The 134,325-nt window shown below is 41.8% G+C and overlaps 5 protein-coding genes across 7 annotated transcripts; 3 read left to right on the forward strand and 2 right to left on the reverse strand.

The window, feature by feature from the left end:
- Positions 1 to 7,298: 7,298 nt before the first annotated feature.
- LOC126392614 (uncharacterized) lies at positions 7,299 to 20,238 on the reverse strand. Its single transcript, XM_050048096.1, has 4 exons — positions 20,178 to 20,238; positions 18,600 to 18,737; positions 10,829 to 12,825; positions 7,299 to 10,731 (listed from the first exon to the last, which is right to left on the reverse strand). The coding sequence occupies exons 3-4, from the start codon at positions 12,767 to 12,769 to the stop codon at positions 9,988 to 9,990; spliced, it is 2,685 nt and encodes an 894-aa protein (XP_049904053.1). The 5' UTR covers positions 12,770 to 12,825; positions 18,600 to 18,737; positions 20,178 to 20,238; the 3' UTR covers positions 7,299 to 9,987.
- A 6,986-nt stretch (positions 20,239 to 27,224) lies between these two features.
- Positions 27,225 to 60,058, reverse strand: fhip1b (FHF complex subunit HOOK interacting protein 1B). 3 transcript variants are annotated; one of them, XM_050048091.1, is made up of 12 exons: positions 59,712 to 60,057; positions 52,835 to 53,366; positions 47,326 to 47,730; positions 46,463 to 46,693; positions 41,884 to 42,129; positions 40,545 to 40,712; positions 38,415 to 38,494; positions 37,653 to 37,822; positions 36,001 to 37,392; positions 34,373 to 34,551; positions 33,782 to 33,944; positions 27,225 to 32,890 (listed from the first exon to the last, which is right to left on the reverse strand). In XM_050048091.1, exons 2-12 carry the CDS (start codon positions 52,961 to 52,963, stop codon positions 32,580 to 32,582), a joined length of 3,474 nt encoding a protein of 1,157 aa, XP_049904048.1. In that variant the 5' UTR covers positions 52,964 to 53,366; positions 59,712 to 60,057; the 3' UTR covers positions 27,225 to 32,579. The 3 variants fall into 3 exon arrangements, with proteins under 3 accessions (XP_049904048.1, XP_049904050.1, XP_049904049.1); XM_050048093.1 differs by lacking the exon at positions 33,782 to 33,944 and having other exon boundaries at positions 32,850 to 32,890; positions 59,712 to 60,058; XM_050048092.1 differs by lacking the exon at positions 27,225 to 32,890 and having other exon boundaries at positions 33,895 to 34,008; positions 59,712 to 60,058.
- A 3,786-nt stretch (positions 60,059 to 63,844) lies between these two features.
- Positions 63,845 to 71,238, forward strand: cnga4 (cyclic nucleotide gated channel subunit alpha 4). The gene is made up of 7 exons (XM_050048099.1): positions 63,845 to 64,137; positions 65,578 to 65,679; positions 65,788 to 65,894; positions 66,676 to 67,259; positions 67,367 to 67,612; positions 67,744 to 67,909; positions 70,357 to 71,238. Exons 1-7 carry the CDS (start codon positions 63,986 to 63,988, stop codon positions 71,172 to 71,174), a joined length of 2,175 nt encoding a protein of 724 aa, XP_049904056.1. The 5' UTR covers positions 63,845 to 63,985; the 3' UTR covers positions 71,175 to 71,238.
- A 1,562-nt stretch (positions 71,239 to 72,800) lies between these two features.
- trappc10 (trafficking protein particle complex subunit 10) lies at positions 72,801 to 103,446 on the forward strand. The gene is made up of 23 exons (XM_050048090.1): positions 72,801 to 72,970; positions 78,984 to 79,065; positions 82,333 to 82,468; positions 86,475 to 86,674; positions 87,115 to 87,310; positions 87,461 to 87,572; positions 87,695 to 87,942; positions 88,152 to 88,298; positions 89,574 to 89,688; positions 90,600 to 90,676; positions 90,920 to 91,011; positions 92,570 to 92,710; positions 93,167 to 93,276; positions 93,552 to 94,084; positions 94,206 to 94,347; positions 95,761 to 95,919; positions 96,089 to 96,318; positions 96,880 to 96,980; positions 97,207 to 97,330; positions 99,042 to 99,206; positions 99,476 to 99,656; positions 100,162 to 100,356; positions 100,745 to 103,446. The coding sequence occupies exons 1-23, from the start codon at positions 72,910 to 72,912 to the stop codon at positions 100,990 to 100,992; spliced, it is 3,795 nt and encodes a 1,264-aa protein (XP_049904047.1). The 5' UTR covers positions 72,801 to 72,909; the 3' UTR covers positions 100,993 to 103,446.
- Positions 103,447 to 107,894: 4,448 nt separating this feature from the next.
- On the forward strand, positions 107,895 to 110,268 carry gdf3 (growth differentiation factor 3). Its single transcript, XM_050048108.1, has 2 exons — positions 107,895 to 108,332; positions 109,176 to 110,268. The coding sequence occupies exons 1-2, from the start codon at positions 108,044 to 108,046 to the stop codon at positions 110,027 to 110,029; spliced, it is 1,143 nt and encodes a 380-aa protein (XP_049904065.1). The 5' UTR covers positions 107,895 to 108,043; the 3' UTR covers positions 110,030 to 110,268.
- Positions 110,269 to 134,325: the final 24,057 nt, after the last annotated feature.

Below are 134,325 nucleotides of genomic sequence, written 5' to 3' on the forward strand. Positions count from 1 at the left end.
TGCTTGTATCCGCGATCTCATTCTTTCGGTCACTACCCAGAGCTCATGATCACGAGTGTTCACGAGTGAGGGTAGAATGGAGTGTTAGATGGATCGTGATGGACTCGAGGCTCGTCCTACTCTCCAATGTGCTATGTGTGAGCTCAGTCCTGCGTGTTCTTTAATGAAGCAATAGGAGAAGATATTCGGTCTCAGTTAATGTAGTTTATTAAGCAGTAAAGGAATAAAATTACAGAGCTCTGGGTCTCAACTTCACGTCCCTGACGAACAACAAAGGTGTGTCAGTTCACGAAGTCTGACGACCTGTCCTTTCCCTGACCCAGTATATTTGAGCGTAACAGAGTGTCATTGTGCACGCAAGGCATTGTCCTCTTCTCATTGGCAGTTCCACTTCCTCCTTCACCACACCACGCCCCTGCCTCGTGTTAATCTGACTCCTTCCCGCTGGCGGTGGGAGCGTGGTTCCTGTTTTGAAAGACAAGAGAACAACACAACTCCCTACACGTGCTGTACCTTACTATCTGTACATCACTTTCTTGCTTAATTATCTAAGCATTGCGGTATGTGCTCCTCAGACTTCATGTCTCTTCCTCTCCTGTACTTCTCCACTTCTGCAAAGCAAACACATTCAGATCAGCTGAAATCATCTCAGTATTCTCATTGTTCACACATCTAAAACTTGTATCGTGAAACACAACTTATAGTAAAACACATAAAATCATTCTATTCCCAACAATCGGCGGGTCAGTGCAGCTTCTGCAGTGATACAGGTGTCCATTGTGGTGAAGAGGGAGCTGAGCCGGAAAGCAAAGCTTTTGATTTACTGGTCCATCTACGTCCCAACCCTCACCTATGGTTAAAATAACCCAGTACTAAGTAATATCAAAACTTTTCAAGTCAAACGATACCTGCATTTGATCCTTTATGCACCCAGATTTAGAAAAAAATACTATTTGTATGGTTTTGCTTGCAGCCAATCACCACAAGCATTCTTTGTTTTAATGCCATGTTGAATTGGCCAACTACCATGGAAGCTACAACCTGTATGGTCCAGTGTATTTGACTGAGGTAGCAGCTCAGTGTGCCGAAATACTGCCAAATTGTTTCAAAGTATTGCTATCTACATGCCCGTAGTAAAAAACTAGTTATCAAATGAAGCACTCAAATGCAGTGGTTCCCAACTGGTCCAGCAATAAGGGTCCAAATTTCTCCTCAGACATTAGTTCACACACACTTTAATACAATTGGGGTCATACTTGAGTTTGGCCATGTTGTTGAGCTAGTTTGCTGTCTCTGTCACTCACTCTACAGCAGGAAACAGCTCTTCAAAATAAAAGGTATGTGCTGGAAATTCAAAGGACTTAAAAATAAAGTGTGTTTTATAGACTTGATGTTTGCAAGTCACTTGCGGTTTATTCAGAATGGACCTGCGACCCACCAGTTAGGAACCACTGGTTTGGTATCGGTATCCCTTTAAGGGCACTGGCATTGGTATTTGTCTGCTGACCCCACCCCTACCCTCTGCCAGCCACCCTCCACCCCATGGTGCAGTGATGCCCCACGATACACGATCAGCCCTAGTACTGTAGTAGATACCCATTTATCTGGGAATATGGATAGAAATCCCCTCGGGAACATTCAGTTTTTTGGGAGACTTATGGAAGAAAGCCTTTATGAGAAAGCTTCCTATATAATGGAACAAAAGTAACCCAGATGTGTGTTGGGACTTTGGCTGTCTAATGCTGCGAACTCAATACAGGTGTTGTCACTGACATGTTTCTGTTCTGTTGTCAGACACCTGCACAAATGAGCCCTCACGCAGAGTCGAAGGCAGAATACTTCCGTTTGATACACTAAATTCTCAACTACTTCTGTGAAGACCGACAGCCATACATCAGGATTTTCAAAAAGCTTTCTTTCCATTTTTTGTTCCACTCTGAAGAGCATTTTGAAAAGCTCAGTTATCAGCGGTGGAAAATATCTCGGTGTGGCAAAAGTCAGAGAATATGAAATCATACACATTAGTGAAGACAGCACAGTCTGTATCCAGTGGAGTGTACCGTACTTTATTGTGGTGCCATCATCAGCACTGTCACCAAGGTGACCAGCAAAGAGACAGCACTGTGTACATGTTATATGTTTAGGCCAGTCACAAGTCACAGCTGCGTTACTGCTCTAATAAGGCCTCGCTTTCAACCACCCTGCCTCTCTTTAATCTCTCTGGAACAAACATCAGTCTACACACTGTCTTTAACATAAGGGGAGTACAAAGGCAAACTTGTTTTGGAAACGTGTCTGGGTAATATTTGTGAAAAGGATCACTTGCCCTGCTCGGTAGACAGGATCCAAAGGTAAACATCCGGTACTCACAGAGCCTCAGAAATGAAAATGCAAGAGGCTGAGGGCTATACAGCAAAATTATCACAGTCTATGAGCCTCTTATCCTGTTTAAATGCACTTTACTCTGTAAATAATCTGGTAATTTTACGTTGGTGTCTTGTGCGTAGGAGCCATTTCCATAATTCTTCCTCCACAGCTCAAGTGTTAAATCAACAGTGTGGATGAATACATTGAGCACAAGGTTAAGACGCTCTTATGTAAATGCATTCATCTATCATTGAAACCAGTGGTTCTCCAATGGTGTGGTGTGCCATAATGCAAATCCAGGTGTGCTGTGGGATTTTGTGATAACAGCACATTATTATTGCAATATTCAACCGGGCCTATACACAAAGTTATGAATTAATTTTTAATTTTATTTTTAATCAGTGTGTTGTGCACACCGATTTACTAATAAAGAGGAAAACTCTACCTAGAAAATTAATTCAATTTAATTTAATTCAATAAACCTTCAGAGGAACTTATTTGTGTATTTATATTTCATGAGTAATAGTTTGGCATGCCCATTGGTGTATCTCGGGCACAAAAAGTTTAAAAACCACTAATTTAAACAGTGCTTGCTCCTCACAGACACACAAAGTGAACATGTATCAAGTTTATTTGATATTGTGTGTGCATTTATTCTGGTTTGAAGGCATCTGTAATGTGCTTTTTAGGTATTTGTTGTAGCCAATCAACAACAGAATGCTTAAAATCCGTAATTTAGGCTGCATCTAACTGCTGGAAACCTCATGTATGACAAAATTGCGCAATTATTTTTGTGTGGATAATGTTTTGTGAGTAAAAGAGACAAGTTTTATTGCCTGGAAGTATGCAAACTATCTACTGTAAATGACATATAAGAGCAGACTATAGAACTGGGTTGGTAAAAGTGTTAATATGGTGCACTGGGAGCAGGGTGAGCTGACTGGGGAACAGGAAAGCTGGATGACAGGATGAGCAGCTGGCTAGGAAACAAGGAGGCAGGCTGACAGGGGAACAATGGGGAAACAGGATAGTCCATCAGCGAGGAAACAGCTGATAGGAAACAGGTGAACCTGATGACCGGGGAGCAGGAAGGCTGACTCTCTGACGCCCTTTACTAACACCTAGTGGCAGTGGCAGGCATATAACAGTGGTTATGCATCACCCAAAAGGTTTCCCTTGAATAATTATAATTATGTCTCTAAATTTAATTGACCCAGAGAGAAATTAGAGGCTGTGAATCTTAATGCTGTTTCAAAGTTATAACCTGAACAACCCAAATCTGGCACGGACGTCTCCACCTGCACAAGCGGACTCAGGTGAGGTGATTTGTGATAAGCTAAAATTTGCTAAGCTAAAGTTAGCATGCTGAATATTCAAAGTTTAGTTCGTTTAATGTTTATGAGAGATGTCGTAGAAATTATCGATTTGTTTTATCAACAAATGGCCGCTAGCTTATGCGGCTAATTTTAGCTAGCTTCTTTACATTAACGGTTTCCGGTCCACCGAATGTATTGTCTGTCTTACCAAGCGAAGAACACAAGGTGAACAACGTTACTATGGGTTCCTATCATAGATTGCAAAAATGTATTATGTACAGAAATATTACTATAATGTACAGAAATTACTAACAAATGCACAGAACCTCGTAGTGAAAATTCCAGCAAATAGTCAGAGCCGGGGTCAGCTAAGTAGAACTGAGAATGTGAAGCGTCCCCAGGAATTAGACGTAGCCGGCTGAGCTGCCTGTGGTAAATGTTTGCCACTTTAGTTAACTAACAGGGTAACGGCCAATATGCTGTAATGTTACTGTTTGCACTTTTGTAACAGACCTGGGATGAGAGTAAACCTAAAATACAATAAAAAATAAATAAATAAAAATATAGGAAGGTTTAAGGTAGCTAGTTAACCCCTTGAAGCCTGACCAAACTGGCTTTGTTTCTTGTAAATGCACGGCAAGAGGACAATGAGCAATGAAAGAAGAAACGACTCTAAAAATTAGCAAGAAATTAGTTAAAAAAAGAAAATATAAAAAAAGAAAATGAGTATTAAATAATTATATAAAGTTAAAAACAAATAAACAAGAAAATGTCTTGGAAAGAGTGCTTAAAAATTCTAAAAATTCTGTAACATAATTTCAAAATGCAATAATAATAATAATCATAATTACAAATACAGTTTTTTCCCTGGCCTTTTTTCTCTTTTCCCCATTTTTTTATGATTACCATTTAATTAAGTTTTTAAAAGACATGGGAATACCAACGAACAGAAAGCAAGAAGTAGATTATAATATATACATGTGTAACTTAACACCGAGGATGAAGACATACAAAACAAAAGACAATATACAGGTTTGTGTACAAATAAAGTGAGTAACAATTGGATGTTAAGTGGGTACCAAAAAAGGGGAGACTGTGTTATAAGCATTGCCAAATAGGCAATATATAAGTGTGTGTCTACATGGAAGGGAGCTAAGCCATAGATTCTTTAATGACCATTAATGTAATCAGAAAATCTTGTGTGAGCTGTTTTACATTGTTGAATGAGCAATCTCCTACTCAGCGTAATAGTGGTCTGGACCCAGTCAGTATAGATAGAGGGCAATGTATCTTTTAAGATTGATGGGTCTTCCAAAAGAATAATAGACGGATGCAAAAAGGGAACTGCCTGACCAATAATTCTCTTGATAGAATCATGAACTGATGTCCAAAAGTCACATACTTCAGGGCAATCCCATAGGACATGGATTAATGTACCTTCGTCATCACCAGGGGTCACCTTTAATCATAGCCCCATATAGTCTAGAGGCTGTCCAATACATTCTGTTGATAGTCTTGAATTGAATTAACCTAGTGCGAATATCACAGGACATGCATTTTGTATTACGCAGGATGTAGGTCCAGTCATTTACTGTGGTACTTTCTTTTTTCTTAACTTAGAGCTGTTTGAAATACAGTATCTGTGGGGCAACTGCAGTAGTGCTGCAGGAGTGAGTAATATGAATGTAAAAAAAAAAAATCAAACTCACCAAATAGTACTTGATTTATGTGTTTTTTTTTTTTTTATAGCTTAAGGCCTCAAGCACATAACATGGCTCGTTAAAAACCTCTTACAGGTCTAGCTGAGCTATTTTATTTGAGAGAGAGAGAGAGGATAAAAGTTGTTACCACAGAATTTCCCAAAGGCACCAGTGTGGATGATAGGGGGGAAAAAAAGTGAAACTGTTTGATCATAGTTGGTGTGAATCGCTCAGATGTGCAGGAAGTTGACTTAAAATGCAAATAAAGCCCTTTATATTACTCCTCACTTGGCAACAGATATGAAGTAAGTGGGTGTTAAACCCAGGAGATAACTCCTTCAGTTCTGTCTGTGTGCAGGTTCATTTGTGGTTATTAATTTTTCAGCAGCATTCAAACTCTAATTGTGGTTGATGTGCGGCAGGAGTTAACTCGTGATTTGTCATTAGTGCAACAGATGGCTCGCATATTGTGTTAAATAAATTAGAAATGATTGATAATTTAATGTCAAACACTTTTGATTTAGTAAGAAATGTCCACCATGTTCTAAATTATTATTTTTCTGCCATCAACAACAAAAAATTCAAAACAGAAATCTGTTGTATTTGTTGCATGAACAAATATTTTTTCAAAAAGTAAATGCAGTTAAATGATATGAGCCCCTCTTTGATATCACTTTAGCAACTCTCTCGTGCATTGAACTTGTAAATCCACGTACTGCTGCCCACCCTCATAGATCCTCCTTTTAAGGATGCTCCACAGATTCTCAGTAAGGTCAGGGGATGATGGTGGCAACACCATGATATTTTTCTCCCTGTTTGCCCACAGCAACCAAGGAGTCAGTGGTGTTTTTTGCAGCACGGGATGGTGCATTAGCCTGCATGAAAATAATTTTACTCCAGAAGGTTTGATTCTTCCTTTTATACCATGGCAGGAAATAGTCAGTTAGGAACTCCACATATTTTACAGAGGTCATTTTGACACCCTCAAGGGACCTACCATCTCACTTCCCAATATCCCAGCCCAAAAAAATCAATGTGCCACCTTCTTGCTTACGTCGCAGTCTTGTTGGAACAGGGGTGGCCATTCTCCAGCCATCCAGAACGCCATCCATTTTAGCCATTCAGGGTGGCACTGTACTCATCAGTGAATAAAGCTGCTCATGTAATTCTGAGCCCACTGAAAACATTTTTCTTTATAAGAACTAGTTAGGGACGACCGAGATACAGCTTTATGCAAAACTGCAAGCCTCTGGAGGATCCTGGGACTCCACAGACACCAGCAACTTCACATACCTGTTTGCTGCCCCTTTAATTGCAATAAGTTTGCTTGACGTAAACTTTCCTTAATCAGCGTTTGTCTGGGCGAATTTGTCTGTGTTCTGTATCAAGCACAGATCTTTTAATAGTTTGAATTGTTTAATTTTGTTCACGAAATATCAATTGTATTCATGCCTTTGCAAGACATTGCACCACTTTCTTCATTTCATTGTTGCATTAGGACTGAGCTTAATAATGTGGAACAGCCTCTTTAGGTAGGTTTTCCCTTAATTAAGATCACCTGGCAAACTTATTGAACCTGTCAGAGATTGATACCAGTAGTCAAAGAGTGGAGAAATAAAACAAGAAAAAAACTAAATGTATTTTTTAATAGAAATCCATCTAAGTCACTTGCATAATCATTTGGAACACAGTGTAGAAAATGGCTGAAGTAATTTATTAAAAAGTAATAACATTCTCTATTGTGTAAATTAAATAATAGATGCAGTATTTGTTTTGGCAATGAACGACGAATCCATACACGATTTTCTCATATGAAACAAAACAAGCTGCAGGAGGAAAAGATCACAACAAACAGAATAAATTTCAACAAACTTTTTTATTTACTTTTAACAAAGAAATCATCACAACGGTTGATTGATAAATATGTCTAACATCATAATCTCTTTTCATTCTATAGTCATAAAAACAAAACAGATGAAACATGCTTGTCTCTGTGACACATCCACAACTGTCCTGCTAAGATATCAGGTCTGTCCCGATATGTCACTAGAGAGCATGGGAACATTTGAGCTGTATCTCCAGATGATTGAAAAGCACTCCAGTGTCTCACTTTAGTAAAAGTAGCAGAACCACATTAGAAAAACTTCACTACAAGTAAAAGCCTTGTTTTCAAAATTTGACTTAAGAAAAAGTAAAAAGTATTAGCAGTAAAAAAAAGTACTGTAGTATAAAAAATGGTCTCTTTTATATATGTAAATATTAAGGCATAAACGTCTAAACAGTATTAGAGCTACATCTCGCGACTTCATGATACTGTAGGAGGATTTTAAGTACAGCAACATGCCACAATGAGTGTGTTGGACATGACATGAATTACCCATTTATGATCGGAATTTTTGGAGGGCTGCCCCCAACTAAGAATTTTCCCTGTCGACCAACAGTCGTCATTTAGGGCCATTAGTCAACTAATCACCCACATGTTTACAATATTAATTTGATAATTATAATATATATTTTGGGCGGGGCAACACAATGTTTTAAGTTGAAGGTGTGAGAAAGAATAGTATCAGTAACATTGTTAACACTGTGCTACATTACTAATGAACCTTCATTAATATAGGCCTATATTTTATCTACAAGTGCACGTCACACACTGAGCGAGCCGCCTGTTAATGACGCTGTGGGCTAATGGGCATGTAGCTACTTCCATGTTTCAGATGATACGTCATGTTTGTAGTCGACCAATGAAGATGAGTTTACATATCACCTTGGGTTCGTCCTTCACCTTCTCAAAATGATCCCACACTTTTGGATTTCCAATGCCATATTCAGTTTGTGAGAAACCCAAATACGTTAGCTGGGTGTGTATGGGGAATATGAATAAACCAATTTCTTTGTGCTCATGTAAACGCTCTACTCCAAATATGATTATAACCGGGATAAGCCCATTAAATGGGTTATTCACGTCAATATAATCGCACCCATTGTTGCTGTCTGGGGAAAAAAACTCATCTCAAGTTTTGAGAATTGTTCTACTTTTAGATCAGTTGAAGGATTAGAGGCTCCTCCAGGAACTCTCTAACCCTTTTTCCATTTTAAAATTAAATGTAAAATCATAATATAAAATGTAAAGAATAACGGCTGTCAGACAATTGTAGTGGAGTGAGAGTAGACAGAATTCCAAAAATGTACTATTCTAGTGAGGTACCATTACTGCACATATCTACTTTTGTAAATGTTCCTAATAACTTCACAGCTCTGCCTGATCCTAAATAAGCAATGGTCCCCTGATCTGCTATAAAGAGACACATTTCACAGAGAAGAATTTGGATGACAGTCTGGTTTCACCACTGATGATTCACCCACCCTGTACTTTCTGGCATCAGTGCATCCACATGTTAAAAACAGAATCCATCAAAGAGTGGTGGATATACATGACAGACACTGCCGGTGAAAGAATGGAGTGGGAGGACTGGAAAAAGCTACTGAGCTGCGCTTGTCGTCAGTAAAGATCAGTGACAGCGTGAAAAATTGTACAATTTGCAGGAATTACTGAAGCAAATCATGACAAGATGTCAGTGAAACATTGAAACCATTCTGGTTTAACATCAGAAATAAAAACTCCACATTGGAAAAGAAAATACTGTGGTCGTATTTCTCTTGGATCTTGTTAAATCTCTAAAATCCATATACAGTGAATACTTCTCAGAGCTGACTTGTCGGCATTAATCTCTGCAGGTTAGCAGCTGTGGGTGAAAACTGACAGAATAGTAAAGGCAGCGCACACAGACATTATACAGACTGTAATTAAACTCTGATCTATAAACTATATGCGGAAAGCAATCAGCAATTCTATTTGACCCTGAACGGAGTAGAGAGCAGTAAAACCAAACTTCTGCTACGCAGAGCACTGTGTTTGCTCAGTGTGGCACCAGCTAATGTTTGTCTTCAGCATAATCATAACTTACTCCATAGCTTTTGCCTTCATGCTAAATGGAGCCTCTGGCTTACAAATTCAGGTGGACACCTGACTTTGCTCTTATGATACAACTAGACCAAACACCAATGCCATATTTGTCAGTGCACAATATCAGCACAGGAGCTGCATCTGATGGCAGTTCTGCAGTATCTTTATAGTTCTATTAAGAATAAATACACACCAGACTACTAAGTGTGATTAGTTACCTTGACTCTTTATTACAAGGGATATCAGTTTCGGTTAATTTTGCTTTCAATAGTCTGGCACCTGTTAACTGGGAACTAACATATTCATTTTTCAGGAAAAAAAAATGCAAAACGATGTGAAATACGAGAGGTGCTTTACTTTTAGTCTGGTGCTCCATTGACTCAGTGAGCTTTGCCACATTGGCTCCGCAGCAGTGCCACCATCGGTTGTGAAAAAATGGTGGGCCAGCTAGATCCCACCTGACCTGGGTGGTGCACAATACAGAGCAGCAACAGCTAGCTAACCTGTTGCATAAATTCCTTATTAGCTTTGTGGTGGTACAGCATAGTGCTAGTACTACTACTAAACTGAAGAGTTTAGATTAATGGTTAACCCCTATTTTCTACATATTGTATCTTTTAACATCAGCTAACTCTTTCTAGTCCTGGATCGCTTTGTACTGGTATATCTTAATGCAATGGTGCATGCTGTCGGACACCGCTAGTTGGCCCTCAGGTAGCAGGGTCAGTCCTCGTGGACTGCTCAAGCCCTGGGTCACTATTGGCCACCCCATTCCCTGTGCTGGGTATAACAGTATTCTGTGCTGTTCCCCCCAGTCCGCTACCAGTACATTACCATCTGTATCTATAGAGATGCCCCAGGGGCAGGCCAGGACTGGTCCCATACCAGCACATACACCCAGAACTCTAACTGTGTTCCAGCCTGGCTCGAGAACTTTGATGCAAGGCACACGACCTGTTTCATTGCCCCTTTCAGACACAGCTATCATGCCTGAGCTCAAGCAAGCTGCCACTAAGTAGGGCCGATGGAATCCAGTCACCACGGTGCGCTCAAGACGGCAGCCTGTCTTTGTGTCAAGCTTTAAGGCAATGAGGGTACCTTTCCGGATATCAGCTACCAAGAACTCATCCAGCCTGGTTACGGTCACACCCCTTGGAGCCTCAAGTTCATCTTTTGCAGAGCCCAGCCCTGACCCTCCAAAGGTCTGGAGCAGACGACCATGCCTGCTAAACACGAGCAGGGCTCGCTCTGCGGCACAGCTTAGTGCAATCAAACCCTTAGCATTGACAGCAATGTCAAAGTAGTTCCGACATCGTCTGGCAGAGCTGTCAGAAGTTGGGGAGGTCACTTGCTGGAGGACATTGCCGCGAGGGTCAGTTACCTGTTTCAAAGTTAGATTAAGTCTTAACATCGGTGGCAACTTAATTTGCTACAGTGCACATACTGTATGTCTGAAAGAGATTAAACACATCACATACCTGAACGCGTGCATTCCCGCAGTCCACTATAAAGAGTTGGCCCTGTGGTGTGGCATGGATACCACTTGGCAGAGTAAGGTCAGCCCGACCAGAGCCCTGCTTCCCAAACTGCCTGATCAGATGGACACCTATGGGGTTGAATACTGTAAAGGATGGGTCTCCCTCCTCTTCCAACTCTACCAGGGCTTGCTCTCCTCTCTCTCCTCTGCCTCTCTTTGGCTCTTGAGAGGAACCATCTATGAAGGACATGGATAAAGATCTAGCCACAGGGGGTTGTTTTAAGCCAGCCACCATGGTTTTTTTCTGTGGCTGGTGCAGCATATTCTGACCTCTGTGTGTAGGATATGAGAGCGTATGTCCCATGTCAGAGCCCCTTGAACTCCTACTGAGAGTTGGTGAGGTTGAGCTTGACATGGAGTTAAAGTTGCCACACTTGACACTCCACCCTCCTACATGCTCTTTCGTCCCATCACTGATCATTGGACGTGTCCTGTGTGTTAAATCCACTGCAGATTTTGATAGGCGGCAATTGTAGTTCAAAGAGCCTCTGTTCATGCTGTAGTCATGAGGTGGGCTAACAATAAAAGTATAGCTGGAGTCAAGGCTGTCTGTTGGGGATGGTGCTCGGCCAGAGTCCCCATGGGTCCCTAGAGAATATTCATCAGAGGACTGGCTGAGGCGAGAGTGAGATCGTCCCTTGGAGGTGAGGTCCATGCAGCTTTGGCTGGTCACAGGCTCTCTTGGAATCATCCTGGGAGATGTTAGGGTACTGTTGCTGTACCTTGAAAGTCTACTGTTGGAATCATGAATCACTTTTCCTTTATTTCCACCCTGGCTGTCTAAACTCGAGCAGTGACTCAGCTTAGCATGTTCCCGTCTTCGTTCAGGTGAGGGGGACAGCTTCCGACCAGAGACCAGTGTAATTGACTTCCTCTGACTCTTGGGAGAGTAGTGTCTCCCATTATTGTTCATCTTGTACACCTGCTCCTTGCCTTCAGTATCCATGTTTTTAAGTACCGTAGGGACAGCCAGAAATACGTCCTCCCCTTGTGGCTGAAATGAGGCTGACTCCATCTCGTCATCCTGGGATGACTCCCAGTCAGACTGCACACACTTCGGAAGCCAGCGGCATATCTTTGTTGAAGATAGGTTTTGTTCCTCCTCTGATTCCAGATCACTCCGGGTAGAGAGGCTGATCTTTCTAACAACCCTGCCTGTTGGTGAGGTCCACCCCTGTCCTAGAGTGCTTTTCTCTCCTCCAGTACCTTGATGGTTTGTGTCTGCACACTGCATCTCATGTGAATGGATAGCACACAGCTGCCCCTGTGGCCCACAACCTCCAACATGCAGGCACAGGCTTTGTTCTTGCTCACGAATATCTCCGAAGGTGACAGCATTGGGTTGGGAGCTGGGTTTGAAGCTCACTTTCTTTAGGGAAACTGAGACCTCCCAGGGTTGTAGGAACTCTGCAACATCCTTGTGCAGCTGGCTTGGCCTACTTTCCTCAAGACCTGACTGCTGACCCAACTCTTGTATCTGCTGCTTAAGTTGAGCTAGTTTACGGAGCCTTTGGTCCAATAGGGACTGGCTGATCCGTGCTGCTGCCATGTTCTCCCTCTGGACCTGGTCCAGATGCTGCTGAGTGTCTCGATGGTCCTGCTCCACCCTCTCTAGCAAGCGCCGCTCTTCTCTGCGTGCCCCCAGGATGGCCCGCTCTATACCCCGCTTCACAGATTCAGTCCAAGTTGCATGACGCTCTTGTAGGCGACGCAGCTCTGCCTCTGCTTGGGCAAGGTCACACTGTGCCTGTGTTGCCCAGCATGGAGGTGACTGAGGCAGGAGAGCAGGGGAAGGACTGTCTGACTGATGATCTAGGCTTGGGCTGTGGGCTTGGATAGGGGAGGAGGGATTGCTACCCGAAGGAGTTCCCAGAAACATCATGATGGATGGATAGATGGATGAATCTTTACTTGTTTTCTAGCATTCAATTTGAGTTCCTACAGAAAGACATAACAAAGGGAAAGGAAGGTAAATGCACACACAAATAACAAAATCATTAACACAATACATGCCAAATGAACCATGGTATATTTTAACGTAAAGCATGAGAATTAATCTGTACAATAAAATGATTGTGATTTTATGCTGGTACAATATCTAATGTTTTGTTCAGCCCCAACAAATTTTTCAACAGACAGCCATTAACAAAGACATTCAACCAAAACTGTGTTACCTCAACATGACACATGCCCAACGAATACTTGGTGAATTATGAATTAATCTTAATTTGTAATATGTATTTTGAAGTTCTTTGAATGGTTAGCCATTTTAAAGCCGGTATGCTTGTGTTCTTAACAGGTATGGAGATAGGTAGAGAGCTAGCCAACACAAGCATCAGCAGATCTGTTAAGTGAATCCATAGGCTATAACTTAACTACAACTGGTGTTGTAGTATTGTATGCAGAATATCGACACAATCGACAGAATAAATGTTGGCATTGTACATTTCCGCAAAATACGGATATGTTACATTTGTACATTTCATTTGGAACGGATATGTTGAAACTGTACATTTCTTAATGTTTCAGTTATATGTTGTTACAGTGCTGTGCTTCATGTGTGGTTAGGTTTAGGCATACCAACCACGTGGTTAGCATGAGGAAAACATCATACTTTGGCTTAAAATACCTGGCTTGGTCACTAAAGATAGCGGAACATGTCCTGACTTCTTGTTAAAAAAAAAAAAAAAATACCTGTTTTTGTCACTAAAACCCAGTTGGACAGATCCTGACCTTTCATAAAAAAAATACCCGCTTTTGTCGCTACAAACACATCTGGATGTGTTCCAACATGTCATTAAAAAATAACCACTTTTATCACTACAAACACAGCTGTGTTCCAACCTGTAGTTAAAAAACATTCTCACTTGTGTCGCTACAAACACAGCTGTAGATGTTCTGACCTGTCATTAAAAAAAAAGAAAAAAAAAAAGCTTTTGTTGCTACAAACACAGCTAGACATGTTCCATCCTGTTGTTAAAAAAAAAAAATCTCGCTTCTGTCGCTACAAACACAGCTGGATGTGTTCTGACCTATCCTTAAAAAAATACCTGCTTTTGCCGCTACACACAGAGTTGGACATGTCACAAGCTCTATTTAAAAAAAATGCCCGCTAGTGTTGTTACAGTCACACCTCGACATTTGCTGAACAGTGGTGAACAGTGGTCTGCTGCTGTCTGCTGCTCGGCAGATGTCTTGCCTAGGTTCGCCATCCACCAACCCCTCCACCTCCTGATGAGAAACTCAGCTCATGTATGTAATATGATCTATGTCATACGTATAAAACGTGCAAAGGAGACTAATCTGAGTATATTGACTGGTGTGTCTGTGCTAGCCATTGTTGTAATGACATCTTTATAACATTTCACTGCAGTGAGTCATTTGACTGGATTTTCTTTATTGGCAAATGTTTGACAGAAAGTCAAATAATGTAGTTTACAAAATTTGACACACTCTTAATTGAATCTGGCAAAGGTGACTGAGCAACCAGTCTTTTAACAATTTAAACCAGATGGATCTTTTTATCAGAAGCCATTTCTCTGCTGCCAAGTGAACAGATGCTCATGGAAAGGTGATACAGCCACGGAGGAAGGCCTTGAAAGAGATGAGTCTGTGGGCAGAGAGAACTAGCATAGAGGAGGAAGAAAGTTTTACTCTGAGAAATCTATTAGCATTTCAAATGGCGGCAGACAGCCAGAAGCATCCAGAGTGAGGGCGAGAGTGGGAGGTAAAGAGACAGCCCAAGTGTCAACACAACAATACTTCTCAACTCCCCAGTTCTGCAAACAGACTCCGCTTTGATATTTTATTCATAAGAGGAACAAAGTGATGGAGAGAAATGGCGGTGAAAGATGATGTCCTCCTCATGTGATGTATTGTGTTAATACTGAAACCCCAGGGAGCCATCATATAGAGGAGCATTCCTACTGGGTTTACATCAGGAAGTTTATGGCTGCAAACTATTTTTTCATGTGTAGGAATGGGCATGTTGTCAATACCGTGCATGAATCCATTTTTTATGCTTTCTTACATTTTGACAAGCATTTCTAAAATTGAAGAAACAAGCTACTTTAACAAATCAGAATTAAACACAGCTTTATATGGCTTTCCCTGTAATAATTGCAGTCTGAAATGAACAAAATTATGACTCAGTTGCAAAATACCAATTTATGTATGCAGCGACAACTTTTGGTACTTCACAATGTTTCATAACTCAGTGGTTTGGACACAGTTGTCACACACAGACCCATTCTTACACTGTAGCTTTGGTTTATCCCATGCTACTAAGGGCTCATGTTTTTTAATCTGTATGTTGAATCTCAATAAGTAGCTTCCAATACTGAAAGTTAAACAACGTATTGCAATTTATGTTTACTCCCTCATAAAGTAGGATTTCTATTTCTACATTGAATCAATGCCGTACCCTAAACCATAGCCTGACGTGCACCTCCCCAGAAATGTAACTACACGTCCCAGTGCCGCAGACCTCCTGTCTATTTTTGTAAGCTGAAACCATTTCACTCAGTGGAAACAAACCTTTCATTTACTTTCATTTCACAGATAAGAAACTATAAATTGTGAAGACAATAAAGCCTCCACAAAAATGGCATTTTAAGTCTTGTGTGTGATTTATCCTGGCTTAATATGAGTAGAGGAAAAGTCTGCTAGCTGCTAGGCTAATTTATACAGTGTAAAATGCCCTAGGCTTGTGCTAATAACGTTAGCATGTTGTATCTGTGGGGAAAATATGCCCAGCTAAAGACAAGTGCTTTGTTTGTGAATCCTACGCGTTATAGTGAAGCTGATTTGTGTACTTGTGTTTGAAATTGTCACTATTAAGCCATGTTTAATGTGTGATTTAGGTGTGTAGAAATCTCAGAAGGTTTAATTTAAAGACAGTCAAAAATACAGACGCTCTTCTTTTCATCAACCTGACTCAGAGAAGCTGTTTGGAGGCGATGGGTTGTAGTACACAGCACATACCGCCAGAGGTCAGTCTACTGTTGGAATTGGCAGCTGAGCTGAGAAAGATGGCAAATGTAAGCGGTGGGGATAACGTTACAGGACTAATACAAATTTTTAAAAAATGAGTATGGAGTATTGGAGTATTGCCACGTATAACTTCAACATGTTTTTTATTCAACACATCGTCTCTGTTCAGACAACTGATGTGTCGCTATCCACTGTGGCTACAAGTGTCATCAGGTCCTCCAGAACGAAGGGTGCTTAGTCCTATTTAATTGATATTCTATGAGCCTTCAGTAATTAAACTCAGCAAGACTTGTCTAAGTAGGCTAATTGCATATTAGAAACACAGCAACAGCATTGCGGGCAAGACAATAACGTACATACCACAATGACTTCAAACACAAGAATCTCAGCTTTTACATTTTTTTTAACACAAATACCATCATATCCCGTATACCCCAGTGAAGTGTCAGGAAGGTATAAACCATAGATACTGCTGAGGCCAATATAGAAGTACACTTAGTGGTTTGTCTATAAAATGAAGTGATATTTCTACAGTTTTCAGTGTCGGGTTATAAATACAGTCAAAGGTTATTTGATGATTATTTTTGCTTCCCCTCTTTCACTGACTAAATATGAAACTCTGTAGAAATAGAGTAACTGTGCAGCTGTGCAGGTTAACACACAGATCAGACTGTGTGAGCTTTGGTGCATTTGTTTGAGAGTTTCTTTGTGTTATGGTGCACCCTTTTGGCTGAGAACAGAGTGCTTTCCCACGCATGAAACCATTTTCAACCAAATAGTACCAAATACTGAACAACAGGTCTGAATTAAAACAATAGTGACTTTCAGTAGTTTTGCCAAAAGGAAACGAGTTCAGAGAAGAAGAAGAAAGGTGGGAGGAAGCCATTATTTTCTTTGTAGTTAAAATGCCTTAAATTAGAGTGCAAAAATAGGACACCAGTACAGATGCAAAATACTAGTGGAACCCTTTAATTAGCTGTTAATCCTAAACTTGACCCTGTTTTTAAACTTAAACATAAACTTAAATGGTAGATGCACTCTTAATTGCCATCTTGATCCTGGCTTTATTTCCCATCTGAACCCAACCTTAACCCTAACCCTAATCTAATTGTGCAAGGCTCTAAGGGTAATTATTTTCCTGGGCTTTGTTTCTTGTGCTTTGATTGACATAACCCACGTGCTGCAAATTGTATTAACTTTTCAGTGATATACATCGTAACCCTGATATCCTGAGTTAATTAACTACACCATCACAGAAAATAACGTCGCTGGTGTTGGATAACCTGATGGTGTGACTGTGCTGATGTGGATTACTGAAAGTCTCCTTATGGGTAAGTCTGGACCTTTTAGTGTTTTTCGTTTTTAGCTCATTGTGTAACTCTGTTTTTGTTGATTCAGTTTATAGTTAAGAAGGCTGAAGGGCATTTTACAAAGGGGTAATGGTTGTTTGAAGCGTGGGAAACCTCCCGAGTTGGGCGTGAGCTTGGTTACCTGGATCTTGGGTGTTTCCTGGGAATGTTCAGGGGCAGGATGAGCCATGAGCTCCCCGAGGCTCTGCCTGTACAGACTGGAGCAGTGTCACTGAGTCCAAACTGGTGTGTTTCACTTTGGCGGTGAATAAAGGTTATTTATTTTCCCTCACTAGATTTATGTCATACTAAGAAGCTGTCGATGTAGTTGTTGAGGGAGTGTGTTCAACACATTTGACTCAGTGTGGCATTTGTATCAGGGGTATGAATAGTTTAAGGAGCCTACTGTAAGTTTACTTGCTGTGGTAAATGTTATGTAAAGGAATACTTCACCTCCCCCAAAGACCATTTGTATATCAATTACTCACCCTGTGTTATGTTGAATTTGTGAAGAGAACATTATTTTTCTCACATGCCTCCACAGATAATGAGGAAACCAAGAACTGCGAATATTCTTGATGAACTGAAGTCACAGTCGACCGTGTATAACAACAGCAAAACTATATCAATATCAAATTTGTTGAAAAACTCTCACACAACTCAAGCTGTAATATACAAGTCTCATTTATCCAGTCGTATGCTCAGTACTTCCCAAACAGGCAGCCCTTTCCAACAGGAACCTGAGCTACAGGTGAAAGTTACCTAAGCTCTCTGTGTTTGAGTTGTTGTGTGACTTTAGTGAATCCAAACTAACCTCAATCACACAATAGCTCAAACAAACTAACTGACTGAGGCAGCGGTAGACCAGCACCTCCCGTGTTCAGCAAGTTAAAATTACTGCTTTATGTCAGCTTTGAAGAGAGCGCAGATAAGTTTCACTTTAAGGGTGTTTTCACATATAGTCCTTTTAAAACAAACTGAACTCAGTCCTCTTAAAGTGGACCAAAAAGTCGACCAACAGAAAAGGGACTCGGTTCTTTTTGTTTTCACATTGAGTGCGTTTACATGGACAGTTTAATTCCCTTTTCATTTGGAATGAAAGTTCATTCCCATTAAAAGTGATCTTGTAAACACCTAATTCGGATTGAAAATGGCCAATGCGACTGAAAATTCAATCCGATGTAAGGGACTGGAATATTACATTTCCAATTCCGAATGAAAAAATTTTATCGCACTTGTATACACTCATTCCTTTTAAAGTTCATTCCGGTCTTTCTGCGCATGCTCGTTTCCTTGCCCTTCTGGCACGATGACGTATACAGCGTACATAGCAACGGGCTGAGATAGAGCAGTCGGACTTGTTGCACTCACCGGTTTCCATACGCCACAGCACGGTCTTCTATCTCCCTTCTTCGACCTTCTATCTCTCTTCTCCTCCTCAACAGACGAAGCATTAGCAGAACAAGGTTGTTGTCGTACTGCTACTTCAAGAATATAAGCAAAACAAGCCTGAAAAAGAAAAGAACGGTGTCGTCAAGCATCTTGTTATCCGGAGCGAGGACTACAGTGTTTTGGTCCGGTAAATGTAAACACGTAACATCCGCCCCGCCCCCTATCCAATCAGAAACCTTCCCTGCCCCAAACCTTGCGCGGACCCGAATACAGGCGATTAAACTGATCTCCCGTGTAAACCCTCATTCAGAATGAATATTTCTCATGTAAACTACCTGGAAAAACTTTAATTCTGAATGATTTCATTCAGATTTATTTCATTCTGAATGAGAAGCCATGATGTAACCGCACCCATTGTCAGTTCATTTGAAAGAGGACTCAGTTCGATTTCTGGTCAACTGGAGCTCCAATGGGGCCTCAGTCCTTTTTCTGTTCACACTATATATGATATATATTGACATAGTTTTGATTTTACTTTGACGTGACACTGCAGTGCAGTTATAAAGCTCCTGGCTTTCAGATGAACTTAAAATTGGTGGAGAACATTAGCGTTTCTGTGCTGTAGATGGTTGCTGTTTGATGTATTCTACATTCCACATCTGGGGATGTGCAGTATCTTCCGTGGACCAAACTACTCCTCGTCCTGTGTCCTTGTAAGCGTTAAGGCCAACATGGTTTCATCCGTTTTTTCAAGTGTCCCTGTGCAACAGCGTGTGATCTAGAGGGCTAAATACAATGGCAGAGAGCAGAGTGAACCTGGAGCGCTTTGTGTTGACAAGGCACAGGTTAAGTGAACAGCACTTTTAAAGGGCTAAAAGGAACAAGTTCAGTTCAGTTGGAACAGGCTGTCTTTTCAGGAAGTACTGAGCATACAGCTGGATGAATGAGACCTGGATTATACAGCACAACTTGTGAGAGTCTGTAAACAGATGTTTTGATATAGTTCTGCTGTCGTTAAATGTGGTTGCCTATGACTTAAATTCATCAAGAATTTATTCAGATTTTGGATTTTCCATCCCCAGATGGAGCTACTTGCATTTAAGGAATGTATTTTGAGTTTTCCTTCCACCACCAGTGCCAGTGAAGTTATTTGTGTTAGGAATAAGTGATGTGTGAGGCACTGTGCCAGTCCCATCTCTTTGTGTCACCAGACCATGTTTCTACTCACATTACCAAACTACATTATTGATGAGGAGGGTCCAGTTGCTCATCTTGTGAGTGCCTTGGGATAACTGGGTCACATTAGCAAAACAGTCAGTCTTAAAACTCAAGTTAATGCTACGTGCTGTCTCAAAAAATAAGACTAAACTTAAGAAGTACTCAGAAGATGTTGTAATATTGTTTAAAAAAAAACAAACACCTTTTCATTTTTGCATTTACACACAAAATAGAGATGAAATCAATAATGACTCAGTCAAATTGTACTTAATAATAAAACTACTGAAACTAGATTAATGTTAAACAAAAATAATAAACAAGTTGATCACTGTGTCTTACCTGTAGTCAGGTACCAACACTGCTACAACCCCATGCTCTGCTCCTCTTCACCACATCTCCCCACATCCACCTCTGGTCCTCCTTCTGTGCTGCTTCCTCTTTTGTTGCCTGTTGCTAGGAGACCACCAAGCCGACTCCAGTTTCCTCTGTATGCAAAGTCAGTATGTGCATCTTTTCTTGGTCCTCATGCTGTGTACTTTATGGTTTACACGGCGTCCTGCTGTTGTGTTTTAGAGAATACCACTGTGAATAATACAGATTCAGAGCAGGGAGCGAATGTATTTATCACAAACTACTTAAAGAATGAGTACTTCTTTGTAGTGAAACACGAAGATGAGCTTTTGTGTAGATGTGCTGTATGATGAAGTTTTCCAGCGATGGTTGATTGTAGATGTTTACTTCACCATCCGTATTATAGGTTGAGTTTGTGGGTCTGTTAGTATGCTGTCTTTGTGTTTGGCACAAACTCAGCTCTGGATTTGAGCCAGTTATTTCTGCTCTGACTTCATAAGCTCTCAGCCATGTTTCTGTAATGTTTTGACCAGGGCTGCAACTGACAGTCATTTACACTATCAGCTAATCTACAGCTTGTTGTCTCAGTTTAACAGTGAAAAATGGCCATCATAAATTCCCAGACTCTGGGTTTTTGGGATATTTTGAAGCATCACGACATCAAGACTTTTAGTTTACCGTCAAAGAAAACCAGCAAATATTCACATTTGAGAGGCTGGAAACAGTAAACTTTAAGAATTACTTTTATGATTACCTGATTATCAGAATTGTTGCAGATTAATTTCCGTTGACTTGGCTAATTGATTCATTATTTCAGCTCCACTGGCGACCAGTCCCGGGTGTCTTACTGAGTATGTTTTTGTGCACATTTTCATGCTGATCATGAGTCTTAGGGTGCGTTTGGAATCACATACTTTTTCTTTTTACTGCTAGTAGGTCTTGCAGCTGCCCTTAAAGTACGTACTGTTGCATGCAGTATGCACACAATCAGGACATAGCCTACTACTGTCTCATAACATGACACCCTGAACTTTGACCCTCTTGCTTTAGTATCTGTTACCTTGGAGATAAAAGAAAAACGGCACTTACCGAGTTAGTCAGAGAGGGAGATCAACCAGAGGATATTCACCACAGTGAAATTACATCTGCAGTTCTATTTTATTTTTATAGTTATGTCCTGTTGTTGTTTGTAATATTTATGATTATTTTGTTCACGTAAACATTTAATATTCCGACTACTATTCGACAGGTTACTTGTGCTTGTGACATGTGCTGTTGCCCGTCATTACAACTTCTGACAGCTGTCAATCAACTGTCATCTGTTTGCGGCGCAGTCGATGTGACGTAGGCTCAGAATGGGTTGTAGGTCAGAATAGCTAAAAATCAGACCGGATGTAGTAGAACATCCTGGTATTTTTGGCATACTGCATTTGACATATTATGTATTGAAACATACTTAATTCTTCATCTGGCATACTATCTAGTATAATAGTATGGGTATTGGAATGCACAGTCAGTTTAAATATAATCCTGTAAACATGATTCTAACATGAGGCTACAGATAATGATTATTATTATCAATTAATATCCTAATTATTACCTTCATTAATCATTTGGTCTGTACAGTTTCAGAAAATGAAGAGAAACCCAGTTATGATTTTGCAGTACCCTTGGTGATGATATGAATTTGCTTTTTGTTTTATAAGACCAACAGTCTAAAACACAAAGACATTAAATTTACGATATAAAACACAGAAAAGCACCAAATCCTCTCATTGGAGAAGCCACAATTAAAAATGTCATGAAACGTTTATCAAAGTGGTTGCAAGTTTTTTGGTAATTGGTTTCTCCAGGGTTTCTGTTATGTAGTAATTAACAGTGTTTGACAGGGGAAATCTGTTAAAGTCAGAAATATTTGAATTTCGCCAGCCAGAAAGTACCGTGAAAATAATTCCTGCTAAGCAACACAATTTGAATTGTATTAAAATAGGCTGAAATTAAATTTCCACATATCCCTCTGTGAAAAAAAATTAATGTTCATTTGTAGGAGGAAAGGCCTGCAGTGAACAGAACTTATTTCATTTCAAGACAGCAGCAGTACACTGTAATTAAAATGTTATGAGCCAGATAGGTCAACACATTTTTTTTTTGTGAATAGTTTTTATTCTGTTTTGTCTGAAAATATGTAGGCTGGAAGCGGAAGAAATATACCCTGCCTATCAGTTGTTTTTAAGCTCAATAAAAACACATTCGACCAAAATTTCTCCCATTTGTCCAGGACATTGAAATGCTCCGAATACATGTGGACCGTCATCATTTTTTTTCTAACTCAACCCTGGAGGACTTATAGTTTTCGTTGTAGACATTCTCCAGGTTTCTGATTGTAAGTGCATGAGTGCAAGTGTGTTTTCTTCGACTCCTCGACATCCAGCATCTCTGACATTTCTGTACAGACTCTCTCAGCAGTTGAGGATGAACTCACTCTGGTTTACCGTTGCCTGGACACTGCTGCAATTTATCACTCTGCTGTTTTCTTCCCCATCTCTTCACCAGTAATGGAAGAGGAGAATGAGAGTGATGAGAATTATTAATTCATCACCACATTACCGGTGTCAAGACGTCATTACATCGTCTATTATTATATATTTTGCTGAATTTGAAAACTGGAGTCAAAAAAAATCGCCTGCTCATGTGGCAGACAAAGACAAAGAATGGCGATATGGACTTCTTCTTCAGGGCTCTGAAACCAGGGTGTGTAAATGTATAAACATGATACTACAAAAACCTGAAATTGAGATACTAGTGTGCAGGTAAACATGCACGATACACGCTGGGATGAGCTCCAGCTCCCCTAATGGATAAATAATAAATGTGCACTGCTAAGTGTTTGTGCAGTGAGCATGTCAACAAGCTTACTGGTTAGGAATGTTATCCTGTCTTTTTCACAGTGGTTCCCAACATCACCAGACAATAAACACATTGATGTTTATTTCTGTTAGATTGTCGAGTTTTTTCTGTTTTTCTTGTTAAATACTGAATAGTTTCATCTCACTATGCCTCAAAATATCATTAAAATTTAACAATTCAAGAAGGAATATCTGTCTTTGTTTGAACTTCTGTCTGTGTTAACGCCATACATATTCTGTGGTGAGTGGTCACAAGAAGCCATTATTTACTGCACAAGCCACACAGGTTGGGAACCACTCTTTGACACTACTGGAGTAGACTTGTTTTTTTTTTTATCCTCATACCTTTCTGAAATGTCACCAGTGTATATGGTACATGACAGTATTTGTGTGTGCTGTGTTCCGCAAGCTCTGTTAGCTTTTTCAGTCTAATAAGTAAACAATATAAACCCACAGAATGTCAAGAAAGTTCATATTCTTGCACCTGTTTCCCCATTAAACAGAGAAATACAAGCACACACCTTCTCAATTCAAGTTTCTCTCTTTCACCAAACTAACACTAAAGTTATCTTAATTGTCTTGTTAACTCAGCGTGAAACAAAATTCAGCAAGTTTGACTTGTTAGTTGTTTCGTTAGTTAGTCCGCTGTTCCAACAATCACCAACTCTGGTTCGGTTGAAATAAACCCTTAATTGGCCTTTTGCTAAGCCCCGCCCCTTTGTGATGGTCCGACAAGCTGTCAGAGTAAGCATGGAGCCCACACTGTAACTAACTGCACTCCCTGATAAAATATCATATTTTTGGAAGAATGAAAGAGTGATTCCAGAGAGAAGCAGACAGAGGGGTCTACAGTCTGTGTTTGAAGGATATATCCAGGATGTCAAACTGACTCAGCAGCAACAACAGGTTAAAAAGACAAAGATAGTTAGAAGCTAAAGCCGAACTATAGGCTACAGATCACAGTGTAAAAGTGAACCACCACATCACTGCTGATCGCCACACAAGACAATGAATATAAAGGGAAACTTTGCTGATATTGAACCAGCTGTGTGGCATCACAGTGTGTGCAGATGAACAGTGTTTGGCTTCGCCCCAGTGCCGCTGCCAGCAACCGGACCTCCGCCGCCGGACGGGCAGGGATCTCCAGGGAAAGTCAAACAACGTTCATCTGCACACACTGTGATGACACACAGCTGGTTGAATATCAGCAAAGTTTCCCTGCTTCCCTTCACTGGTTCCTGTACAGCAGGGTCGGTCTTTGTTTCACTGTTATAATCATTAAAAAGCAAAAGCAGCATGTGTATACATTCAGCAGGCTATATCTTCAGTAGCTAGCTAGCTAACCCTACACTTTTCAGGATCTGATTTTGGTTTTGGAGCAGGGAAGAAACGTATATCTTTTTCCAACCTCTCCAGGTAACGAGTATCATTAATACACGACGTGTCCCAGGCACAAAATTTAGCTCCAGATCCACAAAACCAGCCTGAAAATGAAGGAAATCTGAAACGACTGCATTAGAGTCAATGGAGCACAGCTGTGGTGTTGTCGGACACTGGTCTGAGCCGGCCTGATGCTACGTTATGATTGGCCAGTCTGCATCCGGGGGCCGGGCTTAGCAAAGGGTCAATTCACAGTCAGATGTGAAAACCTGCTGTTTTCCCTGCTGTATTTTATAGGCCTTTAACTTCATTCCCACCCAGTGCAGTCGCCATGTTTCTCAGCTCAGCTGCTTGTTTCACCAGGTGACTGACCTCTGGTGGTGCATGATGTGGACTACATACAATAGATCCCCAGCAGAGTATCTCCTAATGAGTTTAATCCAGTTCATACAGTCACAAGATGACAAAGAAAAGACACCGGGACAAATGCAATATTGCTAGGCAAAGAATTTATAAATTAATAAAAACATTCCCTTTGTAGTGTTCTTCTGACAGCTTTTCCCACTTTGTATTTTTGTCCTTTTTTCTAATGATTTCAAAATATAGAAAAATATTTCTGACAACATTCATCATTACATTATTTTTAGCATGATTTTCATTCTTTCCTGTTGGTTATTTCACATACCTCTGCATTTTTGACCCATTGCTTCTTTTGTACAGTATTTACACATTAAATCAGTCCACATCACCTTTCAGCCTCAAACGGGGGACACCAGAGCATGTTTTGCATAGATCACAGGGGAGAAATCCATCAGGGAGGAAAAGTCGTAGCTTTTCAAATAAAGAAGTAAGTGTAAGAGTAATAAGCATTACAAATCAACACATGAAAATCAATTTCAAACGTGTACAGTTTGTGTTAAGAAATCAGCTGTGAAAACAAATTCTAATCGGCAACCAAGTCCCTTCAGGCGAACAATATATTTTCAAAGCTAAACAGCCAAAAGTGTTTCATGTGTTAAGTCGTACAGTACAAATCAATTGCAGAAATAAACTGTTACCGTAGGCGCATCTGAAACTGGAATATGTTGCAAAGTTGAAACCTTGTTCAGGCGAAGAACAGCCAGTCATAACCCATCCTGAAGCAACATAACGTGCTATAACTCCAATTAAAATTAAAGTCTTTGTGACACTTTGGCTTGCTGTTTGCAGTGTGTTTGCATTAACCCTTTAATATATAAAACAGAACATGCTCTGAATTTAACCGCAACTAAACAACAGTGAATTTGAAGCATCTGAAAGATTCTATTTTTAACTCGTTGACAGATTAATTGTAGTGTTCAAGTACAAATAATAAAAGAAACAAAACAACCAAAAAACAAAAACCCCACAACATGTTCTCAAGCTTAGCTTTGGGTTTACACTCACCACCATGTTTGTCAGTTAACATAGTCAGAAAATAATTTTTTTATCAAGCAAATAAATTGTCTGAGTAGAGCTGAGGTGAGACGAGGAAACAGCAACCACCACTGCTGAGACCCCTGTTTATCATGCCAACACATTCACAAGACCTTTACTAATTAACCTAAGCCGGGCTCAGACTACAGGAGTTTTTAAATCCTAACAAGTTTTTAAAATCAGGTTGCTTCACACACAAAAGGTGAAAACACGATGTTCTTCTCTCTAATCTCATGGGAAAGCAGATGTTAACAAAATGGCGTGACTTGGTGCCATGGCTTTGCAGTGAGAAAAACAAAAGCAGAACATTAAATGAGTCTGGGTGAGAAAATGGTTTGAGAGACGCAGTCAACATGGGTTGTCTATTCTTTAGTGGGAACTGAAGGTGACTGACTTTCAACTGTCAGTTTTAATATCTATCAACAGTAGTATGCTAGCTAACGTTAGCCTCAAGGGTTTCGGTTCATAACCCTAATCATCCAGATTTTAAATCCTAATTATCAAACATGTTTCAGATTATTAGAACGGCGACGATGAGTCTGTGAGCAGTTCAAACTGGATCTCTAAACGTCTCACATCACCAGCTAATCATCGGTACTGACCGAGGTCCCAGACCAGATTTCTCCTCTGAGTATCGCGGAGGGTGAATCTGGGATAAATCAGCCCAAACTCCTGCAGTCTGAGCCCTGCTAACTGTTTTTAAGAGAGTTCTTTAATCTCCGTCACTTCATTACAGTCTTTGTTGGCCATTAAAGGAACTGCAGTCAGAGACATTTCTGTGTTGGCTTCAGCGTCCAGCCATGGTTGTTGCTGCATATCAAAAACCCAAATCCCTTTCCCAAATGTCAGTTTAAATAATTTAAAACAGTATTGGTGTGTGTCTTTAACAGGCTGTCCCCCTGTCCACGATCCCTACTGGTGCCTGAACAGTTGGAGGGCTCACCTTCCTACCAGCACAGGAAGCCATTTGCTGCCGTTCATTCTCTTGGAGTGTGAAAAACAACTTCCATAAAGCTAGATTATCCATCACAGTAACCACACAGCCTCCATTATATCTGACTAACTCGAGATATGTTTCTCCAAATCCGTGCTGCACTATATTAAGCTCTGCTTACGGTCTGTCATCTGACAACGCCAGGAAGAAGTCAAAGTCCCTGGTAGGAAATAATCCCTTATAAAAACGCCCCGTTACAAACTCTGTCACATCTATGTCTTTTGAATTCTTAAAAATGAAATACAAGTAAATATTGGGGGGAAAAATACGAACACTAAGCAGTGAAAAATGACTGCAGGAAGTGTGGACAGGTGCATGGGCTAAAATCCCAGATCAGGAAAAAATGCAGTCACATAGGACCAATGCCAAGTTTTGCATCTCAGGGTTACTGAGCAGCTCCCTTTTTTAATTACAGCTGAGTCTCAGAAACACACCTGGTCCTGTCCAATAAGCTCTAGCTGGTAAACATCTCCAGTTCACTACAGCTTTGGTCTCATTTTTACAGGTTATCAGGTTTTCTGTTCTTTAACGTTTTCCTTGTATTTAGCTTTTACTGTAACTGTGTTAGGTATTGGCACCTTTTTTGTGGGGTTATTTGCAAGTACTTTCAACATTTAAAAAGTACTATGTGAATAAAATCCCTGACACACCAAACTCATTGTCAGCTGTTGTCAATGTCGAGCTATTGGTGAGTGTCTGTCACCTTGGTGTTTGCGGTGTGTCCAGCACCATTGGCACTAGTCGGCCCTTGTTGCCTTTTTTTTGTTTGTTTGTTTTTTCTGTTTGGCAGATTCAGCATGTTGATTCGGTGTTGGACCCATTGGAGCCCAATGGGGAGAGAAATCACTGTGATTGGCAGTTTTGCTCAGTGCACGTGAAGAGAAACTAAGCCAGGAAAGCTAACAGCTAAAGTCAAGACGTTGTGGTATCGAAACAAACATTAGGTAAAATAGTGTTTTAGCCATTGAACTCTTTAGCAGGCACTGTTTGTAACTGTTTGTGTAGTTGTTCGCTAGGGCCTGGTAAATATAATTTGTTCTTTCAAGAGGGGCTGTGTTGTTAATGTGCTAACTGGCTAACTAGCATCTTGAATTCATCGTGTCTGTCTTCTTGTTTCCCTTTTTGAACTACTGACTACAGACTACCACTGCCTGCTGGTATGAAGAATTATTTCCTTTCACGCAGGCGCAGACTGTACATACAAGTTGGCTGTAGTCTTTATGGTGTGTTTAAGTGCAGTTTTTTGGCCGAGACACAGGCGACACGAGGTGACGCAACAGGCGGCCTACGTCACCACTAGTTCTTGGATGTCGGTTTGGTGTGTCCGAGCTTTTATTGTTGTTAATTATAGATTGTGTGCCATGAAACTGCCTGATTGCTTCAACAGAGACACTGGGAGTTTCAGTATTGTCAGAGAGAGATTGTCTTTGGTGTCATGAATGTATCACAGAAATACAGATAACTGACTCAAACTGCTGAGTTACAATGAGACTGACCAAGTAAGTGAACGTACTGAGAAAATACGACCTATCTTCAACTGAACTGTTTATAAAAATAGTTATAAAACACAATCTTGAGTGTAAAAGCACAGGAACCTGGTGTGGAATGAACCCCTCTGGCCTTTTTTGTTTTTACTGTGCAAGGGAAACATTAATCAGACTAGGTGAACAGAAGGATGGACAGATGGCAGTGGGTAAAATACAGAAGTGCCCTTTCTACCAATTAAATTAACTTAGAGCAAACATTCAATGTGAAATGTCTTCTTTGCCGTCGCTGATCTCAGGCACCGGGATGACTCACTAACCACTAAAACCTACTGCATGGAAGCTAATTTAAGCTCAGCACTATTGCACAAACCAAAGAAAACTTACTCTACACTATTTATTATTTAATTAAAAACCTGGCCTAAATTGACATGCAGAAACTCTTAACTAATGGTATTAAAAGTGGGGGTGTTACGAAATGTGTCTAGAAATTCCATAGAAAAGTGATTTACAGCAGTGATGACGTACTACATTTACAAATGTGACGACCATGGATATGGCTTTGACAAGTTGAAAAGGCCTTAACTTGTTTGGATGAAACGGCTGTCAAAAAAATGATGTGGTGTTCAATTCCAAAGATTAAGACTTTGCAAGATGGCAGGCACTTTTAGCAGCTTCTCCACTGCTAAAAGTTGAGAGAGAATGGCTAGTATGTGCAGAAAACCACATGGATTCACAAAAAGCTGGGTCATAACTTCACAAGCAGTCATACAAGTAGTGCTTCATTTTACAGACTCTTAATTTCCTAATTATTTTCCTCATATTTTCCTGAGGTGTTTACAGAAAAGAACTACAAAATAATTAAGAAACTACAGGCCTGTAAAATAAAGTATTACCATCCTATAAAATAAACTACTAACACGGAACAATTCAGGCCTTGTCCACACAGACACGTGTATTTTTGTAAACAGGGTTTTTCCCTCCTTCATTCTCAAAAAAAAAAAAAGCCAAACAATTAAGGCGGCGTCAAGAGCATGCCAAACCAACAGGCGACAATATAAACGTAACCCTAAAGCCACACAAAGAAGAAGCAAATGAAGAAGATGACAATGAAGAAGAAGGCAACAAAAAACATGACAACAATGAAGAAGACGACAAAGAGAAGGACGACAATGAGGAAGAAGACAACAAAAACGATGACAACAAAGAATCTCTGTCCAAATTAAAACGCAAAACAAAATGGAGGCGCTGTCAAGAGCATGCCAAAACCAACAGACGGTGATATAACCATAACTGTAAAGCCACGCAAAGAAGAAAATGAATAAGATGATGAAGGAGACCACAACAACGAAGAAGCAGAAGACAATAACAAACAAGACAACAAAAAAGACCAAGAGGACAACAAAGGAGAAAATGACAAAGAGGAAGACGACAACTAAGATTACATCAAAGAAGATGACAACAAAGAGGATGAGGAAGAAGACACAAACAACAAAGAAGACAATGAAGAAGACGACGACAGCAAAGAAAAAGACAAAGAAGACAACAACGAGGATAATCGGGAAGAACACAAAGAATATAACGACAACAAAGAAGACGACGACAACAAAGAAGACAATGAAGAAGACAAAGAAAACGAAGAAGATGAAACTGCGAAGTAGCAAAAGACAAAGAAGAAAACAATTAAGACAATCAGGAAGAAGACAACAAAAAAACACAAAGAAAAAGATATTTCAGGAAGGCCATCCTGAGCAGTGTCCTCCTAGTCCTACTATTTGATCACCCCCGCCATTGAATGAAATACCGCTTCATCTGTGACACCTCACAAAGGCAAAAGCTTACCCTGCTATCTCAAGCCAAAAATTCCCTCCGTTTCCTGTCTACTCGATGACAACGAAAATAACGATTCTGAAAATCTTCACCCTGGACGGAGTTTTGCAAAAGATCAGGTTTCAGACAGTTTGTGTGTGGACACATAGGAAAAGCTACATTTTCAAATATACTGGTGCTGATGTGGACAAGGCCATGAAGCCTCAAAAGGCTGCTGATCATTAAGGAAAAAATCAAAATGTTGAAAGAGAATTTCATCTCGGCAAATGCTTTTAACACTGTGTGGCCATGACTTCATTCAACCTCAGACACAATAAAATAAACAAATGCCGATCACAACACTGGCACTGACTCTGGCACATCCTCACATGCACATTTATACTTGGTACCTAACAATGAAATGAGATAGTAGCTATGACACTAATAAAAATGGGTGCTCGTGTTATAAAATAGCAGCATGTTAAGTTCCCAAATGAACATTTCTATGTTCAGTTTGGCCTGTCTCACCTGAAAGAGACGATGTTTTGAAGCTAACTAAAACAAAAAAATGGAAAAACTGAAATTGACTTGCTTCCACAAGCTTCAATTTTAGCTCACAAACAAAGGTCTGTTTAAATAAAAGTCAGTGAATGCCTCACGAGGACCTTTCTTCAAAATGTCAGTTCAGAGTAAATGGAAATCATGCCAACGCTCCCTAGGAAAAAAAAAAATCCTTCCCTTCTTGCCTTTTTCTGGCAGACTCTCAGGTCTTTTAAAGACTAAGTGACACACAAAAGGTATGAATTGTAAAGCAGTGCTGCCTGTTCAATCCCACAGCCTCTTTCATGGCAACAGGTGAATGGCTTACTGATGGCCTAAAGAGTTGGCGTCACCTTTTTGGAAAAGGAGTCATTCGTTAAAATAAACCTCACATACAAATCGACACACCTGCTCCCACGCGCTGCTGATATGTCTAGAAAATGGTGCAAATGCAAAACACAAACACGTTTAAAACAAAATATAGTAAAAAAATGGCATTCGTTACCCAAAGTTTCTTCCAGTACGTTTGTGGTGGCCGTGCTGATTCACAGGAGAGAAAGTGGCACGCTCCCTCACCTGTGTGTTCCAGTTTTCATCGCGTTCATTGATGACTAGTCTTTGCAGCCTTTTCAAAAATAAAATGGACACTTGAGACGCTCCTCAGAACACTTACTGTTTCTCTGTGAGCTTTCTCTTTTGGCCAGTCCTTGATAGAGGACTACACCAACATGAGCTTGTCGTACAGAGGCGACCAAAGCTGATTGGATCACTTGGTAGTTGCCTACACCTTAAAATGTTTTCCTGCCAAACTATTTTTGGTGTTTGTCACGGCAGAAATACGCGGGGCACGGATGCGACGTGTCACGTAGGCGGAGCACAGTGGGGTTTCTTACCTGCTACAGAGACTCCATTTTTGTGGCGTGTGGTTGCTGCCAGCTTTACTGAGTTTTGCCAAGTGATAATGCAGTTGGTTATGGAGGGTCTGGAAAGCGTAGGCTAAATCAACTGGTGCTGAAAAAATGAACTGGATCGTTTTCACTACAGGATGAATTGATTCGACTTATTTGAATGTGAAATGTAAAAACACCCACAAGGTTGCCCTGCTGGGTCGCACTGCCTCAGATACAATGAGGTATGATCATTTTTAAACAGATTGTTTACACAGTTCTGTGTAGTTTTTACCTGTTGGAGGGCCGTGGAGTCGTGCATTGGGAAAAAAAAAAAGACATGCCATGTAAGAATTAAGATGAGCAGCACGTGGTCAGTGTAGCAGCTTCAGTTGATTATAACAGACGCACTTTGCTGCAGCAGACGTGTCACCCTGCGTCCATGCCCCATGTATTTCATCCATTAAAATTTTGTTGGGATAAAACCTTCTTCTCCTCTGTGCCGCCTGAGAGCACCCTTTCAACTTAAAACATAAGAGACTAGCACCAACATGTGCACCTAACTGTGGCTTTACTGTGTCACGTTATACCATGACATGGTATGTGTATGTACAAGCTCCTAAATCTCAAGCGTTTACTGAGATCTTCTGTGTATAGAATGTAAATATAATACATGATATGCACAATATCATATAAGTTTACAGATGAGGAAAATCCTTCCAGTCCTATAGGTATCCTATAATGATTTTGGTACAAAAATGACACCGTTTTCATCTCGCTTGTTGTCTGTGTCATTGCAGACGACACACTTAAGTGACAGAAAAGTCTCAGTGCTCCAGTCTGTCCTCTGGTGATGGGGGAATCCTACAGAACTCTTTTTACAGCCTAATCAAAAAGAAACGGAGGCTAAGAGCTAGATTTGAGGAGTTCGCCGTCTATTCCTCTGCCTCCTGGCTTTGAGGGAAAGGCAGAGAGACGGCGTGCTCTTGAGCCAGCGCAGCCAGCTCCTTGAGGAACTCACAGAAGATAACGGAACAGTAGACGGCGTTTTTCACTCGCAGCGCCTCAGCTTGCTTCTCCAGGCCAGAGGCCCCTCCGCCTCCACCGCCCCTGAACAGAGCGCTGTGCAGTGATTGGCCGCCGTCTCGTACGTGTGCAAGGGCCAGCTGAGCAGCGTGTCGAGCCCGGGTTGGGCTGTTGGTGTGGCGAAGGATCAGGTCTCCGAGAGATGGCTTACGACTCTTCACTGGAAAAAGAAAATGTCAAGTTTACAGGTCAGCACAGTGCTAACAAGAATTATTCTGAACTCAGGGTCAATTAAGTAGATCTTTCCAGGGTTTAAAAACTTGGCTGACAGTTCTGTTAAAATAAAAAAAAAGGGCAACTGAGTGGACCTTGAATTTGAGTTTTAAATAATTTGTTACATGAATATTTTCCAGTGGAAATAAAGAGAGCGAATTATCAAGTCAAATTTTGAGGAGATACTTTGCCAATATCTTAACAATATGGGTAATGTGTGTAAATTAACTATTTTACACTTCCCACCATCTTGCCAGCGCCCAGATCTCCCTGCTCATCTTTCAGCTCACATATTTTCGATGGCTATCGGGCTGTTGCTCAAACTACAGATTGTACTTCTGCAATTTCATATGCATGCCACTGCAGAAGCAGATCAAGAAAGAGAGACCTGTCTCTGTCTCTCAAACTCAGACCAAACTCCGATCAAATTGTGAAAACTAGCAGTGCTGATCAAATATAAACCGAGATTCTGTGACTGTGTTGCCTATTTCTCACATAAAATGTCTTCAGAAAAATACATTTCAGCTTCCTGTTTAACTGTAATTTTATATCATATTGTTTCCTGCTTGAAACAGACAGTCTCGCATTACGTCACCTGCCAGCGGGCGTGTTTATTGGTCTGGTGTGTCATAGTGCATTCTGGTTGTTGTCAATTTTCTACCTCTTGAGCAAAAGCGATTGCCACAAGCCTTACTCTCTGTTTTCTCTGGTTATAAAGCACCAATTTCAAAAGTATTTCCGTCTTTCTGCTCCATAGACGACCTAGATTTCTGACGAGACCATCTTTCAACCAGTGAAATACTTGTTTGACTAGCTCTCCTCCTGTGTCCATGCTCACCTAATGAATCAGAGCGCCGCAGGGTAGGAACTGCCGCAGGCAAGTCTGACCAGTCCACTTTGCCTCGGGCCACCAGGTACTGCTGAGCTTTCTTCAGCATGGCAGGGAAGTCTTCATGAGAGGCTGCAAATGCCTCAATGCGGTTCTTCACAGAACCTAGAACCTGAGGTGACCCGGAGGGTGGAAAGCTTCATTAATCTTCAAAGGCAGCTTGTATTTGTCGATTACTTGATCAGAAAAAGAGGGAAGTGCTGTTACTTCGTAATGCCTAACACAGTATTAGTCATTCATTTACAGTATTTTAGAATGTGGACAGAAATGGAGTATGAAAAAGAAACTATGCAAATGCGCTGTGGGCCTGAAGCTTTTGGAACAGAAGCTATCACAGAAGTGAGGTGGGCTGGAAGTGGACAACTATGCCTACAGACAGGAGACGAAAAACTGTCACCACTTCAAGTAGAAATATGGAGACTGTCTTCTCAAGTATGTGCTGAGCTGCTGGATCAGATATATAATTCACTTCAGTTCAGGAGAGAGCATGGAGAGCATTCCTGGGTCAATATATGACAAGTTTCGTATGGTGCAGTGTACCTGGATCAGTGACTTGATGCTGGGCTGGAAGACCATGTTGGTGTTGAGCAGGAAGGAGCGTAGGAGCGGCTGAGGATAGCAGGCCAGCTGGGCCACGATGCCCGTGAGCAGGATGTTGACGTACAGCGAGTTTTGGAGCATGTTCTCCAGCTTGGCAAACAGAACCACCATGAACGGACCTGCACAGAGAAAGACTGACGGATCATCGGATGTAAAGATGCAACATACAACTGAAGCTCAGCTGCATGCGAATGAACCAGGGATGAAATCAGAGGTGTCTTTGACAGCTTTTTTTAAATAAGAGATGTGGCGTAGAGGCTGATAAGCTGTGAAAAAATAGGCAGCAGGGTGCTTTAACAGCTTGTAGAGGTTAGATGGGGACAGTAAACCTGCCACTGATGCGAGAATAAACTAACTAATCTATTCCCTATGAACTGAATACTGATTTATTGAAAAACTGTGCACATACAGAAATGTTATCACAAAGAAGAGCAACTGTTCAGTCTTGGTGTCAGTACTGCTGCTAGAGATGTTATTCAGGTGCTTTTGAGGCATGAAGCTGGTACTCAGGAGGACTACCTTTTTATAAGTGTAAGCAGCTTAAGCAGTGGGGTGATAAAATCTGCCGGTGGCACCACACTCACCACGACTTATTTAAGAGGTCAACGTGTGTGCTGAGAGTTGCCAAGATAAGCAGGTAACCCAAGGCAAGCAACACTATCGTCAGCAGCTGTTGTTACTTACAACAAGGGCTGCTCAATATATTGTTTTTTATTGACATCGCAATGTCAAGTTGCGTGATAAACACATTGCGAGAGACAGCAATATTGCACTCAGGCATTATTTGAGTCAGCTGAAAGAGAGTATAGGTAGTAAACTGCCCGACTCAGAATTATGTGAATTGAAACAGATGTTGTCGTTTACTATGCATACAACATTTTTTAAACCTTTATAGTGTTTTAAAGTTTGAATGCGGCTCAGCAGGACATTCAATGTGACAGTGGCATTCATGTAGTATAGTGAACAAGCTAACTATGGATTGGAAACGCACAACATTTCTTGCCGAAATTAGATATCAAACAAAAGTCAGAGACTGTGGCTGTAGTTGCAGTAAGCTGTATGAGAAAAGATAATGTTATGTCAAAGCCTTATGGTGCAAAGTTGCTCCTCCCCTGTGCCACTGCATCACGTCTGCAGCTGTCTGTACCAAGGAGTAGTGGGAAAATTAAGAGTTCCCACTCCACAGCAAAATCTGGGGACCAAAACATCCCCAGAAGTACACTAAACAGCACACAGACTAGTGGAGAAAAAAAAAAAGAAAGGTGACTTGAGGGGTCTCCGACTGACAATTCAAATCTTTCAAGGGGCAGCCCTAGTTTAAAATGATACTATCAAGTTTTTGGTGCCTTTTATTATCCCACCTGAGACTAACCTCCACACCACCTGGTCTGTCATCTGCACCAGCCCCTCACCATCACCCACTGCACAGCGCCACCCTCATGCGCTTAAAGGTTTTTAAGTTGTTTATTATTACTGTTATACCTTCAAGAAAATACAACCAATACAGCCATCGCACTTTTTAAACTGCCCCTCTGCAAATAACTGTCTAGCAACAGTGTGAGTCTCACCTGTGTATGGCTGACAGGCGGGCTGATTCAGTGGTCTGGCAGGACTGCAGAGGCCCACCACAGGCCCGTCTCCCTTTGCGTCACCTGTCTGCTTCATCTCCAGGGCCGAGGACAGCTGCTGTTCCTCGTCCTGCCGCTCAGAGGACATGGACTCTCTGGCGGTGTCCTCCTGCTGGCAGGCTGTTCTGCTGCGCTCCTTCACCCGGTCCTCCAGCTCCCTCAGCTCCTGTGTGAAGGCCTCGATGCTGATGCCCTGACCGTTGGTGTCTCCGGGGAGCTGTGGCTCTCCTGGCGCCTGCTCAAGTAGCTCCTGGATGAGACTCTCTACAGATTGTTGCGTCTGATTGGCTTCTGGAAGATCTGAGGATGCACTGTGTGGGTTTGAGGTGTCGCTGGTCAGCAGTTTGGTGTCAGACGTTGGCTGGGTGACAGGGCTCTGAGAGGAGATCTGGTTAGAGCAAAGTGATTTTGCATCACTTATTTCACTGTTGCTAAAAATGGACTGTGGGAGAGCGCTGCAGCTTTGGGAGGGACAGGTGACAAGGGATCCATTTTGATTTGCATTTTCATCCAAATACTGCTGCTCCCCCAAGTCTCTCTTTACTTTCTTTACCTCCAGCCCTCTGTCTTGATTGTCTGAGCACCCGTCCCCCTGCCCCATTGTTCCATTGTACATGGCCTGGTAGCTAACAGTGATGGCAGAGGTGGGATTGTGAGGAGCTGGGGACGAGGCGGGGTGGGATGTTGATAAAGGTGTGGCTGAAGAAGAGGAGGAGGGGACGAGATGAGGTACAGGCTTTGGCAGGAGCTCCTCTCTCTGCAGGCTTCGTTTCTTGGAGCGTGGCGTGAGGCTGATGCAGTTGTTTTTGCCGATCGTAACATCCCACTCTCCGCTGTCCCGCTCCGAGCTGCTCCACTCGGATCGTGCCGCAGCCACGATGGCCGCCCTCTGCTGGCCTGGAGGGGTGTTACTGCTTCCTCCCTGCTGGAAAGAGAAGTGCTCAGGGAACATGGCCATGGAAGGGTTGGAGGTAGGGGGAGGTGGGGGTGGAGGGGCCGCGTTTGGGGAGGGGTTTTCTCCATCATAGGGCGCCGACCAGTCGCGGCAGGCCCAGGAGCAAAGCTCGATGCCCCGCCGGGCGTCTTTGAGGTACTCCAGGTAACCCGAATCCCAGTCCAGACACTCTGTGCTAGTCTGCTGCTGGTGCATCGGGCTGTCAGGGGACAGAGGGTGGGAGCCGGAAGGACCCGACTGCAGTGGCTCCATACTGGTGGGGGTAGAGGGACCCCCTCCTCCTGATCCGCTGCTCTGTTGGCGCATGAAGAAGGCTAAGCGGGATGGGGTGCTGGGTCTGGGTGGGGCTGGAGACTCTGTACTGGGACTATTCAGTACTGCAGGATGACAAAATACAGTCGCAAACACTGATTAATTCACATGCTGTCATGATTTACTGGCTTTAGATGGTTAAAAAACATAACTATAAAAAACTGGAGCCCAGCAGGTGTCCTGAGGGGAAAAGTGCACTTAAATTGATATTTTTGCTCTTGAATTATTAATTTCTGCCACCCAACAGATTAAGAAGTGTTCACATATCCAAACTGCACGTAATGATTACAAACAGACTGAATTGTTTACTTGATTTGTTGCTCACCTTTACCCCAGAATGCACCATCCTCGTCCCGCTCAGCAGAGGACGCTGCGTTCAGTCGGCAGCACTCTGGGATCAGAGATAGGAACTTGTCTGCCGACTTTCCGTACAGGTCAGTCTCCCTGATGGCACGACGCTGACTCAGCATTACATGGGTACAGGGCAGTAGATACCTGGGAGCAAACACACACACACACACAATTTAAAAATTCAGTCATTTTAAATCCCGCAATGTTGACTATTCTATCATGCTGTGACGCTTGGCAGTTACAATCATACTGGTTATAAAGTACCAAGAAATACAAAGTTGTCGGCAGCAGAACGAGTTGTTTCAGTCCTGGAGACAAAAAGGCAAAGCTGGCCTTGGAAGTTCACAAAATGCTTAAAAAATATAAAAATGTGAGCACAGCAGGTTCCCTATCTGTGACTGGTGGCAGAGGAAAACAAAACTATCTCCTTGTATGATTTTTCCAACAATCTGAAAGGACACACTGGTGTGTTGCTTAGCCAATATGTTAATGGTGTTCACAGAAAAATAAAATCGCTCATTCAAAGAACCCAATTAGTTAATCTGAAAACAGATGAAGGACAGAAATATAAGACAAACAGTGTCTTTGTGACACACAAACTAACCTTCAGTTAACCTGAATAGTGTGTTTGTGAGTATGGAGGAAAATATTTACTACTCAATTAATATTTTGCATTTTAGACAAGCCTATTAAAAATATAACACTTTGGAGGACATGCTGAGATGTGCAGACAAACCTGAGAATGAGCTGCAGCATGACGTCTTCACAGTTCAGAGACAGAAGAGTCCTGAAGAGACTCAGTGATACCATGCAGAGCTGCAACACACACACAGATTCGGAAACTAGTTAGAAAACTGTGATCTGGAGAGACGGTATACATGAAAGCCAATTTGCACAAGATAAAGTCAAGAAGATGGATTTTTTTTAAAAATTAAATAACCAGCAGTGTATTACACCAATTATACATAACTTAAGGGTAAAGTTTCATCAAAACTGCCTCAGATGCAGGTGTGTTGGAAAATATCAGTCAAGTCTTTGAACAGAACACTCTTGTAGGACCGAAACATTAGTGTTACTAATAAATTGTGAAGCTGAACAAGAGCTGGTGCAAGCCTTAAAATATTATCAGCGAGTAAACTTTGACCTTAGTTTGACCTAAGGTGACCCTAAAGTAGGATTCCTACAGCTTAAGACCTCTTAATGCCACTTGAAATGAAATTTAAGACCAATTTTACTATAAACAAAAATACTTGGGGGTTAGGGACAATTTTGCCCAATTATTTATTTTGCTATAAAACATGACCTTTTCCATTCATTCATAAAATCCCTCTTCATATGTCTTCATGTTTTTAAGACTTCTGAAAAATTGATTTAAGAAATGAAGGCCTTATTTTTAGATTGAACTCAATGCCTTTTAAGGCGCTTTACACATGCCACATTTTTTGCACCCTAAAATTCAGTGTTTTCAATGTGGACGCGCAGCAGGAATGCTCAAACGTCAGAGTGACGCCTGCAGCCTGAGAAACAAAGTACAACTTTTGGAATGCAACAGCACGCACCACATGTCATCAGATGAGGAACAACTAAGACTTATTAAGGATCCGCGGGAACCCTGTAAGTTGTGTTCTAACTAGGCTACGTTTGAACTTGTGTATAGTTGGTGCAAAGTAGTACTCAGCCTTATTTTTGTCATTTTTCCACAATCTACTACCCTGGAAATCCAGAGTTCTCGCGAGAGCAAAATTTGAATTTGCTCAGCGAGTCACTCCGGCAATCAGTAATGATGCTCATTACCTATGCCGTCGGAGCCGAGCTGCACCAATCACATCAGTGTATCTGATATAGGCGGACCAGAGGCGAGCTAAACAGATGACGACAGTGGACGAAGTCCAGAATCAGTCAGTAAACATTGCAAGATGGCTACGGATGAACACCAGTTGTTTGAAACGGCTTTAGCCGCTACAATGAACGAGTTAGACTTGGTTTTTTCTCTAAAAGAGGAAGAGAAGACGGCGCTCGAGTCTTTTTTTGCTGTTTTGCCGACCGGATACGGCAAGAGTCTAATCCACCAGTTAGCTCCGCTGGTAGTTTTGCTGTTTTGCCGACCGGATACGGCAAGAGTCTAATCCACCAGTTAGCTCCGCTGGTAGCTAAGCGTATACATCACCCCGTGTATTGTTCTGATTGGTCGTAGTGTTATCCAGTTGCGTGCAGTGATATTTACAAATGCATGCTTGGTGCCGCCCCTCAAGTTGGGCCATTTTCATTACTCATGGCCAGACCCTAAATCTTTCTAGATTTGGGTCTGGATTTCCAGGCTAACAATCTACCAAAAATGTGACAAATTAAATTTTTCCTCTCATTCTCCAGGTGTGTTCCTGTATTAAAACAGTGCCAAACAATCTTCCAGGACGTGGCAATCCTGTGCTCGGTAGCTTTGTCATATTAAAATGTTACCATGTGAGTGAGTGACGGCCAAATTTACAAAAATAAGACTGAAATTGTAAAAAACAACAACACAGCTTTCCTTTAAAACTGAAATCCTATTTTCTGTTTTGTTTCCATTGTTGCCCTCAACAGCAGTAAGGGTTGTCTCTCAGCAACTGAAATTTAAGATTATTTACACTCATTTCACAATTGATTGTTTTCCGAACCACAAACAACACAACACAATACATCAACCGATAGATGCAGCAGACTTAATGACATTTACTCTTCTTGTTTGTTCTGGAAAAAACAGATACTTGTGTATTCTGCCGGATTCACTTTCAATCAATTTTTGTTCTCAGCCCACGCACCGCCCACACAACCGAGTTCATACAATGGCCTTGAGGCTCTATCACACGTACACACATATATTTTATACCCTTGAATTGCTGCTGATGCGTGTGAGCAGCGTGTCCAGGATGGTGTCGTTGTCGTGGCGATGCAGCAGGATGAAGCGCAGGAAGGTTTTAAGGAGGGATGTCTCCGACACACTGCGCAGGAAAAGGTCCAGGTAGGCGGTGCTGGCAATCATCTCGTCCACCGACGACTACAAACACACACATGGAAATATATATCAAAACTGCAAAAGAGGACAGTGAGACAACTGTCCTGTGAATAAGAAGTCTAAGATTAAAAACAGGCAATGAGATCATTTCTTCAAATATTGTGAGACCCTTTTTTTTTTGTTGCTTTGACTCACTCTGACTCATCTGTGGAAGAAAGTCCCGCAAACAAGTTCACACAATTGTTCTTTTGCTTATTCACTTCAGACACAATAAAAATGTCTTCCAGTAAGTGAAGAGGAGCCAAAAACAAGTGGTCAGTTTCCATCTGTGCGGTCCAACAATCATGCTTTTCTTTGAGGGTAAGTTTACCCAAATTACTAAAAACTTTCTTTTACAACTTTCCCAGATATCCTTAAAGGAATCTGGCCTTGCCAAAGCTTTGAGTTTGTGGTGCTCAAAGCTTTGTGAAAACGAACTGTGGAAACTTTGCAAACTGGGCCCTGTTGTTCAGAAGTATTCTGATGGATTTAACGGCTTGGATAAAACCTCTAAAATGGGTTGTTCAAAACAAACAACAAAGGATTCTGAAATCAGATTAGATCAAAAAATTCAGTTTTGGGTTTGATCTGTATCAAACCATCAGTATGTGGTGTCCAAAACTTTTTCAATAGGATTGAGACTCCTTTGATCCAAAAAAAGGAAATCAGGATTATCCTGATCCCAACAGAAAGCTGGATTCGGGGATGATATCAGGACCAAAATACACCTTTTAAATTGGTCAAATATAAAAGATTTTGTCACACAAATTACAATGAAACAGTCAAATACAGTTTCAAACAACTACATCTTCCATGCTGTTCTCTGTCTCTTTAATTAAAAACATTTAAAGTGACCCCATCTTGTATTCTGCCTGTTGTTGTTCACACAGCTAGGAGCCTACATTGTGACTTGTAGTCCCATTTAGACCACTGCTTATCTGGATTTGGTATCTTGAGAAGTTTGTATCTGGATCAGGGTGATCCAATCCAATATTGCTTTGAAAAACTGGCACCAAACTAAGATGGACAAGCTGATCCTGAATAGTAAAATGTGAGATTCTCAAATCTGGATCACTCTGATTCAGATTCAGTTTTTCTTTAAACAACTGGGCTCAGGTGATTCGGACAGTCTGTGATTATCAGAAATAATGCTAATCTTCTATCCCCTTCCTACCTTATGCAGTGCGGGGCCCATGACGGGTACGAGGAAGCCGTTGTGGAGGTAGTCCAAGAGCTGGCAGCGGACCAGGGGATGAGCGACCTGCACCACAGCGTTGCAGAACTCCAGCGAGTTCATGAACAGCACAAGCGACGACACGCCCATCCAGTCCTCCCGACGCAGGGCATGCCAGTCATCTCCCCGAACCTCAATCTTCCTGGGCAGCGAGGAGTAGAGGGCACTGAGGCCTGTCGCCAACACCTGAGAGGAGACAGAGAGGCTTCAGGTAAGACAGCTGCGGGTCAGAAGGTGACTGAGGTGCTGGACAGCCCTCAGGCACAAATGTGTCTCTCTGTATCCTTATAGCACCGTGTCTTTTTTGCAGGTTCTCACAGACAAGTTAGTTGATTTTTTTTTTAAACAGGACTCAGGGCTCATGTGTACAGTCGTGCTCATACAATTTGAGCTGTGGGACTCAAGCAATTCGTACTTTTCAACACTCTCAGTGCAAGGACTAACAACTAACACTGCGATGTGAAAAGAGGACACTGACGCACTGAGCGCACAGACAGACAAGAACAACACAGCGCTACAGCAGCACTTAAAAGTTCCCCTCCCAGCCCTGAATTTAACTGCTGGGAGCTGACTCAGGGATCATCAATGTACTACTGTTCAAATAACACAAAACCAATGTCTTTTTCAACACCTTCATGCTCTCTTGCCAATATAATATTTTAATAGAAAATAATGGCAGTTTTTTTCAATAACTTGCCAATATTTGTCAAAATTATAATAAAACAATTTACTAAATTAGTCTCATGTAGCACACCTTTCTTTTTAGATTATTAATGTGTAGGTTATTTATTTTATATTAATATTTTGAAATAAAATAAAGGCATTTTTTTAAAAAAAACATCCATGTAATGTGTCCCAGTGACTCAAATTTAATATCAAAATGTTTCACTACACAGGACACCCCTTGTCATATGGGATTTTAGTGATTCTTCTTTTTTATATAAATATATTAAATATTATATTAATTGAAAAAAAAAAAGTCCTGATTTTTTTTCAATTACTAAAAAAATTTGGTGCATGAAATTAAAAACAACAACAGTATTTTAAGCCCTGTGGGGGATAAAAATAACTGATTACAAACGAGAGCTGAAACAGAAGGACAATTACTGATGAGCAGACTGACGGAAAATTAATTGGCACCCATTTGATAACTGACGAATCGCTTCAATCAATTTTCAACTAAAATATTTTTGGTTTCGGACTGTGTGTCTGACGAAGAAAGTTATTTTAAGATTTCATTTTGGGCTTTGAGAACACACACCACAGCATTTATCACTTCATCGAGAAAATAATCATCTTAGTAAATCACAGATCTGTAATAAATCCTTCAGTCTGCAAACAGAACAATAACTCCTGTTATAATCCCAGAGATGGCGTGTTTATACTGTACACAACACTTGGCAGTGTTCTCTTGTATCTTGGCTGAAACACATCATATTTCCATAACAGCACTAATGACCCTTCGGATATGTACAACAGCTCACCTACCTATTGCTGTGTTGAGAGGGGAGCTTGATAAGCAAAATTAATTCACTGTATGTAAAGGCATTTAGGAAAAGCCCTCATGTAACTTGGTGTTTTGACAACAGCTGATACATTTGCCTGTTACGAAATATATTGGAGAAACCTCAATCCTTTTGTCTGACTCAGCAAGTGCAAACAATTCATTGATCAAAATGAATCAAAAGGAGCCACGCACTGAGGTTGTAGGATGTGTTTGTAACAGTACCACTTACAGTACCACACAGTAAAGGGCTGATACAGCTGTCACAGAATCTGTCGCTACATCCAAAAATGTCAAACAAAGCTGACTAGGATGTGTGAGCGTGCACAGACAGAAAATAGTGAGACTGAGCGGAGAGGAGCATTTGGTCCTTGATGCCACCTCCACTGGTACTTCTAGCCTGTAAGTAGGTCAGACTGAAGCTGCTGGAAGGAGGGCATGCACAGAGTAGCTGAGGCAGCTCTTTAACAGCAGAGTGAACAGGCAGAGGAAAAGATAAGAACACTGACCACAGCATTAAAATATGATACACATCACGCAACACTGTTGACGCCCATAAAGCAGTCTTGAAGTTGAAATGCAGCTCAGTTGCTGTCACTTGGGACCAGATTTCTAGTCTGTTGATATTCAGAATGATGGTCCTGGTGTTCAAATTAAATCCAGGAAGTCAGTCCACTCTAATTAAGCAGACATTTATAAGTGCAATCAGCAAATATGGCTCTTTATTAACACCTAGTGGCAGCTGGAAGAAACTACAATAACACAGGAAGACAGCTTCTTGTTCTTCCTCCTCACAATCCTCATTTCATGTTCTAAATAACCATGATTCATTTAAAATGTGATCACAAATTGATAAAGGATAATTTATGTTTTCTTCTACATTGTTGAAGTCGAGTTTCAGTTAATTTGTTGATTAGACATCCTGGTAGTTTAGTGGTTTACACAAAGCAACAGCAGCATTGAGGAGTGTGTGTGTGTGACACGGAGGATTTATCGATTTATCCGTTACCGCTGGGTGAGCTGGGTATTTTATTTTAAGAGGACCAGAGGAAGCCATTGTAGTCCAGATAAAGCTGATAGGATGTAGATAAGGACCAATGGTCTGTCAGAGTGCAGAGTCACGTCCTTCCCCTTCCACCATCACACACCATCACCGATGCATCAGAATTACACATTCACACACAACTCTTTCTAAAAGCTGTGTCAAAAGGCAAGCCATGATCCCACATTATAAGTGGTCCTCAACTCTCCCATCATTCAAGAGTACTGTAGGTCATATTCATGTGTATATAATACTGATGGGCCTCTTCTCTTAGAGCTGAAGCTGACTATAAATAACAGAGTTCAGTTTGATATCATTGCATGGGAATGTGAACTACGGTTGGGTCAGCTAAGAGTGGAATAAAAAGGCTTTAGACTGTGTACATATAACATAGAAGAAAATTAAAAACTACATGTTTCTACATTTTCAAGTGTTTCTCCTTAAACGGAACTCGGTGAAATTTTTTACTTAGTGGATAAACTTGATATTCATAAACCATCAAACCCACATGATCGGATCGCTGCCCTACTTTTGGGATTATTAACAATTGAACAAGATCATTAATGAAGGCTTGAATATGAATAGAGACTTTTTTACCTCACTGGCTGTCTAAAGGGTTTGGGTTAAAGTTAGATTTGAAGGTTCAGCTATCAACAGTATGCCAAAACAGTGACACCCAAACCAGGTGGGAAATAAGATTGCAGTAATAAATGACAAGTTGTGCCGTTTGTCTTAAAAAAGAAAAATAGACAACAACCTTGAACCTCATCACTGTGGCCATGGTAAAGTAGAATCATCCTTAAACTTAACTTCCAAGTTCAGAAAATGACTGAATATACTCTACACTATAGTTACAGCCTGATATCACAGACAATATCTTAAACCCAGCACAAGGCGGGCTGCTAACTGTTATTGCTAGTTTCAGACTGACGCAGTTGTCCTTTTCACAGCCAGCGCCCATGTTGTGTAAGCAGTAAATGTACTTGCACCCATCTGTTTGCCCACGGGTGTGTAGGTCTTAAAATGAGGTGTGGTCAGGCACATTGTTGGTGTGTTGCTATTCTGACACAGCAGAAAGTGACTGCACTATTGACCAACAGAGATCTGGTCAGTATGACACGGTATTTTCCTGCTATTAAAAGGGCTCATTATTTAGATAGTAAGATGCGCCTACAAAGGCAGGTTCACAAACTCTGCTTGTTATACATTCAGGGACAAGCAGATGGGTTGCAGTTGGGCGAAACAGTACATCATTATTGAGGATGAATGACATTCTCTAAATTGTGAACATAGCAGAGAGCAGAGAAGAGCTGCTGTACGACTCCCAATTACAAGAGATGCTATTCGCATTTACACTTAAGGAGCTGCATACCTCTATTGATTATTTAGAAGCTGGAGGTTTAGTTCTGTTTCCTCTGTCAAATATACAACTACAGTTTTTAGTTTTGCTGCCTAAATGTCCCAAGATATTTTGCTGTAGTGACATAACTGCTCCTACTGTATTACTCTACGTAGAAAACTGTATGATTTTCCAATTTGCTGAATCCACAATGTAAATAGCAATGCGCCAGGATAACACTCACAAAACCAACCAATGATTAATTGAGGGACCCTTGTGCCTTAATTTGCACCCAGATTCTGAACCATTTAGCTGGCAAAATGGAGTTGGACACTCCCTAAATGCGCTTGTGCCATGCACTTTAGATCATGAGCTACAGATCCCATATGTCAACAATCAGACCCAGAAAACCAACAGATGTGAGTTAGAGTGATAAAAATCCCCCCAAAAACCTTAACACATAACAAAATGTAAGAAACCTTAGGACAGGAAGAAAACCTGCATAAGCACATGAGACAGACGCAGGTCCAAATTCAGTACCATCTGTAACCACATCCTCTACCAAAACCCCCCTCAACGTCTAAAACACAACATGTTCCACGATGACATAGTTTTCATGGGCACCATCACTCACCGGGCAGAAGTAGGAGTTCTCAGCGATGTAACGTGCCACGGCCTCGTTGCTCGCCGAGGCCGCCATGACCAGCAGTAGCGCGTCTCGGGCCTGCTGTCCGATGGCTCCGTCTCGGTGGATGAACGGCACGAGGAGGGAGAAGATGAGGAGATTGGTGGAGCCCTGCTGAGCCGGTGCCGCCCGGAACAACATCTCCAGAACCACAGGCTGCCGGGCCATGGACACACAGACCTGGAGGGGAATAACAGAAATACAAGACAGGATATTAAACATAAACATAGGGCACACATTTCGATTGCTGAGCCAAAGTTGAGTCTTCTCCACTCTGGGCGAGTTGGTTTTAACAGTCAGGAGATAAAACTCGTAGAATGAAGTGTTTAATCACTCTAATAGGTTGCCGTCTGATCGCGGGGATACTTTTCACCCTTAAAAGAATAATTTTACACAAGTTTAATTTTAAGACAGAAACCGAGAAAAAGAAAAACTGTCCAAAACTGACATGCAGACAGTAAAACTGTGTGGTGTGCAGTAAAAGAGAATTATTCCATAATTCAGGTAATGACATTTTAGTGCAGAGCTCATATAAAATTAACAGCTTATCTACCATTTCATCCAAATTTAACACGTTCCTTCCTTTTGCCTTTTTATATGCATATTGCAGCTAAATTAATAAGGTAAACTTCCTGCTGTGAAAACGTCCCTCTGAAGTGTGCTACTGGAATTTCTGGAGTTGCCTAGCGACACGACTCAAATCAAAGTCGAGCTCCTTTCTGACTGGCAAGACAAAAAAATCTGTGTAATGTTGATCTAATCAGATAACTGTGTACAAATTCGAGAAGTCTACAGACTGCAGGTGACTGTACCTGGTTGAGCAGCAGCACCAGGCTGTTTTCCAGAGCTGAAGGACACCCAAGTTCTGGGTCGGCGCAGGCTCCCAGCAGCCTCAGCAGAGGGTGGAGGACGGCTGTGTGCTGCAGCAGAGGCTGCTGGGACTGGCCGATGAGCATCTCAAACAGCTTGAGCAGCGCCCCCTGGCTGTCTGGGTCCAGGCCGCGGCAGAGGTGCCACTGAACCAGGCACTCCAGAATGTTCTCGGTGACCACCAGCTCCAGTATGGGGCCCATGGGTGCCACGCCTGCGCCACCCTCCGGGCTCTCTGCAGGCCGCTCCTCTGCCAGTAGACATAACATCTGGTCGGTGTGATTCCTCACTGCTGTCAGGTCATCGCTGGAGGATGAAGGCTCGTGCTGCTCCAGCACCCAAGAGACCTGGATGGAAGGGACAGTGTTTTCATGTAATGTTTAACTCTTAACACTCATGTCCTTGTATGAGGGGTTAAAAAGTTACAAAGGTGTGTGTCGGGCTTAATCGGGTTGGTGCAGAGAATCAAAGCTCGACCACCGACATGCATTTCAGCTCATCTCTGAATGAGTTTGGAATTCAGTATGCATACGACAGCGGGGTTATTGGACTGGTTGATTAATCTGGATGTTTTGACATGTCACAGTCGGAAATGCGCAGGTGTAAATAATAGCAGGATTCCACTTAGCTGCTTCAGTTTCAGGGTATCCTTTGTGGCTTACTGTTACATTGGCTGCCTTCAAAACCACTTTATTTACTGTCTGCCATTTTATTCAAGAGTCAAGTGTCTGAGTGTGAAATCTATACTCTATGTACTGCCCTCAAAAATTCAAACAGTGGCAGGAAGAAATGATTTCCATGGCATGTGCACTATTTTTGCTAACAATACCCATAATGCAATGTGAAAATTACAGTTGTGCCATACTCCACCTGTCAGAGATGACCCCAAAATGATGATTCATAATCTCACTTTAATGCTCACTATTGAGTAAACCCATAAGTGTTTGTTCTATAGCGAGTATGCTTGGGTGGTATCCAGGTATTACAGTATACCGGGGTATTTAGAAATCCCAAAAGGTATGACTTTCACTACTGTCAAAAACACAGATGCTCCTCTTTCTATTAAACCGATACGGAGATGCTGTCTTGAGGTGTTGTAGTGCACAGCACCTGCCACCAGAGGTCAGTCTCTACTGGTGGACCAGGTAGCTGAGCTTAGAAAGATGGCGACTGCAAGTGGTGGGCATAACGTTACAGGACAGGGTCAAAGAAAAAAAAAAGTATGCCTATTCTGAGTATTATCACGAGATGACTTAAAACTTCAAAAGCAGTTAATTAGCCACATGATTTTATTCAATATGTCATCTCTGTTCAGCCCACTGATGTGTTGGTATCTGCTGTGGCAACACAAATGCCGTCATATACCGTACACCCTGGTGAAATGTCAGGAAGGTATGCATATAGCAATACTTCCCAAGCCTGATAGGGAGGAGTGAATGAGTGAATAAGGGAGTGATTTCTGACACAGTGTCATAGCAAACTGGGCCTCGTGCTGATAACGCAGCCATTGCTAATGTTAATAGTGACACCTGTGTTTTCCTTCCATGACAAGTCAAAATGGCTGCTGTGAAGACAGCCTGTTGTCATGGAGGTTGGATGTGATGCACTGTCACATCTGGAAATATTTACTTCTTTTAATGTGCAGAAGATGTGTTAAATAGGTTTTATATGAACATTTACTGTTAAAGTAATTGTATGTAATCTACTAAAATCTAAAATAAGTAAAATAAAAGTAACTCCTGGAACTGCAACACGTATTTCTTGAAGATAAAATGTAACAAAGCTGTAACTGTGGTGTAAAATTTGAACTGACAATTAAGAGGTTTCCCAACATGTATCAGTCAGCATGACTGCTGCAGATCTGTGAGCAGCGTGTGCAGATAAGAGATGTTCTTCTTTGTCTTTCAGCAGCTTGAACTTTGTGGTAAATGTATGAGTTGGAAGTCAGAACCAATTCTGTCAAAGTTGCACAACACATTTGTTTTTTATAAAAACACACTTTCCCACAAAATCACTCGAGATGTAAACCTCTACCCTCGTCCTGAAAACTCTAAAAACACGGAGAATTGATATTGTAGACAATTGTCAGGTGGCTTCAGGTCTCCCTAACCCCAACATGTGTATGTTATGTACAGTCTAAGAGTCGTGTAGCGACATGTAGGAGCGCTTTAACATGCTGCAATACAGTTGCAACATATCCACCTATTATACTCCTGTCTGCTTCCTCTATAATGGACTTCTCCTTGATCATTCAGCAAGCCTCGATGCAAAATGCAGAATCTCTAGACAGAGTTCAATTGCAGAGCTTACACACACACACACACACACACACACACACACACATCATGAGCCTACCACAACAAACCAATAAGTATCACTCAGATGTCTAATATTGCCTCCAAGAAAACTCAATGGTCAGGCAGTGGCAAGGTTCTGTAACCTATAAAAGGCTCAGTCAGTGATTGGACAGAAGCCAGTCACACTGTTAAAGTACACACACTGACCACTCTCATCAGCAGCACTGGCACAGCCAACTGAACGTGTGAACATCCACACTTGCTGTCAGATAATCATTCACTCAAGTCAAGTCAAAGTAGGAGCCTTGACTTTATAACTGATCTCACCATCGTTTACTGTTAACAACAAGTGAACATTTACTTTGTGTCTGTGCTGCTCCACACAAAACATGAGAAGGTTCTGCCAACCACTGCTAAGTAACGTACTGACAGTGCAGGGTGTAACCCTAATAATAATAATTGTAAACAGAATATCTTTGGATTGTTGAAGGAAACAAGCAATTTTAAGAGGTCACATTGAACTCTGGATCTGGGATAGATTAAATGATTATTTAAAACAGTAAAATAATGTTAGTTGCAGCCCTAAACAGGTTACATAAGAGGTTTTCAAAGTCTGACACTGTGGACGTGTCTTTTTCTCAACATCAGATGTGGTGATATCACCAGAAAGTGTTGCACTGAATCTAATCTGTTTATCATGTTTGTGTTTTCAGATGTAACTGAGTTATGACACAGAGGAGGAGGAGGAGTGAGAAGTGGACGACTCACCCAGAGGAGGTACGCCTCACAGTTTGAAAACATCTAAATTAAATGGACATTCTGTTCGTTGTAACCTTAGTGTTATGAAAAAAATCCACTCAAGTCACTTCAGTCTGGGGATACATTTACATAAGTTGTTTAAAAAAATCTAAACCACCTCAATACTTTAAAATAAGTGGTTTGGATAATATTGTAATTTGGGACTTCATTATAAAAGAATAACTGAACTGCTTTAATGTCATTCAGCATGAGACAGTCTTTAAATGAACACAAATTAAATCTGCTTCAAAAGCTTTTTCACTGTGTATGTCGGAATTCCCCCTCTAATATTGTTTTAACATATTTTAACCAGGGGTCGCGTTAACCGGATATTCTCGGTCATTGACCTTTTTTTTTTTTTTTTACAACAATGACCGGAAAATCTGAAGGCCGTCAGTCATTTTGACCGGTTGCAATTACCACCCCTGCCCACTTGGCGGTGGAGTGCACAGTCAGTGGTTTAAGTGGCTGCCGTTTTCACACTGCAGAGAAAAAGTCATTCATCTGCTTCATGTAGCGTTGTTGACATAACGGCCTGGACACACCGGACACGGAACCGAGGCACGGCGCCCAGCAGCGGAGGCAGTTTTCAGTCAGCGCCCATGTTAACCTATCTGGTAACCTATCCACAGGCTGCTGAGCAGAGCGGAGCGCCCGCGGAGGCAGCGCTTCAGTTCGGCGTCTGGTCTATTTTTCACAGGAGCCGCGAGCGCTTCTGTCAAGCTGGATCGAGCAGATCGTACCAAACAGGAAGTCGGACACAGAAAAGACGAGAGAATCCGGCAAATTTTCAAAATAAAATAACAACAGCACGCACTGTGAAACGTGAGGAGAAAATACCGTGTTTATAATTTAAAAAAAAAACACAACAGTGCATAACCGAACACATTTTTCAATACCATAATCACTTCATTACAATTTTAATTTTGTGTCACCGAGCCTACAGGCATAACACCCTGGACACACCGGACGCGTTAGTGACGCGTTAGTGCCGTCCGGTGTGTCCAGGGTGAAGCCTAATGGCACGTGTGTGTGGATGTCTGTTAATCTTTTCGTTCATGTCCTATTAATGCACACTTTATAACTTGCTTGTTGGATTTATTAAAAACGAACGAATGAAAACTAAATGTCTTTGAATATCTTTATCTTCATTTAAAAACGAAAATTAAAATGACCGGTAAAAATAGATTATGACCGGATTTTTATGACCCTGACGGTCAAAATGACCAGCGACGAAAAAGTCTAGCGCAATGTCTGATTTTAACATATTTTTACTTCACCAAAAATTCAGTTTTACAAGATTACATTTGAACACATCATAAGAAAATTATAATTTACCGTCGCCCAACGGTTATTTCTACTGAATAGCGCCTGAATGCATAAGGGGCTGTAGACATGTTTTGTGCACCCTCAGATTCATTGTTTTCAATGTAGATGTGCAGCAGGTGCGATCAAACACCAGAGCGACACCGTCATGATAAATAGGGAAAAGTTGATCATTTTGTTGCAGGGCTACCCAGAGCACTACATCTGTTACACAGACAATAGGCCTACACCCTTATAAACAGCGCCAGGAAGAAGATCAGCTCAGCACCCAGTATTTCAGGTACATAGGCTCTGGTACAGTACAATGTTCTTGAAAGCTGGCACAAAAAAGGCACAAGAATAGCGCCCAGTACCCAACCTTGTGTTTTCAAGGCGGTTTAAGACATGGCATGTGTACAGGCCCTAATACAGTAACTTCATGCAACCTCTGTCAGTTGTTAGCTGCGGCCACCAGCTGCTAACGGCTAACAGCTAGCGTTAACTAGCTCTCATCCTGCTGAGTTCAACACAGATTCACTGTTCACACTGCAGCGGTTTCAGGGAAAAATAGAGTGCATGCCCTGGCACGCCAATAGTGCGTTTACTGCGTCCTTTCATCCGGCCACCTTCCCAGGGAAGATCTCCGTTTAACCACAAACATTTTTTCTATTGTCCCTGGGACATCAAGGCACTGTCAGTCTCGAGCTCTGCTTTTTAGCCTGCCCAAAACTGATGCCAAACAATGGACAAACATCAGCCACTGCCATCGGTGAGTGTCATTTTATGTGCCAATAGGACGCTGGCAGTCAACAAGGACAATATCTGCTGATACTGATGTTCGAGCCGATAAATCGGTGCATCCCTACTTTTACAGTAAAGGTGAGTATAGCAAATATGCTGTATCTCCTCACACTTGTGCGGAGTTGGTGAGCAAAATATTACTCAGCAAAACTACTATCCAGGTTGAGGCCACAAAGTGTACAATACATTCATCCAAACAAAATATTTACTGTCATCAAAATTCAAGTAACGAGGCGTGTCTCCAGCTCACCTGTCTCCAGTGGTTCTCAAACACCATGAGGCATGTCTCTGGGTCAGCAGTGCAGGGGCTGGAGGGGGCGGCACTCCGGCCGGACCGGCTCCCTGGACCCCGCGGGTTCAACCTGCTCAACCAGCTCATGCTGGACTCAGTGAGAGGCAGGTCACAGGAACTCAAAGATGAGAGAGGAAGTTCCAGTAAAAAAAAAAAAAAAAAAAAGTTGGAGTTTTGAAGCAACCGAGGGCAAAAAGAAATTAAGAGGGAAGAAAAGGAAAAGATGTGGGAGGGAGGAGGTGGAGGAGGATGAGGAGGAGGGAGAGGGGGGAGAAGAGGGGGAGGAAGGGGAGGGAAAGTGTATCCGAATACAGAGAAGGAGGGGAAGGAGGTCGGCTGAAAATGTGCTGTCACTGCCAGTCAGTGTACATCGAGGAAAAAGCCCACTGCTGCTGCGTTAGAATCTGTGTGACCCTGTCCGCCCTGTAGACCCTGTCATCCAGTCTGAAGCCAACTCCACTCCATAGCCAGTCAGGACGGCCACTCTGCGCTGTGGACACAAACACAACAACACAACACATACATTAACATGTAAACCAAAAAACAAATGTCACATATTTTCACGACCTTTTAAAACTTTATTTTAAAGCTACAAAATATAAATATGCAGTTGTCTTTTCTCACGTGTATATATCTTGAATATCTTTATGCATTTATGTTAGTTTGGCTCTGAGAATGTAACGTGCTTAATAGCCTTTATATAATTAACCACATCCTCCAATAACCAAGTCATACTTTGCCACTCATATGTGTGGCCATTATGAACACTGCACAATATTCTTTAGGAAAATATATCTGATTATTACAACAGCATTTACATTGGGTGAACACAATCGCATAAAATAATATTAATTTTAAGAATAGGATTTCTGGTGCTGACTAGCAAGTGCTGGAATAATTAATCATGTGGTCAACTCATCGGGTGCATCCCTGGGTTGCACAATAAAATGTCGTCTTTTTTAGCAACATGAGAAAAACAAACAGTCATAGATTCCTGTTTTCTCAAAACTTAACAAGGAACATTTCTTCAGATGAAATAACCACCAGTGTTTCAGCTGATCCAGTGAATCATAAGTCAATGGAGACACAAAGAAAACTGAATTCAGTATTTTCAAAAGGCAGTCCTACTTATTCATTCAGTAATATATCATTCGTGCTGAAGAGCATCTGTATTTTTTTCTGTGTTTTCCCAAACAAACATAAGTCAGCCTCTACAGTATGTTGTTGCCAGGGAAACCATTCAGTCCTCCTGTGGAAAAGCTACAGCCAGTCCACCTTCTGCTTAACATGGGAGTAGCTGTCCGTCCTGAATTATGGATGCAAATGTAAAGCATCGTCCTTGCGTCGACGTTAATGGGAGATTAATCATTGAAGATCATAAAAACACAACATCCATGCTTTTCTTCTGTCACTTTTTTGTCCCACAAACATATTAAAATAAGTATTTAAATAGAAAACATGGCCGCCCACTCAAAATTGCAGCTCCTGCTCCAACCAAGAAACTGGTCAAAAAACAAGTGAGGTTAAAGAAAACATTTTTCACTGCTCTACATGCACAGTGCCTAGAAAGAAAAGTAATCCATACTTAAAATGTTGCTAACAAACTCTGATATCACATGTAAACATAAAACAGCCTGCCATGATCTCGTGACAACAGATTTAAGTCTTATAAGAGAATTTACATGACCAGAGCAGAGTTGTGTATAAAGTGAGCTCTGCACCTCGGTTGGTAAAACATCTGGTTCATCAGTTTTGCATATTATTGCACAGGAGCAAAGATTAAAAAGAAAGGAAGCCATCACACTGATGAAGCGTTGCAGGCAACAGGCGCTCACTTCTATTTGGGCACACTCAAACCTCCAACATGTTATTTTAATCAGTGACAACTTGACAGCAAACACCTGCATGGAGCCAATGTCCAGGGGATGCACAAACCCTCTTGCTCCACCTTTGCACATTGCCAGTTACTGTATTCTTGATCCAATGATCATTATTAACATCCCTAAACCCTTTATGTTAATGCTGTGATGACTCATCCAATAGAGAGGAGCATCTGTGTTTAAATGCATTTAAACAACAGGGTTACTGTCGTCTTTCTTGACGAGAAATTAAATGAGTATCAAATATTCTTAACCTGTTATGGCTGATAAACATTCAGACTGTTTCCATAATATACTGAAGCTAAACACACTAATACCGCTATCACATCATAAAAGCTCCCAAAATATCTGCCGGAAGTCGTGTATTTAGTGATTTATTGTGAGGATTATTTGGAAAGGACTGAACAGATGGATCAACAGAGGAGAAGTGGATTATGCTGTAGGAGTGGTTTTGATGTTTTGATGCCTTTTTATGCTGTGACCCTCCATCTGATACCTCCCCTTTGAGCCAGCAGGCCTATTTGATACTTAAAAGAAAAGGCTTTTCCTGGAGTATTCCTATCAGAGAAACTCATTTATCAAAGTTAGATTTCTGCTGGAGAAACCTGATTTCACTTTAATTCAGTACTGTGTTTAGTTCAAAGTTGATGTCACAAGCATTGGTTAACGGAGCTTGAAAGATGTTTCTGTGAATGTGTTTGCTTTCATCTCCAAAGTGTTTGAATAAAAGATCATTCGTAAAACCACTATGGTTGGTCTAGCTGGGTTCAAAAGGGGCAAAGGGACAGTCCGGTATTTTTCAACTTGGGCCTTACTTTGCCATGTATCCAGGTGACTAATGGGAACAAGAATTTTTGAAACTGGTCCAGTATTGAGTGAGAGGACTGCAGGTTGGGGCTGGTCAGTCCTTCGGCAATTCTCTCAGAAGTCGGCCCATTCTTCACCGTCCCCGTCATCTGACGGTTAATGGCCTCTTCGTTTGCGAGGGCAAGGAGGGCGTGCAATTCCTTGTCTCCCCAGTTGCTCATTTTTACAGTGTCTGTCAGGTTTGTGTTTCCCTCTTGCTACTAGCTGCTCACTAATTTCTGCTATCAGCTGTTTCCTGTTTATCCACCGCCAATAGGTAGCACATGCGGCGTCATCAACAGCTCCTCCCACAAGTCATCAACAGCCCCTCCCGCTGCGGAAGGCCGCCTCACTCTGTTTAAACTAAAAGGGTTCCGCCGATATGACTACCCTATGAGGCAGAAAACTGGGCACCTCGGATCAACTCACCAATCTGGCTCTGTGTGTCTAAACACTCGCAGCTTGCCTGCAAAACGGCCCAACATTCGCGGAAAATCTGGCAGTGTAAAAGGGGCTAATGTCTTACTTTTTGCCACTGACGGGCTCAGATTGTTATACAGAGTGTCTGACAACATGATGGAATGGATCCCTACAGAGATAGACCTTGTTATTAAAGAGTAAGATCTATTTGTCTAACCAAATACAGCCTTGAAATCACTATTGCCAAACACACCAGACTCTATTTACATAAACAGTAATTTTAGAATCGTAAAACACGCTTCATTCAAAGTTGACAGTAACAAAATAAAAACACAAAAACCACCTTGGCGCGTTTTTCCACTGCTCCAACACTCAACAAACTTTCGTTTTGTTTACATAAACCCTTGATTCAACCAGTCAGATGTGACAATATGCCGGCTCTATACATGCTAAAATTACTGTTTATTTAAATGGAGTCTGGTGGCTGTGGCGATGGTGATGTCGGGGCTGCTTCTGGTGAAACAAAAAGGATCTTACTCTTTAATACCAAGGTCTATCTCTGTAGGGATCCTTTCCATAACAATGTCAGACAGAATGGTAATCGGAGCCTGTCAGTGGCAAAACAAGCACTTACATTACAGCCTGCCAGCTGCAGTGGTCTGGCTCAACACTGGACCAATTCAAAAACTGTAGTCACAATTAGTCACTTAGACACAAAAACATGGAAACACAAACACGAGTAACAAATTTACACTCTTACATACTTTTCCTTATTGAATTTTTCATACAGCAGCTGTATGACTGTCTCAACAAAACCAGCATTGAAAAGGCAGGTAAATGTGACATCCACGCTTCTTTTAATGATTCACCAGCTCTCAGCAGGTGAGTCAAAGTTAATGATAGTCACGCTGCTCGGAGAAAATCCAATCTTTTCTTTAAATGCACGAAATGAATTTATACGCAGGCATGAAAGCGGAAAGAACGTCAACCCACAAAGAGTCAAAACAGAGCCATCTACAGCAAAATAAGCGCTGAAATACAGTCTGACCTATGATTCACTAAAAAGACTGTTACCTTAAATGCATATCAGCCAGTCTGTGTCAGCAGTAAAGACAAAACTCTCTGACCTACATACGGAAATTCAAAATGTGTTTTATTTTCATGTCACACACACAGCGCCATAAAGAACACTCATAAAATGAGTTCAAAGTTCAACTAGATTCCACTGAAGGGAGGCTGCCTTGATAAAGACAAGGGTTTGTCAATGGTTAGTGATCAAACACAGCTTGTTTATAATCTTACACCACAGTGTCTAAAAGCCAAGATATAGGCTACTCTCTCAAAAGTTCAGACTAAAAAAGGAGAAAAGCTTACTTAGTTTCCAAGACTTCCTACAGCAGACAACCTGACAGCCACGCCTGCTTTCTGTAGGAATTGTCCAGGTGTGCACAAGTGTGAGAACAGGCAGCGCTCCAAGGTCTCTGCAAATTCTCTCCCGCACGTTCCTCGCACTTCTGTCCCCGTCTGTTTTTACTGTTAAACTTCACAGATCACTTCTGTGTTTGCAGGCGCAGAGAGCTTTCATAGCAGCAGCTGCGACAGATACGAGCTGATACAGACTCCCACTTCACCTAATGGCCAAGTCAATAGTAAAGCCGATCTTAAAACACATACCAGGGAATGTAGCTACCTGACTGACGGTGTGCTCCTTGTTAATGCAGTAATGTACTTCCTGCAGCCTGTGCACTGATCTCTTGTACCAACAAATGTTTCCGCTCGGAAAACCACCTTCAAAAGTTGTCTCTAAACTTGCTTTTTTCTGATGTCATAGACAATTCATAATCCAAATTTACTCTGAGACGAGATTTCAGCCTTAACAGTCAACGGATCAGGTACAACACTGTATAACATACATCTACACTGAGAAAATGTTTTACTAAAATATTGTCATGCTCTGCTTAAGAGGGTCGCTCTCAATGAGAGACGACAGTGACTGTGCCCAAGTGAAACAGAACAATCTTCAGATGCATCAGACTGTCATTTTCTCAACTCTCTCTCTTACAAATTATTATGCATCATGTTTTCTAGATTGTTTATTTTTTACTTATGAAAATAGCAAATACTCACATTGGAGAAGCTGAAACCAGTGATTCTTTTGGCATTTTTGCTCATATAGAGACTGAATCAATTATCACATTTGATGCTTTCTGTTGATCGTTTTATAATACCAGCTCTAATAACCAAACTTTAGCTTCACTATTGACCTTGCTAATGACAGCCGTGAGATGTGGAGAAAGCTCTGAAAAAGCTAGCAAGAGGACCCTGGATTCAGTTTGTCAAAATAGAAAAATGATTATTTAAAGCAGAAGTGTCAAACATGCGACACATGGGCCAGAACCAGCCCACGAAGGGGTCCAATCTGGCCCACTAGATGACTAGACCAAGAGGTGCTACGTTTCAGAAGCAAGTTAAACAATGCGTTGCCAGTTTCACGTAAAATCCTGCTGCAGAGGCTTTTCCACACTGACCAGAATACAGTTCTCTGATATAACAATGAATACATACTGTGACCATGTTTAAAGATATTGAACATTGTGCAAAATGTTGTCAGTCAGCAGCTTAAGTTGAGAAGAATCTGTATCAGGAAATGTGTGGATAAGTAGACTGACTGAATGTGGAAAAACTGAGACCCTGTTGAAACCGCACTTATTTTTCTTAAGACATCTCAGGCTGTTCATGTGTGTTGTACAAAGATGGATGTCTGCAGAATATACTTGCAGTTCTTTACACAAAAAAGAGGAAGATATTGGTGCTGATGTTACTTATAGGTTATTGTGCGATGGTTTTATTGCTCTGGCCCATGTGAGATGAAATCGAGCTGTATGCAGCCCCTGAACTAAAATGAGTTTGACACCCCTGATTTAAAGCAAGAATTGTAAAGACTAAGTTAAAACAAATCAAGCATCTGTTGCTCTCCATACCTTAAGTTTTCAATACTGTGTGCAACAGACCCATTTCAATCAATACTTAAGGTGTATTGATATCCAAAACCAAGTCCTAAACTTGAGATGACCCAAATCTATATGATGATATCATCAGTTTAAGTACTGGAGTGCAACTCTATGTAAACGTGCCTTTGATAAAGAGACGTGATCGACTCAATCTTAAGGTGAATTCACATGCATGAATAATTAAGTGCTTTTGCTATTGTTGACAATGGAACAGCTGACGACCAAAACAACCCCTCTGATTGAATTTACAGATCCACAGATGCTATCCATGGAGGTATGATCCTGTCATGCAGAGTCAGCCATCAGTCACTGCAGTGTTTGGGTCATGTGTCCCCTTCAGCCTGACTCTTAGCGCACCTACTTCCCAACCATCAAACAGGACGACCTTGCCTTTAAACTGATTGCTTAATTAACGTTACCATAATAGCACTGGGGCTTTACACCTGATCCTGTAGTCATCATCCTGCGCCAGATCTCACATTAGCCAACCGAAGCGGCTTACGCTCGGGTCCGCCGGAAAACAACAATCAATGCATTTCAATAGCGAGATGATGTAGCAGGCTAGTTGGTGCTGCAAAGATAATTAGCTAGCTTAGAAATGACAGCCATGTATGTGCTTAGTTTGTCACGTTAGCGTGTTCGAGCACTGTAGCAGTCAGTAATAAGACAGTTACTCACCTTTGATAGCTGTAGGAGTCTCAACAGTTGTCGCGAGCTCCTGATTTCCACGGATACCTGCTAGCTGGTTGCTAGTAAGTTAGCGCTCGTAGGTTGCTAACGGCTAGCTGCTAATGAATTCCACAATGTCAGAGCAGTAAACGGGTGAACAGCGCGCGAGTTAGCCGAAGACAACTGGCGAGCTAGACCATAGTGAGCCGGGGGAGCTGACACATTAACCACTCCTTCATTCGGGCTGCTGTGCATCCTGTTAGAGACAGATAAACATCCCATTTGATGATTTCTCAAACACTCTTCCCTTTCCCGCAGCCATCTTACTTGGACTCCTCCCACACGACTTCTCTGACTCACACCCACAGCGACGCTGCTCCCCTCCGCTGTATGAGGGGTTTCAAGTGCCAGCAGTCAGGAGACAACTATGTGACCCAGTTCTGGTTCCATGCTGATAAATGGACACTGCGTACTGACCACTCTGTTATAAAGAAACTGATGGAGAATGAGAGATCAGTTCTTAAATTAGCTCATGTTGAAAATAATAAGTTTGACAAACCAACTCAAAGTCCTTTACCTGCTCTTTCAACCATCCATCTTTTTCCTCACTTTGCATAGTTGTCATGGTGATTGATACTGACATGTCTTTGCTCATCATATGTTAACTTAAAGGGGCACTCCATTGTAGTAACCTTCAAATAAAGCTGCATCCTATATTTCGGCTAAGGCAGGGGTCAGCAACCTTTACTATCAAAAGAGCCATTAAGAAAAAAAAATTCTGGCTGGAGCTGCAAAACGTATTTGAATAAAGGTAACAGCCTGTTAAGTCTTAATTAGCCCATCAACATTACGAACCGGTCTAAAGCCCCATTTCCACCAAACACTTTCAATATGGTACCTTTGGAACCAAAATTAACCCTTCAGACATGGTACCTAGACCCAGAGTTTTTACTCCTAAATGTGGGCGGGGTTGTTGCCACTCACTGCTCTGTCCAGTGTCCTTTATCAGTGTGCACCTCGTTTATCGTCCACAGAACGAGGCTGTACGCTGACATTTTCAGGACAAAATAGAACAGGCTGCAGTGAGAGTCTCTACCAGGTTCCTGTCAGGCAAGCTCAGGGGTTTAGTGTTGCTGTAGCCCACAGGAACAAAGCTCCACAACGCTTTTTTTTTCTCAGAGTGAGGATTTGAATATATGCAGTTCACATAATCCAGACGAAATTAATATATATTTTTAAACACTTGAAGATCCACTAGGGCATTAACAGAAAAGTTGATTTGTCGACGTGTCGAGTCAGTGGCACAAGTCGACACCCCCCGAGAGGAGTCGACAAGTCGTGTGTTTTTTCCCTCTCTCTCTCTCTCTCTCTCTCTCTGTGTGCTTGTGTACGGAATGCAATCGCTGCCTCTGAACGTACGCGAAACGGACTCCGCGAAGGTCCGCGCGGACTCAAAGCGGATGTCCGCAAGCCCTGTGTGCGCAAAGCTCACATTTTACGACCGCACAGACTCCACTCCGCTCACCAGTGACTGCTCACATGTATTTTTCACATCACGGGATTTTTACAGGAAACTACAACGCAGAAGTGCGCTCAACTATGAAAGCCCGAATGACTGCGGACATTCCTCGCGGAGTCCGCTCCGCTAATAGTACACCCGAGTATGTTCGGGCCTTGAGAGTGACAGACACACATCACATTTGTGGAGATACTTCACTTTCCTCCCCCGCGTCAATGTGATGACGTCATCAAATGACTTGTCGACTCGACTTAGACTTCATTGACAGATAAGTCGACCTGAAAAAAATCAAAGTCGTTAATACCCTAAGATCCAGTCATTACTGAAAGTGTCTGTCATATAAAATTAAAGTAATGATCAAAGTTGTCACAGTGACATGTAAGGTGTGTTGATGGATTCACGTCGTCAACTCACACATTGAGTAACATTCCACTTAAAAGTTGCCGGCAGTCAGCCCAGTGAATTAGGTTACTTTTTCTCAGACTCCAGCTGCTGTGAGAGGCAGCAAAACATCCTTTCATTTTATAGTTACAGTTTACTAATAAAACTCTCCACAGTATGAACAGTGGTTACATGAGCCTCAAAACCAGCCACAACTCAGCCCTGAGCAGAGTGACCGTCCTCTACTGACCAAATTGTGTCAAGAGACCATGTCCAACCCTTGTTTGCATAAAGTTGAGTCAAGGCTACTTAATGCAAATCAGCTTCTAAACTAACTGTTGTTGATCTGAAGACAGGTTTAGCAACTGCATGGCTGATCTCTTGCCTCATATGTTTTCAGAAACACATGTCGGGAAAATATTATCTTAATATAAGAGAAAGTTTCCAAATGACCCGACATTTTGGTTTGGTTTTAAAGAGAGCAGACTGCCCATGTACCTGGTGGCACGCCCATCAAGCATCCAATGCTGGGAAGCAGCGCGACCCCTCATGTCCAGAAACGCCTCTGTGGACAAAAACAAAGACCTCCCTGCCTCCAAAATGCCCTCTCATTAAAGTCAAACCCCACACTCAGTTTATGACACAAGCTTTATGTTAAAAACTTTCCCTTAACATGGCCGATCACAGTGATTAACACACAAAAACACTATAGGAAAGGATCCATGTTTGTTTTAACATTTTCATTTTAGCATTGAATGACAGCAGCAGATATATACTGTCAAAGGAATAAAATATGGCAAACTCTTAACTAACTCTAGAGAGCTAAAACACCAAACCAGGGCTAAAACACTACATAATACTGAACTGAGCTAGGGCTAAAACAGCAGCAAATATTGCACCAAAGTAGGGATGAAACACTGGCAAATATTGGATCAAACTCAGCCCAGTCACCAGAATAAATTGTTCATATTATACATTATTGCAAACCACAAATATGTACACAAATACATGTGCATGTTTCATACATATCATATCAGCACTTCTAAAGTGACATAATACATATGGTGATTTTGTCACTGGGAGGTGACGGTATGTGAAGCAGGCAAGACTCTGCTCAAAACCTACAACACAGGTTTTTTTGGTGACCCTTTGCAGCACTTCCACAGGTGTTTGTGGCACTGAACCTGGGTGTTTTTCACTTTCACATTGCAGCATTTCCCAGCACAATCTGAGCCACCGAACCTGGGCATTGTAAGACAAAATATAATCTTTTCCCAACCATTATCAAATGATTTTTGTGCTTAAACCTTACAGGACTTTCACCACAGTGTTGTGGAGAAACATTAAGTTTCAATGTATCTACCACAAAACAATATAACAAACCCTTGGTTTACAAATTGTACAGTATGAACATTTTTTCTACCTATGGGTTCGTCAAACCAGGACTAAAACACCACAAAATGTTGGAGTCTCATACTCAAGCTGAGATAATGCCATATGACATCATCTGGGTTATTATTTCAATTTAAGAAAACTCCCTCCAGAGAAACAAGACGTCACACAGGATGATTCGTAGGCCACTCCTTGTGACAAATTAATTTAACTTCATGTGTAAAATAGGTGGAGTGCCCCTTTAAAAGTCTGACATAAAAATTAACTCGACCTCAGAAACAAAAGCGTCTTCGTCAGTTGATGAAGGCTGTGTGATGTGCATGAAAGCTTTCAAAAAATAGCAAGTAGACCTTGAGTTTGGATTGTTCTGTCAAAATGCTGCCAATGGTTTCGTAATGTTCTGTCAGTGTGTGAAACTTCAGTCTTCCTCTGGTCGAGGCAGGTCACCTGGGCAGTCGATAAATAAAAGATTTTCTTTTACTTAATTATCTATATATTTTATTTTATGTTTATGCGTTTTATTATTTTATTTTTTGCAACATTTAATTTTGCCCATATTTTCTGTGGTTAAAAATCTAAAAAGACATACTTAGAGTATCTATAACTCAATACACAGTGCGCTCTGTATTATTTTTTATTTACAGTGAAACATCCTCTGTAGTTCGGACTCTCCACTCCAGTTACTGTTTGTCATCTCCGTCAGCCTCGGGGATGTACAGAGGAAGACCTCTCTGGTTTTCTAGGGGAAGGAAGAATTCCCAGAGGACACGTGGCATCTGTTGTGGTTTGTCTTCCATGGAGACCTGCATCACCAAGCAGTGCTCAGGTAGATCTGATCTGTTGTCAGGTGAACCATGTAGTGCTGCTTGATGCAACAAGGTCATTTTAACTGTTGTTCAAAAAGATGCAGCGCTCATACAGGAGGAGACGAGATCAAAACAGAAGGCCATGCTTACGAAAAATGTGTTAGTCTGAAGCTTCACTTTTGAGAATGGATAAAACAGGTGATGTTGGTATCAGACGGAACCAATGGCAGAGACTGTTCAGGTGGCAGCGGGGGCAGAAAGTAACTGAGGAAGGAGAAGATGGAGTCAAGGATGAAGGGAAACAGAACGCCAGTGTGGATTCCAAGTTGAAAGTTAAGTGAGTAATTAATGGATCGTAATCATGGAGTTAATTAGATATCTGGTTTGAGTAATTTAAGGTAATTAGGATTAATGTGAGGACATTTATTCATTTATTCAGACTTCATCGCCTCTGAGTTGGTCAAGAACTAACAAGCCTCTACGATGAGAAAATAATGTCCTAAACTGTGCATGCTAATGTGCTCTACTAGAGAGCACTAAGAGCATTTTTAAAGAAGTGATTTTGTTGTTGCATCTGTCTTTATCAGTAGATTTTAAAAAACGTAATCAAATCATAGTTTGAAAATTACAGGCAGATGTTTATGTTTATGTGTATGATGGACAAAATTAAATGTTGTAATAACTACTTTATGATGTATGTAAGAAAGCATTCAGAACCACTTGACGAAAAGTTTAAATCATATTCATCCTGTTTATACAGATGTCTTTCACGAACATGGACTATAATTTTTGTGTGTTTGCGTGTGTGTGTGTGTATGTTGTTTTCTTTTTTAAAGGGACAGTTCACCCCAAAATCAAAAATACATATTTTTCCTTTTACCTGTAGCATTATTTATGAATCTAAATAGTTTTGGTGTGATATCAGCCATAGAGATGTCTGCCTTCCCTCCAATATGATGGAACTAGATGGCAAAAAAAATAGGTTTTAAAAGCTCAACATCAATGTCTCTTTCCAGAAATCATGACCTGGTTACTCAAGATAATCCACAGACCTTGTTGTGAGCAGTTTCATGTAGGAACTATTTTCTTTCTACCATACTAAAATCCCCAACCCTTTCACCGAGCAGGGGGAAGCGTGCATGGACAAGAGGCTTGTGCTAGTAACAGGGTGAGATGTAAACATTGATGTCGTCCTCCTCAGCTGAGCTATGACATTAGCTAGCTCAGTGGTGTTAGGTGAGCTAGCAGTAGATACACGCTTCCTTCTGCATGGTGCTATGGTTGGCGGGTGTCGGTCAGTGGAAAGAAAATAGTTCCTCCATGAAACTGCTCACAGCAAGGTCTGTGGATTATCTTGAGTAACCGGGTCATGATTTCTGGAAAGAGACATTGCTGTTGAGTTTTTAAGACATACTATTTTGGTGCTTTGAGCACCCGAAGCCGAGTGCCATCTAGTTCCATTATATTGGAGAGAAGGCAGACATCTCTACGGCAGATATCTCCAACATTCAGCAACTCACACCAAAACAGTCTAGATTGATAAATAGCATTTTGGGTAAAATCAAAAACATGTATTTTTGATTTTGGGGTGAACTGTCCCTTTAAGTGTTTAAGATGTCATCCTGTGACCGATTTTGTTCACATTTAGCTTATTATTCATGTAGACATGAGATCTATGAACCACAGTTTCTCTGTCACAGTTCTCCTCATGTCACATCGACACCATTATGACTGATCATCTTCGTTTTCCTCTCCCTAATCATCATTTCCCTCTCAGCTGGAAAGAGTGGGTGGTTGATCCGGCAGACCAGTTTTATTACGTCTGGCTACAGATTATGATCTTTCCCATCGTGTACAACTGGGTGATCATCATTCTGAGGTACAAACATTATGAACATGATGAATATCAAACAGTCATAAAATATCTGAGCATATAACCTGTAATCATGTGACATACTCTGTCTCATTATTGGCTATGTTTCCTCAGGACATGTTTCACTACAATTGCAATGAGCTACCTGCCTGTGTGGCTCACACTGGACTATCTGGCAGACCTCATGTATATGATTGACATGGTCATCATTGTTCACACAGGTAACTTTTATTTTGAGACGCTGAAATTAAAATTATGTTTGTCACATATGCAGTCACATAAAATGGAAGTCATAATGAAACACTAGAACAATCATACCACAGACAATAAAGACTATTCTTTCAGCTCCTCCCTCATGTCTTCATGAAAAGAAAGTCGGAAATCACTCGTCGCTTTTAAAATCAAATCTTAGCGCCTGAATCTCATTGTACATGGCCTGCATGCTTGAGTTAGCCAAAACTTCATTAGCCTTCCCCCAATGTAGTGCCTTTTAGTTTTTGTGTAACTGCTCAGTAAACTACGTCTTGTCTCGCCCAATATATGTCACCTTCACCAGGTAGCTAGATGATGATGTTTTATCAGGCGACAGCAGGTCTTTTTATCAGCTGGGAAGCAAAAGAACGAGCAACGCCTGTTGCCCGTGTGAAGACATCCCGGTACAAAACACGCAGGCATTGTAGCTTTAGCAAAGAGAAAGTTGTGATTTCACTTATGCAACTTGTGTGGTCTTCTAATTACATATTTTTGCAGTCTTACACTTCAACAGTTTCTTCACAGTCACTTCGACAAACTGAGACTTATTTTGACTTTTCAGTTGACAAATATGTGTAATCCATGAAAACATATTTGTCTCTTGCTGTTGACTATCGTACATATTTTTTCTGACTTCAAGTCCCATGGTGGTCCACCAGAAGGGGAGGGACTCTGCCTCTCAATAGTTAACAACCTTGCACCTGTGTATGAAGTGTACTGCATTGTTAAACCTTGTTCTTCCCTCTTCAGGTTACTTGGATCAGGGCATCCTGATCAAGGACCTAACTCAGCTGAAGAAGCACTACCTGCACTCCAAACGTTTCCTAAGGGACCTTGTTTCCTTGCTGCCCACTGACTTCCTCTACTTTGTCTTTGGCATCCAAACTCCGCTGGTAAGGATCAACCGCTTCCTGCGCCTGCCACGACTCAACGAGGCCCTGGATCGCATGGAGACGAGGACCTCCTACCCCAACACCTTCCGCATCTCCAAACTCATGATCTACATCTTTGTGTTGATCCACTGGAATGCCTGTCTTTACTTTGCTCTGTCCAACTACATCGGCTTTGGAAGTGATCGTTGGGTTTACCCCAACATCACCAACCCGAAGTTTGCCTCCATGCGTCGGCAGTACTTTTACTGCTTCTGGTTCTCTGCTCAGATTTTCACCACAGTGGGAGACACCCCTTTACCAAAAAGGGAAGAGGAGTACTTGTTTATGATTGCAGACCTGCTCATTGCCGTGTTGGTGTTTGCATCGATTGTTGGCAATGTTGGTAATGTCATCACGAGTCTGAGGGACCGTGATAATGTCTTCTTCCCTAACCATGAGCTGGTAAGTGGAAATACCTCAGTTTCTGAAATATATCTCCCTTCTAAGAGTTTCTATAATATATATGATATGATGAAGCAGATGACTCCATGGCTCCTTTCCTCTCTCAGGTGAAGGCTTACCTGCGTAGCCATCACATTAGCAAGGAACTTCGACAGCGTATCGACAACTGGTACCAGCATCTTCACATCAACAAGAAGATCATGCGAGAGAATGAAATCCTGCAGCAGCTGCCCGTACACCTGAGGACAGAGATCGCTGTTAGCGTTCATCTCCCCACACTCTCCAAAGTCACCATCTTCCAGAGCTGTGAGAAGAGTCTGTTGGAGGAGCTGGTGCTCAAACTAACACCTCAGGTCAGGGGGAAGAAGGTGGCAGTCTGAGAATAGAGAGTTAGGCCATGCAATATTATCTAATGTGTCACAAATGCTTTCAGAGAAGAATTGTTTAAGGATAAAGTGGTTTCTGACGCCTTTTGTCTCTGCAGGTGTTCAGTCCAGGAGAGTACGTTTGCAGGAAAGGAGACGTGGGCCATGAAATGTACATCATCAAAGAAGGGAAACTTGCAGTTGTAGCAGATGATGGGGTCACAGAGTATGCTGTGCTGAGTGAATCAAATTTCTTTGGGGAAATTAGTATCCTCAATATCAAAGGTAAGTCAAGCCTCATTGTAATACAGCATTTATTCAAGGAATACTTCACCCCTGCATTTAACGATAATAAAACTATATCAAAACATCAATTTACAAACTCTCACACAACTCGTGCAGGGTAATCCAAGTCTCATTTATCCAGATGTATGTTCAGTACTTCCTAAATGGACAGCCCTCTCCAAAGAGGGAACTGAATAGAACTAAAAGTGAAATTTATCTTCGCTCTCTTCAAAGCCAGACTCTACTGACCAAAACAGAAATTTCTCCTTGCTGATTGGTCTACCACACAGACTGTATAATAAAGATGGACAACTTGACAGCTCCTCAAAGGTGAAGCCAAAACATCTCCATCGCCCCCTGGTGGCTGGCTGCAGTATAGGTCATTAACTCCAGCCCGTCTATGTTAGTGGATGGGATATAAAAGATCAAAGTTGTAGGTCAAATCATTTTTCCAAAGATGGTTTGTAATCAGGTGTTCATTTTTCTTATAGGTTTGGTTGTAAGTAGTTATTTAATGCTATAAAAAGAGGGCTTGGCATCATGACTGACCGCTGTGTGCCACTCCAATGCCAGTTGCTCGTGATTGTTCCGATGGCAGGATGACGTCTACAGACTCTGGCTCCGAATGACGAAGATAGGAGCTAATATATTTGCGATATTTGGGCTTAATTTTTGTACAGTAGGAGGAAGTGGAGATGTGTTGTCCATGTTTATACAATCATTGATCTACCACTGCCTTGATTGTTTGTTTTTAGTACAAGTATTATTATCTAACCAAAGATGACATTAGATATATCATGTTGAGTTCTGAAATCATAAGTTCACAGATGCAGGAAAACATGAACACGAATATGGAAACAAGACAAAATGTAGGTGCATTAAATGTGCATAATGTTAATAAAGGGGAAAAAAGAAATAAAATTAAATTTAAAAAAAGGAAACTAAGTCTAAGTACAGGATTTCTTTAACCTCTGCTATTTCTCTATCTGTTACCCTTGTCTCACTCATTAACTCATATTCAAAAGAGTGGGTTTCAACTCGACAGCGGACCAAAAAGATGCAACCCAAAGGCACAATACAAAGCTATGAGAAAGGGTAGCTTGACATGGTGGTGACACGTTTGGATAGATGTTGTGTACTCTTGCCTTGGAGCAGTGGAGTCTGTGTAGTGTTTTAAAATATACAAGACGGTGTCTGGCATTAGTTGAGCATTCGTGTATTTGCTCGAGGCTCTCTTCCCATACGTCATCTAGTCAGCTAGTATTTGAATACCTATTTCTTTTTCCTTATTATATTTAATTTTCTATTTATTTGTGAGCTATTGAACTTTCAGAAGATGGAGAGACTAATGATATAGATGATATATAGATGATGATAGGTAGGAGATGAAGTTATCTCGGTTTGGTCACATTTTGAGACAGTTGTCTATTGTTGATTGTCTCTCAATTTCAAATCCTATTAGATGTTTTTGTATGTATTCTGTAATCTGTAATCTGTAAGTGCCTGAAAAAAATATAGTAGTAAAATATGTAGTTGTGCAAAGGTGGCAAATGTACCTTTTATATTTCGATCTTTGACACTATGTATTCCAAAGTCCCTCCATGTACAGAGGGTTTTATAGTTGTTTGTTAATGTGTGACTTTGGTGTTTTAAATGGTTTTAAACTGACACACTGTAAAATCACTGTTGTTGTGAATGTAGTCTGGCTTTGAAGAGATAGATTCACTTTCAGTTCAGTTCCCTGTCAGAAAGGGCTGTCTGGGATGTACTGAGCATCTGACTGGATATATTAAGACTTGGATTATACTGCACAAGCTGTGTGAGAGCTTGTAAACAGATGTTTTGATTAATTTTTGCTGTTGTTAAATGCGGCCGCCTTTGACTTAAATTCATCACAAATGTTCTCAATTTCTGGATTGTTCGTTCACTGCAGAGACATGCAAGAGAAACATTTTTTTCTCAATTAATTCAACTAAACATGAGGGCAGTAACTGATATACAAATGCTCTTATGGGAGGGTGAATTACTCCTTTAATGCCTGTACAGTAGGTGGTGAATAGACCTTTACTAGACTGGTATAGATGGTTCAAGCAGACATGAATGATTTGGTACCAAGAGGAAAGACATCTTTCTGTGCTGCTTTTGGACCTTGCTAATGCATTCAGCCCTGCACTCCTGAAGTGAAGGATCCAACGGTCAGGAATGAAGCACTTACTGTGTTAAAACTGCTCAAGACTGGAAAGTTTGATTGTAGTTGAGCTTAAAATTAAAGGTCAGTTGTGTAACTGTGGTTAGAGTTACAGAGAAAGAGCATGGGAAGATTCTGTAGATGGGGCTAATAAAAAAGGAATCTGCAGTGAGGCTGGAAAGCACAGATCAGAGAGACACGACTGTAAAATGTTTATTTTTTTATTTTAAATCTCACAGAAATTACATTTTCCTTTCAGGTAACAGGTCAGGCAACCGTCGCACTGCCAACATCCGAAGCATCGGCTACTCTGACCTCTTCAGCCTGTCCAAAGAAGACCTGACAGATGTGTTATCTGAGTTCCCCGCAGCCAAACGTCACCTGGAGGAGAAAGGCAGACAGATCCTCACCAAGATGGGCATGTTGGAGGACAGCGGAGAGGGGGAGGAGGGGGAGGCAGAGCAAGTGGAAATCAAGATAAACAGGCTCGAGAGCAACCTGGAAGTCCTGCAGACAAAACTAGCTCGACTCATGGTGGAATTAGAGTCGAGCCACCGCAAGATGCAGGCCAGGGTGGAGCAGCTGGAGTGGGAGGTGGCAGCACTGGAGACACAGCCGCCAGAGGATGGAGAGGGCGGAGAAAGAGCCCAGGGAAGAGGTGAAGGGGTGGGAGGGGAGGTCGGATGGGAACGGGAAGAGGCAGAGGGAGAGGAGGAGGGCTCAGATGCAAAGGTGAAAAAACAGGGACAGGGAGAGGATGGTAACGATGTGACCAAAGAGGGAGACGGAGAGAGCACTAAAAGCACAAAGGAAGATGTGGAGAGGATGGTGGAGGGAGATAAATCTGGGCTGAAAGACCCCGATAATCAGGAGAAGAAAAAAGAAGATGGTGGAGAGAAAAACAGAGAGAAAGGAGACGACCGGCCTGGGAAGGGAGACGGGGCTGAGATTGAACCTGAAGATAAGAAAGAAGAGACAAGTGGAGAGAGAGAATCTGAAGAAGGGAGAGAAAAGGCTGAAGAAGACTCAGAGATGGAGCAGAAAGATGAAGGGCAGAAAAACAGCAAAAATAACTAAAAAGGAGAATAATTAAGAAATAAAACTGTGTATTTTTGTCTGTTTAATTATAATAAAAATATTGAAAGCCTCAACATCTTATTGACACACTTTCCACAATCACCTTTGTACCCCTAGATGGCAGCATTGTATCCCCCTCTACTGATAGATATGACTCATTCAAACACAACATGGTGTCGAAACTAGAACATTAATATTACATATCAAGACTGGGACAATAACAACAATGAAATCATCACGTATGACATTATCTAACAGAGAAACGTAACAGTAAGTAAAACATGAAACAAAAATTATAAAGAACAAAATTACAGGGGACTTCTGGATGAAGCAAACTATGAAAATTTAATACACTGATTAAACGATAATTAGCAAGAAACATCCTGAGCAATGACATCTTGCATGTCATAACATTTTTGTTTAATTTTTACAAATTTCAAAGAGTTGATGAATTATCCTATTTAATTAATAAAAACAAATGAATTAGGCTTTCTGTTTTTTCTCCCTTACATACATCACTCTCCCATTAGAATGACTGTATTAATTAGAGGATATGTGATTGTTAATAGTTTCCATATATCTGTATGGCTAAATATGAGAATACTAGGTTTTTTATTTGTTTTTACACACATTTCTTTTATAACATAACATAACACTTAATAGTTTCTTCTTGTAGGTTGAATGCTAGTTTATTGAACTTTTATTTTAATGAACAAACTGTCTCTTTTAAGCTTAGAAAAATCTAAGAACATCTAGGCTATGTAGGTCATTGCAGGCAGATTAAATTAGTGTACTACAGTGAAGTAGTAATAGTTTTACTTTTAAGTAAAGGATCTGACTTCTTCCTCCTTAAAGGAATACTTCCCACAAAATTACCTCTTGTATAGCAGTTAGTTGTGCTGTGTTACTTTGAATTAGTGAAGAAAACTTTGCATTGCATCTCACCATGCAAAACAGCATACATATAAATGTATTTATTGATTGATTGGGACCAGATTTAACAGCATCTGTTTACAAACTCTCACACAATTTGTGCAGTACAAACCAGATCTCACACTCAGTACTTCCCAAACACATGCATTTTTGCTCAAAAAATATCATTTAAAACTGAATAGAAAGTGAAATGTGTCTATGCTCTCCTCCAAACCAGATTCCAGTACCATTTGTTTTTCTTCTTTTAATGAAATGCATGTGTCTGGGAAGTACAGAGCACATGACTGGATAAATGAGACTTGAATTATCGGCCTACTGCAAGAGTTATGTGATGGTTTTTAAAGGGATGTTTTTCCCAACAGTATTTTTAATGATTTTAACAATAGTAAACACCCAGTGTGTGTATATATACATCCACAATCACACAAAAGAAAAGGACACCTGAGCAAAATCTTGGTGTAACTGCTGAGTATTTAAAGCACATGTAATCCACTCCCACCATCCCCAACCCCAAATGTATGAATATAAAGGAAAAATAAATAAACAAAGTATTCCTTTAAGTAAATAACACAAACATAGTATCTTACTCTTCACCTCTGAGTCAGTCTCTTAAATAAAACACCTGTGCCGGCTGTCACATAAAAGCACAGGCTGGCCCTTTAATGACGCACAGTTACGCACTTCCCGGAAGTGCAGTGGGGACACAGGCCCCATCGATTCAACACAACTGCATACATAAGCATTTACTAATAATAAAGCTCGGTTTGTATATAATTTTCATGGAGTGCTACCGCTAACACATATGGAGTGTCAAGAGGAAAAGCCGATCATCTATACTATGGAAAACAAGCCGATTGTGACATGTGAGTGTTTTTAAAAGGAGACGTGCAGTCTTATTTTTCTGCTCTTGACAGTTAGCCAGGTGGCTACATTCATTAGCTCGTTTAGCTAAGCTAGCTGGTGCCTTCATGTTAACCAGCTCACAGACGCTTCGTGTGTGTGTGTGGCGATGTGCGGCTTAATTTGTCACGGCTATAATAGTTTATTTAACAAGCTGCAGTGCTGTGTGTGATAAATGTTCACATGGGAAATGGTGTCTCTCTCTCTCAGCTAGCTATTAGCTACACTGATTAACAGGCCTGACGTTAGCTAACGATATAACGTCACGGCTAGTTGCTGCAGTTTTGGGAAGGATATCACCTTGTTCCCCGGTGGACAGCCACGGTCTCCTCCGTTAGCAGCTCACACTGCAGCCGCCACATGATGTCGAGGCGGTGGGGTCAGTTTGCCATTCATAAATCCCCAGGAATCCTAGGGTAGCTTCTTGGAGGGGTTATTTTAGGAGCCGACTCTGGCAGCGGGAGCCAGGTTCATCTCACACCGCAGGCTGCTCCATTTTTAGGACAGAGACGTCCAAAGGTGTCCAAGTACAGGAGTGGACAGAGGCACAGAGAGGAGGGAATATTAAAGAAAGGCATAGGTGTGACCTTTGCCAGGTGGGATTGAGTCGTGGATTCAAAGTCACAGGTTGCCCCAAGTTTCCTTAGGGGTTGTCAGGTGTCCTAACTCAGGTGTGTGCCTCAGAGCTCATTCATGTAGCCATGGGCGAATTAGAAGATATTGGGCCCCTGGGTGCAGATATGCAAAAGGCCCCACTGTTTCTCCCACACATGAGTCATACACAGGCTTTGAAGTGGGTTTGCCTCCTTTGTGTTGTTGTGTTGAGTCTCTTTGTAGTGGTTTTGTGTCTCTGTGAGGTCATGTTGTGTTTTAGTGGTCATTTTGAGTCTCTCCCTGATGGGTACGAGTTAATTTTACAGGTGAAGCACTTGCGGCCCCTGGGCTTGTGCACAGTAGGCCTGTTCAGTACTACGGCCATGGTTGTAACATATGTGACTTTTGCATCAGTGATTAGATTCAGAAATAATTCACGATTATGTCAAATTTACAAATAACACCTGCAAGTTGCATAACAAAAAAGCGATTTATAGGGCACGCCAAATTCCCCAAAGAATCTGTATCCATGGTGTTCAGTGATGTAGAAGTTTTGTCCATTTCTCCAAATTATCCGTAATCTGATCTGAGCAAAGATGGTAACCAGAAGCCAACTTCATTTGGTCAAGGAATGAGAAAAATTGTTATTTTGTGGAGAGATTAAAAAAAAAATAGGATTATGCACATAAATGCAAAGTGAGTTTTATGAAAAATCTGCCAGGTCTTTTACACAGTGGTTTATTTTTGAGAGTCTGTTGTAATTATTAAAGGATTTAATGTAAAATTAATTACTACACGAGAGACATAATCTAACAGGGTGTCTGCAGGTCCTTAAAACATCTTCAGATGTCTTAATTTCATAAATATCATGCATATTAAATAGTCTTAAATTTGAATTTAGTAGGTCTCAATTGCCACAAACATTTTATCTAATTTAATTCATCTATCTTTTTATTTTCTTTTTGTCAAAGTGAGCTAAACTCTCCTGGGTAAAAGACCAAATTTCTGATGTCACAAATCTTTAAACCTACCACTGAGCCTAAAACTGTCTATAAACCTTACACTTGGACTTGCGTTTTGGCAAAATTCAGATTAATCTTACACACTCTAATAACCATATTCTTGCAAAAAACCTACCTCTGCACAGAACCACAAATATATGATATACTTACCTGCAATGCTTGAATAAGAAAAAGATGATTTGCCCAAAAATTCAGTCTTAAATTTAGTTGAAAAAACATTAGATTTTAGTGTCTGATACATGTAGACACACTCTCTAAGGCTGAGGTAGAAAAGTGCACTTGCAAATCAGAAATATGTAAAAAAATATATTGTTTTATTTACTTAATCATTGATATAAATCACCTGCAGAATGTACTGTACGTAACACTCAGACCAAGTGTAGTTTTGTCCTAAAATACATAGCATGTGCTGCAAGTCTGCTCCCTCCTTCTGTTTTTTACTGGTGTCCTCAGAAGGATGAGCAGTTGTACTTTCACTAATATCTGACCCAGTGTGTGTGAGACTGACTCACACAGTCACAGGGATTATACTAGTGTTTGCTCTGCAGGGTTGTATTTGATAACAGTTTTTGATAGGCTTTGTGAACATTCAAAGTTCAGTTTTGTTTGGACTATATTGCTGGAGATTTAATATCCTGGAAAAATGATTGACATCAACTAACGCACACAGACGCATTAGTTAAATGTGTGTACTGCTGAAAATGACATTTGGCTTCCAGTTTCAGACGTGAACTCTGACTGACATCAAGCTGTAAGATTGAGCAGTTTATAGTTTATGTGTTGATTGTACATGCAGATATTTTTACATATGACATATTGCACATAGCAATACTCCACATCCAGTGAGGTCTTGTATCTGTTCAGGTGTTAAACAGTGGGAAAGAACACTTACTAATTGATTTACAGTGCAGTCAAACTGTCAGCACAGGGAAATGTGTTGGCTGAACTCCAGCACACTGGATTCACATAGACCTCACTATAAGGTTGAAGTGCTGACGTTCATCTTTCAGGATGTTTGAGCGTGTTTACATTAACACAGGGTGAACAGTGTAGGAGTAGTGCTGTTTCCCCTTGAGGGAGGGGGGGATTATAAATAGGGCTTTTTTACGTGGTTCATTGGAAGTGGCCCAGTTCCAGTGTAGCTTGAATTGTTACCTCAGCCCTACGAGTCACTGTTTATCAGAACACACACAGCTAACCATAAATGACAGTTTGGGCTTTTCTGAAATGGGGCAGCGGCGATGACATTGAAGTCACTTTATTGTTGAGCTGACTGAGGATTCTGCATGCACCTTCTCCACCACATTCTTGGAGCCTTGCTTGGTGCTATCTTGTGAACCAGCCTGCGTTTCCACCAGTTTTGAGCCCAAATATCATAATCAAGGATGCATCATCAACGGAGGGCTTTGCAAAAGGCAACACTGCTCTGATACACCCGCTGAAGTCATCACGGTTCGCTCTTCAGGTCAAGGAAAGCCTTGCATTTTTGGGTTCCAGCTGGGAACCAACTTTTCAGGTTCAATACCAATTTATTTTTATTTATTTATTTTTTAAAGATATTTTTTAGGGCATTTTTTGCCTTTAATTAACAGGACAGTGAAGTGTGAAGGGGGGAGAGAGAGAGAGAGAGGGAGAGACATGCAGCAAAGGGCCACAGGGTGAACTCAAACCCGGGCCGCTGCAGCAGCAGCCTTGTACATGGGGCGCCTGCTCTACCACTAAGCCACAGACGCCCCAAATACCAATTTATTTTTGATCAAAATGCTCCAAATGGTTCAAACTTAGGTGTATGAACTGGAGGGGAACTCCTTCCATGTTGGAGGACAAAGGGTACCAGTGGTGGTACCTGGTCCACAGGGCTGGTGGTGATTTTGAGGATGGACAGACCTGAAAAGTTATCTACACAGCTTAAAGGCCGTATGTCTGTCAGTCCGATTGCTCCACCAACTACTAACCGCCATGCACCACCACCCACAGAATCAAGAAAAAGATATCAGTCTGTCCATCCTTTCCATGTCTGGGCCGAGGACGTTTCCCGTGTGGAGTCAAATTAAGCCGCAGGCTGCACTCCTGGTGGTGCCCTCCCATCAGTTCCTTTAGGCTAAGTCTCAGCTTTGCAACCATTCTCCCCCCAGAACCCAACAACTCTGGTTTCCCGGTGGTTCATGGGAATTACCCTACTGGATCGGTAGTTGGCATTTTTAATGGTCAGAACTACGATGGTATCTGATCATCTTCGAACCTCCGACCTTGATCTCGATTCGATTAATGAAAACATTCTTGGCAAATACTTCTGCTTTCGTCTGTCTTCATCATCTGGACGGCTGCTCGGAGGTAGAGCAGGTCATCCACTAATCAGCAGATTGGTGGTTCGATCCCCTGGTTCTCCAGTCAGCATGTCAAAGTATCCTTGAGCAAGATCCCGAACCCCAACTTGCTCCTGATGGCTGTTCCATCAGTGTGTGAGGGTGTTAAAAACCGAGTAGCAGGTGGCACCTTGTATGGTAGCCTCGGTCACCAGTGTGTGAATGTGTGTGTGAATGGGTGAATGTGACTCGTGGTGTAAAAAGCGCTTTGAGTGATCACAAGACCAGAAAGGCGCTATACAAGTCCTGGTCCATTTACCATTTCCAAGTTCGACAGCTGAGCTACTACAACGTAAAACCCTCAAACCTCAAATTAAAGCTGAACATCAGCATCTTATTCTCATCATTGTATTTTCATTTTAGAAATCAATACTTGAGTGTAGTGCCACATCACAGCTGTTGCAGTACTAATGGATTGCTCCCCATATCGAGAATTAGAAGATGATCTGAGGGGTGGATTTTTACTCAAAAGTCATGATGAGGTGTGAGCAGCTAGTTATGGTAGAAATGACCAAATGTTTGTCTTTCCAGTAGGAATAGCTGATGTGTTTTATTTTGTTGCAGGCTTCTATGTAGGGTAGGATCAGTCAGACTCTGCACTAATATTACACTGTGATGAAACAGTGTCTAAGGATAGAGCATATTGTAGGCTGTGCAGATTGCAAAGGCCTCTGGGACAAACTCTGACAAACTCGATGGTTTTAAACCGCTGTGCAGAAAACTGTGTTTGTCAGTTCAGCGACACGTTTTCAACTTGAAGCTCCCTAAAGCACAATAACAGTAAGAAGCATGAAATGTGCACGAACGTCTGAATCGAATGTAACACAGACAGAAATGACAGCTTTAAATATGAGTGAATAATCAGTTACACAATTACAATTCTAACTGTATTGTGCTATGATGACAGAATGAATTGATTCCCCAAAATATGGGCACATGTCCTCACTGTCATTTAGATAGTCAGTCTGGAGCCTTTATTATGTTTTAAATGCCAAAACAAGTACATCAGAAAGTCATATCCACCCATTGCCTTCAAGACATTCACACAAAACAGAAGTAGAAAGTTCAACAGAGTTTAATGGGAAAAGTATCGTGTGTTTTGAAATGGATGAGAATTATGAAAACCCTGACGTAGACCTCCATCAGCCTCCGTCAGACCCTTTTACTGTCGATCCACAGTGCTGTTAAACAGGAGGGAGCAGGTAAAGAGACAGAGAGCACCACAGAACGTTGACCCCTCCAGGGTCTAATGGACTCTGGGCTTGAGATGAGACGAGTGCAGCAAATCAGATCGTCCTGGGAGAAGCTCAAAGTCCTTTATTGCATTCTCAAAAATGAAAATCATACCTCGCCCTCTCCTTGTTTGTGGAGAAGCGGTTCATCTTAACTCAGTGGTACCCAACTGGTGGGTCGCGGTTCAAAAGTGGGTCGTGGGTCCGTTCTGAATGAACCGCAAGTGACTCACAAACGTTACTAAAGAACATTATTTTTAAGTATGGTGAATTTTCGGCACAGAGCTTTCATTTTGAAGTGCCATTTCCTGCTGTGTAGTGAGTGACTAATGGACAGCTACTCGACAGAGACAGCAAACTAGCTCGACAACATGGCCAAACGCAAGTATGACGCTGACTGAATTAAACTGTGTGGACCTTGAACTTATGACTAAGGAGAAATTTGGACTAGGTGTCTCAACCTGTTGGGAACCACTGCCTTAACTTGTTCTTGAGAAGGCTGTTGAATAGAAAGACGCCTCACAATCCCATAATTGCTTCAAGGCTCACTGTTATTTTGGAACTTAACTGTGTTGAGTGTGAAAACATCTGGATAAAGATCCCATGTCCCTCGACAGGGCAGCCTTGAGTATTGAGAGTTTGGGGCACCGTATATTTTGCCTGCAGTTATTTTTATAAGTGCATAAGAATGGGTAGATATTACATATCAATTTCTATGACCCACCATTTTAAATGCTCTCTGATCTGCCCCTTTCTTCACAGGTGCTGGAGACCAGGGCTTGTTTACGTCTCTCTATACCTCATTGGCCCAACAACTTCCCAGGGAGCCAATGGAATGGAGGAGGTGAGTACTGCCCTGCTGAATGGAGAATGCTAAATTATTGTAAAGCTTTAAAGTTTTCTTGACATTGTGTCCGAGAGGTCTATTTGGGAGGATGTGGTTGATGAGCATCTCTTGAATTTCTGTCTGCTCTCGTTAATGTCAGTGCTTTCTGTACAGGTGGTCCTTTCTCGCAACAATAACCACACAAGATCACATGCATGAAACATTCACTAAAAAGACAAGAAGTACGTAGGAAGTCATGAGTGCAGGCTGACACAAATATAAAACAGTATGAATAGTAGTGGTGGTGAGCAAGAAATCATGACGTACCCGGGTGTGCACAGTCAGAGACTCAGTCTCTTCACCGTCCTGTTGACTTTTTAATAGAGACATTGAACGATAGGATGGGAGCGCAGGTGGTTTTGGATGACTTATTGATAATGTGCCGGAGTTTAATGCAGGTCAGAGAATCCAGGCTGCAATAATACCCTGCTGTGTATGATGTAAGAACGTTTTTTATGAGCAGGAGAAACTGTCCAACCTTGAATTTTATGAGTTGAAATAAGTCAAGTGTTTGAGCTTTTTTATACGATGTCCGTATTGATATTCCTTTGAAGGTTATTATTCAGCGCAGTAAGAAATTTGAGTGAGTCAGTGAGGCATATCCGAAATGAATATTAGAGTTTTGATAAATGACATGCTTGAAGGAGATTATTGACCAGGGTCAGGTATAATTAATTTGGACACTGTTGGTCACCTGTGTTCTGTGATGTGTTTTTTGAAGAGAAAGATTAACAGCAGTGAGTGAACGCAGCCCCGGGGGTTCTTGTGCTGAAGGTTAAAGTGGACCTATTATGCTCATTTTCAGGTTCATACTTGTATTTTCGGTTACTGCCAGAACACGTTCACACGCTTTTCTTGTCAAAAACACTTTCTTTTCCTCATACTGTCTGTGCTGGAAGGCTCTCTCTGTCTGTGTCTGTGTGACAAGGCTCCTTTTTAGCGCCTGTGTCACTTTAAGCAACCCTCCTGAAAAAGCATGGTCTGCTCTGATAGCTCCTTCAGTACGTTTACATGCACAGTTAAGTCGAGCTATGGTTACAGCTTGACTAGGCCATTTAATGGGACTACTGTCCTTGTCCCAGTGTACAAGCATGGGAGGGGAATCAATTTATTGACCGTAATATGTCCGACTCTGCTACATTCGATGGCGATATACCCCCTCTTAGCTTGTTGGTGTTGGACCTTTTTCTAGTTAAACTATCATGTCAAAAACCAAACAATCGCCATTCCGAAATTTCCTCCCATCCATATATTTTAAAATGCAGCTGACACAGCATGAATTGTCTTCTCGTCTGTCCAAAAATGCACGGCTCTAGATGTCGATTTCACCACGTTGTTACTGTCTTCTTCTTCTTCTTCTTCTTCTGTTACGCATTTAATGCTATTCAACTTCTGGGTCAAAGCCCAGGGCAGACACTGTTGAACATGGGCAGAGCGTCTAGGCCAGTTTGGGCCTGATTGTCTGTATAATGCAGGAGTAATTTGACTTCCAATTGCATTATCTGTGTGTGTTAGTCAGACTTTGAGAAATTCAATGTAGTACTACTAGTCCATACCCATTGGTAGCTTTGTCACCTTCTGCCTATGCCAATCCTCAATGCCTATGTGCAGTTTCACATAGATTGACCACGTCAGTGAGTAGAAAAACGTGGGACAGACAGAATGACTGACTGACAGAATGACACACTGACAGTTTCCGTCATTATGTACAGCATACCATACCATGACTTAGTCATACCAAAAATTAGAAAAAAACAGCAACATTGGTCCAGAGGGGGAGCGCCACCCAGTTGCCAATTAGAGTTAAATTTCTCCAGTCACCTTGAGGCGTCCTGTTCTACATATCTACCAAGTTTAGTAAAAATCCATATGGCGGTTAGGACTAGATAAGAAATGAGCTCTCTAGCGCCCCCATTTTGTTTGATGGGGTCAATAATGGAGGCGTCCCCTCAGATTATGTGTNTATTGCTTCATTGGCATCCTCCCATGACCCTCTACCACTGTGCCACATTTCACATGGATTGACCAAGTCAGTGAGGAGAAAAACGTGGAACAGACACACACACAGACAGAGTTTTCGTCATTATATAGTAAGATTATGGTTGGGTGCCTCCCGAGTGTAGTGGTTAGAGCACTCATCCTCCATGAGGAAGGTCCGAATCCTGCATGGGTTGACGTCAGCAAAGGCATGTGGTTGCAAGAGGTTGCTTCAGGATAAGAAGCAGCTCCGGAATCTGGGCCAAGTCCTCAATGAGGGCATGTCTCAAGCTTAACGTAAAAAGATGTAAAAAGCGGATTCATTATAGTTGGACAAGACGGACTTTCATGTTTATAGGTATTTTAAAAGTGCGGTTTTAGTCTGCCTTACACAACCATTTTTTTTCTAATGTCATGAAAATGTTCTCAGTGTTTCCTGGTGTTCCGGATCTTGCCGTCGCTGCATTGTTATTGCAGTTGCACAATGACAGTAATGGAGTGTGGCAGTGTTTTCTACCATGAAAAAATCACCAATAAGAGCCTCTAAATGTAACCAGACATGTTTCAGCAGGAATATGATCGGAAATCAGGGGGAAATAAAAAAGAGGATCCCCAGACGTTAGCATGTAGCTACATGTAGCAGTGTATGTAATGTAAACACTTGCAGTAATGTGCTTGGGGCAGAGGCCTATTTAAAGAAATCTGTCAAGAGCTGATGTCAGCTTGTAGCCAAAGTAGAAAAAAACACTGTAAACAGAGTGTTCAAACAGTCTGGAGCCTGAGGTTGTCACTCACTTTAACATTTGTTTATCTCATTGTTGGAAACTTTGGCCACATTTAAGGAGAACATCCGACATTGTAACATAATATATATGAGAGAAAATAAGGAAAAGCAAAATGGGTCCCCTTTAAAATATGGATATTTACGTTCTGGGTTGTTTTGTCATCGTTTTGCCTGTTTCATGGGGTTAAATGATAAGGAAAAAATCTAGCATGGAGTCTCCAAAGACATGTAAGATGAAATAAAAAAGACATGGAAATCCCAGTGCCATAGAAGTCTGACAAAGAGCCTGGTGCTTGAAACATCACACACAGCATTAAAATCTTTCGAGCAGGAGCTACTTGGTGTTTCCAATCTATTTGTTTCAACTGTGTTTGCATAGATGTGGCCATGGGGCACTAAATATAATATTCATTGTCAACACCATCTAATTAATCCTGTGAAACTCTGCTGTCTTCTCTGTGCAGGACTTACGGCCGTGCACCAAAAATGATCCACCTTGAAGCTAATTTTGTCCAGTTTAAAGAGGAGCTGCTCCCCAAGGAGGGCAACAAGGCTCTCCTCACCTTCCCCTTCCTCCACATCTATTGGACCGACTGCTGTGTGAGTAGCTGTAAACACACACATACACACTCACAAGCACACAAAGAGCCACTCAGTAATATAATTAACAATACTGGGAAACATTAATTATCACATTGTGTATTATCAGACTGTGTTTAGATAGAATGGAGGCTTGTTTCAAGATTTGGCAATTCACAAACTTCCTGTTCCAGTGAGACAATAAAGAGCTGCTCTATTAAATTCTATTCAGCTCCGCTCTGTCCCACTGGCAGATCAGGAGCAAAGTGAACTCTCTTGGTTTTTGTTTTCTGTGTTGCATGAATCACGACTTGATTTGTGGTCGTAAAAGCTTCCTGTCAACTAAGACTAATGAAAAATATGCTTCTGCAGTGAGGGTTTGGATTAAATGACTGTTTTATGGTCATTACCATTCAGCTGTCCGACACCATAAATATAAAGACACATGAGTGAGAACACTTTTATTGTGGGATCAGTTACTGAAACTGATCCCACAGTAATCGTAATAAATAATCATAGAGAGCAGTGGAAGCAACATGCAGTCTTCTTTTTAATGTTGCTGCTACATGACGTTTTCTGTCCAAGAAATCTCACAGCACAGTTGGTTTATTCCATGAGGAGAGGCAGTGTGTGCTCCTATACCCTCTAAGAATAGATTTATACTTTTGGGTATCCTTTCTGATTAAAAATAGGTTGCAGACAGCTCTGTATGCAAGATATGCAAACTCATAGTGTGTGATATAGATAGATAAGATATCCATCCATGTTCACTGAGATTATTTTGGCAAAACTCCATGTCTGTGGAGGACTGAAATCAGCTTCATGTGAATAGATAAAGACAAGAATATGTTTTCGTATGTATCTGCATTACTGTGCACATGGCCTGATGTGATGCTCTTTAAGGAGCCTGCTGTCACCAGCCTAAACTGAACTTGACATCCATAGACTGCTGCTGCTGCTGCTCAGGGAGAGCAGACGGGAGAAAAACAAGAAGGGAAGCAGGAACCTGCTGCTGCTGACTGAGCAGCTGGTTAGTTTAAGGAAGTGCTGTCATCAGCGCGTGACTCATGACATTTCCTAAGGACTATGCCTCTAGTGTGGGAGCAGTGAGCCTGCATGTGTCTGCTGCACAATGAACACAGTAATACTTTCACCTGTGCAGTGTTACAATTCATTACAATAGACCTGACCTGAAAACTACCTTTGCAAAATTTACAGTTACATTGTGAGATAAACCATCAGGTCACAGTCACAGTAGTAGCGTGTCCTCCCTTTTTAAAGGTGGAGAGTGTAAATAAAGAGGTAAACTGTGGCATGTAAACAGGTGCAGGTTGTCCTGCTGGAAGAGGTATAACAAAGCTAAACAGAGATTCAGAGTCTGTCCACGGCCACACGATATGGACAGTATAATGTTGACCTATAGCCCCGTTTGCACCAAACATTTTCAGTATGGTACCTTTGGAACCAAAAGTAACCCTTCAGACATGGTACCTAGACCCTAGCGTTTCCACTGCAAACAGTCCTCTTAAATGTGGGCGGGGTTGTTGTCACTCACTGCTCCGTCCAGCACTCACTGTATTTCCTCCTTTATCAGTCTGCACCTCGTTTATCGTCCACAGAACGAGGCTGCACCCCGACACTTTCAGAGCAAAATAAAACAGGCTGCAGTGAGAGTCTCTCTCCATGGGATATTTAAAGATAGCTGGTTTGTGCATTTAGTCCTTCTCAGGCAAGCTCAGGGGTTTAGTGTTGCTGGAGCCCACAGGAACAACACTGGAGTTCACATAATCCGGTTGAAATTAAAATATATAAACACTTCAAGATCCACTCATTACTAAAAGTGTATGTCATATAAAAACTATAGTAATGGTGGAAGTTTAAGGTGTGTTGATGGATTCACGTCGTCAACTCATGCATTGAGTAACATTACAAGTTAACGTTCCACCTTAAAAGTCGCCGGACAGTGAATTAGGTTTTTGCTTCTCAGACTCCAGCTGCTGTGAGAGGCAGCAAAACATCCTTTCATTTTATAGTTACAGTTTACTAATAAAACTCTCCACAGTATGAACAGTGGTTACATGAGCCTCAAAACCAGCCACAACTCAGCCCTGAGCAGAGTGACCGTCCTCTACTGACCAATCAGACTGCAGTGTTCACAGCTCCACCTTTTGGTACCAGATCTGTGTGCTAGGTACCCCAACAGCGGGGGGACCAAACATGGGGACGGTACGGAACGGTTCCATTGGTACCATCCACAACTTTTCACAGTGGAAACAGAAGAAAAGAGTACCGAACTGAAATTAATTGAACTGTACCGTTGGCTCATGCAAATACTGAAGTTCAGTGACGAGAACATTGTCGACCAATAGCTGAGCTCTCTCCAGCACCAAACAGGAAGCAGCAAACCTGGTAGCTGATAAACACGGAGGGGATTCTGGGGAGGCGCAAGAACATGAAAACATGTCGGTTCTCTTGTACTGTGGAAACAGAGGAGAAAGTGGTGGATTTATGGAGTGAACAGGAGTACGTGTTTAATTTTGTATGTATCTGATCCACCGACCAGCACTTATTTTAGTGAGAAATCTTATTTTTGGATCTGTCTCCTCGCGCTAATATAGCTCAGCTAACCAGAGGCTTGTGCAAGCTGAGGTGACAAAATCCAAAATGTATATTGATGCCAAATTGACAAGAATACTGTCGACATATGACACTTTTTATCTTGTGTTTCTAGATTCATGTCTTTTTGCAGACATGTAAGAGATTGCGAAAATGTCATATTTCTTAAAGGGAGTTTGGTGTAATATTTTCATCTAGGTGCAGGATGGGAACTGTGACTTAAAACTCACAGTGTCTTTAGATGTCAGAACGTGTCAGACTTTACTCTTTCAGAGTCTTTTCAAAGTCTTCTAGTGTGTGGTAGTCACAAGCGGACTGAACGTGGCAGCAAGTCGGGGCTGCAGCATCCCCGTCTTATTCTACAAGGAACAGTAAATCCAGTGTGCACACAGCATGACAGTATCGCAGATGGCGAGGACAGGTGGGCTGCGCAGTAAACAAACAGTGAGCTGTGACCTGAACAGACTATGAAATCACGGCGCACCAACTCATCACATCTGTATTTATATGTAAATAAAGTAAATTACAGGCAATTATTTTACTGCTTAAAGAAAACTGTGCTCAAATGCAGCTTCTGTGCTGACCTGTTTAACTTGTGAACGTAAAGCGCAGTTAAGACCATCAGCTGAGTGTTGTCGGCTGTGGCACTCCTGTCAAGGTCAGTCAGGCTGTCCGTTGAGATGACAGACAGACAGACAGATGGAGCTGATCAGTCACTGACAACATGTGTGTGAGCGTTCATCGGTGTGCAGGGCGCAGTCTTCGATAAACTTTTAGTTATACAAAAATCACTCCAGACCTTTAGTGGCGCAGTTGAATAAGGGCTTTAAAGAAAATACCCTAAAGGTGTTGAGGGCTAATAAGTGATTTCTGTGATCATGAGATTGCATGTGCAGCGTCTCTTAACTGATCGCCAAGATTTACAACCCCCAAATCCTCCAAACTGTAACCATGAGTTCACTTCCAAAACATTGTGAAACACCAGGGCTTCAGTTCCTCTCCCTGTCACTGGACACTGTTACATAATAACTGACTCGTCTTATTATTTCCCTCCTCTACTCAGTCCTAGCCAGCCAGTTTAAAACTGACACTACCCTCCAGTCACGGAGTGAATCCCTGTCACAACTTTCAGTGGCCCACGAGTTATCATAAAATATTTTTCTTGTAGTTCCGTGCTGATGTGGAAATGTCCTCATCCGGTGCAACATGCAGGTCGCATAGAGGAGAAACATCTTTGCCTCTTCCAATGTTTTTACTCTCCCACATGTCCCCAAAGTCAGCATCAACAAGAGTATTACATGTGGTATTCCTTCATATATATAACTGTCATGTTTTATCATTGTTTCCGGGTGTTCACTAGGCCTGTCACGATAATTACTTTGGTCTGTTCATTGTATCATCTTCATTGCAGGACACAGAGGTGTATAAGAGCACGGTGAAGGAGGACATGATGCGCTGGCAAAACAGCTTGCGGGCGCACGGCTCAGCAGACTGGGTCATCATCGTCGTGGAGACCAACGATACCAAGAAGAAGAACAAGACCAACATCCTGCCTCGGTCGTCCATCGTGGACAAGATCCGCAGCGACTTTTGCAACAAGCAGAACGACAGGTGAGGACACAAGCAGAAGAACAGCTCAAACACTGACTTGAGGTCTTTTCATATGTTCTCACAGGAGGCAACATAATCAGTACCTGCTGAATATAAGAAACTGTGTTGATTCAAACTTGCCTGAGTAGAAGGAAAAGTCCGAAACATCATGCTCATGCTCTCTTCTCCCTTGTTCCATCTAAAAAAAATGTTACCTGAGCATCAAATCACTCACCATCTGTCTCAGTGACAGCTTCCTGTCTCAGGTCAGGTTGCTGAACAGTTGACGCATTCCTACGCACAGCACATTGTTGCTGTGATGTATCACTGAATTGTGTGTAGCGTTTTTGTTGTCTGGGGGTGTGTGCCACCGAGCACAAGCATTTCATTGTTCTTTCTTTTCACGTGACCTTAAATGTGAACTTGGACTTGCGTATAAAGGTCATTTCCCTGTGACGCAGGTGCGTGGTGCTGTCAGATCCTCTGAAGGACTCGTCTCGGTCTCAGGAATCATGGAATTCCTTGCTGCTCAAGCTGCGAACTCTCCTCCTCATGTCCTTCACCAAGAACCTGGGCCGCTTTGAAGACGACATGCGGACGCTCCGAGAGAAACGCACCCAGCCTGGCTGGAGCTTCTGTGAATACTTCATGGTCCAGGTACGTAGAGAAGGAAGTAGCATGTGTCTGCAAAGACAGAGAGGTAGAGGTTTGTCATACTGAAACTGACTGAATTGACAGGGCATAAAAATGTGCCTGCCTCTTCATTTAAACTACAGCTTTAATATTTACTTGCTCCTGTGTGTGCAGGAGGAGCTGGCCTTTGTTTTTGAGATGCTGCAGCAGTTTGAAGATGCCTTGGTCCAGTATGATGAACTAGATGCTCTTTTTACCCAATATGTCCTTAACTTTGGAGCTGGAGGTGAGTAACCACCACCTGATAAACTACTTGGTCTATTATAATAAAAATCAGCATTTTGTGCATGTATTTTCTGTCCCCAAGATCAAAGGTCCGTTCTAATTGTGGTTTGTTTCTGTCCACAGATACAGCCAACTGGCTCGGCTCATTCTGCGCCCCGGTCCGCAGCTGGAGCGGCCTGCTGCTGCGGCGGCCCATCGACATGGAGAAGAGGGACGGGATCCAGCGCGGAGAGGCCAGCCTGTTAGATCTGAGGAGCTACCTGTTCTCCCGCCAGTGCACCTTACTCATCTTCCTCCTGAGGCCCTGGGAGGTCACGCAGAGAGCCCTGGAGCTGCTGCACAACTGTGTCCAGGAGCTACGCCTGCTGGAGGTAAACAGACTCCTACTGTGACAGTTTCTCATGTGCTTTGTACTTTAGACTCTAGAATGTAAGCTCTTCAAATTTTGTAGCCATTTATAGAAAAAACAAAATGAAAAAGGATTGAAATATGGACTGCTCTACATCCTACACAAACCTGTATTGGAAACCTAAACTCCTGGAATGTGTCTCTCATCGTAATACTGTATGTTGCTCTTCAGGTGTCAGTGCTGGAGGGGGCGCTGGACTGCTGGGTGTTTCTCAGCTGCTTGGAGGTTCTGCACAGGATCGAAGGCTGCTGTGATCAGGCCCAGTTAGCTGCAAACTGCTCCCATACTGTCGGGCTGTGGGCCTATGCAACTGACAAGGTAATGAAATGTACTGATTATGTAGCTTTGGCTTTTATCAGTTGTGTAACTTCCAGGATGTGTCACAATACCGTAAGTGGACCAGGGCCCTGTTCTTCACATAGCAGGAATACATTTCTGACTGACATTTCAGAAGAGGAAATTACGTGCCTGTTCTTTTTTAAACCTTTTTTATTGGCTTTTACAGGATTATACAACATTTGTATCGAAGACAAATACAATCACCTTTTATAGTGTGCCATCAGGGAACAAATACATGTATTTTTATATAGAAGTGGGTACCAGCCCCGCTAGATCCAAAACAATAGCACACGTACATAATGAGGATGTTCAATACTACATTAAGGTTGTGCCTCTACCCAGGTTTGAATATCCAAACACGTAGCATTCTTTATATATGTGAGACCATTAGACCTTCCATGGAGAGACTGTCCAAAAGAAAATATAACATGTCTCGAATCCAATGAGTGTATGACGGAGGTGTAGAGGACTTTCACTTTATCCGGATCAGTCTCCTAACCAGTTAAGTGGTGAAAATGGTTACGTTCTTTTGGGATAAAGAGAAAGAGGGTAAAGAGGTTGACACGCCAAAGAGAGAGCACTGGAAGTGTAAGGGTCAAGCTTTCAGCCAAGTAAGTCAGACACAGTATTAAAAATCTTTTTAGATAGATAGGTGAGACTTGGTAAGATAAGCACGGTGCAAAGCTTTACATTGAATCAAACCATGCTTTGCACAAATAAAAGAGCTGTGCACCCTTCTCAGAATCTCGCCCCAGACGTCACGCTGTATTTCCTGCCACAAATCTGTTTCTCATGATGACTTTATTAAATCAAATGAGTCTATATTTAAGTTATGAATCTGGGTGTAGACTCTAGAAATAGCCCCTTTCAGAGATGGAGATGGAATCAAAAAATCACCAAGAGGTGAATCCCTCTGGCAGATTTGGAATATCTCAAGGTAGTATATGAAAAAGTGTTCTTAAGGAAGTGAAAAAAGGTCAGACAGCTGTTGAAAGGATTCAAAAACATTATCAGTGTTTAAAGGACTTCACATCTGCATTGGACCATACAGAAAAATGCACCATATCCTAGAGAAGAGGGAAAATTCATGGTTAGAAATTAAAGGGGCATTAACAGAGAAAAATGTAAACTAAAGTTACGCCTAAAATTTCTCATTCTTTTACTCATTCATTTAAATAGCGAGCCGTCAAAATCTGATTTTTTTTAAAAAAAAAGTGTTGTCTTTATTTTATTTTTCCTGTCTGCCTCTTGTAGCTGAAGTCCTTGGGGGAACTTTGTGGCCTGGTGTCAGAGAAGGGACCCACGTCTGAGGACCTGAACAGGACTGTGGATCTGCTGGCCGGACTGGGGGATGAGAGGCCCGAGACTGGTGAGTTTATAGATTCTGCTGTGAAATCAAACCAGTGTCATTTTCAAAAACATGATCACATCCTGCAAGGTGGTAATGAAAAGCTAATTATAAGTTTACAGGTACTCCCAAAGTCCCAGCCCTTTTACCTTACCCTTTTACGGATACTTATTGATACCAGATATTTAAAATGGTTTCAATGCTAACTTTATGCAGTATCGAGCTTCGCTTGTAGCTCTCTCACTGTTTATGTGTGCTACAGTTATTCTGCTGTTCTCTGCCACGAACCAAGAAAAGAAACATGTTGTCATTTTATAAAAATATAAAAAAGGTTTTGAATACTGATATCTTTAGAGTGAGAAATTCCAGTATCATGACAACACCAGCCCAGAGACACCAAGTCGGGCATCTTGAGCCATGTGAGGTCACCTTTTATCTATAGTGTGCTGCGCTGCTGACCCTGCTCAGCTCTGATTGGCCCTCATCAGTAGCAGTTCAGCTGATTCAATACTGACTGTACAGCCTGATTGATTCATGACTTCACCCGTTTAGTGCAGCTTCTCTGAAGTTTTTTGTGTCTTTCTTTTCTTTCTTCTTCCTCAAACAGATGACCATCGGCTGAAAATGCCAGTAAAGTAAAACAGCACTAGTTCCAGTTTTTAATCAGACACATGTAGGGGTATTTCATTTAAAAGCTTTTCTTCCGACTTCATTTGATACCCGTCATCTCAGTGGAAGCTTTCAGTTGTGTAAAACACCAGCAGACGCCACAGGAGTGTGGTATCGCCATATTTTCTACTGCATCTCGGCATGCTGAACTGCCAGCACTGTCAAATACATCACGCGACACAATCGTGTTGATGAAGGTGTAATGAAGACTCTAAATAAGCGGTCTGTGCTTTGTGTTAATCCCCCTTTGTCTCTCTCCACAGTTAGCAGTTTGCAGAGCCCTTATAAAAAGCTGAAAGAAGCCTTGTCGTCTGTGGAAGCTTTTGAAAGGCACTATCTTGTAAGTCAGTCTCTCGCGGCAGCTTGGTGTTGTGTTTCAGTAGTTGGCAGAGCAGGAAGTTAACAGACATTCTCTGAATTCCTGTCCAAAAACTTAAATCATTTTTATTTCTGATGTAATCTCCTGGAAACCTCAGCGGAGACAGTTCAGTTGATTATCTGTCTCCTCTCTTCTTCCCTTCCCTCTCCCTCCCTCCTCCTCCTCCTCCTCCTCCTTCATCTTGTTGGCCACTTCTTGCATCAGGAACTCTCTCATGCTGCTATGGAGATGTACAGAGCCATCGGGAGGCTGAGGTCTGCCAGGCTGGTGGGAAAAAGCCTGGCTGAGTTCTACATGTGAGGAAACCTGCTATTTCCCTTGGGGTACACACACGGGTCTGGAAATGATCTTAAAGCCCCCCTGCACATCCACACTGGTGTTTTCAGCTGCTCTGGCTGATTAGCCCTCCTCTCCACAACTGTCAATCAGTCACTGCTTGTAAACACCCACACACTCCTGAGGAGAGGGCTAATCAGGCAGAATAAATGAAAACACTAATGTGGTACGACGGGGTGTGACGGGGTTTTAAATAAATGGGAAGCCATAAAAGTGCAGTTAAAGTAACATTTCGAGCACATTCATTAGAGTCATCACGCGGTGACGGGTTTCTTTTTGCTGCATTTAGACAAACTGTAGATTGGAATGGCTTTAAAGAGGAATCAGACCCTTAAAATGAGTCTGACAGCTTATGATAGAGAAGACAAAGTGAACTGGGTCTCTGCTGTTTCTATGCTGCTGGTAATACTCTTTTTAAATACAGATTGTAACATCACCTGATGCCAAACACCAGCCAGAAGCTGAAGCATAGTTTATCAGTCTAGCCTTTAAATATGTTGTGATTTGAAAGACTTTAATTAAAAAATAGTAAAGTTTGTTTATGCTCAGTGACAGTACAGCCTCGTACATGCACGAATGATGGAGACAAAATACACTTCAATAATTACCATTTTTTGTCTGTCCTGACTTTGGGTCTTATATAAGGGTTTGTTTCACTTCTAAGTAGCATTAAAGGAGCAGCACTTTTTGACCTTGGTCCAGCTTTGAGCGAGACCAGCAAAATAAGCTGCAGTGTAACCACTTGTTCATTTACATCTATTAAAAGTGTTTGTTTTGCCACTGACAGGCTCAGATTGTTATTCTGAATGTCTGAAAATGTATAGAAGTAGTCCCTACATAGATAGACCTTTTGTTAAGGAGTAAGATCCTTTTTATTTAACCTTAAACAGCCCCGAAATCACTATTGTCAAACCCACCAGACTCCATTTAAATAAGCAGTAATTTTAGTATGTATTGAGTCAGCATATTTTCACATCTAACTCTGTGATTTAAGGGTTTGTTTTAACCAAACAAGAGATGGTGAATGTTGGAAAAGTGGAAAGACACACCAAGTTTTATTTGTTTCTGAAGTGTGTTTTACGATGATAAAATTACTGTTTTTTTAAATGGAGTGTGGTGGGTGTGACGGTAGCGATTTCAGGGCTGTTTATGGTTAAACAAAAAAATATCTTACTCTTTAACAAAAAGGATCTTATCTCTGTAGGGATGATTTCCTTAATATTGTCAGACAGTGGCAAAAACAACCACTTTTAATATTTGTAAATTAGTGGTTAGTGGTTGTAAACATGGCAGAACCGGTTACATTGCAGCCTGTTTCGCTGCTGCCAGCTGGCTCAGTTTCAGAAATGTTCTTCCTTTTAGTAACCTTAAGAAAATAACTTGGAAAAACAGGATCCAGGTTGTAAAATACTGAACTCATCCCCTTAGAAATATTTGTGGACAAGCACACACTCTGTCAGTAATTTCTATGCTTTTGTTTCATTATTAAAACCAACCTGATGTGTTTGTGTTTCTCAGGAGGAAGGGCGACCCTGAGCGGGCAGAAACCTTCTTACAGGAAGCTCTGAAGTCATACGTGTCAGAGGGATGGAGCCTCCCCGTCACTCACACCAGGAAACAGATTGCTGAGTGTCAGAAACTGCTGGGCAGAACTGAAGAGTATCCTTCAAATCACCAACACTAAGAATAGCCATTAGACCAGTAAAGGGCCAAATATGTCAGCTTCACAGTAGTGCCAAGATAAAGGAATAACCTTAAGGATGCAGGATGTTTTATGGAGCTGTGTGCATTTAGTTTTTACTACCAAATAGATATATAGCGTGATGGTTCAGGTGCTGTTTAATAAAGAAATGCACACTTGCAATTCAGATAGATATGCGAACACATTTAAATCCATTGTATAACTGCACACACTGTTTTATTTGCATTTTTATTAACTTCCATCACACTGTGTCATCTTTTCAGTCAGGGTTGAGTAAGTTAAAGAAGAAAAGATCTTGTCCAACATGCTCGGGCATTTTAAGGTTACTAGCAGGTTCCTGTGCTGACCTGATAAAGGTGATGTTCTTGCACCAATGCACTGTAGTGTTTGGTTTCCTTAACATCCCGCTGCAGCTACTTGCAAACCAGTGCCTTGTTGGCTGGTGATGTCAATCTGACCACAGAGGAGAGGAAGCACTTTTGTCAAGAAATCCTGACGTTTGCCGGCAAGTCTGGAGATCAGTGTAAGTGATGGTGTTCGTTACAAGTTTACCTCTCCAACAAAACTACTTATCTGACCAAGAAAAATCTGATTTGTTCAAAAACAGTCTTGAATTTGGTTTAAAATTATCTTGAAAAGCTTCTAAAAAAGCATTGAATTTAAGTGTCTGACACCTGTAGGCGTCCTGTAACAGTTAATCCACTGTTTTGAATTGTTAGAAAACATCTACAGTGTTTTTCTTGTCGTCATAAACTGCAGTATTTCATTAATACCAAATGTTGTTGTCTTCCTCCTCAGCTCACAAAGTGACTCTCAGCATGGGCGTCTTCTGTCAGCTCACACGGCTCCAGTTCCACCCAGCCACAGCCTCGGTGCACTCTGGCGCCGTCCTGCAGGTGGAGCTCACTCTGCGATGTTTGATGCCCGTGTCGGTGCGCATACAGCAACTCGCCGCGAGCATTCACTTTGACCTGGAGCGTGCGGGGACTATAGGAAGGTCTAAGGGCGCTCAGAGACAAACAAACCCAGGGACAGTAGAGTTTAGCCAGGGTAGCTCGTCAGCAGGTCCGCCCTCCTCCTCGGCTGCCGGCCCCCCTTTAGAGCTGGATGAGATTCAGGACAGGAGTCCTTCGGACAATTCTCTCAACTCCACAGGAGTGGTGTGTAAAAACACTCATCTGGTCATGCGCCGTCATGACAGCAGCTCGCCGCCGGACACGCCCAACTGTGTCAGCCCTCCTACTGTCACCATGAAGGAAGGAGCACAGATGCTGAAGGTGCAGGATGTGACGTTAGAGCCTGGGAATAACAGCATCATATTCACAGCACCAGTAAGGAACACTTTTCTCACTCTCCCTCTCTCTAAACATTTGCTCTTCTGTTTGATAAAACTTTCGTCTTGTTTTCTTACATTCCACCTTTTGCTCTGTCACTCGTGTGTTTTCTCCGTAGAGTGGACAACCAGGTACTTACACACTGCGCCAGCTGTTTGCCACCGTGGGTCAGGTGCAGTTTGTGCTGCCACACATCTACCCCTCGGTCCAGTATGAAGTATATTCTCAGGAGCCCCAACTCACAGTGGAGCCTCTCTCAGGTCTCAGTTTTTATATAATTGGTGACATGTATGATTAAAATGAGGGTGTGGTGTTGGTCGCAAGTTCCAAGTCTGTTTGCTCGTACAACATTGAGTAGATTACATAAAAGAATAAAGGTCGGCACGGTGGAGTCTGCATGTTCTCCAGGTGCTCCAGCTTCCTCCCACAGTCCAAAGACATGCAGGTTAATTAGTGACTCTAAATTGTCCGTAGGTGTGAATGTGAGTGTGAATGGTTGTCTGTCTCTATGTGTCAGCCCTGTGATAGTCTGGCGACCTGTCCAGGGTGAACCCTGCCTCTCACCCAGTGTCAGCTGGGATAGGCTCCAGCCCCTTGTGACTCTTCACAGGATAAGCAGTGTCAGAAAATGAATGAATCAATCAAGCAAACTGATTTCTCATGACAACGATATATCACTTAATTTCATCAGGAGCTGCTCTCACAGATTTCTTTTATTGGACGAACATTACAACAAAGTCCCTGACCCTTCTTCAGTTTACCATGTTCTGAGCGTCTATATGGCTGTTTAGAATAAGTTGCTCATGTAGCAGCTCTTGAGCCTTGACAGTACCGTATGGCATACTACTGAACTAGGGATGCACCGATTGTGAAATTATAAATAATAGCATTATAAAAAAAACTGACTTGCTGTAAAGTCATCCAGCCTTCATTACACTATCTTAATGAGCATAAATACACTCATACACATTTATAAAACGACCTTTAATATAAGCTTTTACATGAAAAATATCCTTAAAGCCCTTAAAAATAAGTGCTGTGAAAACATCAACACATTTGTTCTTTAAACAGCTGTATTTATCAAGTTTCTCACCAAAAACTACATTTTACTAGATTTGAACACATCGTGAAAATGTTCTAATTTATCTTTGCCCAATAGACCTTGAATGCTTCATAATGTAACATGATTCAGCCTCTGTTAGCTGTCATTTCTGGTGCGTTAACTTGCTCTCCTGCTGCCGATGTCAACACAGATTTGTTGTTCACAGTGTAGCAGTATCAGAGAGTGTATCACCTGACACGTCCATGATAAGTTCACTGCGTCCCTCTGTCCTGAGGATGACCTGGGGAAATTTTCTTTTCATCCCAATCATGTTTCCTTTTATGTGGGGACAATGGGATGCTGTTAGTCTCAAGCCCTGCTTTTTAGCCTGCACAGAATTGATGCGACCGACAGAAAAACATCAGCCACTTACTTGCCGATAAGCCGATGCCAGTCAACAGTGCGAATATCAGCCGATACTGATTGTGCGGCCGATAAATTGGTGCATCTCTAGTTTCTGCTGCCCTCATTACTATGATATCATGTTTATGGTTATTTACAAACCAGATTGTAGCATGTGTCAGTGTGTGTGTGTGGGCGGTGCTCACTGTAGGTGTGTTTGTGCTTTCAGAGCCGCTGCTGGCCGGTCTGCCTCAGATGGTGAAGTTCACTCTGTTGACGGGTCACTACGCTGTAAAGAAAGGAGACGCTTTGCAGCTCAGCAACACAGACACTATGCCTATCCTGCCCTCCACCAGCTGCACCGCCCGCATCAGCAACCCCACAGCTGGTCAGTGCACTGCTTCCTCCAGAATAGATCCCCCTTTGTTCCCTGATTTTCCTTTAGTCACCTGCATGAAGTTGTGTTTTCCTTAGTACATACTGTTTACTAACTAACTGACAAAAAAACAGCTTTAAAGTTCTCACAGCTTCCCTCTCTGTCCCCTCGCTGCGTTCAGAGCTAGTGGGTGAGAACACTCTGTCCATCCAGTCCTCTGAGAAGGTGACCAGCATCAGCCTGCCTGCCACCCCTCCGTACCACACTCTGGAGTTCCACCTGGAGGTTCTGTGCGTCATCCCGTCCGGGTCAGACCGGCCCGCCAACGAGAGGCTGACCAACGGGGAGGTCCGCCACCGACCACGCAGCTACAGCCATCCCGACACGCCCATGACCGCCATCGACCAGAGGGTGAGTGTGAAATGAGTCACAGCTGATAGAAGATGTCACATTTCTGTCGGTTTAAAGGCTTGGGTGGTATCTATACAGTAATCTAGAGCTGCAGTGATCTGTTGTTTAACGATAAGTTGATTCCCAATGAATTAATCGGCAAATATTTTCAAAATCAATTAATCGTTTGTCATTTTTCAAGCAAAAAATGTCAAAAAAAAATTATATTTCTAGGTTCTTAAATGTTAAAGTTTGCTGCTTTTCTTGGTCTTTCATTAAAGTAAACTGAATATTTTTCGGTTCAGGACAAAATAAGACATTTGTTGAAGTCACCTTTGGCTCTGGGGTTTTCTAATGTTTTAATAAAAGTTAGATATACATTTTAGACCAATCAATAAATTAAGAAAATATTGTCCAGATTGAGTTGGTAATGAAAATAATCATTAGCTGCAGCCCTAAAAGTGTCAGAAAGATAACCATCATTAACCAGATAAATATTCCCTCCTTGTACTTGGACTTGTGAGCTGTTACAAGATACTTGAAGAGATTTGATAGTTAATTTTTGTGCCCGTCTGTCCGCAGATGTCCATCGACTGTCCGTGGTCCATCTACTCTACGCTGCTCGCCCTCACCTTCTACATCCCTTTCAAGACCAAACACTCACTGCTTTCTGCTGGTAACAGGTGAGCCGCTCTTCTCACTGAAATATCTGTATGTGTCACTAATGGGAAAAAAAATCACATTACTGTTTTTTGTTGTTGAACAAATAGTTTATCCATAGAAATCTTTGGCAGATGTGCGCTTTCACATAAAATCCTCAAAATGCAAGAAACTATAGTTTACTTATTTAATTAACCCCAACTCATTTATACACACGTCTGACCTGTGACCTTTGACCTGACCCCACAGGAAGTACATCCAGGTGTGTGTGCAGAACATGTCAGATGTGAACTTCACACTGGCAGAAGTGAAGCTGACAGAGAAGCAGCATGCGTCGCTGGAGCTGCAGTCCCTCAACACTAAAACTCAACAGGTGAGCTGAAAAAAAAACGACTAAACAAATGTCAGGGACGACAGGATGGATCAGTGGGTAGTGTCCAGGTTTAGTGTTTGTAAAAAAATAGATTCAGGTTATAATATGTATTGGAAAATATGGGGGAATATAAAAAATAGAAAGATCACACTAATGAGGATACATATTTTTACTCCTTAGTTTCAGCCTTCCCCTCCAGAGGGGGCTGAGCCTGATAATTGAAGCTCTTGGTCCACCATTTGTTCTCTGCTGGGTAGTGACAGAAATAATGATCGTGTTAACAAGCAGCACAAATTAGTTTCCTCATGTGTGCTGAACCACAGAGAGGTTGAGGAGCTCAGATATGTGGAGGGAACTATTTATGGTTTCTAGAGACAGTTCACCCTAAAATCAGAAACACATATTTTCCTCAAACTTGAAGTGCTGTTTATCAGTCTAGATCGTTTTGGTGTGAGTTGCTGAGTGTTGGAGATATCAGCTGTAGAGATGTCTGCCTTCTCTCCAGTATAATGGAGCTAGATGGCACTCAGCTTGTGGTGCTCAAAGTGCCAAAACATTACATTTAAAAAACTCAACAGCAATGTCTCTTTCCAGAAATCATGACTCAGTTACTCAAGATAATCCACAGACCTTGTTGTGAGCAGTTTCATGTAGGGACTATTTTCTTTCTACCAAATTACACTTGCCAACCATATCACCGCACAGAAGGAAGCGTGCATCTACTGTTAGCTCACTAGTATCAGAGAGCTAGCTAATGTTACAGCTCAGCCGAGGAGGACGCCATCAAGCGGGATTTATACTCCAGCGTTGTAGCCTGACGTGCACATCCCCAGAAATGTAACTACACGTTGCGGCGACGCAGACCTCCTGTCTTTAAGCTGAAACCATTTCCCTCAGTGGAAACAAAGCTTTTATTTACTTTAATTTCACAGATAAGAAACAATAAACTGTGAAGACAATAAAGCCTCCACAAAAATAGCATTTTAAGTCTTGGTGTGATTTATCCTGGCTTCATATGAGTAGAGGAAATCTCCGCTTGTCGCTAGGCTAATTTATACAATGTAAAATGCCATAGGCTTGTGCTAATAATGTTAGCATGTTGTATTTGTTTGGAAAACATGTTTAGCATAAGACAGTTGTTTTGTCATTGAACCTTGTGAGTTGTAATGGAGCTGAATTTTGTAACGTTACCTTTGTTAAATGTTGCTGTTGTCCCTGGCTTCATATGAGTAGAGGTAATGTATACAATATAAAATCATTAGTGTTTACATCTCGCACTGTCACTAGCATGACCCTTTCGTCCATGAGTAGATGCACGCTACCTTTGTGTGGTGATACGGTTAGTAGGTGTAGTTCGGTAGAAAGAAAATAGTTCCTACATGAAACTGCTCACAACAAGGTCTGTGGATTATCTTGAATAACCACGGCACAATTTCTGGAAAGAGACATTGCTGCTGAGTTTTTCAAATGTATTTTTTGACACTTTGAGCACCACAAGCCGAGTGCCATCTAGCTCCATTATATTAGAGAGAAGGCAGACATCTCTACAGCTGATATCCCCAACACTCTGCAACTCACACCAAAACGATCTAGAGTGATAAAAAGCACTACAGGTATGTCTGTCAAAAGGATATATCCATTCTGTGCCTCTTGTGTTGGTTTCATTTAAAATAACATCAAAACTAATTCATATTGATGTCTTTTTGTGTAGCTGTTGTGCAGTAAGCACAGTGTGTTCTGCCTGTGGGAGGTGAGGTGGAAGGACGACCTGCCCTCGTGTCTCCAGTGTGTTTTCTCTGCCAACTTCGCTCCGCTCAAGCAAGACGTCTCTGCCTTCAAACCCTTCCACTACCAGTTCCAGCTCGAGAGAGTCACTGTGAGTCCACTTCAGCGTTTATTCTGCTCTTTGATAAGTGGAGCTGTAATCCTGTCGTCAGCAGCTTAAATATCTAGATGTTTTTGAAACATGTGGACAGGCAAAATAAACATGTCTCAAACAAGGGTCAGCTGTCTGTTGTGTTCCTGGTTTGCATGAGTTAATAATGTTACAAAACGAACACATTTTGGGAGATGTGGATTGTAAAGCACTCCCACTACAATGAGAGACTTAACCCTCCATAAGTAACCACTGTTTGTCATTGTCAGACACTGTACAGTGTGAAAGCTGAGATCCTGCCTCCTGCTGGGGAGCAGCACTGTCGCTCCGGTCTGCTCTGCGGGCTGGAGGTGTGTATAACACGACTGACTGAACCTGCAGAGGGAGAGATGGCAGAGGAGAGCAAGACCGACACTGATGGCCTCAAAACCACCAAACTCATGTATGAAGGTATGTCGGGACAACGGGTCATCACCTGGGTTTCTAAAAGGATGGATAAACAAAAGCAGAGAGAATGGGGATTATAAGAGTGCAGGAAACAAATATTATTGTGATAAAGGTGAATAAAAACATCAAATTTAAGCTCTTTTTTATTTATTTATATATTTGTTTAATTTTTTTGGATCCCCAGTGGGTAGCATCTACTTTTCCTGGGGTCCACACTAGCAGACATTACATCATAGAGTAAAAAATAAACAATTAAAATTAGTTCATTAGTTGCAAACAAGATTGAGTGTAAAAAAAAATCTGAGTGTTTATGTCAGCTGTTTGCTGTAAGCACAGATACGCCTCATCGTCAGTTTTAGCAATTTTCTCAGACACAAATATTTCTAGACACAATAGATCGATCACTTTGTGCAGACACATTCATATTTAGAGTCGTGACTGTAGAGTTAACAGACGAAACATCAGTGACTTTACCCTTTACCTCATGTGTCTGTGTGTGTGTCCACAGTGGCCGACAGCAGCAGTAACTGGGCCGTGTGTGGGAAGAGTTCAGGGATGGTGTCGATGCCGATGGCGGCCGGCGCGACCCACAAGGTGCAGATCGAGGTGATGCCTCTGTTCGCTGGACACCTGCCCTTCCCCAAGATCAAAGTGCTGAAGTACCTTCCTCACACTGCAGCTGTGGCCATTCAGCCAGACCCTGGTAAGACCTCTCACGTAGAACTAGGGCTGTTGCAGTGTAAGAATTTCCTCTGTGATGAGTAAGCGTCGCTCAACAGTGTTATATGTGGTATTACCACCATGTTTTTGTTGCAGCTGGGACGCAGCGAGGAAGTTTGTGTCGATAGTTGGTTGTCGTGTTGAGAACAGTCGAGCCAAAACAGAACACAGCACATTTTCTTATTTAACAGTGAAACAGTACACTAAAATATTTTCTGAAAACATTTAAGAGAGAGAAATAGACAATACAGTGACAGAATATTGATGCGTATTTGATCAGCGCTGCCTAGTTTGACAGTTTGACTGCAGTTCATGAGCAGCAGTATTTTTCTTTCTTCTGCTGACGTCAGTTTGTTTCTTGCCGTCCTCAGACAGCTGCGTAGAGAACGACAGTCTCTCCCTGCTGGACAAGACGCTGGACGACCAGGCGGACACGGCGAGCATCCGCAGCCGGGGCAGCGTGCACTCCGTGGGCAGCGGCGACCAGCAGCAGAAGGGCGTGGCCATGCCGCGTCTGGAGCCCTTCAGCCCCGGACAGGTGTTCAACCACACCCACACGCGGCAGGTGCTGGTGCTGCCCGCCACCGACGACCACATCATGGAGGTCAACGCTACATGACCCTGGTGGCAAGAGCGCCCGCCCCCTTCTTACAGAACTGAACCCCGGCCCTGGATGGACTCTGCTGAGCTTTTGCTCTGGGGCAGACCGGGTCCATGAGTCCATGTCGAAGACCGCTCACTGCAGGTTGCCGGCATGGACTCACCCCTACGCATGAAACGTTCACATCACTGGAGACATTACGGACTAGACGCAGTGAAGAGCCGATGACATCTGCTGATAAAATTTAAATAAAGATTTTTCTTTGCCATACTTTGTACATAGCTCATTGGATGGATTTATAGTTATAAATATATAAATATATATATGGACTGATCGATCAGATCGGCGCCTGTCGTGCTCCTTCGAACTGAAGAATAACAGTCCTGATTGTCCCATGATGCACCAAAGCCCTAGATGTGTGTACGCCTCGATCAGCTACTCAAGTACTGTAACTTTGACTGAGTGTGTCCTGCTGTACGTGCTGTTCTGAGCCTCTCCACAAGTCATCGCTTTTACATTTGAGACTTTTGCCTTTTATGACAGTCAAGACGTCAAAACTCATCCTTGGAGAAATATCCACGATCCTAAACAGACTCTTCTGTCCTGTCATACTGGTAGGGTTGGGCACCGTTACCCAGTGGTACCTTTTTTCAGTATTTTACTGTCTATAATAACAAACATGTAATTTCAGGTGTAAAAAATAAGCCCAACCTTCTCAATCTATACATTGTTATTCAACCACACACAATATAACCTGTCCCTAGAACTTCCAGCCTGTCAGTCTGTCACCAGGGCATAACGTGAGAAAGAGATACAAGCCAGCATGAAACTCGTGCAGACAAGAATTAGAGCGTGTAGTTAAGACCAGCTCTGCATTTCGCATTACAAATATTCATATCACACCATCGCCCTGACTCTGTAACGTGAGCGAGCTGCAGGCTCTTTGTTTTCCCCTCTCAACCATGCGCTCCCAGGTACCAAAATTTGGCACTAATTGAGTAAAGCCATACTCAGTAGTAACCTTAAAAACAGAGTTCGATACCCAACCTGAGACACTAGGCCTGTCATGATGAGTACTTTTGTTGGACGACATCTTCAACCAGAAATAATAGTGATAAACTAAATTACTGTCATTTTCAGACCATTTTATGCCACATCTTACGATATATGGACATGACCTCGGTCAGTTTTTGCTGATCTTGATCAGACAATACGGAAATTATCATGACAGGCCTTTGTGATAAAAACAATATTAATGTTGAAGTAGAATATTAATGCTGGGGTCAAACTACATAATATCAGCCTGATAATGGTCCTAAAATGACCACAAGCATTTAGACAGTTGTAAGGTTGTCGTGTGAAATCAAGCATTCATCTTTGTATTTTCTTAACGACATAAAAACAATTCCAAATGGATAAAATAAGAATTTGGCCACATTTTAAAATAATGCTGCCATGTTTTAACTCATTTAGTTCTTGTTAATCGCTCACTGATGAATAGAAACACAGTCAATCATAACTGCTTTTTAGGCTGCATTTTTTTGCCTAAAAAGACAGAAATAAAAATAATTCTAGAAAATGTTCGTAAACTATTTCCTGCAATGAGGTTAATTTGGATAAAGCAGTGAAACACTTACAGAATGTTGCTCCCCTTTCACAGCAGGGTTCTCGTAAACATTTGGGGAAAAAATCGCACACTTTCATCAACAAATTGATAAAAATTTGTTGATGAAAGTGTGTATTACTACACTAATAAAAAATGTCAGTTTTATTACAAGTCTACAGCAAAGAGAATCGTTCCTGTACCTGCAGGATGGAAGCGTCTGGTTGTCATGGATACATCTTTAACTCTGACTCAAACACAAACATCAGCACAAAACTCTCAGATGGGAATCACTGGTGACGGGAGAGTCTCAGACTCAGTCTAGCGGTGTGTGTCGTGTGTATCTGTTGAGCTGTAGTGTGTACGTGCGGGGGTCTACTTGTATGTGTCTGTACGAATGTGTGTGCGTGTGTGTGTGTGTGATCAGGTGAGATCAAGCAGTGCACATTATTGTCTATCTATTGTCTTACCTTATCAGTGGATTGTTCATATACAGTGTGTGTATATTTATTCTGTGTGTGTGTGAGTGTGTGTGATTGGGAGGTGTGTGTGCGTCGCCAAATCTGTGTCCGAGCTATGCACACATACCGTTCGGTGTTGAATAGATGAATGCAGTCAGTCGGTGTTGGATTGATCCGTTGGTTTATTTGAAAGGATGAATGTCTTATTCACCCCTCCTCCTCCTCCTCTTCCTCTTCTTCCTCCTCCTCCTCTCCTCCCCCTGGCGCACACACACAGTGTAACTACAGCCTCCTGCTCCTCTTTGACCACTGTACATACTGATGTGTAAATAATGATTCAAATCAAAATCATCTTTGATTGCCAACTATATTAAAAAATCACTGGAACTGACCTGATGTTTGGTGTTTATGACAACGTGTTAGCTACAACGCTGTCGTTAAAGGAGGTCTCCTTACACAGAGGTGATTGTTAAATATACTCAAAACCAGGAGAATGAATCTGCTGCTGTAAAAGCCTCCTCTTCTGGTTGTAGGTGTACCACCAAACTGTGGAAACTGGCTTCAAAATATTGTCCCATTCAACCCAGTCGCCAAAGTAAATGTTGGTACTTTACTTTTCTGCAAACCACAAATACATGTATGTTTCATATGTTGAAGATTTGTTGATTTGTTGGTTATATTTAGGCTCAAAAATCACTTCATTATGGTTAAAAAAAGATCATGTTTTGGCGTCAAACTCCCAGTTTTGCCACTAAAACCACAGCTTGAAATGCTGCAATGTCTCGCTCAAAAAACAACTGCTTTTGGTGTTACTATCGCAGCTGGAAATGCCCCAGTGTCTTGCTAAAAAGTGCCAGAATCACCACTGCAAATGCCTCGATGTCTCGTTAAAAGTCAGCCAGTTTTGGTGCCATAATCATGGCTGGAAATGCCACGTCTGGCTAAAAACACACAGTGTAGGTGCCACAGTCGCAGCTACAAATGCCTTGATGTCTTGCTAAAAAACACCCGTTTTCTGGTGCCACAAATGCCACAATGTCTTGTTAAAATACACCCACTTTTGGTTCCACAATTGCAGCTGGAAACGCTGCCATGTCTCTCTGAAAAACACAGTGTTGGTGCCACAATCATAGCTAGAAATGCCACAATGTCTCGCTATGAAACACCTGGATTTGGTGCCACAAATGAGGCGTGTGTCTTGCTTAACAACTTGGTGTCACAATTGCGCTGGAATTGCTACAACATCTTGCTAAAAAACACCAGGGCTTGGGGCCACAGTTAGCACTTGGCAACTGTTTCATGCCATCCACCATCTCCTCCACCTGTCGATGACAAAGGCAGCTCATACACATCTAATCTGAACTACGTCACATTAGATATGTTGATATGCCATGTTTAAAACGTACAAATGTTGCATATTTGTGGTTTGAAGAAATGAACAGTGCCAACATTTCCTCTGGGGACCAGGTGGGAGCATTACTGAGGTCCAGCACAGCTTGTGTTCCAGTTCATCCCACAGGTGTTGGATGGGGTGCAGGTCAGTCAAGTTCTTCCACACCAAGCTCAGAAAAGAATTCATTTTCCAGATCTGACTTTGTGCACGGAGACTCTGTTATATTGAAACAGAAAAGGGACAATGAGGATAACTGTAGTTATCAGTCATCAAGAAATCCTTCAAACAACACTGAATGGGATGTTGAACTATAACCTATGATGAGTTTTCACAAGCCAAAAATGCTGGAAACCAAAAAGTGAAACACACATTGGATCAGTTGTTGGTTGGGGCTGTGTGCTTGTTGGGCGCTCTCAGTTTGTGTAATTACAGTATGAAGTACCTAACATGGACACTAGATGGTGTAACAAACTTAAGAAGTGCTGTTCCTCAAACACACTGCACATTCACAGCTCAGACTCAAGCATCAGTCAGACTCTGCTGCTCTAGCGGTTAGGTTTGGTGTGTGTATGTCCAGCAACAGTCTCCTCATCTCATGTGCGTGCTCTGTACATTATGGTTGTGGATAGACAGCAGGTAGAGACGCTGATACAGTCGTGTGCAGTGGTGCTTGCAACAGTGTCATGATTTAGCCCACCACTGGGGGGAGCCAAAGTCTGTTTTTTTTCCACTATAATCTGACCAAAGTGGTTTGAATTTGTAAAAGTGTGAAACAGAGAGAAACTTAAAGTTGCAGACAAATCATTTTAAATATAAAATGCAGGTGGAAAAGAGGAAAAGACAGATTCCAGACAGACTGGCAGTGTGTGTTGTCGCCATGTGTTCATCATTTTTAGTCACGTCAGCTGGGAGGCTGAAATCATTCAAATGACGTGATTGTCTCAAAATTTGAGAGTGACATTTGTGGTGTGGTGGCAGTTTCTACCAGACAGGACACAGGAGACGTCAGATACTCATACTCAGTGACAGCAGCTGAGGTCAGGGCTCTTTAAGGCATCGTCAGAGAGGTGACAGAGCAGTTTGGGCCAATTTATCCAGTCATCAAGTGAAGCACTCACAGCTGGTGACACACTGGCAGATTAAACGTCATGTAGGCACTTGTGACATCCTGACAAGATGTGAAATGCAAGATTACTTCACATTCTCTCTGAGTGTTTTCTTAAGTGTTTAATTTTTATTTAACTTCATTAATCCCTGAAGGGAAATTCAATTTTTTCACTCTGTTGTCATACACACACAAATGCCCAATATACACACACATGCACACACAGGACCTGTACATGTGTTAAATGGAGACATGTCAGAGTGAGGGGGCTGCTTCGGATGGACGCCTCGAGCACCTGGGAGTTAAGTGCCTTGCTCAAGGGCACATCAGTGGTGCCCAGGAGGCAAACTGGCACCTCTCCAGCTACCAGTCCACACTCCTTGCTTGGTCCACACAGGGACTTGAACGGCGACACTCTGGCTCCAATGCCAGGTCCCTATGGACTGAGCTACTGCTGCTACTGCCACCCAACACAAGCTCAAGAGACTTCCTGTTTTGTTCTACGACGTTAGATAAGTCAGTAAACACCCCACCTGTAAAATCTGAAACCTTAACCTGTCTTTAAAAGTTGCAGTTGCTAACAATTAACTAAATGATACTACAGAGCGTTGTGATGCCGAACAGCCGTGTTGTGGTGACGCTGAATTCCCGCAACCGTGGTGTGCTTTTTACTCCTGGTGATTTACATTTAGGCTTCAAAAATCATAAATGTAGTCTTCATTTGTAAAGATTATCTTCCTGAACAAACTGTGAAAGTATCATTTTTGGTGTTGTCATATTGTGTCTGCATTTTGGAGTGAAGTAAAAAAGTGCACAAAATGAGTTTACACCTGGAGCTGGATCTGTTCTCTGTGATGTTGGAGGATGTTACAGGAACAAAGACTTATACTGTTAATTTAATTATATTCTTAGGGAAAAGTTCATTTATCAGGCAACTCTTGCAGAATCTTTAAACATCTACAGACTTAAGAGCTTCTTAAACAGCAGTTTATTTTGGAAGGATATTATACAAATAACAAAGGTTATTTAGACAGATGGGAAAAGTTTATTGAAGCTGAGGGTGGTGAGAAAAGATATGTGGCCTAACTTCTTTTTTGTCAACTTGTTCTTGTTGCAGTTGAACTAGTCTGGAATATTATTATGCCAGTATGAAATTTCTGTTGTATGACTATTGGCCCCAGTGTTGGGTGAGGTACCTTGTTTATTTTTTGTCTTTTATAGTTTGTTTTTTCTGTTTTTATGATGATGGAGTGATGCTGTTTGTTTGTGTATTGGTTGTGTTGTATGGAATCGCCGCCCGCATACACTGAGCTCCACTACTACATGGAAAAAAAAAGTTTAAAAAAAGTGAAAAAAAGAAAATAAAAATAAAAAGATGAATAATTAGAATTAATAATGAGAAGAAAAGAGAAAGAAAAAAAATAAAATGAAACAAATGAGAGGAAAAATGTCCCCACTGGGTTAATAAATAAAACAAAATAAAATAAAATTGAATTGAATTGAATTGAATTGAATTAAATTAAATTAAATTAAATTAAATTAAATTAAATTAGAATAGAATAGAATAGAATAGAATAGAATTGAACTGAATTAAATTAAATTAAAATAGAATTGAATTGAATTAAATTGAATTAAATTAAATTTAATTAAATTTAATTAAAATAGAAAAGAATTGAATTGAACTGAATTAAATTAAATTAAAATAGAATTGAATTGAATTGAACTGAATTAAATTAAATTAAAATAGAATTGAATTGAATTAAATTAAATTAAATTAAATTAGAATAGAATTGAATTGAACTGAATTAAATTAAATTAAAATAAAATTGAACTGAACTGAATTGAATTAAATTGAATTAAATTAAATTAAATTAAAAAATAATAACAAAAAAATTTTAAAAATAAAATAAAATAAAAACGTGTAAGCATCATAAACCTTTGTTTACTCCGTAATTATTTTCTGCAATAATCCGAAATGGAAAAACCCATTTACTTTGTGTTCAGGGAACCAGGGTGACGCTAACTTCGGAGTTGGCCTCCAAAAACACGTCATCCCTGCAGAACTCTGTTGTGGTGTCTTATAACCTCCTCCAGCAAAACTGTCTTTGGGTGAAGTGAGCTTTTAATGAATTAAACATCATCATCTCTAACTGATCTGGGCCTTTAAGGGTTAAACTGGGGTCATTTCAGGGCAGGTGAGGGAACATTAACACAGCTAATAACTGGAGGAGAAACTCTGTGATACAACAAATATTTATTTACAACATTATTCAGCACTGTTAAAGTCTGTTAAAGTTTTACATCTGTCTGTTGCTGAGGACCTGACCTGAGATCAGCCTCCATGTGACCCCGCCCCCCTCACCTTATCTCCGGCCTGTCTGCCGGCTCTTCATTAACATAATTAAGCAGCCGCACACCGGGAGGTCTCACACTTTAAAACAAACGCACCGCTGTCTGCAGGAGAAACCCTACAGGTGAGGAGCAGTCAGAGCTGAAGCATATCCAACATGAGGCCACACATGTCTCCTGTGCTGCTGTTAGCGGTGTGTGTCCTCGGTGTGTGTGCCCTCTCACATGTGGAGGAGATGAAGAGCCAGGAGCGGCTCTTCCTCAGCTCCCTGGGGCTCTCAGGGAGGCCTCGGCCGGCGGGGAGCCACCAGGCCCGGCGCCGTGTCCCCTCCGCGCTCTGGAGGATGTTCCGGAGGTCAGAGAACATCCAGGCCGAGGAGAGCGACCCCTGCACGGTGTCTGAGTACGGAGTGCGCGGCAACATCATCCGATACGTGCAGGACCAAGGTGGGTCATCATTATTATTCAGAGTGTGTGTGTGTGTGTTGAATGGCTGCAAGACCCAGTGTGCTCATGAGTCCAGCAATTAGACCTTACCAGATGGAGACAGATAAGATGTATATTCTGTCTTTCAAAGTTCTAATTGAAAGACCCTGCAGACACCACTGTCCTAACTTTAACTTTAAAGGGCAACACCACCTAAAATTAAGAATTACAATATGTTATTTCCATAGTCTAAGAAAGTTCAATCAATATTTGTAAACGTGGAAAGTAACTCTCAAACTTGTGATGTCATCAAGCAGAAGGACATCTGGGTGCTCGGCCTGCTGCCCCTGTGACCTGACTCTGGATACGCAGTTGAAAGTGAATGGTTTTAATTATCATAAGATCTGTAACTAAAAAGTACAACAGGCCCTACAGTGCTTCTTCTTGTGTGCAAAACTTGGCACATCTTTGTTTGTAAGAAGCAGGTTCAGCCAACGTTTACACACAGTTACGTGAGAGAGAGAATACACACTATTATTTATTGAACAAAGTGTTACTCAGTACTCGAACAATCAAAACACGTCAGCCTAATTGTTTTGGTCAACGTCTCTTTTAAAGCAGACAACAAAAGGCTTGTTATTTTAAGGTGTTCGCACTAAATCATGCTGCAAATGTGCCTCAGTGAGACCTGCTCAAAATGCAGACTGAGTGCGACCACAGTGTGAGTCTGAGAGAGAAGTAATTGGTCATGACAAATGATTCTTCTCTGTGATTTAGGTTATCACACACCTCATCTCCACTTAAATAAAGAAGCCAAATAAACCCCTGTTGTTAAAGGCTGGTCTCCCTGCTGATGTTTTGCAGGCAGGCTGGTGTCTGGCTGGAGCAGCAGCTGTCAGGCCTGTCTGGAGAAGCAGCTTTTCTTCAACATGTCCGTCCTGCAGCCTGTGGAGCTGCTGTCTCTGGCTCAGCTGGAAATCAAGTTCCACTGGAAGCCCGTCAGGTCGGCGGAGCTCCTGCAGGGGCCCGGGGCCCTCAGCGTGTCCCTGTATAAAGTGATTCGAGCCACGCTGAGGGGAGCCAATCCCCAAGCTAACCGCAGGCTCCTGCTGTCCCAGTCGGTCCAGCTGCAGCCCGAGCCCACCTCCGTCACCATGGACCTCACCTCGCTGGCAGAGAGCTGGCGCAAACCGGGACGCAACTACGGTTTGGTTTTAGAGCTGCTGCCTCTCAGCGCAGATCCACAAGAGCTTCTTCCTTTTCACCCGGGGAACTCCCTCCCGTTAGACCCGGCCTTCACCCTGCCGCTGATCCAGGCCTCACTGGTTGCAGTGTCCCTCAACCCACACCAGTGTCGCTCCAGGCAGAGAAGAAGCGCCATCCACCTCCCTGTGACACCCAGCAACGTGTGCAAGGCCCGCCGCCTCTACATCGACTTCAAGGACGTGGGCTGGCAGGACTGGATCATCGCACCGCAGGGCTACATGGCCAACTACTGCCACGGAGAGTGCCCGTTTCCGCTCAGCGAGAGTCTGAACGGCACCAACCACGCCATCTTGCAGACGCTGGTGCACTCCCTGGACCCACACGGCACACCGCAACCCTGCTGCGTGCCCATCCGCCTCTCCCCGATCTCCATGCTCTACTATGACAACAACGACAACGTGGTGCTGCGACATTACCAGGACATGGTGGTGGACGAGTGCGGGTGTCGATGAGGTCGGTGGAAAATTCTGACTGTCACATATCCACCAGGTCGTTTTTAAGCTTCTTGCTCCAAAGTCTTATTTTCTTACTGTTGTTAAATGTTTTCTGATTGTCACATTAGATTTTTTGTACAATTTTCCTACAGTCGATGATTTTTAAAGAATGTACCGTTTGTAATCGTTTGTTCGTACAGACATTTTGACATATTTTTGATATGACATCTGATGTTAATAAAAATTGCAATGAAGCCACACTGAAGGACTGAAGTTTTCTTCAGTAGGGGTGGGCGATATGGCCCTAAAATAATATCACGATATTTTGCAATAACGATATTCTTGACGATATGACAGATTAGTAAAAAAATATGTATTATTAATTCAAGAAAACAGAATTGCAACAAAATAAGTGATATAGTTTTACAGTTTGCCTTCAGATATTCAGTAAAAACTAAACAGAAATTGGGGCGTCGGTGGCTTAGTGGATAGAGCAGGTGCCCCATGTACAAGGCTGTTGCTGCGGCGGCCCGGGTTCGATACCAGCCCGTGGCCCTTTGCTGCATGTCACTCCCTCTCTCTCCCCACCTCACACTTAACTTTCCTGTCGATTAAAGGCAAAAAATGCCACCAAAAAAATATCTTTTAAAAAAACTAAACAGAAATTATCTCTCATTTCTTTACTTTGTGAACACCAACAGTAACTCAGAGTGAGATTCAGATTCTGTCAATATTAATAGTTCAACAAAATAAAATCTACCACAAATTACACATTTAAACAGCTCCCAGATACAAAGAATGTCCCCTGGGATCTATATATATAAATCAACAGCTGATTTCCTTCCTTTTTATGCTCTGCCATTTCTCCTCTAATCATCACGCTGCAACCTGTGACTGGCTGTTATGATACCACAACTATCGCACATATATAATTTCTCAGCCTCAAGCATCACGTAGGTTTACATTACGAAAGGTTTATGACAAAATCACTTGACGACACAGCGAGAGAGGAGAGGGAGAGACGCTGTGCTGCTGCCAGAGGAGCCGCTGAATGAGTTCCCTCTGAGCGGTAAGTCACTAAAAGAGTCTGAGAAGTCCAGGGCTGTTCATAAAACATTCAGGACGCCACGGTTTATTCCACACTACTGAAGCTGCTCCTCTTTCTGGAACCACCGCAGAGTCTGTAATAATGTCACTTTCAGCAATGCTCACTAATTTTGTTCCTTTTTAGTCCACACTTCAGAGCATGGGTCTAAATATGGCCAAGTTATTCTCTCCTGTGGGCCCATGAAAGACTCAGTGGAAGAGATTCAACTGTTCTCCTTCAAGAATTTCAACTGTGTAACGTCTCTGAGCGCTCTGCTTTTGAGCAGCAATTCCAGTTGTTGAGTGAGGAAGAAATCCTGCATCATTTATACATGGCTTGTGCTGACTTTAATGACCTCATTCTGTGCTTTTTGTCACCACAAAAAATGCCTAGTATCTATTGAGTTCATATTTTCAGCATTCTTTCCTTGAAAAAAAAAATAAAAATCATGATGTTGAAGTTCTGTTAGACAGCTATCCATAGATACAGAGTCTCTATATCAGGGCAAATCTAAAACTGAGTAAGGCCAGAAAGCTTTTTAGTAGCTGGAGGCGGCTTTTTTGAAATTGTTTTTAATGAGACTGAAGCTTTTCACTTGCTGTTTTAGCGTTTCAACAAGCCTCGCATTTCTGTGCTCTAGGTGCATGGCGTTTTTGCCTGAAGACTTTGAAGTCATCAAAGAGTGCAAAACCACCCATGTCATCTCTTTTTTTCCCATTGTCCAGTTGGATGATTTGAGAGGAGGGCCTTGTGTGGTATTACGGTGAATATTCTCAGTCATCCAAGTCATGGTAATCTTGGTGTTATATCGTAAGCAACTGGACTTACTTGAGTTCCTTGAAGTCGTTTCACCTCTCATCCAAGAGGCTTCTTCACTCCTGGAGAACTAACAAAGGATCATTTGTCCTTTAATACACTCCTCATTCAAGCATATTTTCCTTAGCAGATTTATTACATCGTGGAATGTAATATTTACTGCTTATTGTGGACTGTTGCGTAAAAACAAAAATCAATACTGACAGAAATATTCACATCAGCAAATATTCAGTAAGTCTCGGTCTTTACGTGTTGCCGCTGGTTTCAATGTTTCACCGACGCAGACCAGCCTCTCTTTTATCTACTAAAGGAGAAATTAACTCTCTTATCTCACCTTCCTGCCTGATAACACCCCCACCTCCCCTCTCTCCCTCCCTCCCTCACCCAGCCAGACAGACCACTGGGGTTGCCATGACAACGGCCGGTCGCCACAGCAACCGGGAGAGGCTGACAGGTTGTAGTAATTAGTGGCAGAGAAATGGAGACAGAGTTTGGGGTGTGAAGGAGGAGGGAGGAGGAGAAGTACAGAGCAGTTTTTTGGCTCCCAGAAGGTTCCCCTAACGTTCCCAATACGTTTTGTTTATGCTCACTTTAAAATCCTGTTTTGTTGTCAGTGTTTTGTCTTTCTGTCCCACCTTATGAGAACATTATTGACCAGGTAAACTTAATTTTCTCCTTAAATTTTAATATTTTGCTTGGTTTTTAACACTCAAATTCTGACATAAATATTCAAACCCAACATGAGAGGAAACCTTTTTATTGCTACAAAATTATGGCAAATGGAAATATTGTAGATGACGCAAGCATCATTCATACAAATGTCCCAGGTTGTCAGGTTTCCAAGACACATATAAATGTGGGGTAGACCAAAATCTCAAAAAGACAAAAAAGTAAAAAAACAAACAAACATCCCGCTCCTCCCACCAGACCACAGCCATACGCAAGGGCTTCATACAGTAACCATTTATTTGCCATACATTGTTTTATTTAGTTTTAATTTTAATTTTTTTATGTAATGTTTGAGTCGCACAGCTCATTCATTCAACCCCTTCTTTTCCCGCACTCTTTTCTGTTTATCAGACTACAAATGAGACAAGAATTAGCTAGCCACCCCACGGTCCCTCCACCTTGTTCTCCGCCACTGTGGATTTCTTTGCCTGGAGGAGAGGAGGCGGCAGCACTGGAGCTTCAATTGGAGGCTGTAGCGGCTCGAATTCGGCCAGTGCAAACGCCCTGGCGCTGGGTGTCACAGTGGGCTGGTGCCCAGTGACAGTGCTGGGTCTAACCTGTGTAACGGCAGCAACAGAAAGTTTGCTGATCAGGTGGGGAGTTGAGGCTGTCCGGTCCTGGTGTTTGTGCAGGCTGGATTTGGGTTGCTGCGGTTGTTGACTTGTGGCCCATCTCTGGAACTGCTGCACACTCTCCTTTGGCGAGATGGTCTGTAGCGACACGGAAAAAGGTGGAGGACACACTGTGATTCAAGGCTCAAGCTAACGTTAGCTACATAAACATGAACTGGAAGCTGCAGCTGTGAGCTTTTGGCTCCGGTTAGTAGGGCTAACCCCGTGATTAAGAATTTTCTTAGGCAACCAATAGTCGTCATTTAGGGCCATTAGTCGACTAGTCGCCCGCATGTTTACGATATTAATTTAATTACTACATATTTTGGGCGGGGCAACACAATGGTTTGAGAAGGTGTGAGAAAGAATAGTATGTGCTACATTACAGAGAAATACAAAACCATACTAATGAACCTTCATTAATATAGGCCTATATTTTATCTACAAGTGCACGTNATATTAATTTAATTACTACATATTTTGGGCGGGGCAACACAATGGTTTGAGTTGAAGGTGTGAGAAAGAATAGTATGTGCTACATTACAGAGAAATACAAAACCGTACTAATGAACCTTCATTAATATAGGCCTATATTTTATCTACAAGTGCACGTCACACACTGAGCGAGCCGCCTGTTAATGACGCTGTGGGCTAATGGGCATGTAGCTGCAACTATTAATAGAGCTTCATGTTTGTTTGTGTGCAACAGTTAAAATCTGTGAAGCAGAGGGTGAGAGATTCTAACATCTAGTCCCTAGTATGGGTCAAGCTCCAAACACACTGGATCCCACATTTCCCATAATGCAACCAATAGGGTCATTAACTCTAAACCATGACCAGTAAACTGACCTACATGTGTAAAATCGGTGGAGTGCTTCTTTTAAGCATGTTTTTTTTTACATGTGTAGCCTTCATTACATGTAGTTGTTTAATGTAGTTTGGACCCACTTCACACTGAAATAAAGTCATATTAATGACTCACATTTTTATTTTAATTGTCTTTAATTTTCCATTTAATTAGTTAAAACACTGTGGGACATTTTCCAAACTGGGAGCTGTCCAGTGCAACCAGTGGCCACAAACTAAAACCAATCCAAACATCTTTAAATCTTGAAAGACGTTTGATCTGAGCACAGTAAAGTGTTTTTTGCATCCTTCCTTTATCCCTTCCTGTTTATTGCTCTGCCAGTTTTCTTAATCAGACTGTTTTCTTATTTTCCTCTGATGTGTAACAAAACTGAAGCGAGACAGAAGATGAATGAAAGAGAGGGAGCGCGGAGCAGCAGAGAGATAGACGGGAAAAGGAAGAAGCCTCGGGCTGTTCAACAGTACTTTGCTGTCAAAGACAAAGTCATTTCCACTCTACCCTCTGGGGCCCACAATACACACTCTATCTCTAACAGTCAGACTCACAGAAGTGTTTTCTTCCTGTCTCTAAAACTAAAACACTCGCTCACTCTCCACCTCCCAAATGAATCTTCACTCAGTTACAGACGAGCCACAGAGTCAAATTATCTTTAAGCTTTACGTCAGTGGTGAAGCCTGGGGACGCCCTGAGCTGCATCAACACTCTCAGAAAAGAAGATACAGAGTGAAATCTTTTGTCGCTGGGTCTGCGGCAAAGGGTAAAAGTCTGTTTTTAACCATGCTGGCAGCGTGGCTCTGTGGATGGCCTGTATGATTGGTTGGTTGGTTGGTCCGCCACTTTGGTCTAAACTGAAGTATCTCAACAACTGTCGGATCGTCAGTCATGAGAGTTAGGATGTATAATCGTGGTCCCCAGAGGATGAATACTACTGACTTTAGTGACCCTCTGACCTCTCCTCTAGCGCCACCATGAGGTTGGTTTTTGTGGTTTTGAGTGAAACAACTAGAAGATGTCATGAACTCTGGTTCAAACATTCATGTCTCCCTCAGGATGACTTCCTTGATCCCTTAACTTTTCATCCGTCCCGGAGGATTATTAATGTGCGCCTCCTCCTGTGCATCTGATGAAGAGACAGACTTGTTGCATTCCAACAAATGGCAGGACCTGCAGTTCAGTTTTTGACAGCCCACGCCTACCTGCGACAAAGTTAAAACCAACCACCCCTGTGAGATTTGTGTTGGGTCCCACAGGACCCCAGTCAAGACTGTTATTCTTGCTATTCTAGCTATGGAATTTCTGACTTTGGCATTATCTGGTGATAATATAGCAACAAACGGAGACATATCAGTAAATTATGTGATTACAGATAAACTTAAATATGGCTCCTACACATCCTCTCCACCTCTGAAATGCTCCTATCAATCTGTTTGTCATGGCTCTCTGATGTCTCTTTCATCCTTTCTGTCCTTCACTGTCCTCTTTCTTTCCTTCCTCAGCTGCACTCTTTGTTTTCTGTCGTTCTCTTTTGATCCCTTTGCTCTCCTTTGGCATAGTAGAAAGTAATGCCATCAGTCACGTGGAAGACTGGGGTTCGATTTTCCGACGGGGGTCAGAAAATATATGGGCTGAGAGTTGAGTTGTTTAATCAGTTGCACCAATTTTCACCTGGATTGTGTCATTTATCTACAAACAAAACAAAAAAATGCCATTGTAATAATTTCAGATGATGGAATCAAATAAAAGTAGATGCTCTAGCTAGAAATGATTTCAGTTATTCAAATAGGGGATGTATCAGATCACTGATATGAAACCAAGCTGCAGGGACAGGAAACAAGGTGCTCACCAGGTTTTATTGTTGAGGAGGATACTGACCCAGCTAGCAAACCTAGAAACTAGTTGATTGGAAATGAGGTGATTATGTTAGGATGACTAAGTTTAGCATATCCACTTGGCAAAATGCATGTATCGTTCAAACCTGTTGACTACAAATAATACAAACTGATACATAAACATACATACACATGCATACTTTTGTTAAATCTGCTTTCATTAACTGGCGTCAGGACGTCAGGAGTTCAGATGTCACCGTACTCAATGGATGATAGATTTCTCTCTGTCGTCAGGCCTCTGCAGTTTCACTCTCCAACATGTGCACAGTCAATGAGTCAAATGAGTATAATCAATGAGTATAATCAATACCAGTTGAGATGGAGCCTGTGGAGCCAGTATGACTCAGCTATCCTCACTGGATGTGGCTTCTTCTGTTGGTCTGTATTTCTGTCTCCAGTCGCTCCATTTCTGTGAAATGGAGGAGAAATCTTTATGCTAGAGCAGTGGTTCCCAACTGGTCCAGCCAAAGGGTCCAGATATCTCATTAGTCATTAGTTTAAGATCCACACAGTTTAATATATTCATTGTCATACTTGCGTTTGGCCATGTCCTTGAGCTAGTTTGCTGTCTCTTTTAGGTAGCTGTCTGTCATTCACTCACTCCACAGCAGGAAACATCTCTTCAAAATAAAAACTCTGTGCCAGAAATCCGCTGCACTTCAAAATTAAGTGTTTTTTACAAACTTGACATGTTTGCGAGTCATTTGTGACTGATTTAGAATGGACCAAGACCCACTTCTGTACCGCGACCCACTAGTTGGGAACCACTGTGCTAGAGCGTACGATTATATTTCAGAAAAAAGTTGGCCTCTGACTTTGTGGCAGCAGTTTGGAAAAGGCTGGATCTTGACTGACCTGCAGAATTATTAACACAGAACTGTAGAAATGTAAGAATGCAACAGCTTTGCAGCTCATGTGTGCTGTTACTCAGCTTTCCTGATTTATCATACAGAACAAAATTGAAGACACATCAGATAGTTGGAGCGACTGGGAGCTGCTGCTGCTCTGACTCCCAGTAAAACCAGGGAACAGGCTTTATGAAATAACTTCATTTTTTTAGAACCTTATTTTTATTTAATTTTCATCAACAACAATACAGTGTATATGTTACCTTTTTTTTTTTTTTTTTTTTACAGCTGTATATAACATTTATACACATTATATTCAGAAATTACCCAAACAAGTGTTTATAGTCAAACCTATTGGTGAGAAAAAGCTAAATTTAAAAAGAAAAAATAGTAATTGAAAAAAGCAATGAAAAGTAGTAGTGATAATTGTCCCCTCCACATTAAGATCACACAGATAAAGTACAGGCATAAAATTTGTTCTACAGACAATGACATATAATGTATGCACATGACATGTGTATGAGGGGAATATAAAAGTAAGTTTGGCAGAGCCCTGAAATTACTTTGTTTTCTTAGAGAGTTAAGCAAATCCTTATGGTGGGAGATTTTAAAAAGCAATCACACAAAAGAAATCAAGCGAGACACCAGTAAACAACAGTGGAAAGTAACTGCATTTACTGAAGCACTGTAATTAAATTAAATTCAGAGATGCTTGTACTTTTATTGTTAATGTATGAATGTAAATTTGCTTCAACTTCACAACATTTCAGAGGAGAGTATCTTATATTTTATTTAGCTACATTATTCTAAGAGTTATTTTTATTTTAGTAAAGGTTCTAAGTACCTCTGATGCTGAGAGGAAATGTTCTTGTATCAACCAGCAGGGGGCAATGTGGCTTCNGTGTGTGTGTGTGAGAGAGAGAGAGTGAATGATCTCAGCAGGAGGTGGCTGGTTAGCAGTGGGTAGGTGCTGAGCTGACCACTGCAGAGCCGATCAGTAGTCAGTGGACTGGATGTGTGTGTGCATGTAGCACTCACTGGTGAATTTTTATATTTCATAATTTTATTTAAAAGTAAGAGAGTCATTCAAAACACAGTCAGACCTCAGATTTGTTCAAATAACCAATCCAGTCCCACAGTAATGAAAATCAGAACACAGGAAGCAACGTGCCGTCATTTCCAAATTGATTGACAGGTGTTTAAACACAAAGACTCACACATGTAAACATCATAATTAATGTTTCCTGGTGCTGTACAAAGATGTTTTTTCATACCAAGTGTGTATGTAAATACATATTTTCAAATTACATATTATTATATGCTGATTTTTCCATTTCATGCGCAGACACTTTAGTTATGTCAATTAGGCCTGAAATGTCTGTGGAAAAATATTAAAATACAGATCAGGCCTTTAATAAAACACTACATACAAGTATGGTCTCTTAACATTTTCAGACAATCATAAAAAAGCCAAACTTAACCAATGTCTACCCATTAGGCATGTACGTACATTTTTTGCTATGGCATACTTTAAAAAAAGATGATGCAAAAATTTTTAGTTTAAAAATTCAAGTGGCTATAATCAATATTTTTATATTAACAATGGATAACATTACTACTGGTATTTGACAGGTGTTGCTCATGGTGATAAAACAACAGTCAAACAACAGTTCGTATGATTTCCTACGAATTAGCACCCCTCAAATGACATCATGAAATTGACGTAACATTTAGGAGAAACATGGTGATGACAGATGTTAAAACAACTCAAAGATCACACTGTTTTGAACACCAGTCTCTTGGTTATGTGGGATTTGTACAAATTTTGATGCATTACTTTTTATAAAAAAAACAACAACGTACAAACAGTGCACGAGAACAGCCTGGGTGGCTAAAGACATTTTTCCTTTAGGAGTTGGTGGAGACCAAAATCAGAGCTAAAAGGAGCTGATATCAAACTTACAGTCATGTGGTTGTCCAACCCGGTCTCACTCCGAAGGTGTTGAAATCCAGCACTTGAGCAGTGACTTGCAGCGTTAGACACCGACGAACAAAGTCGTCCTTTCACATCGGCATGACGGCCGGTTGCAGGACAGCAGGACAAGAACAAAAGTTAAGGCGGCAGAAGTCTGAGTGGGGCGGGCAGGAGGGGTGGTGGATAGGTCCAACAAACACCGACTTTCACCCAAGAGATCCTGTAAGTTTATAAAGCCAAACCCTGTTCTTTTATCCTAAACCTAACCATGTGCATTAGTTGTTGAAGGAAAAAAAACATCAATTTGCAGTGTTGTACCGATGTAGTGCTTTTATTTTGAAAGAGACTGTATGTAAACGTTGTATGTTTCTGCTGCCTCCAAGTGGCCAGAATGTCTTTTCCTCCAGGTTAAAAATCATAATTTAGAGGCCAACAAGCATGAAGGAAACATGGCCTGGTCCTGTATATTTAAACTGCATTATGTGGCGGCAATATGAAGTTCAGAGAATCCAAACTTTAAAGTAAGAGCTGAACACTGTTTAGTGAATCTGACTTTCATGTTTGCCATGTTTCTGGTGAGTGTAGATGTGCTTGTTTTTAGGCTGTTTCGACATCCAATCCTTATAGGCTATAAAGCCTCCTACAGACTGTGAGATTTAAGCAATCTTAAAAGTTTAGTGCAGCTACACTGTGTGACATGGATCTGATAAACTTCGGTACGACATCGAGTTTGATGTGTGCAAACTGTGCGATGACAGCGCCTACTGAATCACAGGCTACGACATATGATACTACACTGGTTATTACTTCTCCAACTGTGAAGCAACATAGAGGGTCACATTATGTGTATGTGTGTTTGCTAGCTGCTAGCCGCTAGCTTGCTAACCTTGCAGCTGCAACTCCACCTCTATTTCCTTCCATGCTTCGTCTTTCTTTACGTGATCATGGTAAGAGGTGGAGGACACATCATACAGGCAAGGCTTCTGCTGACACAACTCGATAAGGTTTTCCTCTTTGCTGGAATCCCACACATTTCTTTTAGCGCATTTTGCCTCCATGGCGGTCCACAATGGTGGTCATCTCTCGTCTGAGACAGCCTAAAATCGTGTGTATCCCGGGCTTAAAGTAAACTGAAGTGTTGGATTAATGAATCGATACCCTAATGAACATTAATATTGGTCAAATCCCAATTAGGTCTGGCGTGATATCAGATTTTCACCACACGATTAAGCAAAAGAGCCCATGATAACGATATTATGGCAGTATCTATAAACAACAGTCACCTTTAACTTTGTTTTTTATGTGTTTTGTCTCTTTTTGTTGACTGAATTAAGCTCAAAATCAGAGTGTAGGGAGGTGGAGACAGAGTCTGTGACCATAACTGCACAGAAGCGACAATAAGAGCAATTACGCTTAATGGTTAATGAAAAGGCAACCAGATGGTGTTGGGGGAGGGAGACAAAGTGACAACAGAAAGACAAGGAAATGATTTAAGAGGCGCTGGATTATTTGCATGATATTATCCTATGTCTATTAATAACATGATATCAGTATTTCATTGTTTAATATCACGGTTATAGCCAGTACCGGTATATTGGGACACCTCTAATCCCAGTGTAGAGTACAGTGTGTCAGTGTAGTTGTAGCTCACATCTTCCATTAGACGTGGTCACATTTTACTGCACCTTTAATATGAGCAGATGATCATATGAGTGGCGAAGATGACAGTGAGGCACTTTACTTACAAACACACACAGACTCATCGTTCCATTGACCTCCATCGTGAGTACAGTAATACCCCATCTGATAGGACAAGCACTCTGACTAATGTTCTGTCATCACACACACACACACACACACATATATACACACACGCAAACACACACTTCTTGGCTCCCATATTTCTAATCCTTTTACAGCGTGTGTCACACCGACATGCATTTGGCACACACACTCTGTCACCTAATCAATGATAATGGAATCACTGTGTATCCTGCCTAGTAACACGAGCTTCTGTGTCATTAACATGTTCACCTACACTTTCGGTCACACACAAACACATGTTTGCACGCCGGAACATGTATGCACAATCAACAGCACACTAAAACAGTTGTTACACAATAGATCACTAAATCCCAAAAGGGTTGGGTGAGAATTTACACAGTTTAAAGCCCCAAAAATCTATATTTTTATATAAAGAATGAATGAAATTACAATTGGAACTGATTGCCCAAGCTTTTCAATCATTTATTTGTCACATGGAATTATAGAACGTGCACCTCCAGTGATCCCATCAGCTGCTTTAACTTGTGCGTTTCAATTTAGACCCCTTTTTTTGCATCTTCTTAGGGTGCTTTCACACCTGCCCTGTTTGGTTCGGATCAATCAAACTCAAGTTCATTTTCCCCCTAAGTGTGGTTCGTTTGAGCAGGTGTGAACACAGCAATCACACTCAGGTTCGCACCAGAACAACCGGACCGGTCTGGTTATAAATGAACTCTGGTGCGGTTCATTTGTGGTGAGAACGTGTTCCGACCTGGATCCGAACCAACTGCAGTCACATGACACATTGTTTGGGTTAAACATGAGCATGTTACAGTCCTGGAGGATTATTAATGTGCGCCTCCTCCTGTACTGCCTTAATATGCACATTCAGCACATCCAATGCATGAAAACATTGTTTTCTAGTTGGAGCCACAGGAACAGGACAGCATCTCACATTCCCACTGACACACCAGTGTTGACACACCTCCTTCTCTCCTTCTCTCGCCAGAGTCCTCTACTCTGTAAGATCAACAGATAGAAAAATAGCCTCCTGGTTGAATGGTGCTGTCTAGGATGTAGCTAAGTTTGGTGAAACGAGGCGTAATACAGTTCCTGATGTCCAACGCCTGCACAATGGTTTTTCATTACGAGGAAGACAAAAATGCAACCCAACTGAATGCTAATTTTGTACCCAGTCTGCTGGATATGTAAGATGGCAGCTGTTTGCTAACGTGTTAACATATTAACTGGCAGTTAACCATTTATGACTGAGTGAAACTGATAGGTGGACAGATCATAGTGTTGGGAAGGATTTGACAAAACTGTTCAGGAATTTGATTGATTGCTCAAATGTGGGCATAAATTATCAAGTCTCCAGAGAACCACAGCTGTTTTGGTATTCGCCTCCAGCCACACCTCCCTCAGCCATGTTGTTGGATCAGGACGTGGTGCAGAAGGAAGACATGAATAAATCCAGTATTTTTGGCTTTGTCACGCCGACACTAAAAAACAGCAACATTTTGTGCCAGAATCTATTCATTTCAATTGAATTACAATGATCAGTGTATTTGCTTAAGGTAAAGTACACTCACACTCTGCCTCTGCGTAGAGTTCAACTTTGGTTAATAGTAAGAAACAAATTTGCACCACTGACAAGTCAAGCTGTCTTGACAGTGCTGACCTTTAAGGGCAGTGAGAGAACTGGAGGGTAAAGAATGGAGACAGATATCATATTAGTCATGTTGTGCAACACAAGTAGTCACTATATCACTAAGCTTCCAGCTTCACTCTGCCGCTTTGTGGTGTGACGGGGCATTCTGTTGTGCATCCACAACACTTTAGGAAATGCACACAAGGTCTACATGGTCTCAAAATATTGGACCTGATCCGATTGGAACCCAAGGAAAACCTACCCAAACCTGACGTGCAAACACTGATGTTAATAAAACCCACTTGATCTGGCAGCAGCATGATGATCAATAAATGAACAGCTGCAGTTAAAACAGCAGCAATACATGCCCTCAATCCTGAACATTAAAATTCACATGCATTCAGGCTGGATCCTTTCTGACCTAATTAGACTGATTATGGTGATGACCTGCTCTGCTTGTGAGGAGGTCGTTAGTGAGAGTAGGTTCACCTGGGCTGCTGGGCTGGGAAGCCTTTAAAAGCTGGCCTCTGCAGTCCCTCGCTTTCTCAGCTCCTGCATGGTGCTCTTTGTTTGGTTTGCTTTTTAGTTTCTGGCATATAACACTCTTCATTTGTCCATGCATGTGTTGCACACAGAATATTGCTTTAAGTAATTAGTGATCCTTTACTTTTGTTTGAAACCACATGTGTGCTCTTCCTCCTCCTTTGTCTAAAATGTGAGCCAGTTCATGACAATATAAACTGGATCAGGCCTGAATCAGGTCTGGATTGGGGTTTGGTTCCTTGGTTTCTGGGAACCAAGTGGACCCATGACAGCCTAATCACCCGAAAAAATGTTTGCATTGTACATTTCTGCAAACCACTGATTTGTCACATTTGTAAATGATTTTATAGCGGATATGTTGAAACTTAACATATTTTAAAAATGCTGTGGCAAAGCTGTGGTTAGGTTTAGGCACAAACCCCACTTGGTTATGGTTTAAAAAAGATCATGTTTCATCTTTAAACACCCAAGTTTGATGGCACAAAAGCCGCTATTAAAACAGGAGTGGGTCAGTGAAAAACACCCAGATCCGGTGGCTCAAACGCTGCTGTGAAACGCTGTGATATGTTGCTGAAACATACCCAGATTTGATGTCTTAAATGACTCTGGGAAATGCAGTAATGTGTCAGTGAAAAACATCCATGTTTGGTGCCACAAACACCAGTGGAAACATCTCAAAATGTTGGCAACAAACAACTAGTGTTGTTGTTTGTTGATTTCTAACAGTTTGCTTAGGTGTCCCACCTCCACCATGCTCTCCACCCTCTGATGACAAATTCAGCTCATGTACTACGTCACCTCAGATACTGTCATGATATGAATGAAGCATACAAGTGTAACATGTATGTGTTTTGCAGAAACGTTCAATGCAAACATTTCCCTCTGGTGACTGGGTTGCCCATGAAGACCGCGCTTTAACCATGCAAGAGGTTACCTTGTCCACAATCAGATTGATCTGATTAATTGGATAATAAATTTACTGAACTTCATACAGGAAGTGAAAAGAAGGGAAAGAGGGACTTTGCTATTTAAAGGCCCAGTGTGTAGGTTTTAGGGGATATATTGGCAGAAAGGGAATATAATATAAGTGTTTTCTTTGGTGTATAATCACACAAAATTGAGAATCATTACCTTCAAATAATTTATATCTACGTAGGGAGTGGGTCCTTGTTCATGGACGTTGACATGCTGCACCACTGTGTCTCTAGTGCTCCGAAATGGACAAACTAAACTCTGGCTCTAGATTGGGCCATTCACATTTCGTGTCAGCCTCTGTATTTAGCAGCCCCTCTGTGACGAGCTGAACAGCATCAGAAAAACACAGATTTTTAACTTGAAACTGCTTTATTAGGTGATTTTACTGGTTTTAATCACCTAGAGTCTCATTAATTAACATTGCATATGGATTAAGGAAGGCCTGACAGAGGCGTACGCCACTTGGGAACTGCCCATTGGTCCAATAGCCCATTGGTCCGACATCCCATTGTTCCGACCATATTAAACCCATTGTTCCGAAGTCCCGTTGTTCCGAAATCATCATGATGCCCTGTGGTTAAGGTCTGGTTAGGTTTAGGCACAAAAACCACTTGGTTAGGGTCAGGAAAAGATCATGGTGTGGGTTAAAATGAAAAAGAAAGTGACAAACACATAAGCTGTGAGCCTGCTCCGCCTCAAGCCTTTCCCAGCCGATCCAGAGCCGGTCGTGGCGCACCATCAAGGCAGAAATACGCCCGCCAGGAGCCGTTCAGCACCGCGGACCGTCGGACTAATGGGATGTCGGACCAATGACATGGACCCACGCCACTTCCCATGCAAAACTTGTGATGTTTTAAAACAGACTTCATAGGAGAGACTCATGCTTACGAACATTTTGGAGACCAGAAACTGGCGATGCAGATGTTGAGGTGGAAGCCTGATTGTAGAAATTGTTAGATCTTTTTTGGCACGCACCATTTTTTGGCTTTTGTTTGTACGTACATTTTCAGTATGACTCCTACACATTGTTTTATAAATGAGACCCCAGGTCTGTTTGTTTTGGAGAGGAGAAGACCTCTGTGGATAATATGACTCCCAGTAAAAACCTCCTGAACAACAAACACTGAACGAATTTTAACCAGGAGCTCATGCTTGGCACACGAGAGTTTCAGCTGGTTGTAATGTGCAATCCTCACCACTAGATGCCACTAAATCCTGCACACTGCTCCTTTAAATACTCAGAAATTGCTTTTTGAGAGAGTAGAGATAAAAACATGGTGAAAGTTATTTTTTATTGCACTGTCTTTAATAGCTTTCTCCATTCCTCAGTAAAAGTTGCTCCCAGCAGCTTTGTGAATGGGTCTTAAGAGGAAAAACTCTTAGCTCAGAACTTTTCGGTGCCATTTAGAAGAACTCCTGGTGGTGAAATAAAATGCTCTGTGAATACGGCCCCCAGATGTCAGCGTGAGTTGTTGCCGGCGGTGTCCTGTAATGAGGTGACAGCAGGTTCCACCAACACACACTTTAACACCTCACCTGGACACACACACAGACAGAGGTGACACCATTACCCCTGACCCTACAGCATGCATCTGTGTATGTGTGTGTCCAGGTGTGAATGTGTGTGTGTCCGCAGTGGGAGGGGCCATAGCAGTTGGAGTATTTAATTACAAACCATACGGCTGAGCTGCTGCTTCACGCCGATACAGTTCAACACATTCACATTAATTCTTACACAAATCTGATTTTAATGAGCATCTAATAACAGTGTCACTCAGTCAGACACAGGTCGCTGACCCTCCTCAGGTTAATGTGTCCTTTTGCCATATTTATGAAGAATGGTTTTTAGTCAGTGAGACAGATCCATGACAGGAAGTGTAAAGTCCGTCTTGACCTCCATTTATATAATTGTAGGAGAATGAATCGGCTCAGTTCATTTCCTGTTGCTATGGATTCATTCAGCAAGTCGGTAAGGGAAGCGACCTGAGGTTATTTGGGCTTTTGTTAACTTAGAATTGAAAGGAGACTGTGAAATCTTGCAGTGCTTATAGTGTGATTCATTGTGTGCGTTTTCATTCTGCCCTGTAAAGTACTCTGTAAAATTTGTGGTTCATTTTCTTTTAAATGGATGTTAAAGAAAAGACTTAATATTCTGTGCTGCTGCAGGAGATGGTTCTGCGAGAGACAAGGGCACTCTGCTGGAAAACACTCAGTACATTTACATGTACAGCTTAATCGAGCTATGCTCAAAATTTGATTTTGGCATCTAATTGGACTTCTGTCCTTGTCCCAGTTTACATGCAACTGAGAAAATCGAATTACTGACGGGAACGTGTCCTCCTCCTCAACACTAGGTGGCGATATGCGTAGTTGCAGCGGGTTAATACGGCCCCCTTTCCGGTTGACCTATTACGTCACTTAATAATAAACAACTGGAGTCAGGCGGCAGACCGGCATTTTCGAACAACAGCAAGATGGATAGTCGTACAGCTTTGTTCATCTTGTACGTAATGTACGCGTTACTGATTGTGCAGATAAGGTGCACGCTATCCCTCGTGGTCATGGTGATTTCGAGAGGCAGACAAGAACGCCGTATGCTGTTGGAGGGCTACAACAATAGCATGTCTTGTCTGTTCCGGGGTCATACGCCAGCGCGGGGGGTGTGGAGCATGCACACATGCATTGTCTTGTTTAACTCTGATTAAGGCGTATACATGCCGGAGAAAATCGAATTCCAATCGCATTATCTGGGTGTCTTAATCAGAGTTGGAGAACTCCGATATTAGTCGGACTAACGCGTTTACGTGCACTTCAGTTGTCCAGTTATAATCGGATTAAGGCAACAATTCGGTTTTTTCAAGTGTCATGTAAACATACTGACTGTTCAGGTTTGCATCCACATCTTGTGCAAATTTTCCAAATAATTCCCAAATATCAGGAAAAAACAAAGCAAATGAATGCATGTCCTTATCTGATATCAATATTTGGTCAGGTGCCGTTAAACACCCAGACACTTCTAACTGGAATCAAAGAACTAGTAGCGATGAAGGCTGACTGTTGCATCAGTCACCTTCGATCTCACGCCCTCTTGACTTAAGCTTTTTGTTTACGTTCCTCATTTCTGTTTGTCTTCTTGTGCACCGAGCTATGCTGCCAGTTAGACTGATTTCAGTCTGTGACTAACTCGGTCTCACTCCGAAGTCGTCGAATACCGGCGCTAAGGCAGTGACATTCGGTGTCAGACACTGATGAAAAAAAGACATCCTTTCACGTCGGTATGATATATGGCAATGCCGTTATTGTTTAATGGTGTCCTGTGGTGTCAAGGGGAAACACAGCTGGACAACAATGTAAGTTAAGAGGGTGGAAGTCCAAGTAGGGTGTGATGGATGGGTCCAACAACCACCAACTTTCGACTGGGAGGTCAGGATTCGCTTCCTGTATGATTGTATGCCAATCCCTGTTTTAGCCTGGATGGGCGGAAACAAAGACTTTTGAATACCTCGACGCAGACATCCAGATGTGCTACCCAATAGGGTCTTATCAGTCATGATGTGTCAAGTCATAACATTACAGCTGTCCTTTTTGTGTGGGTACTCCTTTGCCATTATCATGCTAATCTGTTTTCCACCACCTTGACAACCTTATACTTACTGTATGTGTAACTTTCAGGAACATCTCGTCATTGGTCCAAGAGTTTTCTGAAACTAGGCAACCAATGATAGACAATCTGCTTATTGATTATACTAGGGCGCACATGCCCAGTGTAAGTGAATGGTCACGTGATATGAGTTTTTAGGTGTGACAGTTAGCCAGCTCATCTATCTATCTATCTATGACCTAAAACATAACAGCATACTTTACAAACTGGTGATTAGCTGCAGTATTTGTGAGTTTTTAAATAAATGGGCTAAAACATGCAGAATCACTGCTGGTGCTTAAAATTTTGGTGGACCTTGCAAAAAAAATATTTACATATTTTGGACTCTAATCAGCACTGGAGTAAGGGGAGAAAAATCCCACACACATGTGCTTCGGACAGGATTAAAATCAGCGATCAGCACATGCAATATTAAATCACAACCTCCCCTGGAGAAATAAATCCTGTCTGAATGAGGCTTTAGTCTGTCTGAGTCTGAGGTGATGGAGGAGACTCGCTGCCAGGAAACCTTTTCACATCTTCACACACACACAGCAACAACGTGAACCAGAGAGACAACAGATATAGGAGACGGGAAGACCTATATATAGATCTGATAGCGGCTGAACTTTGTGTGTGTGTGTGTGTGTGTGTGTGTGTGTTGAACACACTACTTCTGTGTTTTTTTCCCCCCGCTGGGACTCTCAGACCAGCATGAGTAAGCACCCAGTCGGATTTACAGCATATTGATTAAATTAGCATTCGTTCCACAACCTGAATATTAACTCATCCAACACACACACACACACACACACACACACACACACACGCACACCCTGTTATGAAAGTCTGCACACAGGCTTATTACACACACACAAGCATACAGTAGGCGTACACACCAAGAGGTGATTAATTTCTCCTCAGAGAAAGAAAATTGACTCTAGCGGGGAAAAAAAAGTCTGTCACGAGGCCCGAGGTGCGTTTGGTTTGTAGGTCGGTGAAAAATGGCAGCAGGCGATGATCACCTGTCCACTCCCCGTGGAAGAAAACCTTCTTATTTCTCCGGGGAATATTGACAAAGCTGATTAACAGAAACACCCGGCAGCACGTTTATGCACGGGCTGTCCAGTCTGCTTTTAAAGTAGTACTACCAAACACAGCGCAGCGTTCACATCAAGCAGCAACGTCTTGGGTTGGCAAATGAAGCCAATGTGTAAGTGGCAAAAACTGCAGTTCCTTGAATGGCCACTTGAGGCTGGCTCAAAAGCGAGTCAGTCTTCACAGACCCTCATGTTAAATGCCCAGCCGAAATAAAGATGTTTACTTCCTGGTAGAAAAACAGAATTGAATTTGGATAATTTGTTGTGGAAACTCGACTGATGAAGCAGTAAAACAAAGAACGACCTGCTCACTTGTCCTTTATCTCCTCTGTCCTTTTACTCAATGAGCTCAGCTGTGGAGGAAATGTTCACATCCATATAAATGACTGTATCACCACCCTGTGAGATACAGTTTTATGAGTGAGTGTTAAATGTAATAAGCCTGACTCTCTGACAGAGTCGCAGGTAAATAATTAATAAGGGATGTCAGGTAATGTATGAGGAAGGATGGCCTGGTGAATGAGGTAGGAGAAACTATCCTGATGCTCCAAGAATCAAAGGCAAATAAGACATTACATCTACAAGCCTATAATTTCACCCACACTATTTTGTACAAATGTTGTCACCATGCTGAGCCACTTGTAACAGGTTTAACCAAAATGAGTGTTTGAAAAGTGATACTGATTTTTAGTTATTAAAGCAGCCTGTGACCATATTTACTGTATTTTTGCTGATATTGTTCGACAATTTGCCAATTTTCATGGCATGAAAAAGGACGCTATCTATTTGTATTTCGTACAACAGAAATCCGAGATGCTTCATTGCTCCCTGGGGGGAACTGAGATATGTTACAGTTCCTCTTACACTGTATATAGGCATAGAGAAATTATAAGGAAGTAGAAAGAAAAACATGTGTCTGGTGCTACAGTATACATAAAACAGTATATCTTACTATATAATGACAAAAACTGTCTGTGTGTGTGTCTGTTCCATGTTTTTCTCCTCACTGACTTGGTCAATCCATGTGAAATTTGGCACAGTGGTAGAGGGTCATGGGAGGATGTAAATGAAGCAATATTACATCAGTTGGCCAAAGGGGGGCGCTATAGCAATCGATTGAAATTGCAAACTTTGAATGGGCATATCTCATGCCCCGTATGTCGTAGAGACATGAAACTTTTTCTCAGAGATGCCTCTCCTCATGAGGAACACATTTGCCTCAAGAACCCATAACTTCCGGTTATAAAGATTTTCTGCCATTTTGAATTTTTTGGAAAACACTTGAAATCGATCTCTTGCTAGGAAGTTTGAGCGATGTGCATGAAACTGGGTGAACATAATCTAGGGACCAATATCTAAAGTTCCCTCTTGGCAAAAGTTGGAAAACTTACTAAAACTGAGCTTCTATAAGGCAATGAATATTGCGGAGGGCGTGGCTCATCACATAAAGGTGTATAACATCTCAAGGGTTTCACCCATCACCACGCAACTTTGTAGGCATATGACCACACATAATCTGAGGGGACCCCTCCATTATTGACCCCATCAAACAAAATGGGGGCGCTAGAGAGCTAATTTCTTATCTAGTCCTAACCGCCATATGGATTTTTACTAAACTTGGTAGATATGTAGAACAGGACGCCTCAAGGTGACTGGAGAAATTTAACTCTAATTGGCAACTGGGTGGCGCTCCCCCTGTGGACCAATGTTGTTGTTTTTTCTAAATTTTGGTATGACTAAGTCATGGTATGGTATGCTGTACATAATCACGGAAACTGTCAGTCCCACGTTTTTCTACTCAGTGACGCGGTCAATCTATTTGAAACTGCACATAGGCATTGAGGATTGGCATAGGTAGAAGGTGACAAAGCTACCAATGGGTATGGACTAGTAGGCCTACATATAAATGTAAAAATATAACAAATGAGAAATAAGAGATTTGGTGCATAAGAAATATGTACAGATATGTGCATTGTACTAAGTGTGCTAGATATAAATGCAAGAGTAGAATAGGTAATAATTAAATAAGTGTTACTTGATAAAAACCATTAGCTGACACTTTCTCATATACGTACATATATACAGAATAACACACTATAAACATGTCATTTTTACCTCAGTCATAGACACGTGAAGACTTCTCACTATTGAAACACCCTCATTAACATTCATGAAATACCTTTATATACCAGCAGGGAACTAATGATGTGCTCTAATGAGGCTTTCAGGATCATTTGCTTTGAAACTTTCTTCTTTCCACTCTCTTTGCTCCTTTTGCTGTCGACAGTTTTCATTCATTAATTCCCTCTGTCTGTCATTTATGGTTTTCCATGCTGTCATTCACAATGTTGTCATATTTTCTTTATCATAATTCTCCATTTGTAATGAGTAACCAGTCAACTCTCGTCTCCAGTCATTTAGTGGAAACTGAACTTTAAAGCAGCATTTTATTTTCCTTTTGCCACATGGGGGCAGTAGAACAAGCTGTTAATGCAACATTGATATATTGTCAACGTGTTTGCAGAAATTTGTCTATTTACACATCCAGGAGACAGTCAGCAACGTTAGCATTTAGAGTCCTTTTTCTGTCCAGTACAGACCCTTTTAGGGCCGACACCACAATGATGTCAGTTTGTTAGCTGGAGGCAAAACACCTCTCCACCACAGGGCTGTAGGCTCCATAGGAGTCTTAAAATGTCGTCTTGTTGTGTTATTGGGAGCCAGAATAGAAGGAGTCATGGCTCAAAACTAAGACCAAGACCAAAGGACTGGACGGAGGCCATCATCAGAAATGCTCACATGTGCAGCGCACACTTCATATCAGGTTAGGGAAAAAGTATTTCCTGTTGTAGGGATGAATAACGTTATGTGTATTAAAGGTTATAATGTCCACCTCATCAGAAACTGGGGAGGGATTAAGAGGAATATTGGATTTCTCTGGAACGCTAACTTTTTAGCACATTAGCTAACATTAGCTTTAATATCTAAACAAACTGGAGGAAACCGTTCAAGTGTCGTCCTCCTTTGTAAGACTGAGTGAGAGCATACGGGTCGGCCAGTCTGGTCCTGTTGGTCAGTGTTTACTTATCCAAGTAACACTGGCGGTCCCGGAGAGTGAGTGACCTGACATGGCGCTCTACACTAAAATGAGAGCCCTGTTGGTCGAAGAAACTGAACGTTAAATTTCTATATAAATTAACAACCAATTGAGTTAATCACACATTCACTCTGCTCGGCGCTCTGTTGTTCCGTCTCCCCAGACAGAGTGTCCAGAGTGCACTCCAAATTTACGAACCGTCCAGTTTTGTACCAGAGTGCGCCCCTGCACTCAGAATGAATATTTCTGAACGCACCACTCGCATTATCTTCCTCCATTGTCCAAAACAAGCCAACAGAACTTGCGAGCTAATGCTGGTTAATGTCCGTGGAGAATTGTTTTGCCTACAGCTAAGCCCCGCCCACCAAAAACGTTATACTGTTTACTAACAGTAAAAGGGTCTATTAACTCTCCTTTTAACTTTAACGTAACCATGTGTGTTTGTTGTTGAAGGAAAAAAAAGTCAATTCGCAGTGTCACACTGATGTAGTGCGTTTAATTTGAGAGAGACTGTATGTAAACTGTAAATTTCCTGTGCACTGTATTTTAACTTGTATTTTAGGCAAAAGCTGACACGGCGTCCCAGTGCGTCAACAACCAACGTACCCAGGGTACCTTGCATGTCGTATTTCAACATGGAAAGTCCATAACCAAATATCTATGTGATGAAGTCGGAGTGAGAATGTCTTGTTCACAGCGTTTGCTCTGGCGTTCGTGGCACTGAACTTGTGTTTTTCTTACTGACACATTGCGGAATTTCGCAGCAGAGTTTCAGCCATTAATCTGGATGTTTTCCACTGAGCCGTTTCTGCTACTCAAGCGGCTTTTGTACCACCAAACGTGATCTTTTCCAAGTGATTTTTGTGTCTAAACCTAAGCACACCCTCACCACAGCGAGTTTCAACGTATCTGCTAATATATCCATGGTTTGCATATTTTTTCTGGCAGTTAGATTGTGTATACAACAGACAGTGACATGGGGAAGATTGCATGCAGTCTCACACTACACATTTTCTTGCCTTCTCGTCTTCTCCTGCAAGTGAATTTCAGTTCACACTTTTGTTAAACAAAGGGATGATTTGCACCTGTTCCCTTGTTTTTCCTTCCTTCTACACGGATAACAGAATGCAACCCTTCACCATGAATTATATCCCACTGTCACTCTGCGCTTGTTGAATGTGGACTGATGATTTAACTTCACTGGCTGCACTGCTGGGACTCACATCTCCGAGACTCTCACTTTATCCACATGCACAGCGTGTAGAAAACATTTTCTCGCCTACTTTTCTGGGATCGACTGAATTTTCCCAAGGCAACATGAAAGTTCAAGCAGACTATCTTGAAATCAGTTATCCCTGGCCATCTGCTACTGCTGGCAGCTTTAAAGCAAACAATCAAACTGAACATGATTGTTTGTGAAACCTGTGAAGCCGTATGCCAGAGAGAAGCGGATGATTTCAGAGAACAGCGGAGCTTCAACCAGAGAGGGCGGAATTAATCACATGTCTCACCCCGACTGAGATTCAAATGGTTCAACACTTGTGTCTGAGCGGGTGGATTGGAATCACTTTGCTTGTTGTACTCGCATTGAAATTTAGTTTCTCCAATTTAGTCTGTTCGCTCTTTGACAAACCAGCGAGTGCAGCAGCTCCCACACAGCAGCATGGACAGATTCAGACTCAAGGTTGAAGTAAAAGTAGATGTGTGTTAAGACTGAATGTGAAGCAAATTTTACAGTTGGTTCAACTACATACAAAGTCAGCAGTAAGATGCAAGTGGACAGAGACAGACCTGCTCCTGGTGGGATGAATAGCCTAAGGGTGAACATTCATGCATATGGGGAGTTGAACACTCTTCAACTTCAAAACCTCATTTAAACTTTTGTTTGACATTTGTTGCAACCCTACAAAACTAAAAAAACAGTGTTAGAGCAACGTCATGTGGCACACTTAATATTTTTAGATAGCAAGTCCCTCCAGGATTTAAGAGGCTGTTTCTGGGATACTTGCAGCCTGAAATGTTTGATTTCACGCCAGCTTTTCTAAAAAACTGCAGTGAATGTTGCGATGTTTATGGGCGTTTTTTATTTCAGTGAAATTGCGGAGGGGCAAGTGAAAACTGCAAAAATAGTTGTGATGCTGTCTGAGATCTGAAGCTTATTATCATGAGCGTTCAGTGTCTGGGGGTTGGTGGCTGATGGCTGACAGCTGATCACCGACAACCAGCTGTTGCTGCCGTACAAAGTGGCTCTGAAGGACCATCCCAGTGAGCAGCTCTCCTCCTGCTCTCTTTGCTGGTTACTACAAGTTGACACAGCAGCAGTGGCTAACAACTGACACCGAGCCATTAAACTGTCCCATCAAACTTACACCGACACTGAAATGGCTCAACTCTGTTGTTAAACCAGTAAACACACATTCGGTAACGTTAGCTGTGTGAAGCTAACACTTAGCCCTGTCACTGTGTGTCCAACTGTGTCCCAAGCACAGAGCCCACACTCCTGAAAAGAGAGGGGCAAGAAGGAGCTCAGCGAATCAATACGCTGCATATACCTCTACGATAAAAAGAGATTTTACCTGTTTTAAAGCTATAGTGCATAACTTCTGTCGCCTCCCAGCGGATAAAGCGTTATTACAACAAATAAGCCGGCACTTCCATGTACACAGAGTAACACTCTGTACACAGAGTAACACTCGCCACACACCGTACACAGAGTAACAC

This window comes from Epinephelus moara, chromosome 7 (genome assembly GCF_006386435.1).
Source record: "Epinephelus moara isolate mb chromosome 7, YSFRI_EMoa_1.0, whole genome shotgun sequence".
Classification (NCBI taxonomy): Eukaryota; Metazoa; Chordata; class Actinopteri; order Perciformes; family Serranidae; genus Epinephelus; species Epinephelus moara.

Bases quoted from the DNA above. Each gene is read 5' to 3' on its own strand.
- gdf3 (XM_050048108.1), top strand. From the start codon at position 108,044: ATGAGGCCACACATGTCTCCTGTGCTGCTGTTAGCGGTGTGTGTCCTC. The intron at 108,333-109,175 runs GTGGGTCATCAT...GATGTTTTGCAG, and splicing joins CCGATACGTGCAGGACCAAG to GCAGGCTGGTGTCTGGCTGG.
- LOC126392614 (XM_050048096.1), bottom strand. From the start codon at position 12,769: ATGATGTTTCTGGGAACTCCTTCGGGTAGCAATCCCTCCTCCCCTATC. The intron at 10,732-10,828 runs GTATGTGATGTG...ACTTTGAAACAG, and splicing joins GCGGGAATGCACGCGTTCAG to GTAACTGACCCTCGCGGCAA.
- fhip1b (XM_050048091.1), bottom strand. From the start codon at position 52,963: ATGAGCTGGTTGAGCAGGTTGAACCCGCGGGGTCCAGGGAGCCGGTCC. The intron at 47,731-52,834 runs GTGAGCTGGAGA...CCTTCCATCCAG, and splicing joins TTGAGAACCACTGGAGACAG to GTCTCTTGGGTGCTGGAGCA. The intron at 34,552-36,000 runs GTGAGACTCACA...TTCTCTGTGCAG, and splicing joins CGCCTGTCAGCCATACACAG to GTCCGTTCATGGTGGTTCTG.
- trappc10 (XM_050048090.1), top strand. From the start codon at position 72,910: ATGGAGTGTCAAGAGGAAAAGCCGATCATCTATACTATGGAAAACAAG. The intron at 89,689-90,599 runs GTGAGTTTATAG...CTCTCTCCACAG, and splicing joins GGATGAGAGGCCCGAGACTG to TTAGCAGTTTGCAGAGCCCT. The intron at 99,657-100,161 runs GTATGTCGGGAC...GTGTGTCCACAG, and splicing joins CACCAAACTCATGTATGAAG to TGGCCGACAGCAGCAGTAAC.
- cnga4 (XM_050048099.1), top strand. From the start codon at position 63,986: ATGGATAAAACAGGTGATGTTGGTATCAGACGGAACCAATGGCAGAGA. The intron at 64,138-65,577 runs GTGAGTAATTAA...TTTCCCTCTCAG, and splicing joins GATTCCAAGTTGAAAGTTAA to CTGGAAAGAGTGGGTGGTTG. The intron at 67,613-67,743 runs GTCAGGGGGAAG...TTGTCTCTGCAG, and splicing joins TGCTCAAACTAACACCTCAG to GTGTTCAGTCCAGGAGAGTA.